Source organism: Stenella coeruleoalba (genome assembly GCF_951394435.1).
Source record: "Stenella coeruleoalba genome assembly, chromosome: 13".
Lineage (NCBI taxonomy): Eukaryota > Metazoa > Chordata > Mammalia > Artiodactyla > Delphinidae > Stenella > Stenella coeruleoalba.
Window position 1 is genome coordinate 89,563,644 of NC_137159.1, and position 144,179 is coordinate 89,707,822.

The 144,179-nt window shown below is 43.8% G+C and overlaps 3 protein-coding genes across 8 annotated transcripts; 2 read left to right on the forward strand and 1 right to left on the reverse strand.

Moving 5' to 3' along the window:
* The first annotated feature begins 24,278 nt into the window (after positions 1 to 24,278).
* Positions 24,279 to 33,630, forward strand: ALKAL2 (ALK and LTK ligand 2). Of its 3 annotated transcripts, none has more exons than XR_013831135.1 (7): positions 24,279 to 24,570; positions 25,277 to 25,587; positions 26,943 to 26,996; positions 27,082 to 27,162; positions 29,846 to 29,911; positions 32,459 to 32,748; positions 32,814 to 33,630. XR_013831135.1 is itself a non-coding variant. In XM_079941373.1 (6 exons), the coding sequence occupies exons 2-5, from the start codon at positions 25,329 to 25,331 to the stop codon at positions 29,908 to 29,910; spliced, it is 459 nt and encodes a 152-aa protein (XP_079797499.1). In that variant the 5' UTR covers positions 24,279 to 24,570; positions 25,277 to 25,328; the 3' UTR covers position 29,911; positions 32,459 to 33,630. The 3 variants fall into 3 exon arrangements, 1 of the variants encoding a protein (XP_079797499.1); XR_013831136.1 differs by having other exon boundaries at positions 32,459 to 32,706; positions 32,772 to 33,630; XM_079941373.1 differs by having other exon boundaries at positions 32,459 to 33,630.
* Positions 33,631 to 34,642: 1,012 nt separating this feature from the next.
* Positions 34,643 to 48,111, reverse strand: ACP1 (acid phosphatase 1). 3 transcript variants are annotated; one of them, XM_079941489.1, is made up of 6 exons: positions 47,838 to 48,021; positions 44,555 to 44,628; positions 44,193 to 44,306; positions 37,886 to 37,947; positions 35,820 to 35,925; positions 34,643 to 35,661 (listed from the first exon to the last, which is right to left on the reverse strand). In XM_079941489.1, the coding sequence occupies exons 1-6, from the start codon at positions 47,878 to 47,880 to the stop codon at positions 35,584 to 35,586; spliced, it is 477 nt and encodes a 158-aa protein (XP_079797615.1). In that variant the 5' UTR covers positions 47,881 to 48,021; the 3' UTR covers positions 34,643 to 35,583. The 3 variants fall into 3 exon arrangements, 2 of the variants coding, with proteins under 2 accessions (XP_079797615.1, XP_079797614.1); XM_079941488.1 differs by lacking the exon at positions 44,193 to 44,306 and adding an exon at positions 44,354 to 44,467 and having other exon boundaries at positions 47,838 to 48,018; XR_013831160.1 differs by lacking the exon at positions 34,643 to 35,661 and having other exon boundaries at positions 35,850 to 35,925; positions 44,193 to 44,467; positions 47,838 to 48,111.
* A 300-nt stretch (positions 48,112 to 48,411) lies between these two features.
* On the forward strand, positions 48,412 to 95,075 carry SH3YL1 (SH3 and SYLF domain containing 1). 2 transcript variants are annotated; one of them, XM_079941486.1, is made up of 10 exons: positions 48,412 to 48,740; positions 64,786 to 64,896; positions 67,798 to 67,911; positions 70,584 to 70,648; positions 76,154 to 76,266; positions 77,356 to 77,484; positions 79,476 to 79,644; positions 80,259 to 80,337; positions 89,105 to 89,161; positions 94,059 to 95,075. In XM_079941486.1, coding segments are annotated over exons 1-10 (1,029 nt in total). In that variant the 5' UTR covers positions 48,412 to 48,739; the 3' UTR covers positions 94,250 to 95,075. The 2 variants fall into 2 exon arrangements, with proteins under 2 accessions (XP_079797612.1, XP_079797613.1); XM_079941487.1 differs by lacking the exons at positions 48,412 to 48,740; positions 64,786 to 64,896; positions 67,798 to 67,911; positions 70,584 to 70,648 and adding an exon at positions 75,389 to 75,694.
* The last annotated feature ends 49,104 nt before the right edge of the window (positions 95,076 to 144,179 follow it).

The following is a 144,179-nucleotide window of genomic DNA, read 5'->3' on the forward strand; positions in this document are numbered from 1 at the left end:
TTTTCGATTGGGTTGTTCACTTTTTTGTTATTGAGTTGTATGAGCTATCTGTTTATTTGGAAATTAAGCCCTTGTCAGTCGCATCATTTGCAGATATTTTCTCCCAGCCTGTAGGTTGTCTTTTCGTTTTATGGTTTCTCTTGTTGTTCAAAAGCTTGTAAGTTTGGAGGGACCTTCAACATGGCGGAGGAGTAAGATGTGGAGATCACCTTCCTCCCCACAAATACATCAAAAATACATCTACATGTGGAACAACTCTTACAGAACACCTACTGAACACTGGCAGAAGACCTCAGACTTCCCAAAAGGCAAGAAACTCCCCACGTACCTGGGTAGGGCAAAAGAAAAAAGAAAAAACAGAGACAAAAGAATAGGGATGGGACCTGCACCTCTGGGAGGGAGCTGTGAAGGAGGAAATGTTTCCACACACTAGGAAGCCCCTTCACTGGCAGAGATGGTGGGTGGGCAGGGGTAAGCTTTGGAGCCATGGAGGAGAGTGCAGCAACAGGGGTGCAGAGGGCAAAGCGGAGAGATTCCGTCACAGAGGATCGCTGCCGACCAGCACCCACCAGCCTGAGCAGGTTGTCTGCTCACCTGCCAGGGCAGGTGGGAGCTGGGAGCTGAGACTCGGGCTTCAGAGGTCAGATCCCAGGGAGAGGACTGGGGTTGGCTGCGTGAACACAGCCTGAAGGAGGCTAGTGCACCACAGCTAGCGGGGAGGGAGTTCAGGAAAAAGTCTGGACCTGCTGGAGAGGCAAGAGACCATTGTTTTGGGGTGTGCAAGGAGAGGGGATTCCTTCCCTGTCTGCCCACAGAAGGCAGAGCATTGCCTAAACGAGCTCCAGAGACAGGCGTGAGCCACAGCTGTCATCACAGACCCCAGAGATGGGCATGAAACACTAAGGCTGCTGCTGCAGCCACCATGAATCCTGTGTGCAAGCACAGGTCACTATCCACACCTCCCTTCCAGGAAACTGTGCGGCCCACCACTGCCAGGGTCCCGTGATCCAGCGATAACTTCCCCGGGAGAACACATTGCACACCTCAGGCTGTTGCAACGTGATGTCAGCCTCTGCCGCCGCAGGCTTGACTTGCAATTATATCAGACAAAATAGACTTTAAAATAAAGACTATTACAAGAGACAAAGAAGAACACTGCATAATGACCAAGGGATCAATCCAAGAAGAAGATGTAACAATTGTAAATATTTATGCACCCAACATAGGAGCACCTCAATACATAAGGCAAATGCTAACAGCCATAAAAGGGGAAATCGACAGTAACATAATAATAGTAGGGGACGTTAACAGCCCACTTTCACCAATGGACAGATCATCCAAAATGAAAATAAATAAGGAAACATGAGCTTAAAAATGACACATTAAACAAGATGGACTTAACTGATATTTATAGGACATTCCAACCAAAAACAACAGAATACACTTTCTTCTCAAGTGCTCATGGAACATTCTCCAGGATAGATCATATTTGGGTCACAAATCAAGCCTTGGTAAATTTAAGAAAATTGAAATCATATCAAGTATCTTTTCTGACTACAACACTATGAGAGTAGATATCACTTACAGGAAAAAAAACTAAAAAATACAAGCACATGGAGGCTAAACAATATGCTACTAAATAACCAAGAGATCACTGAAGAAATCAAAGAGGAAATCAAAAAGTACCTAGAAACAAATGACAATGAAAACACAAAACCTATGGGATGCAGCAAAAGCAGTTCTAAGAGGAGAGTTTACAGCGATACAATCCTACGTGAAGAAACAAGAAAACTCTCAAATAAACAACCTAACCTTACACCTAAGGCAATTAGAGAAAGAAGAACGAAAAAACCCCAAAGTTAGCCGAAGGAAAGAAATCATAAAGATCAGATCAGAAATAAATGAAAAAGAAATGAAGGAAACAATAGCAAAGATCAATAAAACTAAAAGTTGGTTCTTTGAGAAAATAAACAAAATTGATAAACCACTAGCCAGACTCATCAAGGAAAAAAGGGAGAAGACTCAAATCAACAGGCTTAGAAGTGAAAAAGGAGAAGTAACAACTGACACTGAAGAAATACAAAGAATCATGAGGGATTACTACAAGAACTACATGCCAATAAAATGGACAACCTGGAAGGAATGGACAAATTCTTAGAAAAACACAACCTTCTGAGACTGAACCAGGAAGAAATAGAAAATATAAACAGACCAATCACAAGTAATGAAATTGAAACTGTGATTAAAAATCTTCCAACAAACAAAAGCTCAGGACAGATGGCCTCACAGGTGAATTCTATCAAACATTTAGAGAAGAGCTAACACCTATCCTTCTCAAGCTCTTCCAAAATATAGCAGAGGGAGAAACACTCCCAAACTCATTCTACGAGTCCACCATCACCCTGATACCAAAACCAGACAAAGATGTCACAAAAAAAGAAAACTACAGGTCAATATCACTGATGAACTTAGATGCAAAAATCCTCAACAAAATACTAGCAAACAGAGTCCAACAGCACATTAAAAGGATCATACACCATGATCAAGTGGGGTTTATCCCAGGAATGCAAGGATTCTTCAATATATGCAAATCAATCAATGTGATACACCATATTAACAAATTGAAGAATAAAAACCATATGATCATCTCAATAGATGCAGAAAAAGCTTTTGACAAAATCCAAAACCCATTTATGATAAAAAACTCTCCAGGTAGTAGGCATGGAGGGAACCTAACTCAACATAATAAAGACCATATATGACAAGCCCACAGCCAACATCATTCTCAATGGTGACAAACTGACACCATTTCCTCTAAGATCAGGAACAAGACAATGTTGTCCACTCTCACCATGATTACTCAACATAGTTTTGGAAGTTTTAGCCACAGCAATCAGAGAAGAAAAAGAAATAAAAGGAATCCAAATCAGAAAAGAAGTAAAGCTGTCACTGTTTGCAGATGACATGATACTATACATAGAGAATCCCAAGGATGCTACCAGAAAACTACTAGAGCTAATCAATGAATTTGGTAAAGTAGAAGGATACGAAAGTAATTCACAGAAATCTCTCGCATTCCTCTACACTAATGATGAAAAATCTGAAAGAGAAATTAAGGAAAAACTCCCATTTACCATTGCAAAAAAAGAATAAAATACCTAGGAATAAACCTATTTAAGGAGACAAAAGACCTGTATACAGAAAACTATAAGACACTGATGAAATAAATTAAAGATGATACAAACAGCTGGAGAGATATACCATGTTCTTGGACTGGAAGAATCAACATTGTGAAAATGACTATACTACCCAAAGCAATCTACAGATTCAATGCAATCCCTACCAAAATACCAATGGCATTTTTCACAGAACTAGAACAAAAAATTTCACAATTTGTATGGAAACACAAAAGACCCCAAATAGCCAAAGCAACCTTGAGAAAGAAAAACCGAGTGGGAGGAATCAGGCTCCCTGACTTCAAACTATACTACAAAGCTACAGTAATCAAGACAGTATGGTACTGGCACAAAAACAGAAATATAGATCAATGGAACAGGATAGAAAGCCCAGAGATTAAACCCATGCACATATGGTCACCTTATCTTTGATAAAGGAGGCAAGAATATACGATGGAGAAAAGGCAGTCTTTCAATAAGTGGTGCTGGGAAAACTGGACAGCTACATGTAAAAGAATGAAATTAGAGCACTTCCTAACACCATACACAAAAATAAACTCAAAATGGGTTAAAGACCTAAATGTAAGGCCAGACACTAAAACTCTTAGAGGAAAACACAGGAAGAATACTCTTTGACATAAATCACAGCAAGATCCTTTTTGACCCACCTCCTAGAGAAATGGAAATAAAAACAAAAATAAACAAATGGGACCTAATGAAACTTAAAAGTTTTTTCACAGCAAAGGAAACCATAAACGAAACGAAAAGACAACCCTCAGAATGGGAGAAGATATTTGCAAATGAAGCAACTGACAAAGGATTAACCTCCAAAATATACAAGCAGCTCATGCAGCTCAATATCAAAAAAAGAACAAACAACCCAATCCAAAACTGGGCAGCAGATCTAAATAGACATTTCTCCAAAGAAGATATACAGGTTGCCAACAAACACATGAAAGTATGCTCAACAGCACTAATCATTAGAGAAATGCAAATCAAAACTGCAGTGAGGTATCACCTCACACAGGTCAGAATGGCCATCACCAAAAAATCTATAAACAATAAATCCTGGAGAGGGTGTGGAGAAAAGGGTACCCTCTTGCACTGTTGGTGAGAATGTACATTGATACAGCCACTATGGAGAACAGTATGGAGGGTCCTTAAAAAACTACAAATAGAGCTACCATATGACCCAGCAGTCCCACTCCTGGGCATATACCCTGAGAAAACCATAATTCAAGAAGAGTCATGTACCACAATATTCATTGCAGCACTATTTAAAATAGCCAGGACATGGAAGCAACCTAAGTGTCCATTGACAGATGGATGGATAAAGAAGATGTGGCACATATACACAATGGAATATTACTCAGCCATGAAAAGAGACAAAATTGAGTTATCTGTAGTGAGGCGAATGGACCTAGAGTCTGTTATACAGAGTGAAGTAAGTCAGAAAGAGAAAAACAAATACGATATGCTAACATACATACATGGAATCTAAAAAAAAAATGGTTCTGATAAACCTAGGTGCAGGACAGGAATAAAGACTCAGACATAGAGAATGGACTTGAGGACATGGTAGGGGGGAGGGTAAGCTGGGACGAAGTGAGAGAGTGGCATGGACATATATACACTACCAAATGTAAAATAGACAGCTAGTGGGAAGCAGCTGCATAGCACAGGGAGATCAGCTTGGTGCTTTGTGTCCCCCTAGAGGGGTGGGAGGGAGGCTTAAGAGGGAGGGGATATGGGGATATATGTATACATATAGCTGATTCACATTGTTATACAGCTGAAACTAACACAACATTGTAAAGCAATTATACTCCAATAAAGATGTTTAAAAAAAAAAAGCTTGTGGGCTTCCCTGGTGGCGCAGTGGTTGAGAGTCCACCTGCCGATGCAGGGGACACGGGTTCATGCCCCGGTCCGTGAAGATCCCACATGCCGCGGAGCGGCTGGGCCCGTGAGCCATGGCCGCTGAGCCTGCGCGTCCGGAGCCTGTGCTCCGCAACGGGAGAGGCCACAACAGTGAGAGGCCCGCGTACCGCAAAAAAAAAAAAAAAAAAAGCTTGTAAGTTTGATTAGGTCCCACTTGTTTATTTTTGCTTTTATTTCTATTGCCTTGGAGAATGATCTAAGGAAACTTTGGTACGATTTATGTCAGAGAATGTTTTGCCTATGTTCTCCTCTAGGAGTTTCATGGTGTTATGACTTATGCTTAAGTGTTTAAGCCATGTTGAGTTTATTTTTGTGTATGGTGTGAGGGTGTGTTCTAAATTTCATTTGATCTACATGTGGCTGGCCAACTTTCCCAGCACCTCTTGCTGAAGAGGCTGTCTTTTTTCCCATTGTATATTCTTGCCTCCTTTGTTGAAGATTACCTGGCTGTAGGCATGTGGGTTTCATTCTGGGCTCTCTATTCCGTTCCGTTGATCCATAATCATTCAGGAACATTTATGGAGTGTCTACTAGGTTTCAAATATTCAGCTAAATGCAGAGAAGTCTATAGGAAGCAAAACAGGTATATTGTTGCTCTTAACACCGTTATGAGCTAGGAGAACTGGAGGCTTTTCTGATGCATACTTTCACCTGCAGCCCCAGCTCATGGACGCTTAGAGATCCACGTGCACTGCTGAACTAAAGGACGGATAAACAAAAGATGCTCTGAGGGTTCTAACCCACACCGCACATCCCAGAGGGATGATACTGACCTAAGGAAGCCAGGTCTTTACCTTTTTAGGAAGTAGAACTTCAGTGGCACCAGCCACTGCATTCTGCCACGTATGGACCATACTTTCAGCAGCTACTTAGTGCAGAAACTTATAAGGTCACTTTTGAAGGCATTGGGTGACCTCAGTTTTATATGCAAAAATAATTATTTTCCTTCTTTCTCCTGTTTTCAATTCAAAGACATTCTTTTCATAAAGCCCAAGGGGAAAAATCAAGTAAATGTTAAACAAATGCACTTAGGAATAAAAGCTAAAAACCGAAAGCAAAGCAACACCTCGGGCACGACTCAGGTAAGCAGTCCTGGCGGGTAGCAGCCTCAGGCGGCCGGGGCTGGGAGGGGCGGCCAGGCGACTGGGAGAGCAAGGGTGGCCCAGGGCCAGGCCCTCAGCAGTGGGTGGTCTGCTCCGAGCAGGGCTGGGCGGTGGGCTGCAGGTGAGCCCCCAGTGTGTTTCCATTTGGGGAACAGAAACATGCCATAAAAGCTGTAAATATATACAGCTCGCCCTTCCCATATGCCAACCATGTCTCTGGACGCCCTGCCCGGAAGACAGCAGTTGTTTCAAGAGAATTCCAGAGAGAAACAGGTTCGACCCGGTGGAGTAGCAGCCAGAGGCTCGGTGTCCTGAGCCGGGTGACGGAGGGGAGGGGAGAGCAGAGAACAGAACACGTCTGTCGTCCTCCTGGTCGGGGCTCTGGCTGTACTTTGTAATCTTTCTGTTTCCTCTGGACTAGCTTAAGTGGAGGATCGTCATGCATTTTTGAACTGCACTGAACGCTACTTTCAAACTCTCCTAAGATGAACAAATGCTAAGAAGCCAACTGGGGGCCAGGGGCTTAGACTGAACACAGCCTAAATGTTTGCTGCAGCCCACCCAGCCCCAGGGTCCCTTTTCTCCATCTGAACTGAATTCCAGATGTTTCACAAGCACAAAAGATCTGTATCGTCCTCTGGGCACAAGAGTGATGCAGCCCCTCCCTTGAGTCCAGATAGCACCTGTGAGCATTTACGCCCAACAGCGGAACGCGAGCTCCCGGGGAAATCTGCTTTGTAGAAAATCTGGGCTCATTTAAGATGCAGTTGTGAATACAATCATCAACGTTTATGATGTCACCTTCATTCTCTTCCTTGGCAAATTCATCTTATATCTTTTTTATTCAATATTTTAAAATTCTCACTTCCTTGTTAGACTTACAGGATGATATTCCAGTTCTGCCACTTACCCCTTAATGAGACCTGGGGGGCATCATTAAGGCTCTAGGACTGGGTTTCTGGGTCTGTAAGCAGGGACGACCGATCGTGACACTGACCTCACGAAGCCAGAAGGGAGCCCCCGACCCTGCTTCACACTGCACGCACCCCGCACTTCCCCTCTTCTGTGTCGGCTTCGTTTCATCATCTGACACACCGTATGCTTTGTTCTGTTTGTCTGCTTATCATCATCCCCTCACCAGAATCAAGTTCCAGGAGAACAGAATTTTCTCTATTTACTCACTGCTGCATTTCCAGCATCCACAACGGTGCTTGACGCATGAAGGGCGCAGATGTTTGTTGAATGAATGAATGTGTGTTTCCAGCTCATGCAGCTACTGGCACATAGGACACACCCATCAAGTGTCAGCAGCTATGGTGCTGGCCCTGGAAGGTCATCTGCAGAGGGTCTGCTCTCTTGTTTACAACCCAGAACAAAGAAAAGTACTTTATTTGCACGAAACAGTCAAGATGTACTTACAGAGTAGCTTCTACACAGAACATTAGGGCATGTTTTGCCAAATGTACTCTGTAAACCACCAATATCAGATGAGTTGGGGGATCTTTAAAACAGACTATGTCTATATGTGTGTATATATAGGGGGTGGGGAGAGACGCATATAAATAGATGTGATGCGATATGTGTGTGGAGGCAGGTACGGATGGGTCCTCCTTTTACTGAATCTGAATTCACTGTTGATGGGAACAATATCTTACTCTCTTTCGTGGCATTCTTAGCTTACATAGGAACACCTGGCATCTTGTTCAAGGAATACAGGGCTCTGGGCTTCACCCAGACACTTGGTCAGCAGTGCCAGGGCATCCCAGAAACCTGCCCTTTAAAGCTCTCCTATTTCATCTGACACTGGTGGCTACAGACCACATTCTGCAAAATATGCCCCAGGGTTCTGTGCGGAAGCTACTCTGCAAATGCTTGTTAACTGTTCAACCTAAAAAAAAAATTCTTTGTTCCTATTTACAAACAAGAGAGCCGGATATAGATAGTTTAAGCAGCAAAGTAAACCTTAAAATGGTGAAAGATGGTGGAAATATCTCCAAGAGCCAGAGCCAGGTTTCCAGCTTCACATGGAGCCATTGCAAGGGCTCCTCTGAAAGGCGCCCCTGCCACTGGCCACGTGGGGGGCCGGCCAGGTGCCAGGGGCTTCTCCCCGCCCCTCCCAGGTAGGTCACTGGGTCTGACTGAGAGCTGAGGTCACACACCTGCAGGCTGCACCTGGGACACCTGAGACAGAGCAAACATGTGGAGCAAACATCCAAAGCCTTGATTCTGGCCTTGAATCTGCCACTTAATAAGGTATTCAAGATGCCTCACAACCTCAGGTGGCAAAGGTCCCCAAGAGCTGAAACACCCACTGAAATTCTCCTCACTTCCCAGAGGCCATGAAGCACTGCCTGCAACTGAAACGCATTCAAAGCGGCCACGGCAATCACTGCTTTCTTAAAAGAGGTGTGGTCATCCAAGTTCATGGTCTGACATGCATCAGCCCAAACACAGCCACCAGCCACGGCCTTACATGTGCACTGGGCCAATCTAAGAAAACAATCAGCGCAACAAATCCCAGTGACTACTTGTTGCTGAATTATGGCAAAAGGCGTCTGCTTACCAACATCACAGGTTATTCTCTTTGTGGTATTGACGGAAACAGAGCTGAACACTTTGGAGTGGCTAGAACATAGATAAAAATGTAAAGAAATTTAAAAAATAAGTTTTAGGAGGCATATTTTCTTTCATAGTTGTAATAACATTAGGTCATTAATAACTACGAGAATGGTGCAAAGTACGCAAGGTTGCGTAGCCCAGAGACTAAACAAAGTGCTTTGAATGCTGGAAGGCGAGTCCCTTCAGCATATGGGAGTCATCATTTAAGACATGTAGCCCTTACACAGTCATTCAACTCATTGTCTAGGTTGAAATTTTAAATTATAGGCTCAAAATCTTCACACAGGACTAGGGCTGCTCTAATGCACTTTAAGGAAATCTTTCCATCCTCTCATTATTTGGGGGAGGAAGGTAGCATTTCTGAAATAAAATTGGGGAATAAAACAATGCCTCATTCTTGGATCACCCAACATCGTCATGTTTCAATGCAATGTTGATTCCAAGGCAATCAATTTACTGTGTTGAACCCACAGAATTATATCATCAATTATTAGTGAAAGCAATTGATGTGTTTCCACTTTATTATTTTGAAATTTTTTATGGAGTCATTTAAGGAGATGTTTTAGCCTCTGGTGGAGGAAATCTTGTGCCTTGAAGATGTGCTCTTCAGTTAAATGGTCAATGTCCTTCAACAGGGATTTCCAATCAGATTCCAGTCACTACCTACCAAGGAAAAATACTGATCACTGGATAAGCAAGAAATGTTCACAAGAAACCCTTGGGCAAAATAAATGATTTGTGTTTTAGTTTTAAATGTACAAAAGATTCAGAGACAGAGAGAGGGCAGGAGAGAGAGAGAAAGAGAGTAGGTGCTGATTTGTCTCTCCATTTATATGAAATGTGTAGAAACAGACTCTCAGGGACTCTCCAAACTACTTAGGAGGTGAATGGAGCGAGGGGGAGAGTCCTGATTTATTCTACATTAACATAAATTGTTTATTTCTTTTACAGTGAAAATGTATTTTCATGTTACTGGTGTTATTTAACAAAATTCAAAAAGAAATACATACTGTACTTTTATTTTGGTGGTACGCAGGCCTCTCACTGTTATGGCCTCTCCCATTGCGGAGCACAGGCTCACAGACGCACAGGCTCATTGGCATGGCTCACGGGCCCAGCCGCTCCGCGGCACGTGGGATCTTCCCAGACCAGGGCACGAACCCGTGTCCCCTGCATCAGCAGGCGGACTCTCAACAACTGCGCCACCAGGGAAGCCCCTCATACTGTACTTTTAGATATATATTAGTGAAGGTTGACAATTGACACGGCACTATAACTGTTTATACTGTTAAAAAAAAAAGATTCAGGAGAGAAAAAAATGCTAGTAAGCAAAGGAATAGCTGGCTATGAAACCCCCAGGTTGAAGTCCCTTGGTCAGCAGAAAAACTGAACTGGAATGCTAATTAAAGCTCCATTTAGCATGAAGGATAAATTAACACAGTGGTTACCATAGCAACAAAGGAAGACTAAGGGTATTGGGGTACCCGCATTAAGACAGGTAACAGCATAGTTGATACACTTGTGGAATAAACTGATCTTGATAATTCACTGCACTCACTCTCACCTGATGCACATCACCCTGTCTCAGAAAAACTGGGCCATACAGGACCAATGTATTTCCATAAATTACATTAAGAAATAAACTAACAGAAAATACTAAATACATGTAAGAGATGAATTTTGTTGACCATGAATTGCCACTGAGATTTCCCAGACAACCTCGGCTTGAAAACTCTTTCACTTCCCCTAATGTCAGTGTCCAGGGGTCCAAGCAAGCCCTGGAGACCATGGGGGATTTGTTCCCTGTCAGCCTCCTGACCTCAGAGATGCTCAGACACCGAAGCCCCGGCTCACAGACAGCAGCTTCATCTCCTCCTGCCTGCTTCTGTGAGAGGCACAGCCCCGCCCCTCATCCGCCTTTTACCCAGCTGGTCCCCATGAACACGGATATCCACTCAGGTACCCGACTCCTGTTCTTTCTAGAAAATAAGCCTGTATTTTCATCTTGTTTACGTAGTTACCTTAAAAAGGTTAGCGTGAGAAACTAAGAGGCCTAGTGGGAGCAAACTGGAGCAAACATCCAAAGCCTTGATTCTGGCCTTGGATCTGCGACGTAATAAGCTGTGTGATCTTAAGACACTTTCCTACAAAGGTGAGAGCATGGGAATAGATTAGTAATTTTCAATTTTTATTAAGCAGTGAAATTCTTTAAGTTTTTCAAAAGTGTAATATTAAGCAGAAGCTCAATTTAAAAATGAAGAAGGGTTGTTCTAGATGAAGGGCGCTACTACCAGAAGCTCAGGCTTCCTGGCGTCTCGTGGGGCTCCCCGGAGCTCTTGAAATACTTGCGCTAGTTCCGATGCAACGTGACATCAGAACATCAAGCAACTCAACAACAAGGAGAACAAACGGAGGTTTTCACACAAAGACATGGCAAGCACAAAACCGTACTGTCTCTAAAACGGGGACGTCTCAGTCCTTGATGAAAGAGGAGATATGGGAAAACTGTAATTTGTAAAGGGAATGACCCAGGTTAACATTTACAGTAGCAGCCTTGAATCACATCGATTGATCGGGGGATAGCTTGTTTCACTGACAAAGTAGCATGCATTAGGTCGAGTCTGCTTACATGGACCATCACACCCAGTCTGCAGTGGCTTGACCACACAGAGAATTATTTTTTGCAGAAAACAAGCAGACGTAGGTAGGCAACTAGCTCTGAAACAGCAAACCCACAATATCACCAGCGTCCCACCGGCTTTCTGCCTCAAGCATCCTGGGCTTGGCTCTTGTCTTAATGGCTTCCGCTTGGCCCTGGATTGGGGGATAAGAAACAACATGTGTAGCCAGCCAAGGAGCCACCACCCCCTCACACGGGGCTTCAATTAGCAAGGGGGCCAAGGAGAACGCCCATCGGGCAGCTGTGTCTCCACCACCCCCTCACACGGGGCTCCAATTAGCAAGGGGGCCAAGGAGAACGCCCATCGGGCAGCTGTGTCTCCCCCTGACCTTCCCACGGGCTCTCTGTGTTTTCCTCCGCGTCTGCTCCAACGTGGCTGACCTAAACCACCCTTGTGGTCCCTTCCTTCCAGCTCCCAGCAAGGCTTGGCCAGCAGGAAGCCCATCTGAGGGAGGGAGAGAAGGTGCTTGGGCTGTCTTCCCCTTGCTCCCACCCTGTAAAGTCGCCCCAAGGTCATTTGCCTCTCTCCTGAAACCAGATCCTCTGCATTGTTTTGACCCTCATCCTTCTGGGTCTGGGAGGTGGGAAGCCCCTAAGTACTGCAGGAGCCTTTGTGGTTTCCCCATGGCCTGTCCCTAACCTTGTAAATCATCATATCATTAAATTTCCCCTACTAATTCTAATGACAGATGAGCGCATCTGTGACCCATGCCCTAGCAGAGTACCCCCTTCGGCCAGCCAGCCCCTGGACACAGTCTTCCGCAGGACCCTCCACACTTCTCACCTGCATGTTGCCTTCAGCTCAAAATCCAGGATCGCAGATGATGTGAGGACAAGATGTGGCTTCTCCAGTCCACCAACCCATTTACCTTAAAAGATCAAACTAGCTGCCCTGCCGCCATATTCCACGTGCTCTGGTGCTGAGCAAACAGGAACAAAACTGAGTCACACAGCAAACCCTCAGTCATCGACACGCTGCGGACGCTGGCTCGGTAAGACTCTCCACCCGAGGGTGGGGAAACGAAGCCCTCAGTCGGAGGCAGCTAACGTGAGACCACAATGAAACGTCCAGACAAATGACAGAGGTGCTGGGCCTGACGTCCTAGAGCCGCTGACCAACCCCCGCAGCTCCTACCCTGACTTTGTGTGCGTGTGTAATGCACATGCATCCGCGTGTAGATGTGTGTATGCATTGTACATGAGTATTTTAAGCCCCCTTTGAGTTTCCCGTTATTGTTACAAAAATCATTGCTAAATCATTCATTCTCAACTTTCAGGTCAACTGTAGCCGGAGCGTGATGAACTTAATGGTGGTTTGAACAGAACGCGTGACTTTTCAACCTTGAAAGTAAAAATCAGAGGCCCAGATGCTGAGATGATTGAAAGAAAGAAAATGCTTGTAGAGTAGAAGGTCAGGTGTATTATCGGTAATAAGTGCAAGGTTAAAGCGTATGTATTTGGAAATTTCCAGTGGAACAAGTGGAAAAGCAAAACACAGAGAAATAATTCCGTTTGTCTTGGACGCCAGGGAGAGAGCTGGGAGGATGCAGTCCACACCCAGACGTCAAAGGACACGATTTTAAATCGTCTAACATGTCTAAAACAATGTAAATTAATGCTTCTAACTTTTAAGGTGTGTGGAACCCTGGGGTCTTACTGAAATGCAGACTCAGACTCTCCGGTGGCGAGGGGAGGGGTCTGCATCGAGAGGATGCCAGGCTGGCCGGGGATGGGCACCAGCTGCACCTGGGGGCCAACACCAGCTGCAGGAGCGGCTTCAGGAGCTGAACATCTCCTGTGGAGACGAAAGGACTCAGGGCCTCAAGGCGTGGGTTGTTTTATTCTGTTTGAGGTCGTTTACTTGATCTGACCATTATAAGTCAACAGTTTTCGGAAAGGACAGTGTATACGTACAGAATGTGGCATAATGTGCGAGTGGTCTCTCCTTGACCTCCGAAGAAGACTTTCTAGGACGTGATGATGAATGGTGATGATGATGAATATAACAAGAATGACAATAATAAAGATGAATATTTCTTGAGTAACAGAAAGGAGCTGCATTGTACTTCTACGTATTCTTCCAAAGCCCCTCACCCTCACTCCCCAAACTCAAGTCTAGCCAGAGTCCTCCTGGAGGTGATGAGGCCGGGAAATGCAGAATTCCACAACAGTAAACACTACGACTTTGTATATCTGCAAATATCACGATGTTCTTCCGTAGCTTATCATTATTTAAATATTAGGATTAAAATAACTACTGTAAAAATATGAAGAAATAATCAAAATAATCCTAAAGCATCCAAGATTGTTTTAAAAATCTATTTCTACGTAGTGACATAAATTTAAATTTACAAAAAATAATGAATAGCAATTTTCCTTATGAAGTACATATTTCTTTAAAAATAAATTAACCAGATTCTTTAAATAACAAACACCCTTAGCACATTTAGGATTCAATTCAACTTAAATTTCACCCATGTTCTCAGGGATATGCATAAGCAATTACAAGCATATTCTCAGGGTCAGCTCTGCAAAAATACTTTCTAAAAAAATTAGCTAGTTACTCAGATGGAATTTCTCCAGATGCCAAACATTTGAAAGCATCTGAGTGATGGATTCCATTTTCAGTTTCATCTGAATGTTCCTGCTTTCTGTAGAGGGATACTGCCATGCTCTACAGCAGTTTCTCCAAACTGAGCGCATTTTAAAAGATGGAGGAAATTATAACTACCAAACCCCTGCATGTGGGGCTGTGCTTTCACAAACCTGCTAATCATAAGGGTGCAAATAAAAGTCAAAAATGTAAAGCGCTCTTTTACTTCTTTTTTTTTTGCGGTACGCGGGCCTTTCACTGCTGTGGCCTCTCCCGTTGCGGAGCACAGGCTCCGGACGCGCAGGCTCAGCGGCCATGGCTCACTGACCCAGCCGCTCTGTGGCATGTGGGATCCTCCTGGACCGGGGCATGAACCCGTGTCCCCTGCATCAGCAGGCGGACTCTCAACCACTGCGCCACCAGAGAAGCCCTCTTTTACTTCTTGTACATACAAATTATATCAGAAACAAAGCTGGGCCCAATGAAAGCTACAAATTTGGAATTGATATAAATTTGTTTCTACTATGTTCTATCACTCTAATTTCAACGTACTGACAACAAAAATGGAATTTCTTCATACTGTGGTATGTACATGAACTTCATCATTAGAAATTTCATCAAGATTTGAGTAAGAGCACAGTCAGGAAGCAAGAAGGGCTGGCAACCTCTTTAAATAGGACCTCAATTAATTTTAGCAAAACAAGTCCCTTGAAAACTGTTTATTGCTATCACTTCAACTAGGAATGCTTTTAAAATTACGCCGATCAATTCCAGGTTGTTCCAACACAGATCTCCAGGAGACTGGTTACATCCTCATTACATGGTTATTGATGACATTTAGTCAGGGCCTGCCTGAAGAAAGTCTGGTAACCAAGATTCTGAATAATGCAAACTGGATTTACTTTCTGCTATTTATGTCCAGCTACTACTTTATAAAATAAATGCAACACGATATTAAAGCGAAGTGCTGCGTTTAAAGGCGCTGTCGTTTCTCAGACTCAAATGCTCCCACTGTGTGGGGAGAAAACAATCCCCCATTGCCATTGACTTAAATCCCGTTGTACAAGATACTGTTCACATTTCTGCTGTAACACTGTTAGAATAGGCCCATTGTTCCTACTTGGATCATTTTTTTTCTTTAACTTTTTTTTTTTTTTTTTTTTTTTTTTTGCGGTTCGCGGGCCTGTCACTGCTGTGGCCTCTCCCGTTGCAGAGCACAAGTTCCGGACGCGCAGGCTCAGCGGCCATGGCTCACGGGTCCAGCTGCTCCGCGGCACGTGGGATCTTCCCAGACCAGGGCACGAACCCGTGTCCCCTGCATCGGCAGGCGGACTCTCAACCACTGCGTCACCAGGGAAGCCCTTGGATCATTTTTAATGTGCGTTTTTGTAAAATGGAGAATGGTTACCTATGAAATAAAACCATATGATGCATTAGCAGGACTCATACCTGCAACATGCAGCTTTTCAGTAATGCCCAGGAGTAAAGAGGCAGGACCACGGGGAAGGGGTATCACGCCAGGTAAGGACTCGGCGTCGAGGAGGTGAGAATGAAGCCAGGAGACCTCAGCCTCTCAGGGCTTTAAAGCCTCTGAAAAGGATCCATAATAGGGCATCATAATTATATGACTGTGGCCATTCGTTTATAGATGAGGAAAAAAGATAGGAATAAAATGGATCTTTTCTGGATATGCGAGTGTAGGCTAAGTGGGACCAGCACACGAGTTACGAAAATTCTGAATCCACGTGCCGCCAGCAATGGAAGAGTAAACGTGAAGTCTGCCAGTGACATGAGTACGTCAGATTGTAAAATGCTAAGCCGTTCAAGAAGTATCCACCAATACTGCTCAAAACTGTGAAGAAAAAATAGTGAATTTCAATTTGAACATATACAGAGGGAAAATAAGCCGAAGTGTCCCTGAGGCACATCATCAACTTTTAGCCACTCAGCAGCAGAGCCTGGGTCCTGAGAGGGGGGTACCCGCGCACTTAAGGGGCAGAGGTGACAGCTAAACTCGGTCCAGCACCATAGTCAGCAGGAGGGTGGCAGGTGCAGTGAAGATGCTTTGACAAAGTTGTCGTGGCCACTCCACTGTGACAGGTTCTAAGACAGACAACAGAAAGCATTGCCATATAAGGACGAAAGTAGGATTCAGAAAGGACAGAGGCCAGGTGAGTATGCGGTCAAAGGCAACCGAATCGCGAATCGTGTGAAAACCCAATACTGCCTGCTGCTTAGTTACGGAAACGTCCGCATCCTTTGTGTAAAACGATTTGCAGATGAAGGATTAAGGGCCGAGAATTTAAGGGACTAGCCTTGGCCACAGCGACTGTGCCAGAGTGAGAGCAGATCCGCTGCTGCCTGATTTCCTGTGACTCCAGAGGCGACCCAGGGTGCCTCGTGCTGGATTCCAGCAGAAGACAAACACAGGCACGTCTGGGCGTCTCTGAATCATGCTTGTGTCGAACTAAAGAAAGTATTTTAATGAAAAGCAAACTTATGAAACTCACTGCCACAAAATGAGGCATAAACTACGACATAAACGTGTCCAAAGGCATCTGTGAGGGATCACTCCAACATTTATAAACAACCTCAGGGATGACACAGCAAAATCAGGATGTCAGAGGACAACCTGAGTTCGGCACCACCGAGCCCTCCCAACGGTTCCCCAGAACGCAGAGCTGGAAGGATCTGGAGTCCTTGTCGGGGGTTCAAGTTTTGTGCTCTCGTTGCAAAGCTCTGCACCTGGCACACAGGTGGACCGGGCCGCACCCAGTGCCGTCCACCTGCGCACAGGTCCTCAGCCACAGGCTCGCCTCGGAGATGAGCTGCGTCCACAGGTCCAGCAGCAAAATGCGGTCAGGTGTGCGACTGTGTCCTCTGTCCCACACAGAGTAGGATAAAGGTAGGATAAGGCTTTTATTTAAACTTTTGTTTTGTATTTGTTTTATTTTGCCTATTTTTTCTAAGTAATCCAACATTACCTCTTAAGCCAAGTAATGAGAACTTACTTTGCACACTGCGGTCGGTATTCCTAAATCTGCCGAGAGCTACGTCGGCACGTGGTGGGCACCAGACCGGTATTTGCTGAATGGACGGATGAATGACCTTACGGAAGTTAAAGTTTACGTGTGTTCTTTTCGCTGTATTTTTAAAGGCACACATGGAACCTTGCCTCACTGGGAATGCTGATCTCAGGGTGAAACATTCAAGAAAAAGAGCCAGTTCTCTCAGGCAGCGGCAACTCTCTCCTCTCCAACCTCGTCTCCGCGTCCTCTCTCTGGGCTTCTTCCTTTCTTCACTGTTACCGCAGAATGGCTGCTTCCGTGCTTTAGATTTCAGTTCAAATGACACCTCTTCGGAGAAGACTTCTCCAGCCACCTAGTGAAATGTAGGTTCCCCTCTACCGCTCGTCATCCCATCTTTCTCTCAGCATTTCTTTCTTCCCTTCTTCTGCACTCTTTGTAACCTGCTAGTTTTTATTCAGTTCTCTATTAGCTGGCGTGAGAACGGCACTGGGCAGGGACCTGGTGCAGCGCTTGACGCACACAGAAGGTCCACGGCTCCGTGGAAGGATGGCAGCTGCCTGGAGGGAGGGGGGAGGGAGGGAGTGAATTTTAGGCCCCCTCCCTGGTCCATCTGCCACTGGCAAACCCTCTGGGCCCCTTCTCCACAACCACCTCCTGAGCTATCTACGTAAAATACAAATCTGAGCACCCGTGGTCACGTTACAGATCACAGGAGAGAGTCCGCAGAACTCAGAATGGCCTCTTCTCTTTCCATTTCTCCCTTACGCTCTGCTCCAGAGAGGAACTCCTCAGATGTTCCAAATACGCGACGATCTTTTACACTGAGATCCCCTCTCCGTCCTTATCCCCCTCCCTCCATAAACCACCTGGCTCCAGCCCGACACATGCACTGCATCCGCCCTGATCTCACTCACTGACATGCTCGTCACCCCAGGAAACACCGAGTCTCGGAGGCAGAAATCCTCCCCTGCGCATCTGCCGGCTCACAGCAGCCACAGCTGAATGTGTGAGTCCAAGCTTCTCTGCATGAATTCACCCTTCCTTGGTAGAAGTACAGAACTGTTTCTGTTTGATGTCACTGCAACTGAGTTCTAGCAGGAAGCAGCCTGTATGTGATGGGTACTGAGTATGCCAAATCCTCTTTGTCTAATGGATTGCATTATAAAAGTGGCAAAAATATTAGAGAAAGCAGTACTGCCATGTTCAAATGTCCCTGTGATTATAAGTAAGGGTCAGGTGAGCAAAAACTAGACCATTCTTAACCATTCATATCCCTGGCCACCGTACGTGTCCATCACCTTCACTGAGGAGCAGACTCAGCAGTAGCCCTCGCCCGGTGGTCTGAGCGCTGGCTGCTCACATGGACAGTTAATACTTCAGGATATTTCCGTCCACTTTCTAACTATAGATTCTTCCACGCAGCTGTGAACAAGTCACAAAATGCTGCTGCCCCAGACACTCTGTAGGATTTCCATGATGCTCTCTTTCACGGCATATTGTAAGAAATGATGAAGTATAGAAAAAAAGACTTTTACGACAGTACACACTAGGAAAGACGTAGACATTTTTTTATGTTTTTTTAAAAAAATTTAGACACTGTACTAAAAGGTTAACATACGTTATCTTGTTTCAATACTCACAAAACTCCTGCAGTAACAGATTCCTGTCACATCTCTTTTAGACATGAAGAAACGGGGTTCAAAGGGGAATCTCACCCAGGTTCACACACTGGGGAGTGGAAATCGGACCTGAGCCCATGTTCTCCTCCACCCTCCTGGGCTCTTTGGTCAGCAGAGCTGCTCTCACCTACTTTCTTACGGTCCAGACTCCCATGGCTCTGTGCTCCCACCTTGGACTTGTATATGCACATCTCTCATCCCAACAAGACAACCCTCCATCATTCAAGTGCATTTCAAATATCACTTTGCCTACAAAGTCTTATGAGATAGCTTCAATTGGCTATCACCTTTTCTTATTAACAGTATGTTGGTCATGACTTTACCGTATGATCAGATACTTTCTAAAGAGATAGTCCATGTTCAAGTCGTCTTTGTAATTCTACAACACTGGTTTTCATAGAATAGGTGCCTGATAAGTATTTAGGTGATGTTTTATGAGCATCTGTCAGAAAAAATACATAAAATAATATCTTCATTTGTCTTTTCGAAAATTTTGCTTTGCGTGCACAATGTTCCCTGCGTGATACTAGGCACTGGTGATATAAAATAGCTCCTGGCTGCCAAAATATGATCGTCCAGTGGAAGATACGGAAAAGTAATGCAGGCCATCTCGGAAACTAAATGGAGTGAGTGAGGTTGGTGCCGTGATAGGAAGAAGGAAGGATGCAAGCCTCAGGGAGGTGGGGGCAGGGTGTTCCCGGAGGATCTGGTGTCTGAGTTGGGAGTAAGGCTGCGTTATTCAGTGAAAGCAAGGAGTAGACGGATGTGGTTCTAGACAAAAAGAGCAGTGTGGGTGAAGGTCCAGGGGCAGGAATTTATGAACAGCTCCGCATGGCCGAAGCACAGATCTTGAGACTGGGGTTCCCTGCAGGGAGGACAGCGAGCCTTGCAGCCCTGCCTGTCTGCCCCGAGCCTGCCACTTGGCCGCACAGGACAGGCTGCTGGCGCACACCCCGCCCCGTCCCACCGTCCACAAGGGGGGCAGGGCCCCAGACCGCTGGCCAGGGGTTAAGAGTTGTTTCTTCCTGAATTGCTTAAGGGAAAGAAAACGCAACATGTGTTAGTTTTCTGAAGAGAGCCTGACCCTCCTACTCACATCGATCTGGACCCACCCCTTGCAAGAGGACGAGCTGAGGGCTTGGTGGGGTGCTGGCCACGGGAACTGGGCAGGAGTGCCGTGTTCCAGCTCCTGGCCTGCTCCGCCACGTCTCCCAGGCCAGGTGCAGAGAGCCCAGTGGGGACTTCAGATCCCAAGAAAGACAGAGCCTGAGTGACAGCAGGAAGAGACCACTCCCCTCCACATATTAGACCAGGACTTGAGAGAAATAAAGTTGTGCTGCATTAAGCCACTAAAATGCATGGGCTGTTGGTTAGAGGGGTTAGCTTGCGCCCACCCTATCTTTAGAATGCGGTACCTTTCTGGCACATTGGAAGCGCCTACTGACCCCAGTCAGTACACGTGTCTCCTTTGATCGGGATATTTATCTCCTGCAGGAAAAAAAAATTCCAGAAGATATATTGATGTGGGTGTGTCGTGTTGTTCCTCAGCATGACTGTACTTTGTATGATATTCCCATGGGCAAATCTGACTGTTTATGAATTTGAGATGGGCTTTTTACCAAATAAATAGGAGGGTCTTTCTTTTATGTGTTGATGCGGGTGTGTACATTTCAATTTACTCTCATTGTTGCCATCAAGGCGTGCCAGGCTGGAGCCTCCAAGGACAGATGAGTGTCACCAAGTCTCGAGACATCTTCCCCAGCTGGATTTTGTAACTGAACCAGTTCCGAGGAACAAGGTAAGGTCCACGCTCCCTTTAAGCCTTTCGTCTCTGAGGAGTCCTCTTCAGCTTGGCCCTGGGACAAGAATCTGAGCTAGAGTCAGTCAGTCATGCTCAGCGTGTCCCCAGCCTGTGCACAGCCTTTGGCCTCTATTGTTTCTGGACCAGCGTGCAACATGGTTCTGCAAATTCAAAAGCGTGTATCGAGGAGTGAAAGGGGGGTGGGTGAGCTACATATCCTTAGAGTAGTGTGCTCCCTTTCATATCTGAGGGAAAGAACTAGGTGAAAGCTGTATTTCCTTAACCCAGAATACACTACTAGGTAGTGTTGTTACTTATAAAGGGTTACATGTATTATTGATACATTTATACTGAGAAGGTCAGTCCTGTTAGAAAGCTTGTCTTCCTAAATGCTTTATACAGTTTCTAGGACATTCCTAGCATACTAACATCATATTAATAGTGAAAATAACAGAGCTGATAGAAGTTAAACATTAAGCGATATTCCTTTATAGCACACAATGTTATCCTTTGTGAAAGGTAATTGTTTTCTCTCTAATAAGAGTATAGTTACGTTATTAAATGATCAACGTAATGGTTGAACAAATGTAACAGCTCATTTTATTTAAAAAAGTTTTAAGCATCTTTCTTGGAGGATAATTGCTTTACCATCTTAAAACGCACAGTTCATTAATATATATCTACTTTAGAAGTCTTTGAAATCAGTTAATAGTCATCTCAAATAAAATATATTCCTGTTGTGGGGGAAAGAGAAAATTGATTGTAGTTGAAACACTGGAGTTTTACAGTGTTTATGAATTAAAAAAAAAAACTTTTTCATCTGACAACATAGATCTACAGTAAAAGTAAGTTAAACACAGCTCTTCCCTCGTTGGTTAGTTTCCTTTCTATGATCCAATATAGTTTTCTCAAAATACTAAGTCAAATCTAGAAAACTAAGCCATTAGTTATTTTTTACCAATAATGCTAGAAAATAGTTTGTTGTGTAATTTTCTCATTTATCTTTTTTGGGCACTTCATAGTAGAAAGTTGCTCGCTTTCTAAAGGACGGAATTAAATTACTTAATATGAATATATCACCTCTTCTTGCCTGAAAACGGATGTGAAACTCATAGTGATTATTTCAGTGAATTACCTTCAGCTTTTTGTAGGAAACTTGCATTATGCTGTTTTTAAACTTTGTTGGTAACAATCATAGAATTATATAGCTTTAGACTTCAGAAACCATCCAGTCCAACCACCATTTTGCACAAAAGATAGTGGAGAGTCTAAGCAATTTGCAGCTACAACTTCACATTCCCACGTGAACCAGTTTACAGTCCGCTCCGCCTTCTCCAGCGCAAATTAATTCAGCCAATCAGGTGTGCCAGCAATCTGCACAATGCACATATTTCTGGTGATCGGAGAGCTCCAAAAAGTTCATTCTGACAATATCACAAATGGAAAAGCTCAGTAGAGATTCTAAATCAGTGCACTCTTTTATTAAGTTGAAAAAGTCTGTAAAAAAGTCTCAAACTGAGGGCACCTACCGTCATTTCAGCACAGAGCTTTGCAAAAACGGATGAACTAATACATGAACTGTCTGACCCTCAAATGCCAGATCTCCTGAATCTAAAGACTGACCAAGTACCAGTTTTGTCGCTGTTGTTTATACATCTAAGTATCTAATAAGCTGGGCTGAAGTGTTGGCATATATATATAACTGGGTGGTAGAAGGAGTCATTCAAAGAATCCATTTGTCTGTCCCGTTAAAAACTGCAAAATAAAAAAAAGATAATAGTGATTACTAACAAGACTTCTTTGCTTGGTGGGGCAGTGGAAGATAGTTCTTACTGGTATTTTTTAGAAAAAAATATCTAGCTTTTGATATGGTAAGATACTATTCAGAAAGAAAGATTATTTGTAAATTTAAAATAATATGTGATTGGGCTAATTTCTTTTCTTTTTTCACTGCAGCAAGATGTTTTTCCAAAAACAGATTCACACCAAAATATTTGACAATAGCAGCGTCACATGCTTCCATTATGCCGGAAAGGAGTCCGGCGCAGACAGTACCCGGGCTGCCTGAGGGATGCCGGTGAGTGCTGGCGGAGAAAGACTTGTCACTAGGCGGTGCTCTCCCAAGAGGAGCTTAAACTTCCATTTACACACAGAAAGGGGAAAGGGAAAAAGGAAACATATCTCAGTTTATCTGCTTAAGAGCAGTTTGATATGAATGTTTACTGTTTCTAGAGTATATCTTGACAGAAACATTCACATTTTAGTCATATTGCTTGGGGGGTAAAAAAAAACCTCACTGAGAAATCAAACCACCTCCTTTAAGCACATACCCTTAAAAGGTGCGTGTGTGGAAGGGGCTGGACTTGGATACTCACAATTTAGTATCTTTCGTCTCTGTTCTATTTACCCCACCTGACTCTGCCACACTCTTGTCTTCTTGAGGAAACAGACCGAGGGAAGGGAGGGAGAGGGAGAGACGGAGAGACAGAGGCTCGGCGCGGGCCCTGCCTGGGGCGTCGAGGCCGCCAGTGCCGCGCCCGCAGCATCCTCGCCATCCGTCCCCATCCACCCACTGTGCGCTGCCCGGCTAATGGCTGAGGCTTTTAATTCTGGTCCCCACGCTCCCTTTCGGGTATTGAACTGAGAACACCTTTCACAGTCAGATCGCCGACTTGGAGGATGTCCAGCTCCTGCCCAGAAAGCGCCAATAAAATGGGAAAGTGCGCAATTGATTGATAATACATTTTACAAGAAAAAAAAATTAAAGGAGATAAATTGTTGAACTCTCACAAATGTGCCTGCCTAAATCCAAAGAACCAAAACTTTCTGAAGGAGTCGGGCCTGGAGGGAGGTGACCCGGGAGCGCTCCCGCGGGCGTTTCCGGGGAAAGGGAGCGAGAGAACCCGGGAGCGGGTGGGCGCTGACGGTCCAGAGCGCTGTCCTCGTGCGTGGGTCCGGGGGCTGGGGGGGTGGTGGCGGGGGAGGGGTGCTGCCGGTGTCCTGCCCGGCAGCTGTGCCCCGAGGTGCCCAGCCCTAACCCAGCCCCTGCCCTCCGGGCTGCCCGCCTAGGACCGGCCTCGGGCAAAGCGGACCTCGGCCCCAGAGTGGTCCCCAGCCTCGCCGGCAGATTCCCCCCAAAACGCACAGACTCCAGTTGACTTATTAAATGCCGAGGCAGTCAGGCAGCTCCTTTTTTAATAGCCCAAGATCTACATTTAGACAAAAACAGATCCGAGTTCCTGGTAAAGGCGTTTCTTCTCATCCTGTCACAAGTGACAGGAACGGAGGGAAATAGACTGAAGGAGAGAAGCGGGGGGTGAAGGGGAGGGACAAAGGGGAGGAGGAGAGAGATGGGATGAAGGGAGAAGAGGCAGGAGAGGGGAAATGGGGGAGGGGGGAGGGGAGAGGGGAGGGAGACCGACAGGGCGGTAGAGCTGGAGCAGAGAGGAAATGGGGGAGGTGGGGGGGATGCGGGAGGGGGGAAGTGGGGGAGCTGGGGGAGGAGACGGGGGAGACGCGGAGGGGGAGCTGGAGGGGGTGGGGAGAGGGGAGACAGACGGGATACGGAGACATGGGAGGAGTTGTTGGCGGGGGGGGGGCGGGGGGGTTGTCTGACGAAGATCCGCGCGGGGATACGAACACTTCAGCGGCTTCTAATTAAAGCCCCGCGCCGGGCCCTCGGGGACCCTCCTGACGTCGGCGGCCGCGGGGATAAGAGGCGCCCCGAGGTCCGAGGCCGGACTCTGCCGGCGCGCACCCCAGGCAAGCGCGGGTTCCCAGCTCGGAGCTGCCGAGGCACCGCGTCCCCTTCCCCGCGCGTCCAGTGCGCTCCGCCGGCCCGGGCGCCGCCGGGCATGGAGTAGCGAGCGGGGCGCGCGGCTCTGGGGCGCGCGGACAGACGCCGGGACAGACGCCAGAGGACGCCCGCGGCTCCGGGGCGCGGGGACAGGTAACCCGGCCGGGCTCCTGCGCGCAGGTGGCCCCGCGGGCGGCGCCGGGCAGGTGTGGGCCGGGCCCCGTCACCGGGGGCCAAGGGTTTTCCAGAACCTGGCCCAGCAGGCGGCCGGGGCGAGGGTCCCGGCGCGGGAGCTCCTCGTGGGGGGTGGGGGGGGATCGGGGACAGCGGGAGGAGGGGGCGACCGCCACACAAAGGCGCTGCTGGAAACTTGAGCGCGGCCGCTCCCCGAGGGAGTTGGGTGTGGGCCCGACCCTGCGAGCGGCCGCCGCCGCCCCGCTCGGCGTCTAAAGGGGACGGAAAGTTGTGGCGACGCGTTGAGCCGCGGGGCGCCGGCGATGCGCCATTTCCAGGAAAGTTCGGAGGCCGGCGGCGGGGGCGGGACGCGGGCGCAAGGCGGCCAGGGCCCGTGTCGCCCGCGCGCGGAGGGCGGGCGCACCCAAGGCTTGCTCTCAGCATCAGCGCGTGGGACCTCGGGGAGGGCGAGTCCTCGTGGAGACCGCGGCCCAGCCTCCCGCCGCCGGGCCCCCGCCCGCCCTCCAGGCCCGGGACGGCGCGGGGCGTCCATCCACTGGGTTGGCGGGCGTCCTCTGGGTCCGCAGGGCCGGGGCGCGCGGACCGAGGGGAGTGGCCTCTCCCGCCCTTCCCGCTCCCCCCGCCGACTGGCTGTCCGGGTCTCCCCGCACCCCTGTCCCTGCAGCGAGCCGAGCTCCGGGAGCGCGTCGGATCCGCCCAGCCTGGCCGAGCGCAGGATGCGCGGACCCGGGCGTCCTCTCCTCCTGGGGCTGCTGCTCGTGCTGGGGGCGGCGGGGCCCGGCCGGGGGATCGCGGAGACCCGGGAGGCCGCGGACAGGCAGACGCTGCTGCAACTCATCGTGGAGATCGTCCAGGAGCTCAGGAAGTACCACTCGGGGGAGTCCAAGAGGCTGCAGCTCTCGGGCCGGCAGGACTACACCCTGGGCCGCAGGGAGGTCTCGGACTACGGGGCTTACGCGGAGGAGCAGAGAGTGGGTGAGTGTCCCCGCCCGCGTGGCTGTGTAGACGGAGTGGACCGCTTCCCAAGGCCTCTCGGGTGTGTGCGGTGTTGACGGCGGGTCCGCCTGTCCTGTCTCAGGAGACGCTAGAAGAACTAGTACTTGCTTGGAAATAGAATTGTCTTTGAGAACACATACGTATTTTTAAAATATAAATACATTTTGACTGTTAAAAAAACTGGGAAATATGTTTTTTAGAGAAGGAAATAGGAATTCCATGAATGATGCCTGGCAGATAACGTAACTATCCCTCATCCGCTTCTAAGACATGTGAGTTGTTACCTAGGTCAGTAATTTCAGCATAGAACTGTCATCTGTTATTTTGGAAATGGAAACGTTTTCAGCAAAGCAGTTTCGACTGAGACAGAAATTCCCATTCCCCGCCCCCCCCCCCCCCCACGGCAGAGCCTCCCAGAGTGGCTGCCCCTTGGGAAATTACCAAGGGAAGCATGAAAGCTCTTAATGCTTTCGTGACACAATTAGGCCAAATATGATAAGGTCAGTTTGATATAGACCGACTAAAGCTAGTTGTCAATGAAGACTGACATTTAGGAGCTGTCTAAACCTTGCAAGTAAGACTCTTATGGAAATGTTCCCTCTTCAGATGAGGAGAATTGGTGGTGGTGTGACCACGTGCCATCGCATTACTAGTGCAGAACAGGTGAGTGAAAATGAATCCAGACGACTGTAAAAAAAAAAGCAAAAACAAGGCTGAAATCAGAAAGAACGTCAGTCAGGTTAGTTACCAACGCTAACTAGGCGCTGTGCCGGTACAGTCAGTCTTTCCCTGGGAATTGTACCTTTATCTCATCCAACCAGGTTAATGTCTGTTTCCATGCATTCACACCAGCCTTCATAACAAGTGGTTTTGACAGCAACTAACCCTTTTTCTAAATATATACCTAGAAGAATACATACCTATAGCAAATTTTTTGTTTGAAGTATGAGATCAGGTTTTCTTCCTAGAACTTTGAGAGGTTGTTGAATTTGATTCCCAAGCTCTTCAAGATGAAACTGTCTACGAGTGATTTATTCACTGGAAGATAACTGTCACATACACACCACACACACACCTTTCTTTGCCTATAACTTTACAGTCCCTGCCTCTATCCTAGTGTGGAGACTGGGCATTAAGACCGGAGCTCGGAGAGCAGTTAATATGATTTGAGGAAAATGTGCCCTATCACCCGTCTTCACATCGTCACGTACTGCCATCACGGGGCTGCTGTGTTCAGGGCAGAATTTCCAGTAACTTTAAACATTCACTTCGGATCACATGAAAACATGCTCCTTTCAGGCAATTTAATAATTAACTTACTTTCCCTCAAACAGAAATTGTTCCTCGAGATCTAAGGATGAAAGACAAGTTTCTGAAACATCTGACAGGTAGGCTTTCCACGCATTACTTCGCCGCTCCCCAGCTCCTGGCATCCCGCAGCCCTCACAATCTGTTTCTTCTTCCACGTTCCAGGTCCTCTTTATTTCAGCCCAAAGTGCAGCAAACACTTCCACAGACTTTACCACAACACCCGAGACTGCACCATCCCCACCTGTAAGTGACCGCATCCAACTCGCTTTAGAAATGCCGGTACAGTGTAGACGAGGCTTCAGGCCCCTCCCTTCTGTAACCCAGGTTTGCTAATACTATACTCCCTGTTGACTATACAGTCCGGGGCTGGGGTGAGTACACCACTTAAGATAACCGCAGGCAGCAGCAGCTAGTGCCAAACGGAACGTGGTTCACAGTCATTGGAATGAATCGGCTCTTGGAAGGGGCTGGACTCCTCCATGCACGCTCTCGAATTCTGGTCTGATGCCTGTCCTTGTATCCACTCAACTCTGACAGTGGAACAAATGTTTCAAATGAGTTGCTAAAATGACTACTGCAGGGTGTAAGGTAACTATGGTTGGCCCTGGGCCATCCCCACTGCCCTGGCCAGAGACTTTCTGTTTCCACCAGTAATTGTAACCCCATCACCCAGGAATTTTACTGGTACTTCAAACTCCTGCTCTTCTACTTGGCTTCCTCACTAATTCAGAAACGCAGGTGCCCTTTTCTGTCTGGCTCTCAGCTGTAACTTCCTGGTTCATCCACAACAAGTGCACTCATTCCCCCAAAAGTGCTTTCTTGTGCTCTTCACAAAACATACAATGATGACAAGTAACTTATTAGCTAGAGGGACATCTGCTAGAGCCCTACACCAACTTTTCTGTGTGTGTAGGGACCACAACTTGCCTTCCATTTAAGGCTCACAGGAGGGCAGTTGTACACATAAGCCAGGTCTCCTAGGAGCTGCCTTCAGGACTGTCCGAAGGGGCAGCAGACCAGACCTGCCCGTCCTGCTCAAAACAGTAAGCCCCTGTCCACGAAGGGGAAGCTGCTGTGTGCAGGCAGCTGCACCCCTTTATGGAGCTCCTGTCTCGCACGTCCCCAAACATGGCAGGCAGACAGGGAGCGCCTTCAGGAGGGAGCTGACGTGGTCCCGCTCAAGGCTACCACGGGGACAGCGGCACGAGTCAATGGGCGGCACCCGTGTCCCGGAAGCTCCAGGCTCACCCTCTCATCCAGGCCATGTGGACCTGGGACACCTCACCTCCCTCTTTCGTTCCTCTGAAATGGAATCACCTTCTGTTGGAGAATTACTAGCCTGCTTCTAGGGGTCAGAGAACCTTCTCATTTTGTTTCAATGTGTATATATTTTTATATTAAGTCTTTTTTTACAATAATAGGATCAGATTCTAAATTTGAAAGTGACCCTTAGGGTCATTGCTTGAATCCTTTCATTCACGGACAAGGACACAGACAAGGCACTTAGGCTGCGTGTGCCCCATCGCAGGCGCCACCCACATTGCTGCCTCCTTTGCTGAGCGGGCCGCCACCAAGCTCCTAGTCACCCATAAGGTGAGGCGGTGGGACCAGGCCCGGTCAGAAATGCCCCTGGGCCTGGAAGCAGATCTGTGCCCTGGACAAGTGGCTGCTTGTGTGGGTCCCACCTCTCTCAGCCCATAAAGAGCTGCAGAGCCAACCTGGCCACTTCTGTGCTGCTCAAGGCTGCATACGACAGTTCCCAGAATCCTGGCCGGTTAGACAGAAGGAACCACAGACCTTCTCACTCAAGGTGTGGTCCTGGGGTGAGCTCTCGGGAAGAGCAGGACTTGTGAGTCCACCACACCTGCTGAGCAAAGTCTGCACCTTAAGGGACCCCTGGTGGACATCAGGGTGGAGAACATGTGGCCCAGCGGGGTGGTGGTCGCCCTCAGGATCTCAGGGTGTGTGGCAAATGCCAGTATCTCCTTTGAGCTCCTGCAGTCCGCCGCCTCCACGTGTGGTCTCTAGGAAAAGCACATCCTGAAAACACGGCACATCTGAAGAGCAGAAAAGCCCCCAGCTGCCACATAATTGTTTCCTTTGAGCCCCAACTATCATGTCCTCTAGGTGTTTAGCGGGTGTGTTTTTGGAAGGCCTAGGTGCTCGCCTAACAGACATGCCGTGCGTGTTTATCGCTGTCAGTTTACTCATTCACTCAGAATTTCAGCTACGAGTCTGAATTCTTCCATCTTTAAGTAGGATTTTGTGACTCTTGAGAAGTGAACTTCGTATTGAGGAATCCCTTTACGGGCGTGATTGTCCTCTGAGGCAGCACCTATGAGACTACTGAAACAGGAAACCATACGAGATACCTAGGAAAACCAGCCTGCGCTCAGAAATCAGCTCTTGCTTCCCTCCATTGTCCAGCCAGGTTTTTTGCTCTGGTACTTGGCTGTTGACCCACTGTCTTTAGAATTTCTGTGCAGAAGGCTTTGTGTTATGATTAACTCAAGAGGGGACTCGGCCCGCACGTGACCTAAAAGTTAAGTAACACAGGGCGCGGGAAGACCAACTGTACTCTAGGAAGCAAAACGAAAGCTGTTTTAATGAGCCCAGCAGCTACTGCGAGGAGAAAACAGGCAGAGAGCAGCCGCGTGGGAGACTCTGCATCCCCACTTCCCACAGCCTCCCAGTTACATCATTTAACTTCTGTCACGTGATGCTAAAGGCCCGAGGCACCATAAATTATTAAATCAACAACTTCGAGCCATGATTGCAGATGACAGTCTATGTATTGTTTCCAAGGAATTCAGAATATTTAAAGGAATGAATGGCTTTAGCAGTTGCTATGCTTGTTTAAAGTGAATGCAATTCATTTAAGTTGTTGAGGTAGCTGACGAGGGTCTGTGATTTATTTCCCTTGTAGACTATAAGAGATGCGCCCGGCTTCTTACTCGGCTGGCTGTCAGTCCGATGTGCATGGAGGGATAAGGTAAGCTGACAGCCCAGTCGCTGTGGCCCACACACCAAAGACTGGATGCATGTGGGACATGAAAAATTCATGGGAGTTTAGAGACAGTCATTCTTTGGGTAAAGTAGCCTTACTCTGAGTAAGGCTGACAGAACACTCAAAATAGCTCTAGGTACTGGTCAGCAGTAAACACACAGCACCCCAGGCAGCCACTGAGACCTGGTCGCAGGAGGACACGCTGGCCGAGCTCACATTAACCTGCACACAGCCCACTGGCTACTGACTTCAGCGTGTGACATGGTGTGTATCTGCCCACCCACTTCTAGGCTTTCATTCAAACATTCATAAATGAGTATATGACTAACCATACCCATGCGAATTTTAGCGACATATCTGGCAAATGTTTGCATTGAATTCTGTCATTATACCAATACGCTTAAAAAGAACAGCTAAGAATAGGTATCCTCTTCAAATGTTTCTATCAAAGTTATTTTTTAAAAGCCTCTGATGGTAAAAATATAAACACACATTGAGTTTACGAGCTAAACTTTTTACCTTGGCCTCTTGAGGGCTGACATGTAACACGTAACACTAACTGTCAGCAAGAGTCAAGGGATGGGCTGAAAGGTTTTATTTTCCTGAGACAAATGCCATCGATTTCAGCCACAAACTGTAACTTCACAACTGGACACTAGCTGTGTGTCTTGTGTGCCAGGCACAGCCAGATGCTGGGTCTACCTTGCAGTCAGATGGCTGTCCCTTCGCCTCCTGTGAGTGGAGGAGGGGTGCTCACCGTGGCGAAGGCTGCGCTGAACAACGTCTGCACAGATGCTCGGGGTCAGCCGGGCAGTGGGTGCTGCCCTGAGCTGCGTCCTTAGCGCTGCTTCTTCCCATCAGAAGTCCCACTAGCAAATGGGGGTTCAGTGAAACAAGTGGTTAGTGGAGGGTATCATCCCACATTTTCCCCAAGCTCACTGAAACTTGTATAACACTTTCTATGTGGGGGAAGTGAAAGCACAGTTTTTAATGCCAAAGCTGAGAAATTCCTCCACCTTCACTTCTCATCTGAATGCTGTCCAGTTTCTCTTCCACTGCCCACATGGCAAACAGAAAACTTCTTATTTTTAAAGCAATGAATGGATTCTTGTAAGTCTCCCAAAGTACCTGCCTGGGGAGATGAGAATGCTGTTTTCATTAAGCATTTCTTTATAGTTAAAGCATCGCTATTTCCAAAGATGAACCAGGCACATCCTTGGAAAACCACCGCCATCTACTCACAAGTGGGGAGACCAGATGCCCAGCGTCCACATCCACCGAAGAACCGCTCAGGCCACAGGCTTCCTGTCTCTGTGCCTGCGAGCTAACCGCCTGCTTCCCCACAGCGGTTCCCCAAAGACTGCTCTCCTGCAGAGACAGCTCCCCGGAGCGAAAAGTCGAGAGTAATGGTACCCAGGAGCCTACGCTTCCGTGGAACTGCACCCGAGCGTGGACCTACCTCTGCACCGTCTCAGGACGGGCACACCAGGGCTTTCCCAACACAACACGGAGACCCACATCGCACTGGTCACCGCCGTCGGTAACCATGTTCACTTTGGTCAAGAAGTGGGTAGTTTAAAATACAGATACTTCTGCTAAAATAATTTTGTAACATTTAAAAAAAGATTAATTTCTTCCAACTCCAGAAGTTCTAAACTGCAGTAGCAAAGTCTTAACTGGCTGGTGACGACGCAGACAGTCAAGGGTTTCTGTGTACCCTGACGTCCCGGAGGGCAGAGCACACATCCTGCGTTAGCAGCAGGTTTTCCTTAAGTGGCGTAAGCTGCGTCCACATACGTTTCTTCCGCCGTCCTAACACATGAAGATGTCACGACAAAGCTGCAGGGTAAGACTCCTCTTCCTACTCCAGACCAGAGCCTCAACTTCTTAAAGGCTCAGTCTGAAAGAAGTGGGTCTTTAGAGGGGTCCGAGCACAGGGACCCTCCACACTGTGGTCTCAGAGCAGAGCCCGAGCCCTTTGCTCCTTCTTGCTGAAACTCATGACCTGATCTCCTCGAGCCAAAGCGAAGCTGTGGCTTCGCAGCCATCCTCCCACACAGCAGGAGAGCCTCCCAAACACACCCTCACTACCTGGACTTGGCGCTCCAGTAAGTTACAAGCCTGAGCCCTGGAATACTTTCAGAGAAGCGGAGTTTTGAGTAAGAAGTATCCAGCTCGCTCTACAAAATGCAGCCTATTCTGAGCAACCCAGGATCGCCCCACATCAGCGTGGACTGAACTACCGAGGACTTGGCGGCAGACGCATCAACACTGAGCACTGTTCTTCAGACCCTAGCAAGCATGTCTCTTCGTTTGTGATGATTTCCATCCCTTTAGCGCAGCAGGCCCGTGAGCACTGAGTTACTTTCCAGAATAAAATAGACACACATTTTGGCACACAGGGAAACATGCAGACTGCAATTCCTCACATCTATGCACACATTGTGTTACACGTAATTGAATGTATAGGTCTTCCAGAATCAATAAGCAACTGTGAATCATTCTCTGAACCCAAACGTGTTTGTTTCGCAGCGAGCAGAGCGCCGCGGACGAGCAGCGGCCTGGGACCGTGAGAAGTGCCTTGGAGACCAGCAGGGCAGAGCCCACTGCCTTCTGGACACGCCCCATGAACAGAGATTTATTTTTGCAGACAGCCTCTCCCGTAATTCCTTTACCTTGAGTTTTGTATGTTGGCACCGTCTGTGGGCACAGAGTCAGTCAATGCGTGTGCCCGACAGTAACGCTTGCCACCGGTCGTGGGCACTTTAGACGGCAGGAGAGTGCCCCACGCTTGATGCGCCGCGCTGTGAGACGGCAGAGAGGTCGTGGTCACTTTAGACAGCAGGCGCCCCACGCTTGATGCGCCACGCTGTGAGACGGCAGAGAGGTCGTGGTCACTTTAGACAGCAGGCGCCCCACGCTTGATGCGCCACGCTGTGAGACGGCAGAGAGAGAGCTCCTTTTCCTGGTTAGGCGACGTCGCAAAGACTTCTTGAGAAGCATAAGCAGAATCAGCAGAATCTAAAACTATATTTTCATATAGCATATGGTATTATTTAATATTTTATTACTTTTACAATTAAATGCCCAGAGTATCATTTGGAATTGCATGAAAAATTTAAAAAATATAAATAAATAAAAAGAGACAGAAAAGAACTTCAGTTGTGGAGACACTGGAGTGTAAACCTGTGTACGTGCTCAGGCTAATTTCATTTGTCCTTTGTATAATAAGTGTAAAATAGTATCTAGACACTGTGCAATATGTAGATACTGTAAATAAAACGCAAGTAATAAATGAAGTGTTTGTTATAATGAAGTCTTCAAAGTGACTCTTTACTCCTGAACAAGTTCATCATTGGGAATTCATGATTTACAAATCTTTTGAAAAGATTGAAATACTGGCAGGATATCACAGAATATAAAAGGCATAAATAAATAAAACGAGAAAGCTATGAATTCTTATAAGGGACATTAGCATTTTTTAAAGAGAGTGGCACTATATACTGGCGACATATTTCTTAACGTACGTGATTTGGTAGCGAATATTTCAAATAAGGTTGCATCCGTATTTCCTGTATGACTTTGTAATGGAAACACTAAACTCCGTATTTCCTGTGTGACCTTGTAATGGAAACGCTAAACTAAGAGGGACCTTAAGACTTCCAAAAAGCTCCAGATTTTTACAGGTAGATATATTTTGAACAAATCTGACTGGATCTAATTTTTCAGACAAGTGAATTCAGCAACGAGGTTTCCTGTTCACATGAGCCCTAGTCTGGATACAGCCTAAGGACAGTCAATTAGGAACCCTAGGATTTGTCTGAGGGTCTGTGTTTAAGACATGTGTGTAAATGTTAAAGAAAACAAACTAGAGAGATTTATTCATCAACATAAAGGAACAGAAAAGAGTAAGAAATTTCCTTACTTTGAGAGTATCAAGCAATTACTGAACGATTAGGGCACTAGGGTGTAATTGTTGAAGTGCTTTACTTTCCTGTTTCCTAGTTGCAGGTCGACTTTTTCCCTCAATTCTTTACTTTTTAAAGCTACCATTATCAAATTCTCAATCCTCCCACGTTTCAGGATAAGCCCTCATGGAGCCATCCCGCAGGCCACCACACACACGCCTGGCCAGCCTGCTTGCCGCTGCCTCCCCGGTGTCCCTGAGTCTGCCGCCCCCGGTGGCCTGGTGGGAAAGACACCTTGCTCATCCCTCAGGCCCGAGTAAGCTCAGGACTGAAGGTCCCCCGTCTGAGGCCCCTGTGATACTGAGGACCAGAAGCCGTTCCTCTGAACTCTCCCTGCTTCTGAGCGACCGTCACTCAGACCGATCTGTGACCCAGAGTCCTCCCGGGACTTCGGCTCATCAACGATGAACTGGGGTGAAGACCGAGAGAAGAAAAGCTGTCCCTCATCTAGCCATCCACAGGGGTCTGCCTTGGGGTGCTGGCCCCAAGGAGAACCCACACTCCACTAAGGATGGGGCGCAGGCAAGGCTGCTGTGGCTGCAGGGCTGCCAGCTTCTCCCATGAACAGATTACTTGAGTGGAAGCAACGTGCTTACTTAGGCACTTACGCTGCTTAGGGTGCTGCCCGGCACGGGGCAGACAGGCACACATCACACATCATCCAAAAGGGACAGTGGAGGCAATGCTTTCTGATTCTTCCCCACCTGTCAGTAGAAAAACAGGCAGACACCAGACTTGTACTTAGCTGTAATTTTGTAATTTCCCCAGTTTATTTGAAAACAATCTTTTCTGACATATATTCATATGAATTTTAGATCAGTTATCTCCAAGTGCACAGAAATTACCTATATTTGCCTATAAACTAAGCACTGATAAAAGAATACTTAACATATCAATATTTAAGCATTCCAACATAAAAGGACTTTTTTCCCACTTATTTTTTCCCACCTAAGCTGATCTATATTTGACATTCAGGTTAATCACATGCATGTAAAGCAGACGTGGTCCCCACACTGACCCTAAGGTAAACCAGCACACAAGTGTCCTTCTTCCCGGACATAATTACATTTCCAGAGGCAAAGTGGTTCAAACAGGAACACATAAGGTGACTTCCTTATGAAATCAACGAGACAGACACAAACTAAGGAGTGAAGGTGCTGAAGACGAGTCACGCAAATCTTCCTCCTTCCTGTCCTGTCAATGCACAAGTGTGCACTGTGCCTGTGTGTGAACACTTCTCGCCAACATCACTGGACACCAGGCCCTGGCATCAAGAGGGAGTGCAGGGCAGGGGCCCCGTCCACACAGAGGGAAGAGGTAGTGCAGATTCCTGGAAGTGCCGATGGCTCAGATGCTGCCGAGCCTTACAGTGATGCTTTACTTCACTGTGTTCTATTTTGCTGCTCTGCGATTTTCTTTGTTCCACTATTTTTGTAACTGGGGCAAAGTGGGAGGTTCAACTAGTCTAAGAACACTTACCCCATAAACTGGCTGAATCAAAATTTTTTATTTATTCGTCCACCAAACACAACAACTGGTTTCCATCTACAATTATTTTTAAGGTAAGAAACAGTGAGTCAACTGAGAAAAGGGCTGTGGCCTTGGCTAGGGAATGGCGACACTGTGACACCTGACTGAGAATGCGGGCCTGTGGGAACGAGCCTGGGCCGCAGCAGGGCTGGACCCGGGTCAGCGAACCTTCTCCAGGAAGGCTCTGCAGCACCGCACACACTGCTGGTAGACGGTCTCAAAGTCAGCTTCATTACCCTGAAAAGACAGGGAAAAGGAAGAGTAACGAAGCCTGCGTAAGGAAAAGGCCCTTCAGGAGTCTGCCTCCGACTCCCAACGTGAGGGCACACAGACAGGCTGGTGTTTACGTTATCCCTACCCGTGAACCGCAGGATGGAAGTGAGAACCATACTTACATAATAAGGGTCTTCAATGATGAGCTTTTTCTGTGGATCGTAGCTCCCAAGTAGTTCAATTCTCGCTCTGCAGTTTTTAACTTGATTACTTTTCCTATTCAAATCTCTGTAAAATTGAAACATGAACTCAGTTTTCTGATCTATGGTTTCAAGTTAAACTGGGACGTCTGCTAGGGTTTTATGAAGCACCTGTATCAAAATCCAGCAAAAGTGACCTGATTTAAAGAGGAAATCAAACACTCGGCAGCTCTGCACGGCCCTCCCTGGGGCTGCAGTCTGGGGCTCTGTGTCTCAGGCAAGGGAGCTCGCAACAGCAGGGGATTTACACGAAACGTACAGCTTTGAGCCAGACAATAATCGGCATTCTCCTGACAAGGTGACAGAGTGGAACGCAAAACGCCATGAGAACCAAGTCCCAGAGGGCGGGAGGTTCCACGCTAAGGTGTCCTGACGGCGGTCCTTGCACCCACTCCACGCGCCCATCTCCCACCTCAGCTTTCTCACTGAGCTTCGTGTGGACTGTTCCTGCATTTGGTTACCAAATCTCTATGGGGGACAACAGAGTCTAACGGGAAACCTGCGAGGCCTCAGAGCACAGACCCTCCCCAGGAAGCCACCGAGGCTGAAACGTGAAGGGCAGGTGGGAGCAGGGGTGGCTCGGGCTGCACCACCAAGTGCCAACCACGTCTGGACATTTCATTAGTAGACAGGGTGCCACACAGAGTTCTCTAACAAGACACTGTTGATGATACTGATGAGCTATTCTGTAACTGAGAAAAATGTGGACAAAACAAAACTAACAAGTGAAAAACAAAAATAGAAAATCTATGTATTTTAACGCAGTTCGTGATTAATGAAAACCTAGGTAAGCCTGTTGCATCCGTACCTGTCCACCCTACAACAGTGACTAAAGGAAAGAGTTTCTGTTAATCAAACACACGCAACATTTACGGGTTAGCAGGGAAGCAAGGCAGTGTGGTCCTGCGCTCACACCGCGGGCTCGTCTCTGTCCTTTCGGTGAGGGCAGACACCAAGGGCCCTGCAGGCGCACTGCTGAGGCATCTCACTCAGCAAGACCTACTGTGTGACAGGCAGCACGGTGCCCGTCTTGCAACTGGTGCATGGTCCGCTCATACATTCCCTTTGGTCACTTAGCCCGAGTCTGCCTCTATATTTGTAAAATACATCGCATTCATTTACCTTTGCATGGTCACATGGTATCATATTGTTCGTTAGGTTTAATTTGAATACATGAAGCCCATAATACATGTAAGCCCACCTCAGACTTCAGGAGGAGAGGCCCAGGAAAACGCTCTCATCATTGGTTACCAGTGCCTGGCTGAAGAAATGCCACACCAAGCTCCTTGTTGCCCAGATCCATGTCCCCTGAGGTCAAACGCACAAGTGAGGCGATAGGGCACGGTGGTGAGTGTGACTCATGCCTCACAGAGCCTAGGCTAAAATTCCAACACACCCACCACTGAATCTGTGACCTTGGGCAGGTAACGTAACCTCTCTGTGCCTCGAATTCCTCTCTGATAAGACGGAGCAACAGTGCAAACCTTCAGAGGAAGGGCTTTGGCGTGATACGCACCAGTCTTAGCCATTTTTACCTAATACCTTAATCTGACAGTTTTTGTTTTTTAAATTGATTAAGGCAATCAACAATTTAAATGAACTAAAACGTCTTCTTTTTTGTTAGTCTTTTTTTGGGGGTTGCTGTGAGGCAGCTGTAAGGGGGAATAAGATGAGAAACACAATACAACACCATGCTGGCCATGATTCATTACAGCAATAACAAACTCACTCTCCTGCAAAACAAAGCATCACCTTATATATCAGACTTTTCCTTACCAAAGGGTGTGTCTAAGTGTAAACAGATCTATGAGACTTCAATTCTAAATTATTCCCTGGATTTCTTACTATTCTAAATAAGCACTTCCACATGTTGTGACCATCATTATATATTACAAGTTTAAGGCACGAGAAAAGTCATTTTGGACAACACTCTGCCCAGCCTATTACTGACCGAGTTGAAGAGAAACAACCTTTAAAAAGACGATTACCTCAGGTTGCTTTCATCCATACACAGTATATAATCAAAAGTGGCAAAGTCTTCTTTGGTAACCTAAAAGTAAATGAGAAGTGAAAACATAATGTTTACATTTAGACCAATCAAGCCTAGAGGATCCAAAACAGAACCTTAAAAAAAAAAAAAAAAAAAGGCTATACGTGAATCTGCTACTCACTTATTAAGTTATAAATCAATTAAGGTACTTTAAACAGTTAACCTGATTTCCTCAAATTGTATTGCAAATAAATTTTATTTTATACAGTTCCCTAGAATAATCATAAATAGTATAATATGTGGATGCAAAGTTTATACTTCATCTTCGACTTCTTAGAAACAAAGTATAATTCAGTTAACTTAATAAAATGTTCCGTGTCTGAGCCCTATTTTTCATTCCCAAAGTACTCATCCTCAGCCCCAGTGACATGGAGCAACTGCAGCACTGGCGGCTGTCCTCGTGGGGCTTCCCTCCTACGCAGGGTGGGCAGCTCTCAGGAGTGACAATGCCTCACAGAAAAATAAAGCAGAGAAGAGGGCAGAGAGGAAGACAACATTTGAGGTAGAGGGTGGTCAGGCTCACAAGAAAGAAACACATGAGGAACTGAATCTCTGGATCTTCTCTATTCTGACTAAATATCCGTAACTTGGACATGACACAGAAGAGAGCGCCACTCAGCACTGTTACTAATTCTCACCCGAACTGTGCACTGTTTTCTGACATAATTCATAAACATGAGCTCACTAAAATATAAACAAAAACTCTCTTATGATTTTTATTAGTATAAGTAATAACAGAATAAGAAAGGAACAACTATATTCAATTTTAATAACCTATAAGGGAAAAGAATCGGAAAAAGAATATATATATATATATATATATATATAAAACTGAATCACTCTGCTGTACACCTGAAACTAACACAGCATTGTAAATTAACTATACTTCAATTAAAAAAATGGTAGGCAGGTGGGAAGGAAGGAAGGGAAACATGCCGTAATCAAGGATGGAAATAATTTCTAAGAATGCTTTCAATACTCATCTTCATCACTAAAAAAATCCTCTAAAATATAGTGGCACAATGAAACTACAAAGATTTTGAATACCTGGTTAAACAGAGTAGTGACACTCTACTATAATCAGTGCTGCAGAAGAACCAGAAATATACTCACTATTCTGTTAAAAATAATAAATTTTGGCTCTTAGTATGCACTTGCATTAATTTTTAGTGTAGCACATTAATAAAGTACTGGGACCAAATTTTGCTAACATTCCCAAGGTACTAGCTTATTTTAAAATCTATTAGAACAAATATTACAAGTTATTTCCCCAAATTAGTTGTCTGAGAAATGTCCTGAGATTAAATATTAAACATTGTTTTTAATTTTGGAATGACTGCGATTGCAGATCCTAAGAAAGACTTAGTAACTGACAGCTACATGGAGCTACATGATGTTTAGATGTTAAAATGACTGTGGAAGAGGAACAGCTATAATTAACATCTTATAAAGAATGCATGGTAAAGGATTTCCGCTTGCAGCTATAAATGAAATAGCTTGTGGCAAAACAACCCTATTGCCAGAAAAAAAGTAGAAAACGCCCATCAAAACTAAACACTTCTGCACAATCATTAACGTGCTCCCATGACAGCCAGGCTCAGAAAGGCCAAAATCCCAACTGCGTGCACAGGACCAGGTATGCAAATTGGCGGGCCCTCTGCTGCTACAGATAAGCCTGGCTACCTGCGAGGGCTGACCGGCCACAAAGGGCAGCTGGCGTCTTGCCCCCGCCCTCAAGAGGACTTGCTGATCCTGGGCCCCGGCTAGAGCTCGGAAGAGAGATCTCAAACTTCCTGGATGCAGAAATTTTTAACTCTTAAAATTATTTAGGCCTTCCGTCTAAACAACTTGTTACTTAGGGTTTTATCTACTGTACCAATATTCACCAAAGCTATGAAAAGTGAAATTTTTATAACACTTATTATTCACTTAAAAATAATAAAAATTCATTACCTGTTATTATAACATTTTTATAAATGAAAAACAGCTCTATTTTCCACACTCACACTTAGGGAGGAGAGTGGCACTGTTTTACATTTTGCAAATCTCTTTAATGTCTGCTTACTCGAGGCAGACGGTTCTCTTCTGTGCTTCTGCGTTTGATCTGCTGAAATATGCAAACCCAGCCTCACACAAGCACGCAGCTTAAAAGCAGTATTTTCACAGCCAGTGTGTAACTGTGGATATTCTCTGATGCGACACCAAAGCTCATTAGCAGTGGTTTCTTACAGGTTATTTGCAATGCAGAACATGAAAACATACGAGCAAACTTTTCCTACTCTGTCCAAGCTCACTGGTTATGGTTAGTCTGAGCCTTTGAATGGATCCCTGACTCACACATTTTGACCTCACGGGCCTAGGGGTCCCTGGAACCCACTTTGGGGACTGTGCTTTAGACTCTCACAGGAGGGGCTGTTAGCAACGTCTGAGGACATCGTGATCGTCACGATGGGGGATGAAAGGGGTGCTCAGCATCGCGTGGGTCAAACCACCCGGCCTCCCAGGTCACGAGAAGCCTGGGCAGAAGGCCGCTGATGGAAGGCAGGAGCACCAAAGGGCCAGTGGGCAACCTCACCGGATGGAGATGCCGGAGGTGAAGCAGACACCACACGTCTCCTCCTCAGAGCATCTGCCAAGTTCCTAAACTGTTCAGAGGAAGAAGCCAAGAGAACAAGTGGAAGGCCGCACGCAGCAGACTCAGTGGGGAGGGAAGAACTACTTCAGAGGCTGCTAAACAGGAACAGCCCTGTGTGCTGAACGCCTCCCCGGCAGGGGGGCTCCTGGAAGTTCACTGGAGAGGGGCCCGTCCAGCACAGCCCGAGCCCCGCGAGGCAGGCCCAGAAACCAGTCAGCTCCAAACCAATCCCTGCCCCACCAAAGCGGAGCCACCTGGGGGCGAAGGTCCTTCACCCAAAGCTTCTACGTTGTCTATACATCATGCTCCGCATTTAATCCAAACTAGCAAGCATGCCGAGCAATACAACAAAGAGGAAAAGAAAGAAAAGCAGACTCACAGATGACCCAGGTATCAGGCTTTGTGTAAAATAACTGTGATCGGAGCTGTTCACGAAAATATAGGGCAAGATGTAGAATTTCACCAGAGAGCTGGAGTCAATTTAAAAGATCAAATAAAACTTAAAGAATTAAATAAAGTAACAGACACTAAATATTCAAGAAATAGAGGCTTATGGACTGTTTGAAAACAGAAAGATTTGTACATCACAAAACAGGTCAGGAGGAAAATCTCAGACTGAAAAACAGAGTGAAAAAAAGGATGGAGAAAGTAGAAAAAGCACAAGAAATTTATGTTCAAAATACATTTAGGCTGAATCTCAGAAGAAGGAGGGGAAGAAAAGTAGACAAAGATAACAGCCCAGAATCTTCCAGCACTGATGAAAACCATCAAGACACAAATTCAGGAAGTGAATCTGACCACATAAAACTGCTGGTAACTACACACCAAAGAAAAGCTCAAGACAGCAGAAGAAAACGACAGCAACTGCAGGAAGCAACCAAAGGACAATGCATTAGATGAATCCTTCCAAACAGTTAAGGTAGAAATACCATCATTGTTTGACAAAAGTTTTTTAACCGAAGAGAAAAGAAACATTAGCCAACTTGTTTTATGAGGCTGCTCGACCCTGACACAGTGTGTGATGCCAGGTGTGTATCCAACCCAACAGAACTGCACACATACAAAAATATTCAGTGGACTCAGCCCCAAACTAGAAACAACCGAGTGTTCATCAAGAGTGGAACTGATAATAAACTGTAGCCTAACTGTAAAATGATACTGAGTCCACAAATGAGGATGACTGAGCTTTGCTATGAGCAACAATACGGAGAATCTCACAAAGGAAAAGCTGACAGACGTATACACACTACAGGATTCCCCTGCCATAAAGCGGAAAAGGTAGCGGCATTTTGAGTGGTGACCCCTGGAGCAGAGGGAGCAGAGCTGGTCGTGCCATAAGATGCACTGAGCACCCTGACATCTGTGCGTATGTCACATAAAGTTTACTGGAAAGGGAAAGAATGTATGATAAAGTAAACATCCCCACAGAACTAGCCGGATGTGAGAGTTCACATACTCCAGAGCGATGGTTACATGCGCTAAAAAGAAAAAAGTACCCTGAATGTATGCTGTCTATAAAACCCAGGTTTAATCGAAATATTAGAATAGTTCTCATACAAATTGTGACACTCACTAAAGAGGAAATCTGTAAACATTAGAAAATGCTAAAAAATAACAAAGATCTGACGTGATACTGACATATCCTACTAGGACTTGCACATTTTTAAAAAAATCATTGCTGAGAAAATTTTCTTAAAAGCAACAAAAGAAAAAATAGGTCATGTGGAAGTACTACTTCTAAAACTGGTAATAATTTCATAAGCAGTAACTTTCTAGCTTTGTTTTTTTAAGGCATGTGTATTTAAAATATTTCATTTGTACCCACTTTTATTATAAACTTAGTGTATGAAAAATAATCTGATCTTAAAAGCAGAAAACATGGAAGTATGATTGCTCATAATTCTGAAGGTCTACTCAAAATAAATCTACATTATTTGAAAAACGAAATAGAAACTGGCAAGGTATGCACAACCCTGAAGAGACTAGCATGGGCAAATGACATAAAAAATGTTCCATCTCCAATGAAAATTCCACTTAAGAAAGCGTCCTTAAAATAGTTAATTTAAATAGTAAATTGTTAACATGCAGAGTCAACTGATGTAGCCAGAAACTAGTTCACAGATCTCAGTTATCTAAGTCAAAAATAATGTGTGCATTACTAATTTCTGAGGCATTATTAACATATTAAAAGTGTGTCTATAGTCATTTTGTTTTGTGAATTTTCTGGCTCACACCTCAACAAATAAACCTGTAATTAAATCCAAGTCCTACCACTTTGCAGCTGCATAACCTTCAATAAGTCATTTATTTTCTCTCCAGAACTGTTTCCTGACCTGCAAAATGTGTTTACCAACCACTCCTTTCCGTAATTGATAAAATTTGAGAACGACCAAAATTTAAAATACGATGTTACATGGCAAAGCAATCTGCAAAGTTTTAAATAGAGACAAAATTTAGTATAACAACGACTAAGGAATCTTTATCCAGTCTTACAAAAAGTTCTGATCCGAGCACTAATCCTAAATTATAGTTCTCACGCTGCCATCCACACTTACAAACATGCAATGTGTCTGACAACTGATTTTCACAATATCGGGCTTCTCACTCTGAAGGCCTCAAACGCTCACGTGACACTCAGCCACGGCCCTCCTTGGCCTACAGAGCCATAGGCTCCCTACAGAGCCTACATGTTGTCAGGACGGACACAAACGGAAGTCAGCAGATTTTAGCGAGGTTCTTAAAGAATCCAATTGATTTGGATTTAGAACAACGCGCTAGTCAGAAACGAAGCGTGTTTCTGTAGCAGCTGCTCCCCGTGGTTACAGAAGGTGCCGGCACGAGCACCCACAGCAGCTCCTAGACTGGGAGGGACTGGACGGGCCGCCTACGGACCCCGACGTCTCACCACGAATGCTGCCAGGAAAACCTCAGAACCCCCCTTCCGGGCTTCCACGGGAGTCTACAACCCTGTAGCCCAATAACGTGCCCACCAGACCAAGTGGCTATTTAAATGAGCTACAATTTAAAATGCAGCCTCCATGACGCTGGCCATATCTCAGAAGTGCAAGCGCACATCCAGCTGGCGGCTTCCACCCTGCGGAGCAGATAAGGCGCCAGCCTCCTCGCAGGACGTTCTGCTGGGCCGCATTCCAGAAGCAAAACCCAGGAGTACTACTGCTGGTGGGCGGGCTATGCACCCATAATAATATCAGCGCTACCCGGAACTTCTAAGGCACTCCACAGCTGGCAATATGTTTCTGTACTTACAACCGAAGTTTATTCTAACAACGACCTAGTAATGGAAGCAGACTAAGTCACCAGGGCTTAAAAGTTTAAAGACCTCACGCACAGAAAAAAGGGCGATGCCAGCTCAGGTCTGCCAGCTCTTAGCCAGGGCTCTCTCGACCATGCATTTTAACAAGTCAATTCCAAGACCATGCAAACCTTTCAGAACTGTGGAACCAGAATGGGTGTATTGTGGCTGGTCAGGCCGACCCTAAATAAACAGACTCAAATAAACGCACTCATTATACATAAGTCTGGTTAAGCCTCTCACAACCGCTCAGGTTACGGGATCAACGTATTAGAAATTAAACGAGGTCTCTTCTACCTGTCTTGCTTTATGGACTGTGTTAATGCCATGATTTCTCAGGCAGCTCACAGCTCTCGGATCTGGCGACCGGCCCACGTTCCAGTCAGAAACAGCGCCACTGTCAATGACCCACTGCAACACAAAACACACAAGTGCACCTTCAAGGTCAAGTACGGTACCTGCCGGGCAACGTGACTCATGGGGACACCATGCTTCTTCATGCAAGCCTGCCCTCGATAATCAGGAGGGTTTCCTAGTTCATACGTGGACGTTGCTGCACTGTCTATCCTCCACTGCAGGAGAAAAAAAGAATTTTTTTCACAATTTTCTGCCCCAAAGCCATTCAGGTTGTCCTCTTTAAGGCTGTGAACAGTACTTACAGTATCTGAAATGTTTTGATCAGTTACAAGTTTCCTGAAAACTGCTTCTGCGATGGGTGATCGACAGATGTTACCTTAAAAAAAAGGAGGGGGCAGAGTGAGCATGTGATGTGAGGGAAGCAAGGTACTCTTCTCTGAGGTGACCGTCCTGCCAGCACGTGGCAGAACCTGGGGGAACAGCTGACCCAACCCTGCTCAATGATTTCACACCAACTGTCCAAGTACTCAAAGTACAAATGACAAAGACATCCGAAATCAGAACAGTCATGACCAAAATCATCGTTTTTCAGGTTTGCTACCACTGACCCAGAAGCGAGTCGTGAAATCAACAAAGTGGGTCGCAACCAGCCTATTTTAAAATGAAATACAACAGAATAGAGTTTAAAATATGCATTTTCAAGTATACTGCACATAATAAAGATGACTATTGTTTCATAAAATATACAAGCAAATGTATTTGGGCCTAAGAGTAGTTCCACACAGACTCCTACCGCAGGACCTGTGCGGAGGGAGCCCTTGCTTGAGTGCTGTGGACCCAAAAGTCAGCCAGCTGGGGTAGGGATGGTCCTCCAGGCTGTCCAGTCTGCCCAGAGCTTACAGCAGCTGCAAGTTCACAGATCCCCAGTTCACCCTCACTTCAAACCAGCTGAACCTTACAGGTTCAATATTTCTCCAGAAGGACTGCAGAATTCAGGAAAATGCTATACTTATGATTATAGTTTTATTATCACAAAAAGATACAAAGCAGAACCAGCCAACGTCAGAGAGCACAGCAAAGATTCTGGAAAGTTCCAAATCGGAAACTTTCTGGTCCTTGGGGACGTGTCACATTCCCGTCACCCATGTGTGACAGTACTCAGAGTACTGCCAATCCAGGACGCCTCCCAGAGCTCCAGTGCCAAGGATTTATTGGGGTTTCATAAATAAGCCCAACTGATTGAATTACTGGCCTGTGGTTGAACTCAATGTCCAGCCCCTTCCCCTGCCACGTGTGGCTCGCAGCCTCCACCCGAGTTACCTCCTCAGCATAAGCTGTGTAGGGTCATCCCTGAATCACAAAACACTCCTATCACTCCAAGGGAATTCCAAGGGGTTTGAAGGTTACCTCCCAGCAGCCAGGACAGAGGCAAGACCTCTCATTAAATGGGGTCAAATTCCTTACTACACAGGGGAAGAAAGATAAAAGACAGAAAATCTTCCCTCAAAATATTTCTACCACATGCTAAGCAATGTATTTATGGGAGATACGGAATTAGCTATAATAAAAACAAGAAAACAAATGCTGATAGACAAGCAATATACTACAGGAGCACGGGAAAAGATTCTAAAAAGCATAAAGAATAAGAAAGTTTCTTATGAGAAAAAAAGAACAATTAGGGCTGGTCTTTAAAGGATGAAGAGTATTTAAATACTGGTTAATTGTAGGAAAAAGGTAACCTGACACCACTATGCTCTCTCTCATCTCCCAGTTTGCTGGCTGGGACACAATTAACAGCACACATTCTTTAGACCTTTAAAACATTAAACACTTAATAATCTTGCCAAAATAAGAAGTTCCGTTCTTTTCTGCTATTACCCTTACCGATGGTATACATCTGACACTTCCCTGCACTTCAGTCTGAAACAGGTCCAAATAAACGCTTTGAAGGAATAAAACTTTTATGTTTCAGAAGTGTACTGTTGTTACTGTCCTGCATACAGGCTACCAAGTGAAATGGCAAACAGCAACCTCAAATACCCCAGAACTCCATGTCTCACCCCCTCCACCGGCAAAGCTCTGGTTCAACACACAAACTCTCTGAATTGTGGGTCTCCCTCCTGTGGCCCTCACCCCTTCTCAGTCAGCCTTCAGTGGAGAGCTTAAAACTCAAATGATGCCTACTGTCAAAGTGAAACAAGGAGGCCTTTTACTTTTCCCCTCATAGAAATTCAATTCTGCAAATACCTAGTATGCATCATATTTTGTCCTAAAGCTGGAAATACAAAGAAAAATAAGCCACAGTTATTGCCTTCAAGAGGGCTAAATCTAGCTATAATCTCAGGAGGCTATCAAGTTAATTATAATAAAATCTGTGTGAGGAAAGGTGTCTATAAAGGGTCATGGGAACAACTACCTCTACCTAGACGATCTGGAAAAAGTAAAGAAGGGAATACTTGGGTCTGCCCTTTTAGAAAGGCTTTCCAGGCAAAATGCAAAATGGGTTCCCAGAAAGAAGCACACAACGGAAGGCACACTGAGCATCTGAAGTCCTGGGGAACAGGGAGTCCCCAGGGTGTGTGGGTAGGAAACGGTAAACGGGGTAAAGTGGGAAACGCTGAGCACACTTCTGTGGCCTTCTTTAAGGGTGCACCTAAAGAGGAGTGGAAGGAAATGCAGGAAATGCAGACTCATCAGAAGGTTTTAAGTCACTGGACTATTGACCATATAGGCCGTCCTCTCTGGGGAATTAAGGCGATGGGGTGGAAGCACTGAGGTGCCCTATCAAAGGAAAAATCCTGAAAGCTAAAGGGAAAGTGAACTCTATTTTAAGTAAGGGAGGCTCACTGTTGAAGTCCTAAAAATGAAAATAATTCTGAGCTGGAAGTTACCTGAAGAATTAAAAATAAAAAATACCTTCATTTTCATGTAGAGGAATATTGGCACATGGGGCTGTTACACAGCGACCTAGGGAATCAGATCTCTCTGGTTTGGCTTTTACAACCAAGAAATCCTGAACCTTTGCCCTTCCCCTGCCTTTAGGTCAGATCCATTTGTGAGCATGGGCCGAGGCAACATGCCAGCAAACCAGTGTTGTCATGGGTTTCGGCGCATCAGGAGGCCCTTAAAGGACAGATCAGCCCAGTGGCCTCGAGTCTGTCTGATGAAGGGGAAAAAGGGATTCTAGGCAAGTGCAATGCCAGGAACCCTGGCTTGGAGTACAGGTGCTGCAGGTGAGACGGGAACCGGACTTGGAGAAAGGACTGTACAGAAGCTAGAGGTCCAGGCTTGCATAGAGGGCTTCGGCAGGTGACAGGGGATCCGACTCGGAGACAGGACTGAACAGGAGACCCCGCTTGGAGAGAGAACCGGGCACGTCAAGGACACCCCGCCTGCAGAGCTGCCCAGGCAACGGCGCCGACCCATGCCACCCTCGGGTCTCCCCTCTCCGGCCTCCTCCGCATCACCGTTCCTGGTCCAGCGGCGCGGTCCAGCGGCGCAGCCCAGCGGCGCAGCCCAGAGCGCACGAAGCCCTTCCCAGCCCTCCAGGAAAGTCAAAGTGGGGCTAGATCAGCGCTGTCTCACCCAGACACACGAACAGCACTGACTTGGTCGCCTGTTCGGCCATCTTCCCGCGCTCAGAGAGGCGCCCACTAATCACGTAGGCACGTTTCTGGCGCGGCGCATGCGCGCCCGCGTAGTCCTGCCCCGGCCCCACCCGGAGCGAGAGTGCAGTCTCGCGCTTGCGCAGTCTGGCCCCAGAGCCTCCCGCGGGAGGCGGCGCCGAGAGCCACCCCGAGGGCGGGGGGTGGGGCGCGGGGAGGGGAGGGATGGGGCGGGACCAAGAGCCACCTGGAAGGGGAGGGGCCCAATGGGGGAGAGCTGGGGTCACGCGCCTCTGCTGAGTGACCACCCGAGGGCAGGAGAGGGCGTAGCCCCGAGTCCCGGGGTTTTGGGGGCCACAGACTGAAGCCAGAGAGACGGGGCCTGATGGGTCCCCGAGTGTCCTCGGAGAGTAGGGAGTCAGTCCTGGGATTCAGGTGAGCGCCCGTCACCTGGGCCGCGCGGCCGAAGGTGAGGCCCGCGATCAGGGGCTGGGCGGGGTCCGCAAGGGCACCTCCTGGTACCCCGAGACCCCCGCCCCCAGTGCCCGGGTCGGAACCGCTGCGCAAGGTCCGCTCTGCGGCGGGACGGCCGCTGGGCTGCCCAGTTGTCGAAGCTGGGCTGCTTCAGCAGCCGCCCTGGGACCGGTGAGGGCGAGCGCACACCTCCCTTAGCTGCAGTTTTTATCCTGCGAATATGTGTAAAGTAGGTGCTTTGCCCCGGAAAAGCGGGTGTTTACCTGCTCCCTCACCTGTCTCAGGTGTGCACCTCGCTAGACCGGTCCCTGCCCTGGGAGGCGGAGCCGAGCGGGGAGGGCCTCTCCTCTTCCTGGGTAGGTGTCGGCAGCTCCAGGGGCGCCGGAACGGACCAGGCTCGGGGTCGCAAGTGAGTACGGGTGTCGGTGACGCCGCTGAACCTCACCTGGAATCGGGACCACCCCTTGCGCTATACAAAAGTTTTGCTGAGGAGTGTAAATCTTTGGTGAAAGAGGTAGAAACGATGTCTTTGGGATTTTTTTGCTGTTGCGCATCTATTAACACTCAGTTATCCCACAACTGTTAAAAGTTAAGAGGAACCAGCTCCCTGGACTCTCCACAAATGCGGTTGTGATTCAGGTTTGGCCCCAGTTGATTCAGTTCACAGAATGGCTCTTCTCGTTTTTAATTTTAGCGATTGTCATTCACTTCATTTGTAAATATCTAATATTTGAAAAGCCAAGTATTAGGCACTATCTTTTTTCGCTGCCGTCTGTTTTAGTGGGGGACACTCTGGACCTTTGTTGGACGGTTTGGGTTCAGCCTGGGCCTGGCTCGCGCAGCCGGAGGCAGAAAGCTGCCATTGTTTCCGGGCTCCCCAGGTGTAAGTGCCGGGCCCTCCGCACCTCACCTGGCCCTGCCTGTGATCAGCCACAGTTCCGGGGAACCTCTTGGGGCAGAGTGGCCGCCTCCCTGGTGCTGTGAGCGCTGGACCTTGGATCTCTTTCCTTTACTGTGGTGGTTTTTCCTTGTGTAATGAAATAGGAAACTGCTCTGAACAGGTAGATGACCATGAGATAATGAGATTTACCCTGCTAGCTGGAAATGTGTTATTTTCACTTCATCTCAACAAACAGTTCTGTGTCGCCACTGCTGCTGCTGAGGCTGAGTTGGAGAGAATGACACAGACAGGGGAACCCTGCCCACAGAGAGTAGGAATCTGATGGCCCCAGAATGTTCTACCAAAGGGGAGGAGGTTTTCAGGTTTTCTTTTGTATACGACACATGCGTGTCCTGCATTTTTGTCCTCATGAGAGTTTTTATTGAGGTGTGGGAGATGCCTGAATTAATAATGGGTTAGTCAGAAACGCTGCACACACGCACCTCAGAGAAATAACAAGTCTCCATGGTGCCGTTTAGTTCTTTGTGTGGTCTGCTATTGGCATACCTGCGCAGTGACCTGGAGGTTAAAATCAGTTGTTACTTCCATCCTGTTTATCATGCATAAACTAAGGAGAATTGGTTATCTGGTTTACAAATATTCTATTTAAACAGAGTTTCTTTAAAATGAGTTAATACTATCCCTCATCTTTTGTAAGATTAAAAAAAATATTTAAAAGAAATCTGTGCTCATCAAGAGTGATTTGATGCTTTTATTCCATTTAGGAAGTTTTCTCAGGGGCTTTCTCACTGTTTAGAAAGAAAGATATGGTGGTTGGAAAGAGAACGCTGACAAGCGAAGGGGATGTTGCTGCCGTGACGCTGAGTGACCGGTGGTCACAGACGTCTTTCTACAAGTTGCCTTATGTGCAAGTGTGTCACGATAAGACATCATCCTGTGCAGTTTGAGACCTAAACACACGGAATTTTTATTTTCTTTGGGAGGAGTCCATTTTTCACAGTCACTGACCAGGTTAATGTGGCCTGTGTAGTCCTTCTCTGAGCCAGGATCACTCTTCAGTTTGAGAAAAGGTAACATGGTATAAGGCGAGGGGCTCCTTATGCTGGAAGTTATGGTTCTTGTCACTCCATAGTCTCTGTCCCCTGTCTGAATCCTGTGGTCAGGGGAACAAGAAAAGAGGCACAGGCCACGGTAATGTTTGGGGCTCAAATCATTAGTTTAGTTTGAAGTTTGGATTAGAAGGTTAACGACCTGACCAGAGAGACCAGTTTTGATTTCTAGAACTGACAGACTTTGTCTCCTTAAGACAAAGGAAGCAGTTAAACCCAGGCCACGGAGAGATAAGAATTAGTTTAAGAAACAGTGGTGTCCCCCTAAAGGGGTGGGATAGGGAGGATGGGAGGGAGACAGAGGGAGGGGATATGGGGATGTATCTATATGTATAGCTGATTCACTTTGTTATACAGCAGAAACTAACACACCATTGTAAAGCAATTATACTCCAATAAAGATGCTAAAAAAAAAAGAAAGAAACAATGGCCATAGTTATCAGGTGGTAGTGTCCGAGATGATAACGTCCTAATAAAGCTAAACTCAATATTTCAACGGCTTTCAAAAGATTACATAGATATATAAAGTTTCTTTTATTTTAGCTAAGGTTTATAGCCAAGATAAAAATTAATAAAAAATTTCCTATAGGTAGCCCTCTCATAATTGAGACTCCATTAAGGAAAATAATATATTAGATGCTTGTTGACCAGAGGGAAAGTTTGGGAAGCGCTGAAGTCTGAAAACGCTGAGGTGTTGGGAGGGGCCTTTCCTCCCCCTGCTTCCCTTCTAGACTGCAGGGCTGGGCCGGAGACTAGCCACTTTTACCACCCGGGTGGCAGCTTACTCCAAATAGTTTCTGATGTCACTGTGGCCCCCAGTCACCCCAGCCCCGAGTTTACTGCCCCATGACCAATATGGGAATTATTTCTACATCTTAAGCTCATTTCAAGCTTTTGAGGTTTCCAAAGTAAAAATTTTCTCCTCAGTATTAAAAAAAAAATCCTCTTAATTAAAAAAAAAAAAGTCTTAGTATGGAAATTTTCAAATATTTCAGTTACTTTTGAAAGAAAACTTTACATCTGTTTTCTTGGCTTGAGGTTTGGCATCCATCCTTCTCTTAGAAAGAAACTCAAATATTTATAGATGATTTGCTTTGCCTTGGAATTCAAGAGACTTAAGAATTTTATGCATGTTGAGATGCAAACCATGACTTAATAATGACCTTGTCTTCACAACTTCAGCACTATAATCATATCAACATTCTGAACAGACCGTGCCCCTCTGCCGAATGGTACAGCAGAGGAAAAGTGGATGAGCCATGATTTGATGCTGAGGACAGGAATTGAGGCTTGTCTCGAAATCGTTGTTATTACTTGTTGGCTCTGACGGAAAAATTCACCATTATACAACTATGACCTGGCAGTATGCTCATATTAGAAATGTAATAGGATCTGTACTAGCCAAACAAATTAGCCAGGTTCTTCTGGAATTCAGCTGAACGTGAAGGTGTCCTCACCGTGACCATGTGACACCCAGCTCGCAGTGACGCAGGGCTGTGTCTAGCACTCAGGCTTAGGGATTGAGCTTTGTGGTCTGCAGGCATCCCGGGCTGCGTGTGAATTCCCCAGTCCAGTAGCTTTCCTTCCCATGTTTATAAAAGAGGCTCTGACCTTCCCTACACAGGATGTTTGCAATAGCAACTCTCAACTGTGGAATTTGCTTATTTAACTGGTTTAATTCTGCCTGGTTGATGGAGTTCAAAGTAGAAAGTCTTTTGGGGGAAGGTTTACGTATCATTTACTGAGCTTTAGTTGCACGGGCCAGAACATCTGCTCCAAATCGGCTCTAGCAGGAAAGGATCTCACTGGCCCACGTGACTGAAGAGTCCGGAGCTGCTTGTGGCACCAGCTGTGGCCCAGCCCCGGGCTCAAGCAGTGCCGGCAGAGCCCAGGTCCTCTCTCCAACTCTAGTCAAGCGCTCCTCTGCATGGCTTTGCTCTCAGGCTCTCCCCAGTGGTGACAAAACCTTGCAGCAAGTCCAAGCAGAAGTGCCTGTGAAAGAGGCAGTTCCGGCAGCTCCCACACAAGCCCTTGGGCAGATGCTGACGTGGATCAGCCTTGGTTACAAAGCTCTGCTGTAGCACAAGGAGGACACTTGGTCTAATTCTGCAAATGGGTCCCCTTCAGGTGTGGCTTCCGTGGAAACAGACACACTGTGCTGGTTCCAAAAACCAGAGGCATAGATGCTCAGTAGGAAAAGGAACCAATTTCCACTGAAGTTTATTAATTCAAGTCAGTGCGATGTACTGAGCACCTGGATATATGAAGAGGGCTCTACAGGGGCACAAAGCTTTGTAAAAAGCACTGCTTCTGACTGTAAGGATTGCAGCTGAGTGGTGGACAGCTGTGTGGGTAAGAGTCTCAAATCACAAGCTCGAGTGCTGGAAGTGTAAACATTCTATCGAGTCCTCATTTTCAGTCACGTCTCAGAGTGGGTGTTGAGAAGAAGCGTCAGGTGTGTGCTGCCTCTGCCCACTCAGATTTGCTTCTGGGTCTTCAGTTATCATTAGTTCTGAAGCTGCCCCTGCTGCACTCCCAGGGTCCTGGCACCCCAGCTCTGATGGGACAACAGGAGTTCCCTGCAAGCAGAGAGCTGGCTCTCCCATGCCTTCTGGGCTGCAGGGGTCCTGGCACCTAGCTCTGATGGGACAACAGGAGTTCCCTGCAAGCGGAGAGCTGGCTCTCCCATGCCTTCTGGGCTGAAGGGGTCCTGGCACCCCAGCTCTGATGGGACAACATGAGTTCCCTGCAAGCGGAGAGCTGGCTCTCCCATGCCTTCTGGGCTGCAGGGGTCCTGGCACCCCAGCTCTGATGGGACAACATGAGTTCCCTGCAAGCGGAGAGCTGGCTCTCCCATGCCTTCTGGGCTGCAGGGGTCCTGGCACCCCAGCTCTGATGGGACAATAGCAGTTCCTGCAAGCGGAGAGCTGGCTCTCCCATGCCCTCTGGGCTGAAGGGGTCCTGGCACCCCAGCTCTGATGGGACAGCAGGAGTTCCCGCAAGCGGAGAGCTGGCTCTCCCACGCCTTCTGGGCTGAAGGGGTCCTGGCACCCCAGCTCTGATGGGGCAACAGGAGTTCCCTGCAAGCAGAGAGCTGGCTCTCCCATGCCTTCTGGGCTGAAGGGGTCCTGGCACCCCAGCTCTGATGGGACAACAGGAGTTCCCTGCAAGCGGAGAGCTGGCTCTCCCATGCCTTCTGGGCTGCAGGGGTCCTGGCACCCCAGCTCTGATGGGACAACAGGAGCTCCCTGCAAGCGGAGAGCTGGCTCTCCCATGCCTTCTGGGCTGAAGGGGTCCTGGCACCCCAGCTCTGATGGGACAGCAGGAGTTCCCGCAAGCAGAGAGCTGGCTCTCCCATGCCCTCTGGGCTGAAGGGGTCTCCGTGGGGTGGGTGCCACTTGGCAGTGGGGCTGCTTGAGGCTTTTTAGACCAGTGTGCTTGTTGGTCTCCTGACACTCAGGCCTCCTTAGTTTGGGGTTTGGTTTGCTTTGCTTTTGTCCTACCTTTCCTGTGGCAGCCTAGAAAGGACTATTTTAAGGTACTATGCCATCAACTTGTACCACGCTTCCCTCTCACCCTCCTCTCTCTCAAGATCTAGGAAATGTTACAGAGTCTGAGAGTCAGGGAACCTTTGCGCTTACTCAGCACATGTTCTTCTAAACCCACTGGGTTTTCTATGTAAATGAGCCTTTCCTAGTCCTCACAGGGTTTTGATCTTTAATTCCTAAAAGCAACAAATGCTTCATTCATTTAACAAATATTTATTGGGCACTTACTATATGTTATTATGGTGTGTGTTGGAGACATTACAGTTGATAAAATAGCCAACGTGCCTAACCTTATAGCACTTACATTCTAGAGAGGGAGATTAGGTTAGAACGATCAGATCAGATAGACAGATAGACAGACAGACAGGGTAGATAAAAGCCATGGTGTAGACTAAATATGGTGGAAAAACTTTGAGGCGTGTTATCAATGAGCTATTACTTAGAGCATTTCTTTGGAGAAATGACCATAGGTGTTCAAGACTGGAAACAGAGAAACCACAGAGGAGGCGGCTAAACAGACACCACAAGAGCAGATATTCCTTGGGCCAGACTGGTGGCAGGGGAGCGGGTGAGAGGTAACCAGATTCTGAGCGTGTTGAAGGTCTGTACTCCAGTAGGGCGTGCTGGTGGATTGGCACTGGGAATGAGAGCGATATGGAAGTTACAGTTGGCTCAGGTTTTGAGTGTGAGCTCCCTGATGGATGAAGCCTACCTGGAGAGGAAACTTGGGGAGCAGGCTGGAGAGGAGGTTAGGGCATCACTGTTAAGTCTAAATGTGATTAATTTGAGATGCTTACTTGGATACTTGATTTCAAGGTCCAATCAGTAATTGATACGGTGAGTCTGGCATTTAGGGAAAGGTTAAAGAATAGATCAGGCTTGGAGAATTATCAGATATAAATGGTGCTTAAAGTCACAGGACCTGAGGTATGAGTGTGAATAGGAAAGGTGGAGCCTTGGGGAAGCTGAGAGGACCCTGAAAGGGCTGGCCTTCAATGCTTCGCTCCCTCTTGGAGGCTGTCGACGGGAAAAAAATGCACAATGTGAGAGTTGTGAGTTAAGTTTTATTTGGGGCAAAATGAGGACTGTAGCCTGGGAGACAGCCTCTCAGATAGTGCTGAGGAACTGCTCTGAAGAGACGGGGTGGGGAGGCCAGTGTACACGTGATTTCGGTGAAGGGGGTACATGTAGTCAAGCACACAGTTTGGCAGACGTTCGCTGCCGGTCACAGCAGATGCCTCTATCAGTGATTTTAGTGCTTTTCTAGATATGAGAAAATGTGAGCAACTGTGCTCTTAAAATCTTCTCCTGACAAGATCTAAGTATCTGAAGGCCTGTTCTGCCAGTTCTTTCCAGAGCACAGAGGGCCTCATTCCTGAGCTCCGCCCTGAGCTCCTTTCAGGGCGTGTTAAAGGTCAGCGACTGCAGTGACCTCATCTTTGTAGAGTCAGATGGCAAGTGACAGTTTGCAGTTGGCGAGACAGACGAAGGCGGTGTTAGCAACCTTGGCACTGCTGGGTCCTCTGGGGCCTCTCCCACAAGACCTGGGGCCGGTGTCTTCCTTGCTGCTTGGGTCATCTATTGTTTTGTGCAGAGCACGTGGTAAAGCTCTGCTCAGCCCCCAGGCAGGGGTGGCCCCGGGGTGGGGGGATCTTGCCAAATCTCAGGTCTGGTCTAAGATTTACGTACTCATGGTTTCAAGTAGAAGCGGTGTTTAAGGTTGATTTGGAAGAATGAGTGGAATTTGAAGAGGTCAGAGGTTGGCTTTTTCCCTCTAGGGCCGGGCAGCCCGTGTATCAGGCTCTGAGGGCCAAGAGGAGAACTGAGGCTATGTATTGACACCCACGCAACAAGAGAGAAAACAATCTCCCACAAATTGTTACTGATGAAAACTGAATTATAATAATAATTGAGAACGTTTTTTGTAATCCAAATCTTCTGGTGGGTAGAATGGGATTCTCTTTATGGGAGAACGTTTTCACCTTGAGTTCACCGTTTAGCGCCCCTCATCACGACAGATCATAAATGTTCAGCTATCGATGCTGATCTAGGATGGGATTTTACCTGTTTCATCTTTGGAAGTGTGTTCTCACATAAAATATTCTTCTTTTGATTCATTTTTTTCAACCAGCCGTTCCCATGGGAGAACAGTGCGTGGCTGGGTGTGCCCGAGTCCTCGGGGCCTCTGAGCTCCCGACGCCCCTTCCGTAGGTGCTCTGGGCGGGGCTGTGGGGCTCCTGTAAGGGGCTGATGCCGAGTTCCCTCGGGGAGCAGTGAGAGGCCATCTGGCGAGCCCGTTTGGCCAGAGGCCCGGGAAAGCCCTCTCGGAGTCCTCTCCACAGCCCCCCGCACTCAGAAACCAGAGGCCCCACTGCTCTGAGGACTCCTGCCCCTGCCGCCCCCAGAGGGAGCCCAGCCTGGTGGAGCGCAGCTGTCCGCCGTCCTCGGGCCGAGCGACAGCTTCTCCAAGGAGGGCTGCATCTCCTCACCTTTGCCCCCGACCCGAGGACTGGCCCTCAGCCGAGGGCGCCACACAGAGTGAATAGCTCCCACAGTGAACATCCCCTCTTTGACCCGCAGTGTGCGTCCCACCTGCCCTTGGACTCTGCCTGCCACACCTATTCCGGCCAGAGGCATGACTCGGGCGCAATGAGGAGGGTGCAGGAAGGGGCCTATAGCATCAAGTTTTCAGGCACGTGCTAATAGGAGCACTTGGTACAGCAAAGATCTATCTTTTTATCCATTTTAACCTTTAATAAAAAGGCAAAACTACTGCTTTGCTTTTTTGGAAGGACCTGCAAGTAGTCTATTAGGAATGCTATGTAATCAAAGAGAAAGATATTAACATGTGGTATGTTATATTTTATGTGTTTTTACCCAGTTATCCACCTCCCCAAACTAATTAAGTGATTAGAATGTATATAAAACAAGTCTAGTCCTAAGTTAGAAAATAAAAATTACAGATACTTCTCCATCTTTCTTCTGCAGCGAATACCATGGAGGGATGAGAAATAATTTTTAAGCATAATAAGTAGGGTTATGTCAGCTGCAGCAACAAGCCCCCAAATCTCGATTTCTTAGCACAAGAAGAGTTGTGGTGGGCAGCTTCCCCCGTGTTCTGATCCAGGGTTCTCCATCCCTCCCACTGTGGCTGTACCCTGGAGACCCCTTCAGGCAGCCCGTGATAGGAAGGGAGGGTGCAGAAGACGCTCCTTCCCACTGTTTGGGCGTAGAAGCGACATCCATTACTGTCTCTTGGCGGCAGCTCCCGGGACCAGCGCTGTGCTGACGCGGGAAACAGACGAGTGTGTGGGAAACTAGCTAACACGGGAGACCCCCTGCATGCGACTTGATCATTCCATAAAGAGTAAGGTTACATCATCTTAGATCCCAACAGAAATTAAGAAAACAAAGGCCTCATCTAGTCCTATGCCAGGTATCAAAGCACATGCGTTACAAATGGACAGTGCACGTTAGTCGGTTTTCTAGTCGCACTCGGGTTGCCTTGCTGATCGCCAGCTCGGTACCTCCTTTGTAGTGATCCAGAGGAGGAGAGGCGGGCTCCCATCGAGGCTGTTCACACCGGTTGTGGTTTTCGGAAGCCGTCAATTGTGTCAATACCATATCGGAAACTTGGAAATGCCCCCTACCGTGCACACTTTTTCTTGCTCACTGTGGAATACCAAAACCAACTGTATGTCATTAGCTTGCTACTGACATTAGTCAAGTCATGACTAACAGCCACTTCCATAAAATGTACTTTAAAGGCCGAAGTATCTACATAAATATGTTCACTTGGAATTTTTCTACGTTGTATTTTTTCTAAGACCTTCTAAGTCCAGACTGCATAACCAAAGCATTGATAATAGGAAAAGTTTAAAGACCACTAGTAAATTGACATAATTTTAAATGGATGTGTTAAGATTCCTTCCCTATTTAAAGATTATGTGCTTCTGAGAATTTTTCTGTGTTCATCTTTGTGTTTCATATTCACCATCGCAAGTGAAAGTAGAGAACCAACAGTAGCAGCTTTTCAGTATCTCAGTACCATCGTCAAAATGGGACAGTGTGATTTTAAACAAATACATGATCGAGAAGATGAAGAGCAACTTTATGTTAGTTCCTAAAAATGCAAATTTCAGAATTGTCAATGGTATACAAATGCATATAATAACAACTGAATATTTAGTGTACAGCCACTCACCAAATCTGTCCTTTGGATTATGTGTGTGTGTGTGTGTGTGTGTTGGCACACGCTCGCACATGCGTGAGGGAGGGGAGGCTGTGTGTGCTCTCGTTTGTGTAAAACATAAGGGTACATTTTTCACTTTTCTACACCTCTTCATGCAAGACATGTTGGCTGTGAGAGGTCAGATTTTAAACAAAAGACAACTTACGGAGTAATTATTCATAATATACATATTTTTTTACAGCTGGAGTCACACGTTTCCACTAATATATTAAATATTTAATAGTACAGGATTCAATTTATGCTGAGCAGTCTTTGTTCTGTAATATTTCAGACACACAAAGGACTATTGAGAATAACAATTGTTACATCCGTGACTTACTATGCACAGCCTAAGGGAAAATGTACAAGTTTCCAGTAAGCTTCCTATATAAGCCTTCCCCAGGGCCACCCCACCCCCAAATCAAGTATCATTTTACTTTATCTTTATATATAAATATTTGTATAACATTTATGTAAATGTTTACATAAATGTGTGACACCCTATATATCTTTATGCAACTTGTTTTTGCTGTCAATATTACTCACATTTTGCCATGTTGATACAGTAGATCTAGTTTATCTGAAGTTCTGTATAGAATACAATTTTAATACTACATCAAACTAGATATATCCGTCCTCCTCTTGAGGGACATTTGTCTCCTGTTTGAATGTATTTATTTCTTTGTTCTGTTAAAAGCCCTGCCTCGGTGGCTGGGCTGCCGCAACAAGTTACCACAGACTGGTCGGCTTACAACAGACACGCCCTCTCCCGCGTGGAGGCTGCCCGTGGGGCGTCAGCCGGGCCGTGCTTGGAGGGACGCACCCCTCCAAGAGTCCTGCCTTCTCTCCCCCAACTCCTGGGGCCCCAGTGCTCCTGGGCTTGTGGCCGCATGGTCCAGCCTCTGCCTCTGTGGCCACGTTGCCTTCCCCTCCTCTCTGCATCTTCCCCTTTCTGTCTCCTTAAGGACTTAGGGGCCGCCTGGGTAGTCAAGAATGATTAACTTAATTACGTCTGCAAAGACCCTGTTTCCAAATAAGGTCCCTTTCACAGGGTCCAGGTAGACGTGAATTTGGGGGCCACCATTCAGCCGGGCAGCCAGTGCCTCTGAGCACGTCCAGGAGTAGAATTGGTGGGTCATCTCCAGCTGTCCTCAGAACAGCTCCCACAGCAGCTGCACTTACTCACGTCCGCACCAATGGGACAGAGGCTTCCCTATGTGCCCCTGCACAACCTACACATGCTCATTGGCAGGCTTCCCTATGTGCCCCTGCACAACCTACACATGCTCATTGGCAGGCTTTTATAATTTCCGTCAACCTAAAGGACAAGACACAGTAATGCATTATGGTCTAGCTTTGCATGTCCCTGGCTTCTAGGGAGTTTGATCAACTTTTCATATATTTATTGGTCATGGAGGTTTCCTCTTCTGTGGATTAACTAATTGAACACTTTGCCCCATTTTCTATAGTGTATTTTTATTGATATTAAAAGATCTGTATATATTCTGGGTGTGGTACATATATACAATGGAATATTACTCAGCCATAAAAAAGAATGAAATCATGCTATTTGCAGCAACATGGATGGACTTAGAGACTGTCATACTGAGTGAAGTGAGTCAGACAAAGACAAACATATGATATCACTTATATGTGGAATCTAAGAAAAGGGTACAAATGAACTTATCTATAAAACAGAAAAAGTTACAGATGTAGAAAACAAACTTATGGTTACCAGGGGTTGGGGGGGAGGGATAAACTGGGAGATTGCGATTGACATATACACACTACTATATATAAGACAGATAACTAATAAGCACCTACTGTATAGTACAGGGAACTCTACTCGATACTCTGTAATGGCCTATATGGGAAAAGACTCTAAAAAAGAGTAGCTATATGTAGTCAATGTATATGATTGACTTTGCTGTACACCGAAAACTAACACAACATTGTAAATCAACTATACTCCAATAAAAATTAAAAATTAAAAAAAAACAGAAATGGAAGAAGCAAAATGTCCAGAACTAAAGAAGGATTTAAGAATTCAACTTGAAGAATCCTAAATTTTAAATAACAAACGAAAAAGTAGAAGATACTAAAGATATGATAGAAATACAAATTGAAAAATTCAAATTGATTTGTAATTATAATAAATCAATTAACCATAAATCATATCAATCATAATAAACATAAATAAATTTAAAATTTCTATATTAAAAAATAAAAGATCTTTATATATTCTGGATTCTAAATCTCTGTCACTTATGTTTATGACAAATATCTTCCAATCTGTGGCTTATATTTTTATTTTTTAAACATATGTTGATACAACTTTTTAAACTTTAATGTAGTTGAATGTATCTGTAGTTTCCCGTTATTGTTGTGCCTTGTTTGTAGCATTCCTCCATCCTCGAATCATAAAGATATTCCCTATTCTTTTTATTCTAAAAGTACTAAGTTTTGCTTTTAATATTTAGGCGTTCAATTACATTGAATTTTTTTGTGTGTGTATGATGTGATATTGTAATCTAATTTTATTTTGTTTTCCTTTGAATGACCTAAAGTCCCAGAATAATTTATTAATCTACCATGTCATCTCTCTCATATATTTTTAAATATATGAGTATATATATATATATATATATATATACACACATATATATATATATAAATATTCCTTTCTTGCTTTTGTCATGAAGGTAGCATTTTTAATTAAGTGCTGTGGATCATTCAATAAATTGTGTTGTATAATTTTAAAATATTAGGTTCTCACTTCGTATCCTATACCAATGCAAGTTTGAGGAGGGTCAAATATTTAATGTAAAATAAAAGCTCTGGAGGAAGAAAATTTAGAATAATACTTGTATAATTTTTTAAAGGCCTTTAGTCACAATAATAGAAAGGTTATAATGGTAGAAAGCTCAGAGAGATATTGCCATGTAAATAAAAACAAATACTGAAAAACTATACATAAAAGTATGAAAATAAGAAGCGGAGATACAAACTTGTGACATGATTAAAATTATAGACAAAAGGAGTATGGTACCAGAAAAATAAGCAAAGAACATGAACAGAAAATATGCAAAACAAAATGTAAACAAACAATAAAAATCTGTCATCCTTTCTGATGTGCACACTTTGCCTCGACCAGCTTCCCCAGTAACAATACGAATTTTTTATGGTAATACCCAGTGGTTCTAAGGTTGGTTAGTAATTTTAGAAGGTGATTTGATAATGGAATAAAAAGCTAGACATTTTTTATTTTTTTCAGTCATTAATTCCAACTCCTAAGATTCTCTCAAGATAATTACCATCGAACAGTGGTATCACTAAAAACTAAAAAAGGAAATAATCTCCTTACAGCAATAGGAACCAACTGAAGCACACACTAAAATGCAGACAGTAGTATTGGTGAGTATTAGTAGTAGGGATGCCTTTTTTCTTCAATATTTGTGTATCTATATTTTTCCTTTATTGTTACAATGCACTTATGCCATAATTTCTGGTGGTTTAAAAAATATAGAAAAATTTTCAGGGACTTCCCTGGCGGTTCAGTGGTTAAGACTCCATGCTTCCAGTTCTGCGGGCATGGGTTCAATCCCTGGTCGGGGAACTAGGATCCGACATGCCACGTGGTGCGGCCAAAAAAAGAAAAAAACAATTTTTCCTCATAGTTGGGCCTTTTGCACTATGAATTTGAAAAGTAATTCTCCCATAATTTCTGGTTCTTTTATGGTTTGACTTTTGGTTTTTTTTTTTTTTTCTTTTTTCCTTTTTTTGCGGTATGCAGACCTCTCACTGTTGTGGCCTCTCCCGTTGCGGACCGAGCACAGGCTCCGGACGCGCAGGCCCAGCAGCCGTGGCTCACGGGCCCAGCCGCTCCACGGCATTGTGGGATCTTCCCGGACCGGGGCACAAACCCGTGTCCCCTGCATCGGCAGGGGGACTCTCAACCACTGTACCACCAGGGAAGCCCTGACTTTTGGTATTTTAAATCATCAATGCATTTGGAGTTTATTGTTATGTAATGTGAAACTGTGGATGACTTTTTTCCCCCAAAGGACCACTATTTATTGTGTACAACAGCTTTTCCACAATGATTTCAGGTGCAATATTTATCATATATTAAATTAATTTATATATTTGGGCCAATTTCTGAATTTTTTTAATGGATTTATATATATATTTATTTTATTTTACTTAGTTTTTAATTTTTTTTGGCTGTGTTGGGTCTTCGTTGCTGCGCGCAGACTCTCTAGTTGTGGCGAGTCAGGGCTGCTCTTCGTTGCGGTGCACAGGCTTCTCATTGTGGTGGCTTCTCGTTGGGAGCACGGGCTCTAGGTGCGTGGGCTTCAGTAGTTGTGGCACGCGGGCTCAGTAGTTGTGGCTTGCAGGTTCTAGAGTGCAGGCTCAGTAGTTATGGTGCATGGGCTTAGTTGCTCCGCAGCATGTGGGATCTTCCCAGGCCAGGGCTCGAACCTGTTTCTCCTGCATTGGCAGGTGGATTCTTAACCACAGTGCCACCAGGGAAGCCCTGAATTTTCTATTTTGTCAAATTGATTTTTCTGTCCGTATTTACATCACTAAGAGGTAAATTATTGAGGCTTTATAATATGTTAAACCAGAGCTTATCCCCTTCATTCTTCTTCTTTCACACATTTTCTTCTAGCTTTTCTTGCTTATTTTTCCACATGAATTTGGGAACTGCTTTGTTTAGTAGTTAGACACTTGTTAGACTTAAAAGAGAATATGAATTTGATTTCATGTTTTAAAAAGCAGAAAAACCATCATAAGAAAATTGAAAAGACAAATGGCAAAGAGGAAATCAATGTTTGTAACTCGTATTCTAGAAAAAAAGGTTAATTCCCTTAATATACAAATCAATAAGGAACAGAGAAATACCCTCTATAAATGGACAAGAAATAAAAAAAAAATTTGACAGAAATGGAAAGATATTCAATATTACTCATCATAAAAAACAAAAGTACACTGAGAGCTTCATGACAAAGAAACTGGTACTGGAATTGCCACTTGCCGTAAACAACCAGAAACTGGGGAAAACATATGGAGCATCTGTTTTCATGTTGGACGACAGGCGAGTGGGTCTAGGATCCCAGAGGAGAGGGGAAATTGAGGTGAAGTCCACAATTGCCCGTTTTTCTGCCTGGACCACTTTCCAAGCTGCAGCACAGGGAGGGAAGCCCACCGTGGCGTGGGTTCTTTCTGACTGGGAGAGACAAATTGAGTTTGGAGAGGCTGAGCAACTGGAGTTTACAGAGCAGATTCCCAGAGGAGAGCGAATCAGAGATGGAAAGAGCTCCAGAAATCTGCAGTCCTTGGCTGCGCAGGAAGCATTGTGTGAAGGGGACACTTTCAGGGCAGGGCAAAGAACGACTCTCAGGAAGCTGTGAGGCAAACAGTCCTCAGAGCTTATGCAGCGTTGGGAGCAGTAGTTCCAACCAGCCGAGTGGAGAGAGTGTGTCACATCCGAGGACGTTCAGGAGACAGCCCAGAGTCACATGGTAACTGCAGGCCTGGCACCGAAGACTACACACTCCAAGCGAAACATAAAAGCAAGCCTTGGAAAGGCTGAGCTGATCTGCAAGTGACTCCCTGGCGCCAGCACAAACGCAGCAACACTGTTAAATAAGACAACAAGATCTAGATCCTCAACATGGCGGTGTTCATAGTTCTAGCAACCACCAAATTTCACTAGCAATGGGCAGAAACAGTAAAACATAACCCATAACTAGGAGAAAAGTCAGTCAAAAAACAGACCCAGAAAGGGCAGAGATGATGCAATCATCAGACAAGGGTATAAAAACACTTCTTAAAATATGCTCAAGGATTGAAAGAACAACAAAAACACAATGAGGATAGAAATGGAAAGAATGAAAAACAACCAATGGAAATTTCAGGTCTGAAAACACAATCTTTGAAATGAAAAATTCATCTGATGGTCAGAACAGCAGGATTTATATTGAAGCCTCTCGATTTCTTTGACTCTTCTGGTTCCTTGTCCTGTGATAAAGGAATGGTCCATCCCACATACTTCAGAGCTGGAAAGATTATGTGAGCATCTCTAGGATGAATAAACCTTCCTCTGAGTTTATGAATACCCAACCAATGCTGAAAACATAGAATGCTATACAAACGCAAATGTTCATTAACTGAAGTAATCACTCAATTCCTGAGTCTACTAGAATTTTACTAATATGGAAAATCTGTGCAGACAGGTCAAACATTTTCAACAAAATAGTCAAATATATTAAATTTTGTATTATCTGTTATAGACGGTAGTAAAATACATCTTTTGTTCATTCTTAACATTTTAATATTTTTTGTTAATATTGTGCTGAGTTAAGAATTACAGGGAAAAGATACATAATTGGGAGACTGGACCAGATTTTAAGATCCTTTAGAATTCCATGATTTTATAATTTCTGAGATTTTGAGAGTTTAGGGTTTCCCAATCTTAGTGAATTTAATTTAGTAGGAAAATAAAGATGAAATGATCAATAAATAAGGATTTTCAGTTTATTTCCTTTGTCTGGTAGGATACAATTTGATAATGCTTAATTGTGTATGAAAAAATGAAATTATAACAAATTTCTAACTTCTATTTAGATCTCTTCATTAAAATCATTTTTTTAATCTTTCAGTGAATAACCCTATACCTTCCAATTTGAAATCTGAAGCAAAGAAGGCTGCTAAAATTCTAAGAGAATTCACAGAAATAACTTCCGGAAGTGGACCTGATAAGATCATTCCTGGTAGGTAAATGAAATACATACTTTCACTTCTACATCTGCTCTGTTTCTTAAATTATCTTTGCAACCCTTGACTCACACAGGTCCTCAGACCACCTTTCTCCTCTGGGCCCATCGTCCCGGCTGGTGTCCTGGGCAGCCCCCTCTCCTCCTCCGCTCTGCAGGGCCCATGGCCCTAAGTACCCTGTGTCCGTTTCCACTGCACGTTCCCCAAACTCACAGGTCCTTATCCTCAGTTTCTGAGGACTTTGGCAAACTCATCTTGCAAACTCACCGGCTAATCTCATAAATAAATTTTAATTTTGTGTTTTTCCTTTCTAGATAAGATAGTTATACTTTATAGTGGTTTAAGAAGACTAATCAATGATTCCCAGCACGGCTACACATCTGTATTCCCTGGGTCATTAAAGTGCAGTTCCTAAACTCCCCCCCGACCTGCTGAATCAGACCCTGGGAGCAGCGTGGCCAGGAGTGAGATTTTATCACGTCTCTAATGTGATTCTCCTGTAGTCAGGCTGACCACGCAAGACCTGGTCCAGAGGCCAGCCTTTGGGAACCACTGTCTGTTCATTACTAGTACCAGTTATTTCTAAAGGTGTTTCAGAGAATACCTGTCTGATGCAGACACTCACACGCAGACTAGCTCAGGCAGCTGCGGGCTGATCTCCCTCTTAGTGAATAACTCATCCTGCATTAGAGAAACCAGTTTAATTCCTTAAGCCAGATTTTCTGAAGTTATTTAACAGACCTTTAAGGGTTGTAAAACTTTCTAATTTGTTGTTGTTATGGTAATAATACGAAGTGTCGTTATTTTGGCCCAGCCACTCCTCCCATCTTAAGAAAACAGCGCTTCATAGAGCCTTGCTCCTTGAAGGCAGGTGGCCACATCTGGGCATCACCTGGGAGCCTGTTAGAAACGCAGGGCCTCAGGCTCCACTTCAGCCTGATGAGTCAGAGTCTGCATTTCTCACGAGATCTCCAGTGCGTCACATGCACGTACAAGCTAGAGAAGCACTGTGTAACACTTGAAGAAAATTCAGCCAGAAAAATGCAATTTTCTGTAGCTGTCTTCTGAAGCAGGAGACAGAAGACGCTTCTCAACATACAGCAGCATCTACATACATGGCAGGCTAGGATTATTTCTCGTGGATTTTGTCCAGCAAAATTCTGCCTTGCCTTTATTCTGCTTCCAGTCAAAGGCCACCCGACTCCCTTTCACTGGGTGTAGCTCAGAAAATGAAAACCCGTTTACACAGCAGCCTGCATAAGAGCGAAGGCCCGCAGGGGTGCGGGCTGTGTGTCTGATGGAAGCCAGGGAGGCCGCAGCTGCCAGATGACCAAGCCTCGTCTGTCCTTGGGATGAGTAGGGAGGGCCCATTACGCGTACATTAAAGCTAGGGAGGTGTATTACGTGATAGGAGATAAAATCTAAAAAATATTTGAAAACAAAATGCCCAGACCTTTAGACTTTCTTAGGCTGTGAGTTCACGGTCATCTGGTGTGAGGGGCTCTGAGACTAAGTGAAACTCAGTTTAGAGAGTAAATCTGCAGTCAGTGCACCTACGTTACAAATGAAGAGCTAATTGGACAATTATTCAGGGATTATTGGTATTTTAATGTCCCGGAATCAGGGTGGATAAGATATAAAAACACACCTGACATTTGAACTATGTTCATTTTAAAAATATACTTCTGTTATACCTAATGTTTCTGAAGAGAGGCACTACTCACTGTAACAGCACTGAGAATGGCGTGTGAGGCTATTCTGCCAACATGTGTTGTATAAACAAACCTACCTGATGTATAATGAAGCTGTCAGCATCAGTACCGTGTGTCACACCCTTTAGAACACGAGCTAAGGCACACTTAGGTGATGACCGTCCGAGAGAAGAGAGCCTTACTTCTAAACCTTGTTCAAGTACCAAGAGCTCCAGGAATGGTCTGTGTGTTACCCTCCTCGTGCTCTTGGTTGAACCGTCTCTGAGAGTCTGTTATTAATTTAAATTTTGAAATGGTGTGCATAAGTGTATTAGAAATTTAGTGTTTCCTAGGGACACCTACAAAGCCTTTTTTGTGTATTTGAGTACACTGTCTGGTTTGACTTCCTTGACAGAATATTTGACTAAAATGATGGTAAATTAAACTACCTTAAAAGTAACATTGGGATCCGAGAATAATTTCCAATGTTTAGGCTTCCTTTGTTATTTGAAAGATGTACTGTTGTGTAAATAGATCCACAGACTAGTAAGGCACTGTGTTTAGTGGGTACCTATGTTAATAACCTTCCTTTTGTGTAACAAACTTCCCTGAAATGTGGATAAACCAATATTTTGTAAATTGAATTATATTTTCAGTGCACTGGTAGTTATGTGTTATTCGAATACTGATCAGATCACTTTATAAAGTCAAAAAATGTTTTTAAGTGGCAAAATCATTTAATTTTCCTGGTTTTGAATCCAGATTTTCATATTAATAGAAGCTGAACTCAACAATGTGGCTCTAAGTTCAAACGTCCTGCTGCACACTGCATGTCAGTCACTTTTGAAGTTTCTCCTTAACACTATGTAGGTCTTAATTTCTTTGAAGATACTTTTGTAACTTTTAAAATTATAAATAATGTTGTAAATTAATTGAAATCTCCAAATTATTTGTCCTGCTACTAGATATCAGTACAGTCTCATCCCAGTGTCTCATTTCTTGTGTCCATTGCAGGATTCTGAGCGCCTGCCCTGTTGGGTTAGGGCCACCGAAGGCTTCAGGCTTCTCTGTCCTGGGGCGGTTTCCTCGCAGTTCCCTGTGCCGCTGAGGCTATAGGGAGGCCCTGGTCCCTGGGAAGCAAACCTGCGTGCACAGGCCTGCTGAGCTGTCACCTGCTGGGCGCTCACCTGTCTTCATCTTTTGCAGCACACGTCATTGCCAAAGCCAAGGGCCTGGTGGTCCTGTCTGCGATAAAAGCTGGGTTTCTGGTCACAGCGAGAGGTGGCAGTGGGATCGTGCTGGCACGCCTTCCAGATGGAAGTAAGCTAGCCTCCCTTCACTGGGAGGGGCAGAGAATCCTTGTCCCTTTTTTGTTCTGTTTCCACTATAAACAGGTTTTGTAGGGAGAGAGACAGGTTTTCCGGTGCCGCCTGGACTACCTTCCTTGGGCCGCTCCCTCCGTTTTCTCTGTGGTCAGCCGACCCGTGAGACTCAGAATATCAGAAGATGGGGCCCCCGTCTTTACACACTTTGTTGTCCTCCCATGGAGCATATACTAAACATTGACACTGTATTTCTGTTGTTACATACGCATTCCTATTCCTCAGCTTCACCTTCAGTTGCTTTCTTTTGTTTTATGGAAGCTTTTCTCCCCCATTGTTCCCGTGTGGGATCTTAAAAGCTGAAACATTTTAAAGAATGTCCCCAGGGCAGAATCATATCAAGATCAGTATAATTTGGTTTTACTTTCTGGGGCGAAACCTAATACTTGATTTTTCAGACATGACATCAAAATATGTTTGCTTGAATCCCAAGAACCAACATATATAATATTTAAAGTGTGTGTGGGTGTGTCATAGCCAACTAAAAGGCTTTTATATGAATTTAACATTTGCTGTTCAGTTATATAATTGAACACATTTTTCTGTTAATAGCTCTTTTTAGTGTAGATAATTTAATTTTATTTTGAGGGAGAACACGGGCCATCCACTGACAGGAGATACACCCGGCATTTGGGGGGCGCACAGCCCTGGAACTTGAGTCAGCAGGATTTGTTGTCCCCTGTGAGGCGTCCCTACAGCAAATGAGAGTTTGCCCCTGAGGTGGTTCAGATTTCATAGCTCTGGGCTTGGCTACGAAACAAAAAGTGACAACATTCTCTTCTTCTCAAGAAAAGAAGCATTACGCAAATTTTCGTGGGCAGATTCCCAGAAGTACAACCAGACAAGTAGGCACACTCAAATCGAGTCCACCGTGAGATGGGCTCTGCATCTGCAAGGAGCCCCCAGCCCTGCAGGTCCGAATGGTCATGGACCGGTGACCGTCAGAAAAGGGGGAGGAGCCGTTGACACCTGGGGCTCCTATCAGAACCTCGGGTGGACCTTCCTACTTAGATACCTAAGTTTCTGTCTCCCATCTTCCCAAGTAGCTGCTGGTCACTCTTCAGAGGGTAATATAATATGTGCCCAGTGGGGCACAGCAAATCCCCAGACCTTGGCCAGGTGGGCAGTTTGTTTTTCTTTTAGAAATTAATCACTTTTAATAGTTTTTTTTTTTTAAGATGTTAGGGGTGGTTTATTAATTAATTTATTTTTGCTGTGTTGGGTCTTCGTTTCTGTGTGAGGGCTTTCTCTAGCTGTGGCAAGCGGTGGCCACTCTTCATCGCAGTGCGCGGGCCTCTCACTATCGCGGCCTCTCTTGTTGCGGAGCACAGGCTCCAGACGCGCAGGCTCAGTAGTTGTGGCGCACGGGCCCAGCCGCTCTGCGGCATATGGGATCCTCCCAGACCAGGGCTTGAACCCGTGTCCCCTGCATTAGGAGGCAGACTCCCAACCACTGCGCCACCAGGGAAGCCCAGGTGGGCAGTTTTTAAACAGGGACAGTCCCTAACATAGGAAGTGGAAAATAACTTTGAGATTATGAGACATTAATTTCTGTAATCAAAACCCCTCTAAGCCCAGATAGATGAGTTCTGGGTATATTCAAGCACTAGCCTGTCATCTGGAATACATGGTAGCAAGAAACATTGGGCATCTTCAGAACGTGCTCCATCTAGACTCCCCCCACCCCCAGTTATTCTTTCTAGACCTGTTTAGCACAACTGTGTCCAGATCAGGAAAGCTAGGCACGCGATAATCCTGAAATGTACCATATCGTGGCAAATGGAGTTATTGTACTTAGTTTCCAAATGTAAGGATGTGTATCTTGTTAGAATTTTAATAGTCTTGAATTTATAACCTATTTCTTGTGCTTCTACTAGGCACAAAGGGTGTCAAAGCAGTTTTTGCCCTCCAGGATTTACAATAGAAACGGTTTAGTATTATGTTACCCTTAGAAGCGATTATAATAAGCTCTTTTGAATCCATTTGCTCTCTTATATCTATGATAAAATGCTAACAAAAGACTGGAATTCCAGTTCAATTATTTTGTAAAACATTAGGAATACTGACGGTTGAAATGATCAAATGCTATGTGTGTTTAATTGGTGAGAATTCAATAGTTTGGTATTATGCATGTTTGTAGGGAAAGATTAGAAAACATAGACTTGTGAGTCTATGAGGCTCATAATGAACAACTAACACCTTTCAAACCTTTTTAACTTAAAAAATTATAGGGCTTCCCTGGTGGTGCAGTGGTTGAGAGTCCGCCTGCCGATGCAGGGGACGCGGGTTCGTGCCCCAGTCTGGGAAGATCCCACGTGCCGCGGAGCGGCTGGGCCCGTGAGCCATGGCTGCTGAGGCTGCATGTCCGGAGCCTGTGCTCCGCAACGGGAGAGGCCACAACAGTGAGAGGCCCGAGTACCGCAAAAAAAAAAAAAAAAAAAAAAAAATTATATATATTTATTAAAGAACATTTAAAAACATAGTCAAAAATGCCAAAATCTCATTACTTTAAGAAGAAACACTATTAATTCATATTTTAGCATTTTTCCTCCCCATATTTATGTGCCAAGGAGTTTTAATATTAGAGTAATGTTTGTTTGTTTTTATTAGAATGGTCTGCACCTTCGGCCATCGGGATAGCTGGGCTTGGTGGAGGATTTGAACTAGGAATAGAGGTGAGTGGTGACGTGTCTACATACGACTACCCTATTCTCTAAAAGCAACTGCTACGTGAAAGTCGAGTGATCTCCTACTGTTCTCGTTTAACCACCTATGGAAATCGTTCCCTTTTATTTTCTTGACTCTCTACCTGAAGCTGTGTAATGTTTATCATTTTTCTCCTTCGCCTTCATTGAGAGTAGAGTTTCTTTCATTTACCATCTCATCTGTTTCCATCGTTAGCACATCTGCAGAACACTTGTTCTCAGACCTGAAAACTACAACTGGCAGTTTATGGCTTCTGATTGCAGAGTCATGGGTGCAAACAGCTCAATGCCATGTATCAACATTTGTGGCAAAATCCAGTTTGGTATCCCTGATGTTCAAACTACTTCCAATTTTTTAAGTAAAGGTTGACTTTGTATTGTTTCATTTTACAACTTTGCTGCTAATGACTATGGTTTCTATCAAATGGACTAGAAATTATACCAGCACACACTTGCTTACAGAGGTCTCTCCCACAGGGAGCATCTACATGATATCAAGCTTTCGTCTGCTGCTTTATTGCTAAGTGATTTGGTAAATCAAATCTCCTGATATTCCCAAATCATTTTCTTCTGAAATTTCAGTCAGTTTCTTCCTGAACTACCCTTTTATGAATTTGCTCTGTTGCCGTAGTTTTAAATGCCCTTGGCCTTATTAGGAGGAAGTGTTTCCACTACTGACTTTCATTTTTATTTGACCTTTACTTGCTGCTGCATAGATTTGTGATATAAAAAGAGGAACATGTTTTAGTTTTGCTAACATGACTGCCTTTTGGTTGTATATTCAACCAAATCATGGCCTTCAGAAACATCGCACTCGTGTGGAAAGCGTATTTTCAGCATCTGTTGTGCACCCCTGCTCACACGTCCTGGTGCTGTACCCAGGTGTCCCTCATCACTGCCCGCTGACCCCAGGCTTTGGGGCTCCATCTCAAAGAGCATTTGCTTGTATTTGCCGTTTGTGGAAACTTTGAATGCCACTTACCCTCATGGTTGAGTAGAAATTAACTCTGGAATTCCATTTAAATACTGTACATGGAAGATAAGTATTAACTTTTAAAAATATCCTCTTCAAGTAGAGATTAGAAGACTGTCCTAGGAGTTTGTGCCTCTTCGATAGGACCTGGCTTTGCTTCCCTGAGCGTAGCCGTAAGGTTAGAGCTGTCGGTCACTTTTCAGTGCTAACGAGAGGCCGTGCTGGTTCCCCAGGAAGCATCTCAGACCTGGCCAGAAACATGCAGTTACCTTCGGGGTGCAGCTCTGACCCAGGATGAGCGAGGGAGCTTGGGGGTTGGCGGCCATGCGCCCGCGGAGCTCCTGCGTCTGGATGCTCTTGTCGCCCCAGCTCCAGTTCCAATGAAGTGCAGCAGGCCCGTGGCCACCTCAGGCAGCGGGACCCATGCCCTCGAGTCTGCAGCCCCCCAGGCTGCCCGAGCTCCTCTCTGGCGTTCTTCTTCCGCCAGACGCTTGCTCCTAGTGGGATGGGGCGCTCGGCGCATGCGCCAGTCTGGAGGTTTTCTTGCCCGGCCCTTACCTAGGTTGTGAGTCCTTCATACCTGTGCCCTCAGACTGGCCAAGTGTCAAGCACAAGTAGACACCCAAAATAAATGTTTCTTTAAAGCACTGCCATCATCGGTTCAAACTATTAAATGTTTGTTGAATAACTTAAGTATCTGCCCTTCTGTTTTGGAATGGAATAATTAGCAATAATGGCTAACATTCTCATAAAACTCTCACACGTACTCTCATAGAATCATTTCCATGCCGTAGCCATGCTGAGTGGCTGTCGCTGCCGTCATTGTGTAGATAACTGAGTTATGTGACTCCGCCAGCCGGAGAATGACAGGCTGGCCACTCAGAGGGAGGCCTCTGGCTTCCGTGGGCGCTTGGGTGGGTCTCCTCGCTTCTAGTGCCCCAGCTGGCTCTAACCGTAACTCCCACCCGTGTAACACGCCGTGGATTTCAGGGCACGGGTGAGGTAGGTGGGGCGCATGTGGTTATTTTCAACGCACGGAGATGCTGAGCATCTTGCGGAGGTGGTGTGTGGTTGTCTCTAATTGGTTTCACTGGAGCCAGAGCCTGAGACAGGGCTCGTGGTGCACGTGACTTACTGAGCAAATGTTCTGGGTGGGGGGGAACCTATAAGGGGCTAAGGGAAGCAGGACAGAGAAGAGGAAGGGTCCAAGCAAGGCCGTGGTTCCAGGTAAACTTGCCCTGGTCTGATGACAGGAGGGGAAGGCAGGTCTTACGACAGAGGCAAGGGGGCTGGCGTTTGGGGTCAGCTGCTCTCGCCACCTGGCAGCACGTGGGTGTGGTGTGTGGTGGCAGGGCTGGAGGGGACTGCAGCGCCCCCCGTGGTGGGACCAGACCCCTCTCCTGGGCCCAGGACCCCCTGCGAGCTTCCGCCCCCCTGCTGCCTCCCCCAGGTGGCGACCCCTTCATTACACGTGGAATGCGTACTTGACTATCAGGAAGTCTAGTTCTAGCTCCACTTTGGAATCTAGACCAGGAACGGTTCTGAAGGTGTGTGAAGCTAGGGACGTGTACAGAACCTGCTGGCCTTCAGGAGCTTGGGCATTAGTTAAGTATAGATTATGGCACTGGTCCACTCACGAGAGCTGCTGAGAATTCCCAAGGTTGTAGAACTCACACATACCCACCAAACACAACAACAACAAATGAAAGGTTTAAAAGTCAGTGGAGTAAGGAAAGGTAATGCTAAGACTTGGTTTAAACACCATTAAATTTTCTTTCCAGGACAATTATAGCAGAGCCCAAAGGTCTGAAAACCCTGATACCTTGGATTATCCAACTGTTCGTTGTTTACCAAAAGCCAGAATCCACACTGGGCCATCAAATCAGATCAACCTCGCTTTCACCCAAGGTTGTAATGTGAGAAGAATGACTCCGCTTTTTCCAGGAGAATTTGGATGAACCCTTTTCCTTTAATGATGAGGAAGGCATCTAGGCTTAAGTTGAGAAACTACCCTTGGAGATCAGAGTTCAGTTTCGAAGTCCCCTAAGATTGCTGTGCAGGGGGGGGATCTGTTACTGTGAGGAGTGGAAGGGGATGGGAACCCCTCAAATTTGGGTCGAACGTTGAGGCTGATGATGCCACGTACTGAGTCTGAAAGCTTACTGCCCACATGATGAGGCTTTCTGGGGAGTGAGACAGACTCCCGAGCAGAATGGCTTGAGAGATGGGAAAGAAGACCCTTCTATGGAGGCTAGGGGTGGGGCTGGGGACGGGTCTCACTAGAACCACAGGAGGGAGCCCTGGGCTTTCTCACCAGGTTGTCTGGATTTGGGGCTTGGAAGCTATCTCTTCGTTACAGGACGACAGCATCAGGGACTCCGTAGCTTGGGTCCAAGGTGGGTAAACACTTGAGAGGGAGATGGGGTAGTGCCATGCTGGGGACAGGGTGTCAGGGGACGAGAAGCCCTCCGGTTCCTGAGAACATTTCTCCCCCAGCTTTTCCTGCATGATACTTGTATTTTTTTTAATTCTTTTTAAAGAATTGAGTTCAATTGTAAAACTCGCATTTTATTTACAGTTAACTGTATCTTAATGCGAACTTATTAAGAAGCCTTTATCAAATTCTTAAACGTCTGTCTTAACTGTTTATTTGCTCCGTTGCTCCGGTTTTCTTTCAGGAAATCTGTTTTGCTTTTTATTCTAAGCTGTGGAAATAAATCAAGAGCTGTCGTCAGTACCGCTGCTCTTCAAACTGTGGTGCTTTGGACCTGGTTCTCTAATTAGTCACGTCACCAAAGAACACAGGATTATCTTACTCTTATTTCAGGAGAACTGAATTGAGACTAGACATAAAATTAAAGGATTAATTTATTTTCTTTATTGACTCATAGAGTTGTGCCTTACTTAACTATCCTAAGACGTACCAAGTAGAAGGAGACATAACAACTAGAGTATCCACAAGGTCACGGCTGGAGACTTACACTGAGTGTGTACACTCTAAGCATTACGCAAAGTAATTTCATATGTGTTATCTTAAAAAGTACATAAGATTTGGTTATGTAATCAGTGGCAAAATTGCTTAACTTTGCATGAGAAACGCTAAATAATTCTGTATCATTCAACATAATGATCATCAGAAACTGTCCATGTATAAAATGGAATTAACAGTTGACATGAGTCACAGTGATATGTTTTGCATGCGTCAATTAGCTGGCATATTTGGTCTGTCCTACGGAACTTGAGTGTAATTTTTCATGAAGGGATTCATATTAAACTGTATCAGGAATTCCACTAGGCCCTTCCGAGTGCAATCACATTTGGTAATAATCAGATTCTTCTGTCAGATGAAAACAAAGATTTGAAAAATTTAAAGAACGATATAAATGAAGTCATCTTTTAAACATTAATCTGCTTGGCCTTTGCATATTTTATTGAGATGTGATGCCAGGGTTTACAAATGATTTCAACTCATCTTTCAAACAACCCTAGATTTGTGTATATGCCTATATACATGTATATACATATATCTATACGATTATATATACTTAGAAATCTGGTTACTATTATACCCATTTTACAGAGGAGATTGGGGCTTTGAGCCACTCAATCATTTGCCCAAGGTCACACAATATGCCAGGGGCAGAAGTGGAATTAACACCCAAATGGTTTCCATTTTGAGCCCAGATTCCCAGCGCCAGGCCCTCAGGCCTTCAGTTCTCCGGCACTTGACACACGTGCCTGACTCCACGTGGTTCAGGGGGCGGGTCCTGCCGTGGACTTTAACCATGAAAAGGCCAAATGGAGCCAAGATGCCGCAGGTGGCCCGGTGCTGCGAAGAGGAGCTGGGTTGAAAGCCTGGCCTCCCCAGCCGGCGCCTCTCTGCGGTCGTGGGATGCGGGGCCGTGGCCTGGGCACCCTGCGTGGCCTCACCGGGGGTCCCGCCCCAGAGGAGGCGAGTCTGAAGAACACGCCCTGTCCACAGCGACCCGCCCGGAGCGTGGAGACTCGCTCCAGCTTTGCTTTTCCTTGGAGGATTAACCATGGTAATAGGCGTAACTACTGGTTAACTAATCTTCCTCCTGGTGTTCTGCGCTTTGGGGCGGCTTCTGCTTGGGGGTCGCGTGGCCCTGCAGGGGCGCCGGTGGGGACCAGACTCGGGCCCCCGGACCTTCCAACCTGTGTGTGACCTGTTCACGTGTCACTAGGACACGTCACTCAGCCTCACTAACCCGCGAGGCTGCTGAGAAGAAGTCGATGCCTGGAGACCTCACACCACGTGCTCGATGCACAGAGAGTGCCCAGAGGCCTGCGCTCTGATTACCGGCGGGAGGTTAGCGGCCCACATCCGCAGCGGAAAATACAGCACGGCTCTGCTTTCATACTTTCTTTGGCTACATTGAAATTCTTGCTACATTACATATCGTATCTTGAGTTTTAGTAAACATATATTTTAAATGATATTTAGACATTATTTTTAAAATAAATGGCTGTCTACATTTCAGGTATCGGATTTGGTAATAATTTTGAATTATGACAGAGCAGTAGAAGCTTTTGCAAAAGGTGGTAACCTAACACTTGGAGGGAATTTGACTGTGGCAGTTGGGCCCTTGGGAAGGTGAGTACGCTGAAATCCCATTTGAACAGCTCTTGGATAGTAAAGGCTTTAAAACTACATCGTTTTTCATTAAGAGAAACGAATTAAAATGACAGAAAGTTATGATTTACACGTGCCCCAGAGGGTTTGAGGCTGCTTACAAATAAGAAATATACAAAACACAGCCACTGTGAGAAAATCTGAAACTAAAACACACAAAAAGAAATTAAATATTTCAGAACTGCAGGCTGTTGTGTCTACCGGAATCAACATAAAATTCACCTTCAAGCTTTGAAGGAGCCAGGTCGAGTCAATTTTAATTAACTGAGAAAGGACGGCATTGATCAGGGAAAAAAAGGGTTTTTTTCAAACTAAATTATGAAAAATTGAAATGGAAATGTTTTACTTGAGTGATGTTTACAATACTTAAAGTGTATTTTCCTTCTCTATTAATCAATAACTATTCTTGAGTTAATTGAGCAATTAAATATTTTAAACCCAGACTGTTTATAGAAGCTACTCAGTAAAATCATTTAAAAATGTTTCTAAGTTCCATGAAAATACTCACTGTAAAAAGAACCACAGTCTTTTACTCTTGAGGTGTGTTTCCCTGTTTTACGGAAGGAAGACAACATGGGAAGTATCAGCTGTGCGTGTGTTCTCCACGTGCATCACGCTGTGCTACCACCATCTGGCCTGCTGTGCACTTGCCATGAACCGTCCGTCCTCTAGACCCCTTTGAACACACCGAGCTTAGGCCAGCGGGAAGTAAAATATGTAAAATGATTCAAGTTGGGGATGGGGTTGGTGGTGTGATGAACTGGGAGATTGGGATTGACATATATGTACTAATATGTATAAAATAGGTGACTAATAGGAACCTGCTGTATAAAAAATAAATAAATAAAATAAAATTTACAAAAAGAGAAAGCCCTATGGACGTGACCTCATTAAATATTCAATAAACAATATTTCTTCCCCCCCGCAAAAAAAATGATTGAAGTAAGTGCAGAGCAGGATCCTTCTTTTGGGTTAGAAGCGCAGTGCCAGTCAGACATCTTCAAGTGAACGTGCTCACAGTTCTGTGACGCAAAGCCTTCTGTTTTGCAGGAATTTAGAAGGAGACGTCTCCCTAAGAAGCTCCGCGGCTGTCTTTACTTACTGCAAGTCAAGAGGCCTCTTCGCTGGCATGTCTTTAGAAGGTAGCTGTTTGATTGAGAGGAAAGAAACTAACCGAAAGTAAGTGCAAGGCAAATCACTTTAATTGATTTGAAGAGCGTGCGATGAGAAAGTAATACTTCGTAGACTCCTGTCGTTAAGAGTGTACAGAGAACCTTTGCACAGGCAAGTCTGTTGGCACCATTTTTCCAACAGCATTTGCTCACTTTGTGTCTCTGCATCACGTTTCGGTAATTCCTGCAATATTTCAGACTTTTTCATTATCACTACATTGGCTATGGTGATCTGTGATCAGTGACCTTGGTGTTACCATGGTTATTGTTTGGGGCACCAGGAACCGCACCCCTATAGGATGGAGAACCTAATCAGTAAACGAGTGTGTATTCCGATGGCTCCTCAGACTGGCTGTTTCCACTCACCACCACCCCCTGCCCCCCCTCTCCTCAGGCCTCCCTATTCCCTTAGACACAACAATATTGAAATTAATAACCCTACAAAGACCTCCAGGTGTTCAAGTGAAAAGAAAAGTTGCACGTCTCTTACTTTAAATCAAGAGCCAGAAATGACCAAGCTTAGTGAGGAAGCCACGTCAAAGCCAGGATGGGCCGGAAGCTAGGTCTCTCGTGCCAAACAGTTAGCCGAGCTGTGAGTGCAAAGCAAAAGTCCTTGAAGGAAATCACAAGTGCTCCTCCAGTGAACACACAGATGATAAGAAGGCGAAACAGCCTTATTACTGCTCCGGAGAAAGTTTTAGTGGTCTGGATTGAAGACCAAACCAGCCACAACACTGCCTTCAGCCAAAGCCTCATCCAGAGCAACGCCCTAATTCTTTTTAATTCTGTTCAGGCTGAGAGAGGCGAGGAAGCTGCAGAAGAAGAGTGTGAAGCTGGCAGAGGGTGACTCGAGGCTGAAGGCAAGCAGCCGTCTCCATAACATCAAAGTGCAGCGTTCCTCATGAGAGGTTTCCTATTGTTAGGCCCAGCCTTTGTCTTTCTTCCATAAGATAGAGACCAATTTTGATTTAAAAAATACAAGATTTGGAAGTACCCTAACAGGCGACGAGGAACTTCCACTTTAAACTGGCATCTGGCTAATTTTCCCCAAAACTGCTCTTCTGTATTTCCACGAAAGTATGTCTAATTGCCGAGAAAAAGATAAAAAGCTAAGACTGAGAGGACTAATTCTAGAACCTGGCAGGAATCCCACTAATAGTGACCCTGACAGGGCTGCCTCAGCTGGTGGTGGACACACGTCTGCCGCTTACAGCAGACTTGAGAGAAGTTGAGTACCAAGTCTGCGGTGCCCGTTTACCCAGAATCCCACAGCACATGCAGAAACGTTCAGTGCAGACCCCAACAACCAGAAAATAGGAGGAATGGGGGGATTCTTAAATTTCTCCATCTTGTAAAGTCAAGAGAAATGTTTTTACTTCTGGTTTTATTAATTTGAGAAATTTAAGTTAAGAATGCTTTTAGAAATTTGTGATTCTAGGCCGCTGGAAGATTTTCCAACTAAAGTTCACCTAAATCCTGGATAAACTAAAACAAACATACTTCTTAATCAGTTGCAGGGCTTCTAAACATGCAAGGCAAATCCTTACATAATTTTGATACAAATAAACATTTTAAGGAAACTATATGTTAGCACCATTTTTATAAGAAACTTAAAAAGTAAAAACCTATAAAGATGTATAGGTATGTGATTGTAATTATATGTGTATTAGTGTTTATATAAATATATGTTTATTATATGCATTTGTATATAAATATTCTATATATGTTTGTATGTATATATGACGTGCTTTTATATTATTGGGAAAAGCATATAAATATCAGACCGTTTATGGTGATCGCCTCTAGAGGTGAGCTTGGAGAGGTGAACTTAGAGGCTTTGACGTGGGTCATGGCTTGTAGTTGCTGTTTGAAAAGTCGTATCTATGAAGTGCCATATGTGAGTAAATCACACACACATACACAGTTGTGTGTCCTACATTTAACTCTAGAGAAGATCTATGTCTGCAAAAGAAATGTTCTTAATATATTTCTTTTTAGATTTTATTGTCAAGACATTCGAGCTTATGACATTTTATTTGGAGATATACCACGGCCTGCTGAAGCAGAAGATCTTTATGAAATTCTTGATTCTTTTACTGAAAAGTATGAAAATGAAGGACAACGAATCAATGCAAGAAAAGCAGCACGGGAGAGGAAGAAGGCTTCTGTAATCATGCTTGGTTTTTATGTTTTTCTTAGTAGCCACAGAAAATTTCTTTATATAGAACATTCTATCCTTGATATCAGGTTTCTAATAACCTACTACACTTCCCTTTTAATTTCATTAACATAAAGTTCTTGTGAAAATGTCATAAAACCTTGACAGTCATCTATGCAAATTTCAGGAAGCAACATGGTTCTCCATGATTGCATTTCTGCAAGGATAGAACTTTATAATATTAATTGATAATACTAATAACTGCCGCTAGCCAGGGGCCTTGACGTGCAGAGGGTTTTGTGCGCCTCGTTCATCCAGTTCCGCACCTTTCGGAGCCGCGTGGCCCTTTCCGGGTCAGCGCATCGCTCTGCTCCACCTGCGCGGTGTCAAAGGTGCCAGGATGAGGGAAGCTTCCGGTTATAGAAGCGCGCCCCCAGCCGTCACCCGCGTGTTGTCCAGTTCAACCAGATGTGGCCCAGAGCAGTACGTGTGCTCTGTTAATGAGTGCATAGGATAACGTTTGACGTGTACACCCACTGTGGGGGGGGGGAGCCTTATATGCTCCTAAGTAAAAACAGAGTTTTAAAATCACATGCATTTTTTGTTGTTGTCTTTCCTCCCAGGCTAAAGAATTACCTTCAAAACCATTGTCAAGACCACGGCAATCGTCTGCACAAGCACAGCTCAATTCTGGCTCTCAAAGTAAATATTTGTGTTGCAATTCAAATACATTTATAATTAAGTAATCGTGAAATATTATTAAGAAATCAAGCTACATTTAATGATAGATCTAAAGTCATTACTTTAGTGTCAAATAGAAGAACTAATGAGTATTAAAGAGAGAAAAACAAATGCTCGGTCTCTTCTAAACACACAAGGCAAATTCTCATTCCTGTAATTTGTGAAAATGTCTATTCTCATTCAGAAAATGCTTTTTCCAATTCACAAAGTGATTTATCTTTAAAGTTTTTCTTTTTTTGTCATTTCTTCCAAAGACTATTATCCTGCTAATTTGAAATGGAAACTAAGCCTATTTTTCTCATATACACATAGATTTATATTTCTGAATATTAATTTGACCATACATTCTTGGGAGCTCAGGGTTTCATAAGGTGGTTTTAAAATAGGATAAATTCGTAAAGCACCAGGCTTTTGGCCTTTACACCTCTTTCCATCACTCATTTTTATGACAGTCACTCTTGGAATTCTGCTTTTCAAGTATAGAGGTTACCAGTAAATAGCAATATATTAAAGTAGGCAATGTTTCATGTAATAATTAACTGTTCTGCAAGTGGCTTTGGACTGTGGCTTTTGAGAGCACAGTGATGAATCTAACTTACCTCTTGCCTTTAAAGAACTTTCCTTCTAGAAGCAGAGATATCACAGGTGGAAAAGTAACTGCCGTTACTGGAAGGAAGTACACTTGACCCTTGAATAACGCAGAGGTTAGGGACACCAACCCCTCATGCAGTCAAAAGTCCATATATAACTTTTGACTTCCCCAAATAGCCCATTGCTGACTGGAAGCCTTACTGGTACCATGAACAGTTGATTAACAGGTATTTTGTATGTTATATGTGTTACATACTATATTCTTATATAAAGTAAGCTAGAAAAAATATTATTAAGAAAATCATAAGGAAAAGAAAATACATTGATCGTACTTTACTGTATTTATTTATACCATAAGTTTACATTGTCTGTTTACAAGATGAATAGTCTGTCAGTACGTACATCAATATTGTCTCATATGATACAAAAAACTGTAAATGTTATATGTATTACTAACACTAGACATAAAAAGTGAAAAGATAGTAGAAAAAGAAATTCGTATTTACAGGTATACTGATTCATGCATTGATGAAAAAGAAGCAGCAATATGACTGCTTCACGGTAGCCTAGCCTGTGCGCTAATGAGTGAGAAGTTATGAAATTTGGATAGCACACAGCATTACAGCCATACTGATAATACAGCATTAGAAACACTGTTACATTTTTTAAAAACCACTTACATGCGATGAAGACTGATAGTTTCTCCAATTATGAGAGAGAGAGAGAGGGGCATACGGTACAGCAATGTAATTCTTTGAAAGCCAAGTTATAAAACAGTAAGAAAACTAACACATTATTAATTTTGTATTAAATATGACTCACCTTATGCCTATGTGAGAATAGGCTATCCACTTCTATACAAGTCTTGCCCAGGATGTTCCACGCTATGAACACTTAGGCGATGATGGTGATAACACAAAGACGTCCCATACAATTATTAGATTTTCACATGCGGACATTCACACGTACACCACAGAAAAGTTTATTAACCAAACAGCATGCTGGTTATTTACTGTTCATTAAGTGGAGGTGGATCCTCATAAACGTCTTCATCCTCCTCCTGCGCGTGTTGAGCAGGCTGGAGTGGGGGAGGGCTCGTCTCAGGGGTGGCAGAGGTGGGGGAGGGGCGGGGGAGGCAGGCACACTCAGTGTAACTCCATGGAAATACATCGTAATTTCTGACTGTTGTGCTTTTTCATTTCTCTAAAAGTGGGTCTATAGGATCCCAGTCCTCCTTCCACTGTTTGCTTTGCTTTCAGTGCCCATATCCTACAAGTTAAAAGCAGTCTTGAATAATCAGAACCCTCTTCCGGATTGTCTGATGTCAGTTTGTTTCTGGCACTGCTACGTCTTCTTCCTCATCGTCTGGCACTGGTTCAGAAGCTCTCATCTCCATCTAGTCATCTTTTGTTAATTCCTCCGGTGTGGTGTCTATTAGCTTTTGAAATTCTCCAAGATCCGTATCTTGAAACCCTTCACAGCAACCCTCCGCCCCCATCTCCTTGGCCATATCTACGATCTATTTCATGATTTCCTTGATTGGCTCTGTTGTAAATCCTCTGAAGTCATGCACAACATCTGGAACAGTTTTCTCCAGCAGAAGTTTATTGTTTCAGGCTTGATGGCTTTCATGACTTTTCCTATAAGCAATAGCATCTTCAGTGGAGTAATCCTTCCAGACTTTCATAATGTTCTCTCTATAGGCGTTTTCTTCCATAGCATCAACAGTTCTTTCTGTAGAGTACCATGTGTGATGAGAGCCTTTAAAGGTCTTGATGATCTCCTGATCTAGAGGCTGGAAATACAGACGTTGTGTTTGAGGCCAAGTACACAACTGGGTGGTCTACTCATGGAGTTGAACTCACGGGGCTCTGGGGGGCCAGGGGCATTGTCCAATATCAAAAGAATTTAAAAGGCAGTCCCTTACTGGCAAGGCACTTCCTGATTTCAGGGACCAATCCAGCAAAAGGATTCTCACGATCCAGGCCTTCTTTCTGTACAACCCAAAGATGGGCAGCTTGCGTTTATCTTTTCCCTTCCAGGTTTGGGGTTTAGCAGTTCTGTAGGCGAGGGCGTCCCGATCATAAACTCCACTGCCTGTGCACAAAGGAGCAGAGTTGGTCTATCCCTTCCTGCCTTAATCCTGATGCTCGCTTTTCTTCCTTCCTAATAAATGTCCTTGGTTGCATTTTTCTTTCCCAGAATAGGGTCGTTTCATCTGCATTAAAAACCTGTTCAGGCAGATGTCCTGTCTCCTCAATGATTTTCTTAATGGCATCTGGGAACTTGTCTGCTGCCTCTTGGTCAGCAGAAGGTGCTTCTCCTGTTACCTTGACAGTATTTAAGCAGATAATTTACTAAAATTATCAAGCCAGCCTTTGCTGGCATTTGATTCTCCAGCTTGAGATCCTTCACCTTCTTTTTGCTTTAAGCTCTCATATAATGACTTTGCTTGTTCTCAAATCATATTAGAGTCGATAGCAATCCTGCACCCACATAAAAACTGCATTTTTAATACAAGATGAAAAGATATTTCACCAAAGACGCAAAAGGTTTCTGCGCCTGTCGGTGTAGCTGTGGCCGCAGCTTCATGAATTTCCTTTTCTTTAAAAAAAATTGTTTTTTGATGTGGACCATTTTTACAGTCTTTATTGAATTTGTTACAATATTGTTTCTGCTTTATGTTTTGGTTTTTTGGCCACGAGGCATGTGGGATCTTAGCTCCCCAACCAGGGATCCAACCCGCAACCCCTGCATTGGAAGGTGAAGTCTTAACCACTGGACCGCCAGGGAAGTCCCTCCTTTTCATCTTTTACAGCGGTACTTACACTGAATTTATTTATGTTGGAATAGTGGGGAGCCGCAGCCGCAGACCTCGATTTACAGTATACATCAAGCAGTTCAGCTTTTGCTTGTAATGACTTTTCTCTGCTTCTTGGAAGCACTTCCAGGACCACTAGTGGCACTTTGTATGGGTCCCATGGTGTTATTCAAGGTTTACGGTATCATACTAAATACAATGGAAAATACACCAGAACCATGAAAGAGAACTTATTACAGTGATACACAGTTTACTGGAGAGATTGCTCCTCATGTGGAGATGATTACTTGCAACACTCAGCTCACCGTAGCGCTACAGCAACAGGAGGTGGCGCACTGTTACCGTAGTGCAGTATGTACATTTATGTGTGCACGTAAGTATGTTCATTTATGCACTTATGATTTAATACTGCAGCCTTACATTTGATCACATTTCTCTCCACTGCAAATAGTGCCATGTGTGGTCTGTAAGTGTGTGTGTCCATAAGTTTTGATAATTTTAACTTTTAGTAAAAGATTTGGGCATATGTTATCATAGCAAATGATAAAATAGACTAGTATCTACATAAATTCCATGCATTCATGACACACCTAACTTTTTCTTAATTCTTTTGATATTTCTAGGTTGTGCATTTCATCTGTGAGTTTTTTCAAATTGTGGCAAATCTCAGACAAATTTTCCAATGTATTTATCGGAAAAAAACCACGTATAAGAGGACCCACACAGTCCAAACCCATGTTATTTAAGGGTCAACAGCGTATGATAAGTTCTGGGAGGAGGGGACTGGAAGTGTCAAAGTGCTGCCGAGGGCACGGAGCCCGTTCTGCCCCTCCCCCTCCGTGCTCTGTATCCATTTGCCCAGTTTTCATGCTGGAAGGAAGTACAGTTGAGAATTGGGCGTGAAACATGACTCATAGCCCTTATATTGATTCCTGGCTGTGCCTTTAGCTTAAATTCACCCCTTCCAGGAAGATCCTCAGGAACAGACCTGTTCTTCTGTATGACCCACCCCCGCCCCCGCCCAACAACTTACTCTGTGTCCCGTTCTGCTGGGGTGCTGCCTTCTTCTATCAAACGGGATAGTCTATTTTTCATTCATGTTGTGGTGATTCATTTGTTTACCCTCTTACTTTCAGTAGTAAGATGTGAGAGCGTTGAATCTATTTTTATTGATGTTTTAGATCTGAGTGATTACCTAAAATCTGATCCATGTGTATACTTTAAAATACATAGTGTTTCTAAAATTTCCTTGCTAAGAGAATAGGTATCTGTATCATGCTGACATAAAAATCCTGTTCGTCCTCAATATCAATTCCTTGTCAGTGTAGATTAAAAAGCTACTTACCTTATCTCGAGAAGCTCCTCTCACCTGACAATGGAAAAATCTTGGAAGATTTGTTTCTCATGCATATTCTTCCTGAGCATGTATTTTAAAATCTCACCATCATCTTTGGTCACTGGATCCCCTACTCCAGCCAGCCTTGGCTTGTCTGTTTCCCACAGTGATCTCGTGTCTTCTGATCTGTCGATCTGTGTCGGCAGGGGCTGCTCTCCCTATTTTTCGCAGTGTCCTTGCCAGCTCACCTTCTTGCCTGTGCACGTTTCTGCAAACTCAACTCTATTCACCAGATGTCCTTGTGAATACTCTCCTTCTTCCTTGACTTTTTAGCTGCATTATTTGTTGCTCGATTCCTATTTTTTTCACATGCTCATCACTTTTTCTCATGCAGCGTATCATCCCCAGTTGCGAACACCCATTTTTTATTCAATAAGAGGAAAATTTTAAACTGGTATCTATTTTCAACCTTTTATTTTAAACCTGACCTATTCTTAAGTTCTTTATTAAAAAATGAAATCTTAATTTTTTATATATCCTCACATATATAATTTTATATAAGTACATACGTAGTTCATAAATATGGTTTTTGAAAGCATTTTTTTTCTTTTTCTTTTGGGACTCATTCCCTTTTTCCCATTTCTCCTCTGTCTTAACTTGCACGGCACCCTCTTCCATACTCATCCCAGCACACCCATGTGAACAACAGGAGTGATATTTTTCTCCATGTTTCTATATTCCTACACGTGGGCACGTGTGCAAACACGTAGATACGCATAGGCAGAATATTTTGCTGTTGTCTCACAAAAATGCTGTCTTATTATTTATGCTTTACTATAGCTTGTTTGTTTGTGGGTTATTTGTTCCTTTTGCTCAACAACACCTCATGGAAATCCCTGAATCAACTGATACAACTCTAATTCTTTTTAAAGGCTATTTAACATTCCATCGTGTAGATGTACATATTTTATTCAGCCACTCTCTTACTGATAGATATTAACTTTCAGTTTTTTTCCCATGCTGAGCAATGCCACAATTAATATCTTTTAAAGTTAAGTTGTCTACAACATTGGCACTTTTTAAAAGATAAATACCAGGAACGGACATGACAGGTCAAAGGATATATTTTTAAATTTTTAACAGATTTAGTAGATTGCTTTTTAAAAGTTTTTACTACTGCAGAGTCTCATTAGCCATTCCCCACCATATGCACTCCCCACCATGTGCACCGCCATCATATACCTACACTCCCTGCTATGTACACCCGCCACCGTAACATTCCTCACCATATTCATTCCTCATCACTGTTAATGTTGGAGTGTCTTGAGGTGTTTACGAGTCTGAGGGTTGGTTATATCTCCTTGTTAATTGGATAGTTTTTGTCCCTATTAGTGATTTAAATATTTTTTCATACTATTGCTGGTGTTTGGAATTTAATCTTGTCTGAAAAGTCTCTTTATTTCATTGGTTAATTTTTTGCTATTGGAATATTTGTTGCATTTTCAGCCTGTAGGAGTGCTTTGTATATTAAGGGCTTTGTCATTTGGATGACAGTTTATTTTTCTACATGTATCATGTGTCTGTTGATCTTATTTCTCATGTATTTTACTATATGAAAGTTTTAATTTTTATGTAAAAATATATCTGTCACCTATTTTCATAGGTTTGTATTTTTTAGTCAGGGTTAAGGACTTCCCTCCTATACAAGACTGCATTCATGGTATCCTAAATTTTCTTGCAGTGTTTTCTTCTTGCAGTTAGTGGATACTTAACTCTTCAAATACTTTAAGATCATTTTACCAATACTCCCCTCGACCCCCAATATGCAATTCTAGTTGAAGTAATATTATGTACTTACATGAATTCTGTGATTTTTTATATTAATTACAATAACATTACATATATAAGCTAATAACTTGGCATTTTTATGATAATCTTCCTATTTTATGCTTTCCATTTGTTGAGATATTACTTTATGTCTTTCCTAAGATTTCATAGTTTCTGTGCCTTTCTTGTTAAATTTATTCCTAAATACTTTGTGATTTTGGTTTGCTGTGTTGAATGGAATGTACTTTCCCATTTATATTTCAGAGTGCTTATTTTAATAGTTGAGAAAGTCTTAATTTGCATATATTTTGTCTTATATATGATCACCAACCCCAAATCTCTTGTTTATAGTCAGTTGTTAAAAATAGATTCTCTGGTATTTGTACCCTCTTCCCCACCTTGCCAATGCTTATTTCTATATTTTTCTGTTCATAAACTTCTGAGGCCACTGGCCTTCAAAGTGGTGTACCTCTGTCCTTAGGGGGAACACAGAGACTGCAAAAGGGCACCTGGGCATAGGTAATTTAAGAGATACAGTTTACAGATGACCAGTTTCCACACGTGTTCTTTCTTAAAGCCAGTCCAAGTGAGAACATGATGTTCAGGCTACCCTCTCTCTCTTCTATCCTTTCACAGTACTTTTTTTTCACACTTGAATAAGAAAAGCAAACCCCAAACCATCTTAATCATACTACAGTACATTGTCCCCAAAATGAAAGAACAATGATCCAGTGTGAAATATGGGTGTTAATGTTGGTATAGTTAGTTAAGTCTGATGAGCAGTAAATACTTTGTAGATTAGGTGATTTACATTTTTTTTTTTTTTTTTTGCTTTCAACAAAGCTGAAGAGAGACCTAATGGCACTGTTATCTGAATTTATAATAAGAATAGTAATTAATATTATCATTATATATTAATTATTTTAAAAATCACATAGCTACTTATCACCAAAATAAAAAATTGTAATAGTAATAGTTTATTATTTCATAAGTAATATTTTATTATTGCTATTGTTTTGATGATAGATAACTATGCAGTTTTTTTTTACCTCTATCTTAGAAGGGACATAAAAAAATTCTGTTACATTCCTATAAAATATCTCTTTCTTGCCCTCTCTAGTTTTTATAACAACCAGCTTTCTTAACACCTAACACCTATATCTTTAAAAAAGAACACTGAAATACAATTTTATGTTGAAACTATGTCATTCCAGAAATAATACTCATCCCGTGTATATGAACTAATTTTTAAAAGTCTTGTCCACGTATTGAGATGCATTTCAAATAACCTTTTACTTTCCTGTTTAGTAAATTAACAAATTCATACTATATTTAAAGTTTTGATCAATGTGTGCTAATAATGATTATGATAACTCAATCTATAAGAAATTATTTAATAGGTGATCGTGTTACATAAAATACAATTTTAAAAGTAAATTTATGTACAAATTTGTATTGTAGACACTTACATAAAGTACAATATTAATACATTGCTAGAAAATCTTTGGGACAAATTAAATGAAAATATGATTTGAAGGTTAAAAATGAAAAACATCTTGTTGATTTTCTTTAATGAATGCTGATAGGTTCAGATCACTATCATATTTAGATCCTTTTATCCACAAAGGGAGTGAGATGAATGTTTAAGTAGTTGATATTGAAATATGCTAAAAAGTACACCCTTAAGCTTACAGTTAACAATTTTAGGTATCAATTTAAAAACATACAAGTGAATACTTGCTGTTTAAAAATTACTTTAGATGTTAAGCAGGCAAGAATGTCTGGAAATCACTGGCTTGGGGATTACAAACTTTGCTCATTCAGGTATTTTCTGGAAAAGGAGGTGTCTGTAGTTTTCATGGATGCGTAATTGCAAGGCCATGAGTTGTACTTTAGGTGCGTCTGGTCATACGGCTATCAGACATTTACCATCTGCCTTACGTTTGGTCTATTTTCGGGTAGAAAATAGGAATACCTGAGGAATATTCAGGTATTCCTCTTGATTTAAAGATGATAAAATAATGATATTTCTATCAGAGTGATTTAAAATATTTGCTTAACGAGAACAAGCTTTGACATTCTTGGGTATTTTATATACTAATAAGTTTTCTAAATGTTCCCCCTCTTTTATTTATCTATTTACTTTTTTTCAGGTAACAGAAATGAATATAATCTCTATCCTGAACTTTCCAGCTACCGGGAGAGAGTTGGTAAATGAAAATATCTCTGTTTTACAAATGATTCATAACCATCTTATAATCACGAACTTCCTAGTTTGTGATTATAATCTGGCAGCTTGTGAAAATATCTGGGAAGTTGTTTAGCGCCGCTTCTTTGATTTATGGGATATCCACGTTATCTTGAGAAGCACTTCATTTAAAACATGCTCTGGGGCTTCCCTGGTGGCGCAGTGGTTGAGAGTCCGCCTACCGATGCAGGGGACACGGGTTCGTGTCCCGGTCCGGGAAGATGGGCCCGTGAGCCATGGCCGCTGGGCCTGCGCGTCCAGAGCCTGTGCTCCGCAACGGGAGAGGCCACAGCAGTGAGAGGCCCGGGTACCGAAAAAAAACAAAAACAAACATGCTTTACACAGTTAGAATGATTAAACTTGATAAGGTCAACAGACAGGCTGGACTTGCTTGGTGAAGGGGGCCCATCGGGACCTGAGGGATAAGGGACATTAGCTACAATTGAGCCGAGGCTGTGGTCCACCCCCGCCCCCCAATGTGGATCACCCCCAAGAAGGCCTTGGCAAAGTGACTCTGGGAAGTAGGGTTCCTTTTCTCAGATTTCTCTGAAGTCTGTACCTGTAGTATAGATGCCTAATAAATATTAGAAATATCTCTTAAAAAGCAATAAGGGAAAATGTCTAATAAGAAGAAACAAAACCCTAACTGGGCTCTGGAGACAGAGGCTCCGACTTACAGCCAATACTCTCATTCACTGGCTGTGTGATCCAAACACAATGTTACTTCCCATGGTTGGGTGGGTGGTTGGGTTTTGCTTTTATATTTGAGGGTAGGACGAGTTAAGTGGTATAAACAGTATGTAATAAGTTAATATAAATATTTATTTTAGTTCTTTCTCAAAATATAAGAGTTTTGAAGAAGAAAATGTAAGGAAAGATTTAAAGTCTATTTAAAAAGTAAATCTTACTTTACATTACCGTGTGAAACGGTTAAATTCTTACCAAGGGCTTCCTTACACCTGGTCTATCAGCCTTGCAGGGAAAAGTCACAACCCACAGTCCTCAGGCTCGAGCTGAAAACCCATTTGAGCGGGACATCTGGCTCCCCACAGCCTGTCCCATGCCCACAGACGAGCTGCAATTTTGCCCGGGCATAACGATAATTCTCCAGATTGTACGTACTTTTGCTTTGCACCCTTTGGAAGCTCCAAACCACCTTGTCATCTGGCCTCTCGGTGAAACAAGCCTTGAGCGTCCACAGCCCTGTTTACTGGGGTGTTTTGTAACTGAAGGTCTGTACCTCCTCGGTCAGCCTCCATCATCCTCTTCTCATCCACCCCACGACTGTCAGTGACACTTTGGGCACAGTGGGCGGCTCTCTCTTGTGGGGCTGTCCTGTGCTGTGCGGATTTCAGCAGTACCCATGCACTAAGCCCACTCGATGCCCCCTCCCCAGGGGGGGTGACAACCATAAAAGGCCCAGACTTTGCCTTTTGAGAACCGCTGGTCTGGTGGCCTCGCCTGGTAGCCTCATCCGGCTCACTCGCCATTGACCCTTACACTCCTACAGAGGACATGGTCACCAAAGTTATAGACGCCACATGTAGCCTGGAGGGACATGGCGCTAGGATCAAGTCAGCCACCCGGCTCATCACTGCAGTAAATGTGAAGCAAAACATCGCTGTGTTCTCTTATTTCTGGTTGCTTCTTGAAGGGGAGCTTCCAGAGGCTGAGATTCTTCTGAGTCATGTCTTGGGCCAGATGTGTCGGCTGCATATGGGTTACGTCACGCAGGCTCCGCTGAGAAGTAAAGTAGCAGCGTCCCGCGGGCGCAGACCTGCTAATTATGAGCCTCAGAGCAGCTGCCAGTCGCCAAAGCTGATTGTAATCTGGTTCCTGTCAAGCGTAGCCCTGATTTGGGAGAGAAAAATAACCTCTATTTGAATTAAACTTGAATATTTTGCTGAAAATGGTCAATTGCTTCAGAGATCCTCCAGATTCTTTTGAGTGCAGGAATATAAAACTTGAAGGCATATACTGCTCAGAAGGAAGGCGTCTGTGAACGCCGGCTGCTATAGCGACCCAGTGGGCTTTGCGTCCGTGGTTTCCAGGGTGGTCTCCCTTCCTGGAAGAACATATCTCCTTGGCTCACCTTTCCTAATGAAGTATTTTGTGGGCATTGAACTTCTCCTTATGGAAATTATCACAAATATTTACAGTAAAGAGGAACTTTAAGTCATTTTGAGCTTATTGAAGAACAAGCTAGCAGCAGGGCATGGCACTGGCCTGTGAACTGGTCCCTCCTGGGAGCACCTGCCCTTACTCGGCCGGGCTCACTCCTTCGTTTTCATGTGAATGAACTTTGCCAACGACCCCTCAACTCCCGACTCTTCTACACTCCTGCCAGGAGGTAGAGGGATTTGCCTGACTGGTGAGTTGGCTGAGGAATCTGGCACCCCTCTGTCGGCCTGTCTTAGCCACACTCTTCACTAGCTCTACCAGCCACGACACCTCCCTCTCTGCCTCACCTCTGTTCGAAACTCAGGTGGGAAGAGGAGCGTTGACCGTTGGCCTCCTCAAACCCAGCAGCACCGCCTTGTCCTCTGCTGCAACTCAGAGCCATCTGCTTTGCCCTTATACCCATCTTTCCCATTATCTTATTTGGAAACCGCAATTCAGAGGCAATGGCAACCCCTGGTCGGGGGGCAGGGATTGAACCAAGTCTGTGATCCCCTCTGTCTTTTCTTTAGGTCATAACATCTTTCTTCCTCTAACTTATTCATCATAAAATATACTTCTAAAACTGCTAAAAACAAATTCAGTTATCAGTGATTACTAGGGGTCCTCAGCATCGGTTGTTCTCATTATTTGCACAGTCTGGGTAACTCAGTGATGCAGGAAACTATACTAGTTCTCCTTGAAAGTCTGCCTGACAGAAGTAAAATGCACTGATGAACCTAAGTTCAGTCTGTTGGATGCAATTTCAGACTCATGGTTGCTGAGGACCTGGGGTGTAATCTCAGCAGTGATTAAGATTGCCTGGAGACAGACTTCCAGATTCAGATCTCCCCGCCTTGGGCAAATCACTTCACATCTGCAAGTCTCAGGTTCATATTCTGTGAAGTGGGGATGCGGGAGCTGCCTCCTAGGAAGTGCGGGACGAGGGTGCTCATCCCAGTGCCCGGCTCGGGCTACAGGAGCTGCTCTTATCATAGCCACACCGAATGACACCTGTTATCATGTTGGTCACCATTCCTATGCATCTCTGATTTTGTAATCAGTGCTACAAATGTGTACATGTATGGCAGCTAAGATGGCTCTGGCTTCCAGAACATTCCCTGATATTCACAAGCACTCTCTTTTTACGTGCTTCTTTCTATTATCCGAAACGTCTGGGAGACAAGAGGGGGAGGAAGAGTTACTCAAGGGTTTTCATTAATTAAGTTCAGTTAATTGAGATTGAGCTTTATATATGGAGGTCATAAATGTAATTGTTGATATAGGAAAATAGTGTTCAGAATGATTTTTTTCTTTAACATTAACTTACGTTCTTCTGCTCTAATCACAGTGAGGCATGGCCTTTCTGCACGTCCCATCTCAATGTAGTATTATAGCTACTTTTCAAAGTACCTAGTAACGACTGTTCATTCATATGTGTTAGTAGTCATTTAACGGGTTTTGATTTTATCCAGACTATATCAAAATTTTATTCTTTTAATGACACACTTTTAATCTTATTTCTTAAAATTAGCAGGTTAAAAGTAAATACAGTATAAAATATAAAAATATACAGAACTTTTCTATTTTATAGAAAAAAACTGTACCAGTAATACTGCTAATATAATTATATTAGCTATTATTAAAGTGATTTCTTTAGGAGAACTCAACTACATGGTGCATGCTTTATTGAAAGAACTCTGGCCCCATCTTGTGTGAGATACACATTCAGTGCTTCAGTAAATGTAGTTTAACTAGAGTGTTGACTATTTTCATTTCTTACTAATAGTCCAAGGTCACTTTATTTTTTCTTATTATAGTATTATAGGCTCAAATAAGTAACTGGATTTAGAATTTGGTTATTTATATTTTCAGTACAACTGTACTGAGATGCATTTAACAAGCATCTAATTGCACAAAATTATACGAAACATGGAAATGCCAAATTCCATGTAGCTGAGTACCCAGAAAGTATCTGTTTCTTTATATTTATTATGATGCTATAGAGTTTGTAATATTTAATGTCTTTTACTCATGTTACCCCCTCAATTCTCAAGGTATTTTTTTCGCAATATGGGTTGAAGTTCTGGTTAAATATATGTAGACATGCTTCTTGATGTGCTAATTTGAATTTCATCTCTCTTTTGAGAGAAAGGATCAAGTAAGTACAGAAATGAAAATAGCCGTAAAAGCCTGGGGAAAAGAAGTGTCTACTGATGAATCAGCAAATGCATCCAAGCTGGAATCCTCATTATCGATGACCACAAAGCACGGTTTTTAAATTGAATCTTTTATGATACAATCAAGTGCATAAATATCATCTTTTATCTAATAGCTATAATTCATTGAAGCTACCATGACTATTCTATTAAAATTGGAAAAACAATAATATTATCTTATAGTTTAGTCAAAATTTAAACAATTATAACCACAAATATTTGCCAAACACATATTTAAGTACATAGCAATATGCAGTTTGACTTGTGTGGATTTAGGAAATGTTATTACCAAATATTTACTCTTTCCAAAGAAGAAAAGCGTAAGTTTAATAAAGTGATGAGAATCACACAGACCATGTGCTGTGAGTTCTGCTGGCCTCCGACATCAGAGTACCAAGCCCCGAGTTGTTCATTTGTATCTTACCTACACATACTTCCAGTTTTTCTCATAAAATGTGAATAAATGCTTTTTTCTTATTTTAGGCAATTTGAACCAACCTCTTGAAGTGACAGCACTATATTCTTTTGAAGGACAACAGCCAGGAGATTTGAATTTTCAAGCTGGAGACAGAATCACAGTTATATCAAAAACAGATTCACATTTTGATTGGTGGGAAGGAAACCTTCGAGGTCAAACTGGCATTTTTCCAGCCAACTATGTTACCATGAATTAAAGTTTATATTATTTTCTTCTTTGAGAATTACAAAAAAATTATTACTACACTGGCAGGATTTACTCTTCAGCTAAACAATGTTTAGTATAAGTTTAAAAACACTTCTGTTTATTCTGTAAACTTTTATCCAGTATGTAAAAGATTTTGTTTATATATGTAGATATAGATATATATATATATAGTTACATATCTTTAAATACTTTCCACTGATTTTTATCACATATACTATTTAATAGTTTAATATCCTCTAATTTATATGGTCACATTTCTTTTGTGTTCATTTTCAAACATCACTAAACATCTGATTTGGCTAGGTATATGATGACTATTTTATCTGGAGAATCTTAAGGATAGGGGCATCAATACCAATTTATATATTTGCAAAGTGACTAGAAAAGAATAAATCAGCTTAAATAGTGTATTAAGTAATACTTAGAGTTGTAGGTATTAACTAGAATATTAATCCTTAAAAATTATCTCTATACCTTCAAAAATTATATGTAAGAAACACGCTATGACAAAGAAAGTCAACCCCTATGCATTAAAAAAAGATGACATCTGTTAACTTTCCTTCTTTATGAGGTTACACTTGTTCATTGGTAGCAGTAGAATAAAGTTATGTTGATATGGTTCCATTGTCCCTAAATAAATGTTTTTAAAATGTGAAGTTAATGTCTTGATTTTGTTTTTCTTATTTTCTTTTTGTAAAGTAACCAGAGGTCTGTGGTTGGTCTGGATGTTAAAACCCACCTCCATGACTATGCTACTGACCTCTTTTTTTCAGCTTTATTAATATATAATTGACAAATAAAGTTGTACAATATTTAAAGCGTACAACATGATGCTTTGAAATACATATGCATTGCGAAAGGATCCCCCCTTAGTTAATTAACACATCCATCATCTCACATATTTACTTTTTTGTGGGTGTGAGAACACTTAAGTTCTACTCTCTCAGCAAATTTCAGTTGTACGATGCAATATCGTCAGCCATAGTCACCGTGCTGTACACTAGAGCCCCAGAACATATTCGTCTTAGAAACTGGAAGTTTGTATTCTTTGACCAACATCTCTTAATTTCCCCCACCTCCTGACCCCTGGTAACCACCAATCAACTCTCTGTTTCTAGGAGTTTGGCTTTTTTAGCTTCCCGTATGAGATCGTACAGTATTTGTCTTTCTCTGACTGACTTATTTCACTTAGCATAATACCCTCAAGTTCCATCCATATTGTCGCAAATTCCAGGATTTTCTGCTTCTATTTATATACGCCACATTTTCTTTGTCCATTCATCCGTTGATGGACACTTAGGGTTTTCTACATATAATAACATGCCATCTGCAAACAGAGATAACCTTACTTCTTCCTTTCCAATTTGTATGCTTTTCATTTATTTTTCTTGCCTAATTGCTCTGGCTAGGGCTTCCAGTACTATGCTGAATAGAAGTGGTGACAGTGGGCATCCTGATCTTGGAGGGAAATTTTTCACATTTTCACCGTTGAGTATGATGTTATCTGTGGGCTGGCCATATATGGGCATGTTGTTTAGTATCCACATATTTGTGAATTTTCCAGTTTTCTTCTTATAGTAGATTTCTAGTTTCATATCACTGTGGTCAGAAAAGATGCTTGATGTGATTTCAACATTAAATTTATAAAGACCTGTTTTGCACCTAACATAGGCTCTATCCTGGAGAATGTTCCATGTGCACTTGAGAAGAACGTGTATTCTTCTGCTATTGGTCTAACATGTTATTTAAAGACAATGTTTCTTTATTGATTTTCTGTCTGGATGATCTATCTATTGGTGAAAGTGGGGTATCAAAGTACCCCACTATTGTTGTATTGCTGTCTATTTCCGCTTTTAGGCCTATTAATACTTGCTTTATATATTTAGGTGCTCCTATGTTGGGCACATAAATAATCACAAATGTCATTGCCTCTTGTTGAATTGACCACTTTATCTATATAATGACATTCTTTGTTCTTATGACAGTATTTGGCTTAAAGTCTGTTTTTTCTGATATAAGTATAGCTACCTCTGCTTTCTTTTGGTTTCCATTTATGTGGAATATCTTTTTCCATCCCTTCACTTTCAGTCTGCATGTGTCCTTAAAGCTGAAGTGAGTCTCTTGTAGGCAGCATATAGTTGAGTCTTTTTTTTTTTAATCCATTCAGCCAGTCTGTGTCTTTTGATTAGAGAATTTAGTCTATTTACAATTAAAGTAATAATTGGTAGGTACGGACTTACTATTGCCACTTTGTTCATTGTTTTCTGGTGGTTTTGTGATTCCTTTGTTCCTATATTCCCCTCTTGCACTCATTCTTTGTGATTTGATACTTTTCTGTAGTGGTCTGCTTAGATTCCTTTCTCTTCATCTTTTGTGTATCTACTGCAGATTTTTGCTTTGTGGTTACCATGAGGGATTACATAAAACATCTTATATTTATAACAGTCTGTTTTAGGTTGATAACAACTTAGCACACATATTAAAGCTCTGCATTTTTACTCTCCCCCCCTCCATTTTATGTTTTTAATGTTACAATTTATCTCTTTTACCTGTGTGTACATCAACAAGTTCTTGTAATTATAGTTATTTTAATGCTTTGTTATTTAACCTTCACACTAGATTTATAAGTGATTTAACCACCACCACGATTACAACAGTAGAGTGTTCTGAATTTAACTCTAACCCTAGACTATTGTCATGGCTTCCAGTTTTGATTCCTTGCTTCCACACAGCAGCCAAACTATCCTTATGCTCCAGATTATTATCCTGCTTTGTGTTCTTATAGACTTACATTTTATACAAACATGTGTTGACTTTTTTATAACGTAATTCATAAGACATGGAAAAAGAAATGAAGACTCGCATTATCATCACCCAGCAAGAAATAAAACACTCTTCCCAATCTCCCTCCCTTTCTGACTCAAAGGTAATCATCATCCTGAATTAGCTGTTTATTAATTCCATATATTTCTTTACACTTTTATTACATATGTATGTGTCCCTAAGCACTATGTGGTATTGTCTTGCATACTTGCAAGCTTACAAAATTTAAACCTTTAAACTTATAAAAATTATACAGTGAATGCACTCATTTGCAATGGGATTATCATAAATTATGATGTATACATTCAAGGAATTAAAAGGGTGGAGAATTTCAGCAGAAAATTGACACTACAGGAGAGGAATGAAAAAAAATTGGAGTTGAAAAATACAATAAATCAAAAACACAATAAGTGGATTTAACAGTAATTTAGACATAGCAAAAAGAGAATCATTAAGCTGAAGGTAGGTCTAAAGCGTAGTGAGTTGAAAAATTTGAAAATACAGGAAAGACTTTTCTGCTCATTTTTCCACACTGATCGGATTACAAGACTTTATGGTATTTTTTAAATGTAGCAAGTTAAGCAATTCTTCTCACTTTTTTTTTTTTTGCAGGTTTCCCTGGCTGTTCTTTTTGTTTATTTTCATGTGTGAACTTAAGAATCAACTTAACCATCTCCAGAAAAAAGACTTACTATTTTTTCAGTGGGACTGTGTTAAATTATATTAATAATATATATATATATATATATATATATATATAAAACGTAAGGAAAATTGTCATCCTTATGATGTTCACTTGTCCAAAGCGAGGATAATGGCTGTCTTTCTGTTTGTCCAAGTCTAATGCTGTTTTAGGAGTGTTTTAAAGCTCTCACGTGATATTCACATATTTCCTGTTAAGGTTACGTCTCGGCACTTCATCGTTTTGGTGGGTATCTTAGCTTCGCATCTGCCTACTTTAAATATCTCATCATCTCATTTGTTTACATGCCTCCCGTTTCACCAAAGGTCCTTGAGGAGAAGACCAAGTCTTATTCAACTTTATATTTTCAGTGCCCAGCAAAATGCTCTGTTACTGAATGAATTTCCCTTTCTCAATTAAGGAAACAAAGAGAAGACTCAAGAAAATTAAACCATTTGCAAAGGATCACAGACTGTTAAAAAGAACTGGAACTTAAAATACACTCTTCTGAGTCTACAGAAACAGTCTATATTTAATGAAATTAAACAAAATCCTCCAACCATTATTCATATATCATATTTGTTTTACACTTAAGACTTCACTAGTAGTCAGCTTTTGTAAAAAAGAAAAATTTCTTTTCTCACCCAAGATGTTCATGAGCATTTCTTCAATATTATCTACAATTTGGAAATTTTATCAAGAGGTTCAATTAGAATTAAAAATACTTAAAAAAAAAAAAAAGCTAGAGGCCTAAACACCTTTTGAGTTTTGTCTTTTGTCATCTAGAGTATTTTCTGTACACTCTCTCTTCAATTTCAGTATTCTCATTTTCCTGCCTATTTAAGTACCTCGTTAATTTATGGTCACATTGAGTGGCCTGGGCTTTGAGACTCAACATCCTGTGCTGTCAGGGCTGCATTTACAAAAGACAGTAGTAAATTTTAACAACTACCCCCCCAAATGTTTCCAACATCACCAGGCCTCTTCTTTGTGAAGATGTGTCCCAATGTGGTTTTACCTTACTGCTTCTAGGAAAGGTAAAATGAGGCCACGGGGTTTCCTGAAAACACATGTGACAGAGTAGCCAACTCAGTCAGACCAGAGAGAGACAGCAGGCAGGAAAACGTCGACAGCACAGCCCACTGTCGGACAGTTAGGACGGCTGAGCCCAGAGTGCTGGACACCGAAAAGCAGATCTCCCTGCCTCAGAATGGGGCGCATTTTAAATCTGACTGTCACAGAGAATTTATGAGATGGTCCCTCTTCCCAAAAGCTTGAAATGTAAAGATCGGCCTTTGTCAGATCCCTCAGTGCTTGGCATGGTTTTGTGGGTAGACATCGTGCTCAGCCAGTTACCTGCTCTAACAGCTTAGAAATTCACTCCTGAAGACACTGGCTTGGCAGGGCTCCAAGGAGGCCTGCATGAGCAGAGAGCCAAGCACTCGGCACCTCATACGTGTTCAGTATTAGCTCATCCTTCCCGGGACAGTACTGGCCGTTTTCACAGAACACCTGTGTTATGGTGCACCCTGTTTTCCATGCAAAAGTCATGTACAGATTTTTTTTTTAGCTAAATTGAAAATTGAGTAAGTGATCCTTATGTTGCATAATGAAAAGCCTCGCACTTACCAACAGAAGGTAGTTCTTTAACAAAAGTAATCCATCATTCTAGAACCTCCCCTGCGATCAGATTTGCCCTGAAAGTAATGATAAAAATGGACGGAGCAATGCCTTCTACTATGGATATAACAATTTATTTCGTGGCTTAAAAATTAAAATAAATTTTACAGAACTACAAAGAAAATCCAGCCCATTCATTAAAATAAAACGAAATTGTAACAAATGTACCACATTAATGCAAGATGTTAAAAACAAGGAAAACTGGGGGTGGAGGTGACAGGGACTTGGGAATTCTCCATACTAGGGGCTCCTTTTCTTCTGTAAACCCAAAACCTGCTCAAAAAGTAAAGTCTTAATTTAAAAATAACATGAAATCAATCCATTTGATCTTGTAACTTAATCCACTCATAAGTAAATTGTAACAGCTGAGGAAAATATAATTTCTATTTTTATATGACAGTATTAGCCCTTGTTTTCAAGATTCAAACATCACTATAATTATAGCATGTAATTTAAACCTTTGAAGAAAATTAGAAGCTACAGGCTGAGGATATTCTGGGAGAAGACGTACCACTTTTTTCTTTCTCATAGGCAAGAGCTCCTGAAGGCCGCATGAACAAAAGCATGGATTTTGAAAGAATGTTCAATTCCATGTGAAATTGGATCAATAATAGAATTTCTGAGTCTTGGTAAATTTTTATCATAGCCACGTAACAAGCTTTTGGGAGGATTAAATGAGCTAATGGATGTGAAAACTCTGGAAACCTCCAAGGAGAGCAGCAGCAGGGCAGGGTTGGAAGCACCGGCTTCTTCCTCGCGGGGGCGGGGCCTCCTCCACACACACTACCCCCGAGGGCCAACAGTCGAGCTCTATGCCAAGTATAAGTCGGATCCGAGGTAGGGAAAACGTTTGGAACACTTTAAGATGCTGTTTCCCACAGCATAAGGAACATGCAAAAGGTCACGAATGTCTGTTTTTTAGTTTCACACGTATTCGAAGAATGTTCAACTGAGAGTTCCCGCTGAACTCATCTAGGAGCTAATTGATGACTACTTTGGGGCGCTGGGGGAAATGCTCCCGCAAACACAGTGGTGATTTCGGTCATCCCGTGAAGATGGGGCTCATCTAGCGGGCAGAGCCCATGCTCCCCTAGTGATACTGGCAAAAAATCTGTCCTGGATGAGATCCTTCCGTAACAGGAGAGCGAGCCCAGCAGTTAAGACTGCAGGCTCCGGATCCAGCCTCCACGACCGGGACCTCAGACAACTTATTTAATCTTTCTGTGCCTTGGTTGCCTTATCGCTGACGGTCACATGAAGCAGTCAGAACAGTGCCCAACACGTGAAAAGCTCAATAAATATTAGCACTTCTTTGCAACCAGAAGAATGTCTAACTGACACACTGGCTTAACCAGCTTTTTCAAGTAATCGCTTGTACTCGCAGTTTAGATAAGCTATATCAAAAAGGGAAGAAACAAGGCTTCCCTGGTGGCGCCGTTGTTGAGAGTCCGCCTGCCGATGCAGGGGACGCGGGTTCGTGCCCCGGTCCGGGAGGATCCCACGTGCCGCGGAGCGGCTGGGCCCGTGAGCCATGGCCGCTGAGCCTGCGCGTCCGGAGCCTGTGCTCCGCAACGGGAGAGGCCACAACAGTGAGAGGCCCGCGTACCGCAAACAAACAACCAACCAAAAAAGGGAAGAAACAATTATCTTCTGCCCCAGAATGTGTTGCCGTATGTATACTGGTGATGGGGCCAGCTCCTTAGACGCAGACGGGGATGTTTGGTATTGGTATTGGTTTGGTATTCACAATACCTCCTCAAAACAAAATTGGTTTGGTATTCACAATACCTCCTCAAAACAAAATTCTGCTAAGCCCGGGTCCTCCACGGGGCTCATTCCTGTAGTTTCCTCCTGCCACCTGCTGGGTGAGCCCCCAAAGGAATGAGGCTTCCGCACAAACAGTCTCACACCTGGCTCTGTCGGAAGGCGCCCCTCCCCCTCCTGTTCTCCACCCTGGGCTGATTCCAGCTGCAGGGCGGGGAGGACTCTCAAGGCTAAAAGCCTGGGCGGTTTTTCTTTGCTTTTGGGGACCTTTTCACTCATTAATGGGTCAAATGTGAGTTATGCTGAAGATTTAACATGACGGTTAAAAATTGTCAGTTACGGTAAGAGCAGGATACTGCAATCTCAATTTTAAAGAAAGTCATATAAAACATTTCAAATTTGAGCTCCACGAATATTTTCTCAAGCCAGGTGGCAGTAGTAAGTAAAAAAATAGACCTTGTATGCTCTCTTTCAAGACATTATGAAATAGTTTAACACAGCAAAAGAACACTCCATTGCTCTAGAAGTCTTTTGGAAACAAAAGTATTTTTTAAAAATAGTTACTTTCTTAATTTTCGTTGTAAACTAATGAGAAATTAATGAGAAGTAGTGGTAAAATAATTGTGATTTTTTTCAAACACATGAGTTGGTATTTGGAGAATGGTTTAACATTTATTTTCTTAAATAAAACATTGATTTTCTTAAATAAAAACTTACCTTTATCTTAGCGTAAATGACATCTACTCAAAATATGTTTGTTACTAACTCTTCATAAATCATTTTTTCTCACTTGGGAAATATCTAAGTTTTCATTTTGTAAAACCCAATAGCTATGTTAGGTATGTTTAATTATTTTTATTTATAAAAAGTGATCTTTTTTATGAACTCAGGCTTACATATAAATATTTCCTGTTTTTATTTATGTCAAATGATACCAATTTTCCATTTAAGATGCCAATACAAGATTTCCTTTTGAAAAGTGTCAAGTAACAGGGAAGATGGTTTTCTGATGTGGTGAATAAACTTGTGAAATTACAGCTAAGTGACTGATGTTTGAGAAACAGTACCTTGGGAGCTACAGGCACCTGCTTTTAAGAAATGTGGCAAATATCTGCTTCCTCTTAAACCTAGAATTTCACGAGAAAGATGCTGTTACTGCAGTAGAATTGTTTAGAGAGAACTTGTAAAAATGAACGACATAGATCACTGTGAAAGTCAGTTTCCATGTTTGATCTCCAGTCTACAAAACAAACAATGCAATGTACAGTCAATGAAACACATTATTGATTTAATTTCACTTAAGTTAAATTGGGGGGGGGGACATAAAATAAACACAATCTGAGAAATGCAATACTACAGACTAATGTTAATGTTATGGAAAATTGGAATAATAATTGCCCTTCCTGACCCTATTTCTACTCAAAGTTTTCATTGGAGTGTTGGATTTCACTAAAAAGGTCTTGGTTATCACACTCGTAGATTAAGCAAATTTGGCAGGGATTACAAATATGTAAAATGACAGTTCAGTATATAAATGTGTTTACAAACTAGAGTAAAAGGACAAATCTAATATAATCCAACTACAATAAACACAAGAGTCAGCATCTTCTTCCCCTCCCCACAGCCCATTACCCCGGTTGAATAAATAAAGGTGACAAAGGAATAGTTTTAAAAAGCGAACATGGCAATTCAAGAATGTCCATACTCTTAATTCACAGTCTATCTTCAGCAAGATATTGGGTCGGCCAAAATGTTACTGAAAAACCCAAATGAACCTTTTGGCCAACCCAATATCTATCTTAGGCAAAGGAAAGGAAGGAAATCTGTCTTCTCAAAATATGTTTTTCTCCTCTTGGGACCTGAGAAAAGTGGGCCAGCCTGACACTCTCTCCCTGGTTTGATCCTGCAGTGTCCTTCGGAATGCGAGAGTGTGATTAAGTGACTAACGTCAGAATGGATGCTGACGAAGTAAACCACACAGGTAAAAGCATGTGGGAGCGTCGGGCATTTCTGGGGGCAACTAGGAGAAGATGGGCATGTCTGACTTGGAATCACCTGGAGTTGGACAGGTTTTGTGCTTGTCTGGAATCCAATCTCTGTTATAGTATTTTTGGAAATGCCTCTCTATGTACAAGAACACAGATGAACATCTAAGGTCCCATGATGTTGACATTCACCTCCAGGGAGCAGTTTCCAGCAAATTTAACAGCAGTCTTTGGAGATCACCATGTAAATATAGCATCATTTTAAACTGCATCAAAGAACATGAAAGTGACATAAAATGAGAGTAAAAACCACAGAATGAAACGAACTGTGTTGCAGGTGAGTCGCTGGAAGGGGAAGGAAGGAAAAGTGCTAACCTAACTTTAACAGGATTTTGACTGAAAAAAACAAACTTAAAATTATGCACTAGTCCTACACTGTAGTTAGTAAATGTGTTCAGTGGGGTAGCAATCATAACTTTGGAGCGCTAGGATTGAACAAACAGGAAAGCCCTGTTTCGCATCCTCAGGAAAAGAAGTTACAAGTACAGCAGGGAATAAGGCGTGAATGAGCCCTTGGTGTGGCATTAGAATCAGAGGCAGCCCCACGAGCTCATGGTCTTTAATATGTGTGCAGAGAAATGCGCACAGAATGTCCACACCATGCATTTCCAGCTCTGTCCCCTGAGAGAGCCCAGGAGCCATGGCAACCCGGTCGTCATGAGCTCATCCAGCAACTACCCCCCCCCCAGATCCTGGCTTTGAAATACCATTAAAATACCATCTAAATATCAATAGAAGAATTGGCTGATTCCTGGGTTGGGGGCAGGGAAAATACAAGATGAGCCTGGGAAATCTGTGGGACCAGAAAGTAAGGAAGTGCTCAGAAAGGGTCTGCGGACCTGGGGAGGGCCAGGTATGCACTGGGGAGAGCTCCCAGTGACCTGAGCTTGAATAACCTGAGAAAAAAGTAATGAAAACTATCTATTATAACCCAGAAGACAAACACCCAGAGTCGATACTGATGTAAATAATTGAATAAGTAAGTAAATGGGGAAGAAGGGCAGCTCTTCCTCAGGGAAGATTCTAATCAATAATGTGAAAAGAATCAAGAAAATATAAAATCGCCGTTAGAACACTACAGTAATCATTCTTGCAGGCCAGATCCACTCACGGATGCAAACTTAGGGGCAAGGGATTCGCACATATCTTCAAAGTGTCTCCCCGAGATCTTTGATGAAAAGGGATAAACAGTAACCTTACGAGGGAGAAGCCCAGTAGATAGTACGTCAGCCAAGTGGCCAGGGCGAACACCATCAATAATAGCACTGAGAAGCAGTCTGCAGAGTACCTGAGCATACCCTCCAAAAGCACTTTCTCAGTGTGAAAGATGGGGAGACTGAGAAATGTTAGATGCTGAACGAGAGCAAGGAGACAGACTCCTGCAACAAGGGCATCGATGGAAAACAAAGGGCATCGATGGAAAAACAGGAAATCCAAATAAAGTCTGCAGTTAATCGTTTTGATAACTGATAAGATATTAACATCAGAAGGAGATGGGTGAAATGTATGCGGAAAATCTGTGCAGTATTTTTGCAAATTTTCTGTAAGTCTAAAATTATGTTAAAATTAAAAAATTGCAATTGACTTTTGTGCATGAGGAGTTTTTAAACGTTTTGCACGTTTTTAAGCATTGCTTGATTATGCCTGTAAGGCCCGAGTCTCTCTCCTTGGCATTCCTAAGGGTTAGGGCTAAATTGCTGTGCTTGGCTGGGCTGTTATTGTATTTGGCTTTTCTGTATGTTTTTATATGCGTGTTTACATTATTTCATAACCGTGTTTTTATTATCATAGCAGAGCAAACAGTGCTGTCTGTCTTCAGACACAGCTCTTGTGGGACTACATAAGCAGAGGATGGAAAGTGGAAACCAAGGAAAGAGACTTTGCCTGAAGCAAGGGGTCCTTCTCGCTTAGCTTAGCAGGTCACCTGGTGGTCCTAGGGCTGCTGTGCTCATGTAGGAAGTGAGATTTCTGGGAAAGCTTCCCAGACTTTGACATTCGTTAGAAACAAAAAGAAATCAGTCCTGAGTGATTTCCCTTTCCTTTCTCAGTCTGGACAAAGCCGCGCTGTGAACACACTGCTCCTTGACCAGCTTGTTCTGCCAGTAGTTTCCAGACGTCATCTGGTTTTCACGTATGGTTAAGGTTCACGTTCAGATAAACTGTGGGGTCAGTTGAGTATCTGATAGACTGATCCCTCCGTCAAATAACCCCAAATCCTTCCTGGTTACAGAGTAAATCCAGAGGACGTGTGTCATACGAAGAAAAGACTGATTAAAGAATTTAGCTAAAAACAATAAAGCAAAATTTTCAAATCTCATGTAAGTATTTTATATTCACAGAGGTGAGCAATGTTTTTTTTCTTTAGCATGTCGAATTGTCCACACTTTCACTCAAGTCAAATAAAAATATTACATGTGTATTTCAGTCCTCATGGTTTACCAGGTACTTTCCAGACCATTCTCTCATTTAATCCTCACAGCTGAAGGAAGACAGTACCATTGTGCAAATATTAGTGGTGAAGAAACTTGGTGTCCTGCCCAACATCACACCGCTAGTAAGTGGCGGACCCAGAGCTCCAAGATTGGTGGCTGTGCTGGTTCCAAGCCCACATGGAGGCTCCAGTCAGCCCTGAGACTGTGGGGAAACCAGCTGTGTCACCGACGGCTCTCAACCATCTGCAGGTACGGGTCTTTCTACCACATCCTGTCTGGGTCCTGAGTCTGAAGTAATTTATACAGAGTCACATAAATTTTAAGTCAGTGTGATATGCTAGAATCAGACTGCTGAGCCCAGTGGTAAATACCAGACCTGGACTCGACTGCCTACAAGCTCTATGATTTGTGTAGAGGACTTTCCATCTTTGAACCTCAGGCTTCCCATCTGTAGAAATGGTGTGGAATAAAGTAATGCATTTAGGTGATTTCACTGAGTGCCGGGCATTTAGGAAATGCTCCGTAAGCATTACTGAGGTTATTGTTACTATTGTCACATAAAGTTTGCAAATTGAACTGGCACTCGCCGTTGATCAAGATGCATAAACCCGTCTGGAGGCTCAGATGTCAACCATCCGTAGCTTTATTTAGCTCTTGCCACTTTCTGGCCCGATCATCAGTAGACATGATCTTCAAGGAACATGAAAGTAGGAGGTCCTTGAGCATCACACAGGCTGTTAATTCAGGAATCACTGCACCCAAGGATCTTGTGGATACCTTCTGATTCTACCTGTAGTTTCTGAGCATGTTTATTGAGGACTGAACCTACCTCTAATGCACACTGTATTCTCTATGCCTGTTTCCATCTCCGTATGTCCCTGATAGGACGGGGCTTTGTAGCTGCGCCCTCGGAGCTTAGCCTACTAACAGACCTGCAGTAACTGCTGGTTAATAAATGGAAGCTGGGTAAGCCTTGCAGTTCCCATGTTAAATTTGTACCTACATATATAACAAGAGCACTTTCTAATGAAATCTGTACTAGTCTATTACGTGAAATGCCTATTCGACCATCTATACGTTCAATCAACATGTGTTTATTGAATACTGTGTGCCAGACACCATTCAAGGCAGAGAATAAAAAAGACTAATATCCCCGTGCTTCCGTAGTGGTGTGAGAATTATTACTGTACTGTGCAAAATAGGAGGTTCTAGCTCTCTTGTCACTCGTCAGGGTCTCGAAAAATAGCACAAGGATGCCTTAGAAGCAGTGTTTGGTCAAACAACTCTTTCTGATGCCACACTATGAAATAAAGCTGAAAGTCATCCAGGTTGCATGAAGCCTTCTCAGATCCCCTCCTTCCTGCCCCAGACACCTTGAAGCCAGGCGTTTCCCACAGCCAAAACACAAGCCTGCCGGATAACAGCCCTTTTCCTGTCTGCGGGCTCCGATGCGCAGTCTGTGTCTCGCTCATCGCCTCTCCTCAGGTCTATCACCGAGCACATGTCAGGTCGGCAAAGGCCCAACCCAACGGAAGTAAGTCTGTAGCTTGCATTCTTGCACTCTTGCAAAGCAGTTGAAAACAAAATTAAGGCAGAAAAAGACATAAATACATATGGGTGTAAGTTTGAGGAACTCAAAAATGATCAACAGACTAGCAAGGCTAACTTTTAGTCAGTGTTTTGGATTTTTATCCCGCTAATTATTCTAAAATGGTCACATTGCTTTATTCCCACACAACAGGCACAAAACAGAGGAGGAATACCTCCTTTTACAGACGTTGGTTGTTTTGAGATGCACCCATCTCTCCAAAGGCACCCTTGATCTGAATTTATTTTTATAATTACATGCACACTATCTAAAAGAAACAAAGAACGTGGGAAAGGATAAAGTTTAAAATAAACTTTAAACTGTGGGAATGCAGACAACACAGCTGGAGAAAAGAGAATGACAGGGAGGGCTGCTAATGTCTTGCTGTAATATACTCATCCCAGCAAGATGGCCCACACCATGGAGACTGGAGCCGAGGACGCAAGAAATGAGATGAATTAACTTTACTTTTAAATACTTCACGAGTTTCAAAGTACATGCAGCCCAGGGAAAAGCCAGCTATTTTTGGCCGTGCAGGTAATCACATTTAAGTTTTAAAGGCCCATCGTGGTTCAATATTATTTTATTTACAGCCATATGAACATTATATTTATTAGTGTTGAGAAACTCTGAAATATGGTGCAGCCGTTACAATTAAGATTATGACAACTAAATAACAACTCAGAAAAGTGCTTACAATATATTGTTCAGAGAAAATGAGGATACACAATCTTACATGCGTTATGACGAAGCGAAATGTGTACATGTTTGGAGGTTGGAAGGGAGAATACAGGTGAACACAGGCTGTGTGTCAGGGCGCTGAGGTCGTGCAGTCAAATTTTTCTTTGTCTAACATTTTATATCATGTTTTATTTTCTTAATAACAGCTAAAAAAGATTTCAAGTAGAAATTACTTTTTTTCCAAAGGGTAAAAATAAACATAACCAGGATATTAGTTTGCTTTTTTTTGTTCTGGTGTACCTTTGCCAGACAAGCTGGAATTTCTCTCTTAGCACCTCCACAGAGATTATAATGACAGTGTCAGTCCTGAGGAGAGGACTTCCCATGAGGTTACACGGTCAACCCTGTAGAAGCCAGGTAGGTGCACTGCAATGTGGATGGGTTACTGTGTCACTTAGGTTCTGAAAGTTACCTGGGCAGCCATCCGCATCAGTACACATACCTAGAGAGTACGTTTCCTGCTTAAGTCACTAGAAGTAAATTGTCTCTTATGGAATAGGAGTAACTGTGAATATGTAGCAACTGTAACCCTGCCCCCCGTCTGGGTGACAACGGAGGGGTAGCCCTTGCCTGGGCCTCCCTGCCGCCCACTGCCCAGGTCTGCCCTGGGGTGGCTGCAGCAGTTAAGTTGGGTCCACGTGGTCCAGGTTTTTAACTCGCAACAATATTTGAAGGGTTCCTTAAATATAGGACGTTAAAAATGCTGTGAAATATTTAGCTGAGAAAGGTTGAGTTCATACCGTATGCATGCAGGCACAAGCCACGTAATTCTAGCAACAAGGTGATTAAAGGCCTTACGCTTCCGTTTCCCAGGCAGTTGCAATGATTTCACTAAGGCTCCCACATTCTGGGGGATGGAAGTTCTATTTTCAGTTTAATTCTTCTCCCAGGAAGAAGTTCTCAGTATTGTGAGCTAAATACTGCTGTGATTGGTAATAAGGGACCTGAGGTAAGAATTGAGCAACACTGTAGCATAGGGAACTCCATGCAAGATTGAACACTGGATAGAGAATGAAATCCATCCTGGACAAAAATTATTTCTAGCTACTGACGATGCTGCATTTTGCCCAGCCGTGGGCTCCTGGCAAAGAGCAAAGGTTAGGCATCCCCACTTTGTGTTCTGAGAAAGGACCGACTGCAAAGAACACCTTCCCCACACCTGAGATGAGACCCCCTTGTTCACCAGCGACAAGGCCACTTGTCCATGTTCCCGTTCTTTGTCCCATAAACGATTAGCTGAACTGCTTTGTCGCCACTGCTGCAGGAAACACACCTGTCGGCTTGTTAACCGAACTTTGGCTAAGATTCTCTCCTCCCCGTGGCCCCTGAACTTGGACCCTCCCTTGAGCATTAAGATGAGGAATGCCCCCTCCCACTGCCTCTCTGCGGAACAGCTGACCTCTGACCTCCTGCGGTCAGGCTTGCCCACAACCGTCTTCTCATCCTCGTTCACTCCTCCCCAGAAAGACCAAGACTCGTCTGCCCAGGCTGGAGATGCTCGAAGACCTCACGGTCAGAACCTCCCCTCCATTGTCGTAAAGTCCCCTCCTCGAGGTTTGTTTGATCTGACACCGCACTGGTTGAGAATTACACTAAGTTCTTCACCACAACGAACAATAGCAAAGAGGGCTCACTGTCTGTGATGTGGCGACCTATGGACCAGGGAGCCAGGAAAAACAAAAACAAATGAGTCGTTTGAAAACTTACAGCGGAGGACATAGACAAATAAAGCAAGACTTGGAGTCTAATCTGCAAGAACAGGCAAGTCTTGATTGGCTCAGGGCAATGCTAATTCTTGGTGGCCAGAAGTGTGGGATTTCACAGGGCTCACGTGGCAGGAAGTGGAAATGGTCTTTGTAAATTCAGGTCCTCTGAAAGGGGACAACTAGAGCGCTTGAAAAGCAAATCAACCTGGGAGAAATACTTAGCTCTCTTTGAATCCTGGTGGAGGGAAAACAGGATAAAAGAGAAAAAAGTCACTCCAGAGTCTTCCTGAGCACAGCGCTTCAGTTTGGGGTTTCAGTCCACGTGCATCTGTGACCCCCAAACCCTAATTCTAAAACGTAAAGGCCAGGACTAGATAGGGCAAATACACATCCTCTTTGGGACAAAGGGCTTTAAGGATGGCCTGGGTTTTAGGGCCATATAGGCCAAGATCCAAAATTTCAGGCCTTTACAAGATATTTTGGTAGAAGAGTGACAATCAGATGTGCTCCAATGTCAGGGAGTGGTGGCCAAAAAGGGGCTACAGAGGAATTATTGTGGAACCTAGCTTCCAAATGGCTTGGACGTTGAAGGTGAGAGCAAGGGAGGAAGGGGGTCCATTTGCTCGATGGAGGACTTGCAGCTCTCCTTTGGCTGTGTGAATTCTCGGGTGCCTCTTAGACATCCAAGGGGGTGCTCTTAAGCGAGACCTGTGTCTGCAGACCTAAAGCCCAAAGAACGCTAACATCTACCTTTGGAACATGCATTTACCTAAAGAAGAATACAAAAGAGGAGGAGGGAGACCGGGTCCTGCGAGAGCTCCGTGAGGGGCAGAGCAGAAAGACTGGGGCTATGAGTAGCCAGCAAAGTTGGGAAAAGCAAGAAGATTTAATGAAATAAAAACCAAGAGAGGGCTTCCCTGGTGGTGCAGTGGTTAAGAATCCGCCTGCCAATGCAGGGGACATGGGTTCGATCCCTGGTCCGGGAAGATCCCACATGTCACGGAGAGGCTAAGCCCGTGTGCCACAACTACTGAGCCTGTGTGCCACAACTACTGAGCCTGCGCTCTAGAGCCCATGAGTCACAACTACTGAAGCCCACGTGCCTAGAGCCCGTGCTCCGCAACAAGAGAAGCCACCGCCATGAGAAGCCCACGCACCACAAGGAAGAGTAGCCCCTGCTCGCCGCAACTAGAGAAAGCCCGCGTACAGCAACGAAGACCCAACGCAGCCAAAAATAAATAATAAATAAATAAATAAATTTAAAAAAAACAAGAGAAAAAAATAGTTAAAATGAGAGGCACTGGTCAGGAGGACCAGAGCTACTGGGATGACACGTGAGGTGGAGACAGAAGAGAGCCCCTGGGGGTTGGTGTGGAAGTCAGTGACAGTCTAGACCACAGTCCTCCCAGGGGCGGGTACAAGCCTGAGCCCCCTGGAGTGGGGCGAGGGCAGGTTGAGGGGAACTGCGCGGAGGGAGGCCTGGCAGGGAGGCAGGTGAAGAATCCGCCGTGAAGGTGGTGGAGAAAAGTGCAGAAGTGGAGCACGTGGACAGCAATGGTGCCTGCAGGGCCTGGAGAGGACACCTGAAGGTGGGGCTTCGAGAAGGTGGCCTTTGATATGTTCAGACTCGTCCAGTTACTGTCTCAGGGTGAAAGGCACACTGTGCTCAGAAATCGTCGGGCTGGTAGGCTTGGGCTCAGAAGAGCAGGGCTTTCCCATCTCTGATCTCACGTAGCTCAGTCTCTACATGAGACGCGGGAGGTTCAGGAGAAAAGAAAAAGCATGAAGTAGCCACTGTGGGGACTCGACGTCGTTTCTGGGTGGCCCGCAGGGCTGACTGAGAAGCGTGGTCTGAGGCTAAAGGGGCCCATCTCCAGGCCTGGGGTCACCCTGGGCTCTGTGGGGCAGACCCAGAGTGGCGGCCACGGCTCCGGGCCGAAGGGCAGGTCAGACAAACACGCAGGGCAACCCCAGGGAAGGACGCCCACCTGCCCGGATGTCCCAGACAACGGACACAAGGTGCTGGCGTGGTTTACTGTCAGAGTTGTCACCTGACTTGTTCTTTGGTTATGTATTATTTGCAAGCTTCCCCTTCAGGGACCAGCTCCTTCTTAGACGGGGCTTAGAGGCCAATCTAAGAGCAGACAGTGAGAAAAGACCAAAAAAGGGGTGGGAGGACACTCTTTGAGGGGAGAGATGCCAGGCCTCGCTCTGGTACTGAAGACAAACTGTGTGTGTATTTTCCCCAAGAGAGTCAGGAAGAGGGAAGGATGCGTGGAGAGGAGACACCTGACATGGGGCAGCACATGATACGCACAGTATAATAAAGGTGAAATGAATACCATACCAGAAGCGTTCTTCTAAGCAATGAGTAAAGTGAGGTAAACATGATTATGCCTATGAGCGAGAACTGGAAAAGTGTGTCGGAAAATGCTAGCAAATGACTTGTTAGGGTAGGGAGAATGTCAGTGGAAGAAAAAGGATTCTGAGTTTGTTCATTTTTTACGGTCTTGTTTCTGCATGAGATGATCTTTGACGCTCCACCCACACCCGCCCTGGTTCACCACAGGTGCATGTCGTGAAGCCAGAGGCTGGATGGGGATAGTCACACAGGCGTGCATGTATCTGTGTCTGCAGACGGGTCCTGGTGAGGCCACCGCGGACGTGCCAGGTCCTGGTCCCTCAGGAGGGGTGCTCCCGCTGCCACCGGCTGGTGACGCCTGCTTGGCCTGATTCTGGTCTTTGGAACCCACAGTGAGAGTCTGTCCTGTGGGCCCCGATCTTCCCTGTCTGCTGCCCCTCCTGTGGACCCAGGGCCTGTCTCGGTTCAGAATTAACTTCTATTTAGTTTGCTCTCTATCAGATACAGGTTGTGAGCTAGTTAAAAAAAAGACATTTTAAGGATTGGTGGTTTTTTTAAATCAACCTTCTCCTCAGGCTTATGGTGAGTTATTGGTTATGGAAAAATGTCTAGATAGGCCATAGTGCGGCCAAGGCAATGTAAAATTGGGAGGTTAAAAAAATTCTAAAATAACCCTCTCTTTCTTTACTTCCCCCGAAGCTCACGGGCCCAGCCGCTCTGCGGCATGTGGGATCTTCCCAGACCGGGGCACGAACCCGTGTTCCCTGCATCAGCAGGCGGACTCTCAACCGCTGCACCACCAGGGAAGCCCTGTCCATTCTTTTGATTGTAGCCATCCTTGGTGGGTATGAGGTGGTATTTCACTGCGGTTTCGATTTGCATTTCTGTAATGATTAGTGATGCTGAGAGCCTTTTCCTGTGTTTGCTTATCCTTTGTGTGTCTTCCTGGGAGAAATGTCTGTTCAAGTCCTTTGCCCATTTTCTAACAAGATTATTTGTTTTGTTGCTGTTGCTGCTGCTGAAGCGCACATGCTGTTAAATCACACAATTACCTCAAGTTAATAGAGAAACGGGGGGACTTTTTCCCTTAAGTGATGCACGCGCCTAGAATCTGTCATCTGATATTAGGGTTAATACAAGTATTAAAGAAAAGGAAAATGTATCATTTTGAGATTTCATTTAGTTGAGGGTTTCTCCACCTCAGCACTACTGACATTTTGAACTGAATAATCTTTGTGATGTATATTCTGTGTATCACATGTGTCTAGTATCACCCTGTTCCCCCCAGTTGTGACATGTCTTCAGACATTGGCACATGTTGGGGGGGGCAGGGACCTGAACACCCCCGGTTGAGAATCTCTGGCTTAATTGTATGAGGATCCAGGAGTCATTGTGATACCGAAGCCTCACTGGAATCTTATTCTGGGTGTTACCCAGGACGCTAAAGACCTATTTTGTCAAGGTTTTCCTTTCTCACCCAAGCAATATTTCACACTGGAGTGAGGAGGATTTTGTATGACTTGTAAGCACGTGTGAGAAGGTCGAAAGAAAGATATCCACTAACTCTCCTTTTGAAGGTCCTCCATCGGTTAAACTTTGGGGACATACAAATGACTCCAAGGGAAAATGGTGATATTTTAGAGGAATTTATACTTTCTTTTTACTTAAAAAAATCTTATCAGCAAATGGTTTGAAGCCAACATGGAGATACAATTTGTTCAGAAAACAACTAGCTTAGTATTATTCCAATTATATTTGATGTGTGTACTATACTCTAAGAATATAAATATAAAACGTCTCTCTCGAGACCACTTATAAATAGTCTTAAAAAAAGAAACTCTCCGCGTAATCGCTCTGCAATTTTGGCATGCGCACATATTCTTTAAAAATGACAACAAAAACTCTCCTTTTAATTTTTCCCTGGTGTCCACTTTAGCAAATTAAGTCTATAGTTTACCAAAAATTGTTTAACACAGCTGACATGTCTTCTTAGCTGCATTAATCATTAACGAAAAGATCAAATAAGTCATCATCTCTTTCCTACAAGGGAATGGAGTATCGTATACATATTACTGTATATTTTTGGCATATATGCACACGACTATAATACTTTTACAGATCAATTTGGAAATATATAATAGTATTAAGAAAAGAAGATTGTTTCTTCCAAGTCTGAAATGAATTAAAAAATTATTGCATTGCTATTTTTATACACTGCTTTTTAGATTTTAGCATTTCTCCATTAAAAAAAATCCCTGAACATAGTTTTAATTATTACATAATATTCCATTTTCTCCACTTGCTAAATAATTTCTTGTTGTTATACATGTGGATTATTTCCAGCTTTTCACTGTCGTATACATCTTTGTATATAAAGTTTTCTTGTAGCACTCACTTGCCCAGAGAAATTTCTAAAATACTAAGTCAAAGGCTGTATTTCAACACTTTTGATATATATTAACAACTGTTTCTTTAATAAGTTGTACACATTTGTTCAACATCAATATAAATAAGTATTTCCAATATGACATGTTTCCAAAAAATCACAGAAGCATGTAGAATTATATAGGTGTGCATTTAAAGATGAATACATTTTTGTTTATAAAAGTAGAGCTGCTAAGCAAAGAAGTAGTTGAAATAGCTAACATCCACGTTTCCCAAAGGCTTTTCCAGATTTTCCAAATGGAAACTGATAACTATTTAAAAAGTAAACAGTCCAGTGCTTTTGTCTTACACAATTTTTCTTTATTTAGGCAAGTCAGGTTTCTTTCTTAATAGCTATTGTTACGCTGGACATGGTGTGATATGTTGACCACAGGTTTCCATAGGCAGATACCACACTCATAACTAATCAAAAACATAGGCTCACTTGTTTTTGCTTTTAAACATAATTTCTTTTTTCTTTTATTTAAAAAATTTTATTATTGAGATATCATTGACATATAACATTGTATTAGTTTCAGGCGCACGAGGTAATGATTGAATATTTGTACACATTGTGAAACGGTCACCACAATAAGTCTGAGTACCATCTGTCACCTTGCATAGTTCCAAATATTTTTTCCTTTCTTTTTCTTGTGACGAAGGCTTCGATTGTGTATTTCTGTTTATTCTCGCAACTTTGTTAATCACCACTTTTATAATTTTAACTATTCTCTTCCTAAACTGATCTTTTATATTGGCCTTAGGGATTATTTTTTATGTTTATATAAGTTGAAATAATTGTAAGAATACTCTAAAAAACTTCATCATTTTCTCCAGTTGTTTACATTTTGCTTCATTTGCTTATTATTTTATAGATCTTTATTTGTTTTTATACATGCATATTATTTTTTCTGAACCATCTGAGAGTAAGTCGGAGACAGTGGACCACTTTATCCTTAGATACTCAGGTGGATATTTCTTAAAAGTGAGAATTCATGGTAGAGGAATAGATTTATCTAACGCTACATAACAAATTGCTCCAAAACTTACTCGACTGAAGCAACAAACACTTCTGTGCCTTAGGGATCCGCGTGACATAACGGGTCTCCCGCTCTCGCATCCTCAGCCGGGGCTGCTCTCATTTGGAGATTGGCTGAGGCGGGCGTGGCTTTCGCACGTGCCCCATGGCTGTTGTCAGTGTTTGATTCCATGGACTGTTGGACTGGGGACCTCAGCTCCTCGTGGCTGTTTGCCCGAGGCCACCCTCAGCTCTTCGCCATGTGGGACTCTTCACAGAGCAGCACAAAACGTGACAGCCGGCCTGCATCAGAGCAGGCAGAGGCAAGAACAAGAGAGCAACAGCACGGAGGACTCAGAGCCTTTCAGATGCCTCTGCTGGAAGCATGCCCCATCACTTCCTCCACATTCTGTTTATTAGACGTGGGTCACCAGTTCAGCCCACCCTCACGGGAGGACTTTGCACAAAAGCATGGGTACCAGGAGACAGGATCATTGTGGGGGCACCTCAGGGCTGCCTACCGCAAGAAAGACTTGATCAATTCTGACCACCCATCTCCAGAGAGCTTCCAAAAGTTGAATAACTCTTTTGAAGCTGAATGCCACAACACATCTTCCCAAATCAGTTTGATTATGTGTGCTTTATGTTACAAAAAGCAACAAAAACTAATAATATTTTCACATATTTATAATAGAAGCACATTTCCATTGATGAGCTATTTAACTGGAGTATTATTTCCCCTAGAATAGTTCACATTCATGGTCCTGGAGGAATTGGAATACAAATCGTACTCCTAACAGTTTCCCTTCCCCAGTGAAAAGCAGTGAGTATTTGGAAATAATTAAATAATTTGCACATTTTCTTTAAAAGAGGTATCATCCTGTTTGTTTTCCTGTAAATACACAAAGGAAGTTTTATACAACTCAGCTACGCAGGCTCCCTGATTGCCTCTCTACCCCGTCTTCAGCTAGATCAATATGTCAGCTGCGTGGCTGAAAGGGCAGCATGTCGCTGTGTGGGGAACAGGAGTGGGCCCAGGATAGGGAGCTCTGGGCAGCACGGGTACCCGAGGGCCTGCCTGGGACTCACCTCCGTAAACACACTCACGCTCCTGAGATGGATGATGCCTCTCGGTTTGGGGCTGTGCCCACTTATTCCTTTCCTTTTCTTCCTCTTAGTCTAAAAGCGTTTTGGGAAACCTTGAGCTAGGCCCAGTGGGCCAAAGGAAGAAGATGCCGTCCCTGTATTTAACTTGCTCCTAAGGCCAGCAGGGGAAACGAGGGATGCTTACAAACAACCGCACTGCGGGATGAAAATGTGCACAGGGGGTCACCTTTCATCCAGAGGCACAGGAGTGAAGACCCGTGAGGTTCAGCGGTCAGTCAGGAGTGCCTGCCTGCTCCGGTGAGCCCTGGTTTCCTGCTGCCCTCGCGCGCCCTGTCCCTCGTCTGGGACTATGCCCCGCTCTCTGACGTTCTCGTGCCTTCCGCCTCTGCCTTACACAGCACCCAGCGCTGAACAGACCAGCGCACCGACTCCCCTTTCTGGTTCAAACACTGCTCTGGGCACTTCACCGGGCCACACATTTCACCCACACGCCAGCGCTAAGACGCAGATATTGTTATTTTTCTTTAACTAGAAGAAAACTGAAGTTTAAAAAAGTACGTCCACATCTTTATCCATTCATCTGTCGATGGACACTTAGGTTGCTTCCATGTCCCGGCTACTGTAAACAGAGCTGCAATGCACAGCACTGTGAAGCAATTATACTTCAATAAAGATGTTACAAAAGAAAAGTATGTCCAAGCTCTGAAACCCAGTGCCTTTCCGCTTTCCTCTCAAAGCCCAGTTACTTCCTGATGGGCACGCTCTGTTGCCAGACTCAATAAGCAATAAACCCAGAGTCTCCACGACTTTCTTCTCTGAATCAGAGCCCTCTAGCGAGACAGGCCTTTTGCAAATTTTACTGCAGTGGAGATGTCTGAGGCCTTCGCCAGATCACTGTGCCAAAGCTAAAGGTGGTCTTTTCTCTGTGATACAAGCATCGAGGCGTTTATGACTCAGGAGTGGAAACTTCATCTGGCACAGCCTAGGCATTTGAGCTCCCAGACCCAGGAGGATCTGTGTTTGCAGGAGCTGACTAACCCTGCCTTGGTCATGGCCTGTAGGAATGTAACACCCCGAAAACAGACCATAGCATTTTAGAGAATTTTGTTTACAAGACACTAACCCCCAAAAGACCTTAAATTGTAAATAAAAGTTCCATAGGCAATTTGTATAAGAAGCTTGTTTTTAAAGAAAATAAATTATATGACAGGTTTATTATATATATTACAAACTAGACTGGTGAACATTTTTCTCAACATTTAAAAATCTGTAATTAAGACCTTTCAGTACATAACGCTTACATAACAAAACCTGGCAGAAATCCATAAAATCTAAACACATTTCTAAAAGAAGGGATGGGGCCACATTTTACAGGCCGAGGCTTCCAGGGAGGCTGCCCTGTGTGGAGACATGTGTGTTCTCTTTAACCATCTCAACATTTTCTGTCCAAGACAGTCTTAGCTCACAGGAATTTTCTTTCAAAGCACATTTGTCGGCCTGCATCCTGTGGCATTTGGTGAGACTTGCTTAATATAAGGTGTCAATAAAGCCAAGGTTACAGTATCTAAAAATAATCTACACTAATCCCCAGGACTGCACACGCAGTTAGCTTGCCCTGTGCCCTTTGCCCGGATCCATTCCGCCAGGGTCCAGAGTCCTGTGCAAAGCCACCTCTTTTTTTCCAAAAGAAGAAACAGGCAGCCTGAGGATCTAGGTGACCTGCTGATGTTCACAAAGTTTAGAAGAGGAAGAGCAAAGACCTTGTTCTGTTGTTTTTATTATTCCAGATGGGAGTGTCGAGTGCAGTTGAAGTCACCGTCATCAATGACCAACGCGTCTTAGGTTACAAAGGCGCTCTGCTAAACTGAATGTTTTTTTTTCTTGGGAGTCACACAGTTTCAACTTGTTTTATTTTTACACATTTCCAAAACAGATCATTTGAAAGATCAAAGAGGTCTGTATTCACGCGGAATGAAAAATCTGAAGAGGGTAGGCTAGAGCACAGCTTCGGTTACCATCCCAAGGGTGTGATGTGGCTTCATTGTATCACACAAAAGACAAGCAGTGTCCCTTCACCTCGCAGAATCTGAGCTAGCCAGAGCTGGCTCTTAGCTGTGACTTGCCCCTTTACTCTAGGAGGTGCTAAGGTTAGCCGGGACAACGTAGTATTGACATTTTTGGTCGCACTGGGGGGTGCATGTGAAGAGCGTGGATGTCCCCAGCCATCGACGTGGAGAATGAAACAAGGCAGGTGTTTATTCGAGGTGCTACACAAGAGGCACCGATCTTTCTCTGTGGAGGGATCCATCCTTTGAGCAGAGGTGTGCAAGCGGGGAGGGAATGGGGAATTCCTGTGAACTTCAGTGGTGCTGCATAGACAGAGGAGGTGATGTTTTATGTCTTGATCTTATCTGACATCTCAGCCTCTCACTGCCCCTCTAAGGCTGCAGCCAAACGCTCACTGCATGAAGCTATGACTCAGCTGTGTTTTCTGGTTTGCAGTGATGTCTGTAACACCCCCTGACTGTTTATACTTTATTGGGACTAGGAGGTATTAAAAGTTCCTCTCCAGGCACTGTATTCATCCAAACACTGCGGATATTCCCGCTCACTCTCTCTCTCAGCTGTTCTCTTTTCCTAGAGGCTGTGTGAGAAAATGAAAAGGAAATCAGTTCTGATGAAACGCAGAGGTGTCTTTTGGTTCTAAAGGAAGCTGAGTTGAATTCAGCAAGCGCACGGCCATTAGTGTGTGAATGGGATTCAGTCCTAGATAAGATGAGATTGCCAGTAGAGACAACAGTCACCCTGCACCAGCCGCCCAGGTAACTTGTTTGTCCTTTGCTTGGACAGCTCACCACATGTGTGCATGAACACGTGATATGCACTCATGTGTGAATAGTGTACAAAAGACCATGCACACACTTGTATATTCATATGCATGTGTGCACTTGTGTGAGTGCACGTGTACGCATAACATTCGTGTCTGGTCACATGGGTTCACATGAGTTCTGACTCCATGGACATATGTTCCTGTGGTTAAGGCTTCCTTCTTTTACCTCCGTTTACATGTCATCCTTTCCTCCGCTCCTTCCCCTCTGCCTCTGTCTCGTGTCCTCCCCAGGGTCTCATCTTGGCTGACTTCTTTGGGGCAATGGAAGCAGAGGCCACGGAGTCAGTCAGCCTGGCTTCTGGTCTCATCTCCACTTCCTTGCTCAATTAAAGCTGTGTCCCAGAGGAGGCTTCATTTTATTTGGTCTTGGATTTCTCAACAGTTAACAATATTTGGGTATATTAATTTAATTACAGGTTTGTTTAAAGAACAAACAAGACAGTATATGTCAGTCATTTTGTAAACTTGAAGCTCAGATCTTGCTATCATTACTTAATGATAAAATCCTCCAGTCCTGCTTCTTCCTTGATCGCTGGCCTGGATATTGAATTAATTCTATCCTTTCTATTTAAAAAAGTTATTATGTGCGAAATTGCTGGTATTAGACTATTTTCACCTCTAAGAATGTCACTTTCACGTGGTTTATCCTACTAATTAAAAATATAGCAAAGTGATACATTTGCATTGTCTAAAACCTAAACAGGGCCAGTAGTGGCAACATAACAATGCTGTTTGTGTCTCATTTTGCTAGCGGGTTAGTTTCTCAAGAATAAGCATATCTGCTCATTTACTTTCATCTCTTTCTCACCTGGAGATCGTTTCCCTTAAACGTCTGGTGACGCTTTATTTCCTGTTCACATTTAACAGCGTCACTTCAAAAAGGTGAACGGAGTCTCCATTGTCATTTGTAAGGTTTGTCATTAGCAAGCGGCTTTCTTTGGGGTGATTTGATAGGGAGTGCTCACTATGCTGAAATTTCCCAAATATTAGAAAGGGGTGTCTTTGGTCTAGAGTTCTTCCTTTCTCTAGAGGAAAGTTCCTCCTCTCCTCTCGGAAGGAGGGTGCACGGCTGCTGGTGTTTTCCTCACTAGTGGCAGGGAGAATGGGTGTGCAGGCAGGGTTGAGGTGAGGTACTGAGGGTCCACCATTCCAGGTGCAGAGTTTAATAAATCCCTCTGCTTTCAGAGAGCTGTCTCAGTTCTACCCTGGACGCCTTGAATCTCAGCGTCCAGAATCCCTCCCCACACGTGCGGACTGAGGTTTCCTTCACTCTGTGTGAGCTCCAAGTCAGTTCTGGTCTTCTGCTGATCGCTTCTCCACCCCCTATGACAGAGATACTGTGATAACGACGCTGTCTTGGAAGGAAAGGCTATTATGGGGGAGTACTTGGTCCACCATCTTTAATCTGGAAGGCTTTCTCCTCCAACTAATAGCAAAGATTGAGAAAATATGCAGTAACTCAACTTTGGGGACAATTTGAACATCTTGAGGCACCAACTTATTGTGTTTCCTGAAACTGGTGATAAGAGAATAGTTAATTACTTAGCTTCTGCTTTGTCTTAAATATATTGTGCCAGGTTTTGTGGTATTATTCACCCTCAGAAAGTACAAATCAAATTTTGATATAACGTTTTCTTGGAAGAAATTACTTAACTACTCTTTAATGCCATACTAACAGTGTCACCAAATCTTTATTTGAGACAAAATTGATTCTTTTCTCTATATAAATTTTTCTCCATATAAAGGTATTGTACTTTGAAAAAAACATATATTATTTGGGAATTCTAATGTCTTTATTGGTTTTCTTGAAGTTTTTGGATAAAAGACAGAATGACCTGATATCATATCCCTATGGAACATCTAGCTGTGGGTACTGGAGGAATGGGAAATTTTTAGAGGAAAACAGGACAGGGTGGTAACTATCACTGTTACCCTTTCACAGAGGCGTAAACTGAGGCTCAGAAATTTTTCAAGTGGAATTGAAACTAGCACCTGATTTTATATTTCATAATTGCTGTTCGTTCTCTTACACCACATGGTGTTCCATCCTTTTGAATTTCTTTGCCAAGCTTGACTAGTTATGAGCGTCAGCCCTCACACGCTAAGCAGGCATTTATGTCTCTTATCTTCTGTCGGTGTGTGGTGTGCAAGTAAACTTGAGAGGAGTCTGTACGGTCACCTCCCCGTGTTTGCCGCGTGGGTCTGCACTGTGGCTTTAGTCCTCTGCGTCCTGGCCTGTGTCCTCGACAGTCTCGTGGCGCCTCCTGGTGGCTGAGGTCCACCCTGCAGCGCCACCCCGTCCCGGGAAAGGGAAGACTCCAGGACCCCGTCCTGTCCTATTCTATCAGAATCCTCCACCTCCAGAGAAATGGGATCCCACATGGAGGCAAATTATCTGGTTCAATTAGTGAGATCTGAGAGCGAACTCCAAGGAGCTTCATAAACTACAAATTTTAGATTTAAATTCCAGTTTAACCACTGTTTTTCCTCCATTTCTTGGCATGCTTTTTCATGTTTTAATATTTCTGAAGTCAGGTCACACCTTACAGTTGCTGCAGTGAGGTCTCTGATCTTGGGGAAAAGTACCAATTCGTGAGTGGTGAAGGTTCAGTTAACAGGATCTCAACATCAAGAACGTCCAGTTTACAATCATTAACTATTCCACAATGTTTAAATGCAAGAGGATCATATTTCTTTCTTTTTAGAAGTCGGATTAGATCTAGCAGAAGCTCCCATATATCAGGATGTGGAAAACTCCCGTTCACAGAGTTTTGTCTTCTGCACCAGAGCACTGGACCCTTGGGCGACCTGAGGAAACCCGGTAGCACCTTATTCCTCCCCCTCCAGGCTATTGTCTCAAGTGCTGGTCCTTCACAGGGTGGGGGAAGGGGGCAGCTGCCGCCAGTCTCCTGGGAGGGGTCCTCCTCCGCGGATTTAACAGCGGTCCGATGCTGGTAGCACTTTTCTCCTTAAACCGTGCTCTGAATTATATTTTGTCTCAGGGTGGTCTTCCTGTCTCTTGTCCTTACTCTGGCTTCGCATGACCTTGACCCATTAGAACCATAGCCTTGCTTCTACGTATCATTCTGAATGTTGTCCTCGATTAAAACTTCATTCCAGTATTGGAGCCAATAGAAAAATTAACTAAATAGTTCTTCCATTTCTATACCCACTATCGCTGATAGTTCAGGTTTTTTACAGTTATTTAGTTGTCAGGCTAATGGACGTTTTTCCTTCAGTTTACCCACCTGAGATAATTCCAGTCGACAGGATAAAACACTGATGATTTTGGCAGGTGCTGGGTTAATTTCTGTAACTTTTCCTGATATAACTTGAACGTGCATTGTTCTGCTTTCCACGTTTGCTTTCATACAATATCTGGATAATTCCTCTCTGGTCGATAACACTGTGATGGTTAATTTTATGTGTCAACTTTAGGCCAAGAGGTGCCCAGATGAAACGTTATTTCCAGGTGTGTCTGTGAGGGTGTCTCTGGCTGAGCTGAGCACTTGGATCCGTGGAGTCAGTCAAGCAGTGGCCTGCGCTCCACAGTGGGCATCATCCAGTCGGTTGATGAGGTTTCCATCACCCAGAAGGAAAAGCAGAGGGAGGAGGGTTCACGGCTTTGCTTCCTGGCCACCCGTACCTGGCAGGGCAGGGACCTCTCTTTAACAAGAACGCGCAGGGCAGAGTCGGCAGCACCCTTGACTGGGGCAGGAGCAAGGGGTGTGAGAGCCCTGCGCTGGAAAGTAATTACTGTCAGTATTTGGCAGGATTTCTTCCAGGATAAGCTTTTTAGTCTATTTTGTCTTCTGCTTTCTTGTTTAGACGTTATACTATACACACTTTTCATATATCAAAAGTATTAATGACACTTATTGGCTAAGTCAAATCTCATTTAACCAAAACATACAATTTATTTAAACCAGTTCCTTATATGGGGGGCTTTTAATAACTTTATTTCTTCTTCACTTTCTGTCTTGTATTATCTCCAGATAAATATGTTTAAACAAATCTGATCATTTAATTTGAATAGATATTGTGAAGTGGAATTAATAGGACAAAGAATATAAATGTTTTAATGGTTCAATGTATATCGCTGCCTTTCTCGTCATATAGACAGTACCATCGTATGTACGGCTCATCACTAAAGTAGTGACAATATTGCTTTCTAATTTTTTGAAATTCATAATTTGTAAATATTTTATTCTCATGTTTATTAATTCCTTATAAATATGTAGGTTCTATATTTCTAAAAAACTATACTGCCCAGTGTTATAGTGTTTATAGATTATGCCTAATTACAAGTACCTGACCTGGAGGTTACTGTCTGGAGAATTTAACCTTGAGGTCCTTAACGGGCGCTACAGTCACTCTATATTATTAAGATATTATAGAAAAATGTAAGCGTATTTATGGTCACGGGTGCTATAACCTCGTTTGTGAAGCGGGGTCTCTCCTTCGCTTCGATGTCCTCTGAGTTATCAGCACCTGGTAGGCTCGGTTTAGCGCGGTGACTGTCACTGGAGCCCTGTGTAGCCCTGCTCTCCTAGTCGACGCCGTACCATCTTCTTTGGTTAACCTTCCAGCACCCAGCCACAGGATGGCGCCATGAGCTAGGGAAACAAGCTAACTCATTGGTTTCTGATCACCGTGTTTTCATGTTAAGAGTAGGCTTAAATTCTATTCAATAAATGCACAGACCTCCGAACATTGACTCAGAGGGAAAAAGTAGCATGCTTGCTAGAAGGAGCTGACCTTATGTTCACAGAACCGGTAGCAATGTTCTGGGCCACGATAAGCCACTGGCTTGGTATAAATTAACCAAAGAATTCTTTAGGGTATGGTTTAATCATCCCAACTGTCCAGAAGTCAGGGGCTGATAAGGAGTACGTAAGTTACAGGTATTTCTGGGGTTTTAGAGAGCCCTGAGTTACCATAGAAACAAAATGGCTTCCCCTCTTGGAGTCCAGATGATTAGGATGATACAGTCCATTAAGAATTGGGATGATATAATTCAGTAAGACCTTGATCACCATGTCAGCATTTGTCTTAGCCATTGAGAACGCTTTCTTACCTTCTGATGGCAGAATTTCTAGAAAGTCCATTTCCACCACGTCCCAAGTCATGATGGCCCCAGTGGGCTTCCGTGCCTTAGAATAGATGTTCTTCATAAATAATTTTTCTGACAAACAGCACTCCTTTATGTCATTTCCTGAATTAATTGACCCTGTTACAAGTGTGGTAAGAGTCCGAGATTTTCAGTATATACTTTTGTTCAAATGAGTTTGCTGGCATGAAAAAACCACCGGAGCAGGTAACAGCCAGGATGGGGATAACTCCATTGTGCACCCTCATTTTCCTATGGCATCCGTAGCTCCTCTCAGTTTCCAACTTTCTAGTCCTGGGAGGGCTGCACACTGCTGCAACTGTCAACAGGAGGCCCTGGGCAGAAGTAATGGGGCTTCAGTTTCCCCAGTTCAAACTTTATAAGCCCTTTTTGCGGTTTGGTTCTCAAATTCATGTCCTCCGGCTATTTCATCTTGTTCTCCAGGATGCATTACAGAAATCTGTTAGGTAGGAAACTGCAGTGACTCTCACAAACCAGCAACTTTCCAGGTGATACCTCAGTTCCCATCGACGTTAGAAGACCTCTGTTCTTTCAAATGTGGCCCATGGCATGGCAGTCCCCGAACGTACGTCAACCATCAGCAAGGGCAGGTTTTCACTTTTAAGACCAGTGGTTAATTCAGCAGCTTGCATAACAGCTGTGCTGACTTTATGTTCGGCAGAGCACAAGCCCCCAGACCATGAGGACTGACTTTCCCTGTATGTCTCTCATGGACAAAAGCACTGTCAAGTCAGCTCTGGGACCGGGAACATCAGGAGAGCCAGACAGAGGGTGAGCGTCTCCCTGAAGGGGGCTTCTTGTAAATTATTTTCATATGTTACATTCTTGCGATCATAATTTTCTACTATTCTGAACACTGTCATTTTCAGTCTTTTACTAAACATATTCCATATTTCTATAAAGTCCTATATTTGTTGACAATCACTAAATAAAAAGTCTTACGAGAACTAAATGTGATGTCTCCGCATGTACGCACCATGAAGCTATAAATGGTGTGCAGAGGTTAGGAGGCTCCCTCTAGTTCTGGCCCTAAAGAATGGGTGGCAAGTGCTAATGGGTGCAGACAGAATTTTCTCTGAGTTTCTCACTTCTTAGTCCCCCTTCTTGCTTCAACGCCCGTATTACATAGTCTTTGATGTTTAATATCATTTATTCAACTCTGTACTTATTCAAGCAAATTATGTAAGTACACACGTGTAGGTTGCCTGTCTTTCGCAGAATGCCTTACTTCTGCAAAGTGCAGGCTCCGTGGCTAAGTGAACGGCCTGCACAGCTCTGACTCTGCCCTGAGCTGTTCCGCCTCTTCTTCCCAGGAGGCTTGCTGTCCCCCTGCTCTGGGAAGTACCCTTTCTTGTTTGCTAACAGATTGAAACAGGCCCTGTTGTCAGCGTCGTGACACTTGCACCAAACGGCTGTAGCTGTAAGTACCACTAGGATTTTCCCATTTACACATTTTACGTCTAAAATCTTGAGGTTTTGCAAGGTTGTTATATTGCAAGTGATCTTCCTCACTTCCTTCAAAGACTAAACAAAATGCAGTGCTTTTCTGTGCTTTTACGATGGGAGGAAGGGGCATGGTTGCCGTATCACCTGAGAACTTCTACTGAAGGCTTTGCACTTACGGGTGTCAGGCACCATTTGCCAACATATACTTCGGCCAACGGAGCCATACAAAGACTTCACACACCACTGTGCCCTCCCCAGGACCGGGGATGCTGTGCCCCTCCCAGTGGTGCCCTCCCTTTCCCCGCCAAACACCGTCCCAAAGGGCCTGAGGAAGGGACTGCTCCCTCAGATGCACAGCTGTGAGAAAACCATTGTTACAGGGGCCATGAGGACTGGATATTAGTTGTAACTGCTGCATGATGACTTTGACCTGTTCTGATGACAGACCCTTACATCCACAAAATGAAGGAATGCAGGAAGTGAATCCCACCAACATTCCCATGAATATGCCAACGCCTTTGCAATGATAGAAAGTCAAAAACACTTCAAAAGTTACACTAGAAGGAGACCAGGAGTTCGTCCTGTTCCATAAGCTGTAGAAATGGGAAACCAACCTGTGTAAGTCCTAGTCGTGAATCTTCTTGTCTGGGAATTCAGCCACTGGCACCTTCTTTCTTGGGGAGGGAAGGAGACTCCATCCACAATCAGTAAATACTCCTCTGAATTGGACGGTGGAGGAGAACTCTCCTTGCCTGAGTGTAAACATCAGGGCTGTTTCAGATTCATTAAGCCGTTGTTCTAGCTTTTAAGCAAACGTAGCCCTCACTCGTTATATAAACCTTATGCTAGAAAACAGTCTCATTCCAGCAGGTGGGACATAAATACCAAGCCAGAGGGACCAGAAGCGACCGGGCAAATACAAAATTAAACATAGCTGTTTGGGAACCAACATTTCAAACCATGGGATGTTAGGCATCTACTGACGTCTATTAAACGAAACATCTGTTAACAGGTTGTTAGCAGAGTGTGACAAAGAGTAGTTACATTTCAGTGCCGTGGTATAAAATGAAGCCTGGCGTGATTATTTTTACACTGCTGAGCTCTGCCCCACATTCCCTGAGACTGCAGGAGAGAGACCGTCTCCCTGCCTGGGAGAGGGAGCTGCAGCAGTGTGACCCGCCCCCCAGGGGCAGAGCCTGTAAATGTCTGCAGCTCTCTGCGGCCCCCAAGCCCATCACAGAAGCATTCTGAGTCCTACATCCTGACTTCTGTGTTACACACGCACGTGCACGTGTGACACAGAGGACTTTTTGGTGGAGACCGTCAGCATCTGCATTAGCACCTGGCTCCTTCCTCGTCAGGAGCAAAGACTCTTTATCTGAACAGTGTGAAATAAGCGCTCCAGAATCTGACAGACTTGGTTTGGATCCTGGCTCGCCATTTAAAATGAGCTGTGATTTTAGTTATAAAAAAACTCATGAAAATGCCACTGTTATCTCTAGGGGTCCCATACTAAAAATAAATCAACCATGTGTGGGGCACCACTATATATAAAATAGATAACTAATAAGAACCTACCGTACAGCACAGGGAACTCCACTCAATAATGTATAACGGCCTATATGGGAAAAGAATCTGAAAAAAGAGTGGATATACAGTTATATGCATATATACATATACATATAACTTATGTATACTTAAGTTATACATATATATGTATAACTTATGTATACATAACTTATAACTTATCAGTTATACATATATATACGGATAACTGATCACTTCGCTGTACACCTGAAACTAACACAACATTGAAAAGCAACTATGCCCCAATAAAAATTTTTTTAAAAAACCTTAAAGGAAAAAAAAATGAATAAATGCAAAACAACAACAGCAATGCGTGGGGAAAAGCAAAGCAAATTTCACCGTATGCTACAGTGTCAGAAGTTTAGTTACCAGAGTATTTGTTAAACTAATTAATCATGAGTGTTTTTACTGCCTCCGTGCCCATCACTGTGCTAACCACAAGAGATAGAACATATAAACAAAACCAAACGTGACCTTTTCTTCATACATGAAGAAAGGGCAGCTAAAGTTCCGGTACATTCTTAATTCTGATCTTTGGCTGTCCTATTTATATCTCAAAAGTGGAAAAAAACTCTTGTTGACCAAATGTTATTACCTTTCTATTCAGTACATGGTAAAGAATACGTTCAATATTTCATTTCACTTATTCAACAAATATAATTCGAACCCAACTCAAGTTTATGCTGGTCTTAATTCTAACCTACTTCCTTTCCCTGAAGACATCATGAAAGGACGGTTTTGCTGGTCAGCACAATGTATTACATTTGGAGTATTAGGAGTTATAGTCTTCTTGGTTTTATATTAGAAAGTTAAAGTTTAAAAGCTGTCTGAAAAATAGAGAATTGATTTATGCCATAATCCTCTATGCCCTGGTGAATATGAGCTGCTTTAAGGTCAAAAATGAAAAAGTGAACAAAGTAGTGTGGCGGTAGCTGAGAACTCAGAGCTAGTGGGCTGGCCCAGGGCATGTGCTCTCTCCAAAGCCCAGAGATTTATTCAGTCCACACAGCAGGGCTCCGTAAACCTCTGACGCCGCTGTCTGGTCTCTGCAGTGAAGGAAAGGAGTAACCAGGGCTTTTTAAAAGGTAACATATTCCCTTCGAATATAATACTCAGTAATGGGTTTGAGTTAGAAAAAATAACTTTCCCCAAATTTTAATGTATTTTGCATATTCTACCAAGATCCTAGAGCAAATGGTGTCACAAAGAAAGGGGCTGGCCCTGCCATCAGGGAGACTTGGGCTTGAAGCCCCGCTCTGCCACTTAGAGCTAAGTGACCTTGGCAAGTGACGCTCTGAATCTGTTTCCTTACCTGCAAATCAACAAATAGAACACCTAATAAATTATAGCTGGAGGACTGAATGAGATCAAGTCTGTAAACCAGCTGGCCCGTAGTGAGCACTCAGTAAACGGTATACTAATTACCGTTGATGTTTACACATTTTAACATTTTTTTACTCTGTATAATGTACATAAAATTTATCTTATAAGTGTCTTCTTTGTCTTCCAAGTTTCTGAGGATGAAAATATGATGATTAATTTAAGAGAAGAAAATAGTTCTTGAATATTATTGGCCTAAATCAAAGTAATTTATATCAAATAATATATTATCTTTCACTCAGGGGAATCAGGGTTATGTTAAACCTGACTCATAAAGGCTAATAAGCAGGGGAGGAGGTTTAAATCACTAAATGGTCTTACTTTTAGTAAGGTCTTACCTTTAGTAAGGTCTGCTTATTTTATTCAAACTATATTACACATGTGTTTTTTTAAATAAAAATGGAATTTGCCAAAATGTTAGAATCTACTGAATTTCCTGTTTGTCCCTGGGGCTTTCTTTAGTGCAACAACTCTTTCAACAAGTTCTAAAGGAGAAGACATTTTCAGTCCTGGGACTTAAAAAAATACTGTTCACCTAATACAAATACAGAGTTGGAAAGCTTTTTAAGTCAGATATCCAGATGTTTTGTCTACATAAATGTAAACAGTTAACAATTTGGAAATATCCCCATATCTGAGGGTTTTTTTTTTTTTTTTTAGTGTTTAGTTTCCATTAGATTCTTTGGGTTAACATAGAAATGATAAATGATTAATGTCAGTGAGGAACATTTAAAATTCTGGTCCTGCCTTACTAGGTGGTACTGATTCTTGTATCACATTTGAGTTGCCTTCAGGAAACCAGAAAAAGTATTAATTTTGCTAATTTCTTAGCAGTTCCAAGTAAGCCTGAAAGTCAAGATGAATTAAGGATGAAGGGTCTCTCGGTATTTGGATAAGTTGACAGTCAACCTGTGAGTCATTACTTAAAATACACACCAATTACATGTGCGTACAACCAGCTTTTCCAACAAACACAGCCTCTTCCATTTCCCCTAATTTTAAGAATTTCTGTTAATGTGACATCTTGGCACAGCCAGCATTGTTTTTTGTCAGCTCATAAGTAACCTTGACCTTGGAAAGGTTATACTATTTCTCTGTGAACGCTCTCTTACAAAAAGAAAAGAAAACAAAACTTCTTGAAACGTTATATGCCCAGTCAGATCACCGAGCAACAAGCTTACAGTGGTTTTCCTAAGACTTTACAGCCAGGTGGCTCAAGTCACTAACTTACAATTTCGTTTCTTTTTATGGCTGAGCAATAGTCCATTGTATATATGCGCCACATCTTTATCTACTCATCTGTCGATGGACACTTAGGTTGCTTCCATGTCCTGGCTATTATAAATAGAGCTAGCATAATTTTCTTTAGGAGAAAAACCTTGAGCAGCCATGCTGTAAAAATGCAGTAGAAGAGCGATTAGACTATAAATGTTTAGAGTGAAAAAAGAAGCAGCAGCTTGGTTTCTGGCCTTAACGCAAACTAAATGAAATTGGACAAATCGCTGAGCCACTCTTGGTTGAATATTCTCCTACTGAAAATAATAACTGTTACACAAGAGTATAACATAGATAAAATTTGCAAAGGTAAGTTAGAAGAACTTGGTAAAATATGAAGCAATTTATGAAGAACTTACAGCATCTCCTCTGGTGTTACCTCTTTTATATCTGGAGGCCCTCTTATCATCCTCATGTTACAGATAGGGAGGTCCACCCCAATGTTCCACAGCAAGTTACATCAAAGTTAGAAGAATAGTGCAAGTCCCTTGACCATGGGGTTATAAATTAGCTACCAACATGGTCAAATAAAGAAAATATGTTTTATATGGTTTTGAAGCAAATTTCCTGCTGAAAGTCAGCTGAGTATTGAAATTGTCCTTTACACGTCCTTTCTTTTCACATCTTCACAGATTAGATACTTAGCATGAAATTGAGGGCAGAGAAAGGTTAAACACTACAACATGATCACACACCAAGTTGCAAGCAGGCCTCTTGAGAATCATATATAAAGAATTATTAAGGAAGTAAGAACATGTATCCTGGAGAATTGTGATAATCTGTCTGTTTTCTTCAATCTTTAACTGCTTGCTCCTGGAGTTAATGTAAAAATCGAGGAAAATTAACTATTATTTCAATAGTACTTGGAGAAGAAGAAAAAACTTCCATTTGAATGTGAGGTCAAAAAGTGCACCTGCTACTGTCTAGTGGACAAGTCTAAACCCCTTAATTCCCAGCGTTATGAGAGGGACTTTTAAATGACCCATTGCAAAAGGGTTGTGAATCCTGAGAGAAAAGCCACGCCTTGCATCCCAAAGCTGGCCTGCTGATCTGCTCCTGAACAGGTCAGCACCAGGCAGGAGGAAGACAAAAACACGAGCCCTGGGTGATCACGTCTGAACAGACAGAACATAAACCTTGTCCAAACCACAAAACCCCAGCTGGTATGAGTGACGGCTACACAGCTCCATCAGCCCAGCCTCCTACCTCCTGCTAAGACTTGTTGAGACCCCCCAGTCGTAAAACTGCCTGCGTCCCCCGAGCCTCTATCCCAGAGCAGAGCCCTGCTTCCTCACACTCTCCCCCAGATTACTGAACAGCAGCCACATCTGGTAGGGTCTTTCCTAACACCCTCTTGGCAGAAGCCCCGAGGTCCCCCTGTGGTTGCCCTCTTCTCTTTAATGAGTAATAATTTGTGCCTTAATCATGCTCGGTGGGAAGACATGAAGTCAGGACACGTCATACAGGAGATGCTGAGGACCTTTCATCTCTTGGTCTGAGTGGTGGTCACACTAGTGTTCACGTAATGATTCATTAAACCACGCACTTATGTTTTATGAACTTTCTCCCATGTGTATAATACTTAGTGATTAAAATTATTTTTAAATTCTGCATTGGACACAGGGATATGTTTCTTAGTCCAGGAATAAAATATTCCCTTCTGTCAACTGATTGGGCAAGATCGTACATGTATCAATAATGAAAATATTTTTATATCCTAGAAACGTAAGCCTCATGTTTAGACTTTAATAGAGTGGGATAAAAAGAAGTGCAATAGACCAATATTCCAAAATGTAGTAACAGTTTACATCAACACAAACATTCCTGTCTTTGTTTTCTCAGGTCAAATGCATTTGAACTACCAAATTCATCAAAAGGAATAAAGGACATGAGCCCACATGCATTTCAAGCAGTGGGGCAGACACTGAGGACTTAGTTTTCACGTTGGAGGAACCGCCAGGGATGCCCAGGATTGGGTGTTTCAGACCAGGGACAGGAACTCAACATCAGGCAAACTTGGAGGGACCCAGCCCAGGGGAGACTCGGCTCTCTTCCATGTGTGCTTCTAAGTCGCACTGAAGGCAGCTCCACCAACACCCAGCAGCCAATGGAGTCAAGACCAGAGCAGAAGATCAAAGGATGCCTTATGGGTCGGCCTAGAGGCGTACACCACGTCACTCTGTCCGTATTGTGCTGACTGGGACCCAGTTATTGGGTCCACCATGCAAGATGGGCTGCTGACAGGAGTCCTCGTGCGCGGCAGCTTTTCAGCTAAGCGTTTGCACTGCAGAGGGAGCAATATCTTTGGTGGAGGGCTTTCCACCTACCCCTCCCTGCCCCTATATGAGTGAGAAATGTGACTTCTGTTATGTGAAGCCACTGCAAGTTTTTTTTTTTTTTCAGTATCTCAACTTGTGTTTCCTTCTTAACTGATACCACGGAGAACATTCCACACCTCAGAGGGATGGCCACCAACTACCACTTGTCTATTACCAAGATTTGGAAGTAGGAGGAAAGAAGATAAAGCAGCAGAGAAGTAACAAGGTGGGTCTTTAAAGAGACCAGGCCATGTGAGCCTGAGAACAAGCTCCTTCATTTGTCAAAAAGGAATAGCACACCTACCATGAACCAGGTGGTGTGGTAAAAGCTTTCGCTTTCTTACAAAACCTATTTAATCCTCAAATAGCTTAGAGGCTACTTGCCTAGCCCCACGCAGCTAAAGCAGAGGGAGGGTACTCAGTACTCCTCAGTACTCCTCAGCTAGCAAGTCAGAGGCAGGGTTAAACCAGCCGTATGGCCGCAGATCCCCTGCTCTGGGCTTTGCGCGTTGCTGCCTCAGGGAACAGGGCTCACCGACTTAGGAGATTCTGAGAGTAAGTGAGGAATCATCTCCAAGGCAGTCGAAGGGTTGGCATCAGGCTGAGATGACCAAACACCCAAAATGCTGAGGGAGCTCAGAGACAGGGAATCCTGCATCTCTCCAAATGTGATGTGTGGACGGTACTGTCTCTGACTTCAAAACTCTCCATTTTGCCCTTTCCCAACTGTCCCCCAAAACAGTCCAAAGCTATTATCCCTTTTTGCCAACTAGTTACCTTTTCCTCCTTCCCTTGGCAAAGTCTTCAGTGGATCTCCAGAGAGTTTTCCAGAGCTTCTGTTTCTCTCTTCAGCTGAGGCTGTGCTGTTTGACACTGAGGCCACAGTGGCTGCATGGAAATGAGATGGGCCAAGAAAAGGGCAGCCAGGCTGAGGCCCACAGCCAAGAGTTTCTGCGGGAAAAGGAGGGACAGGCCCTCTGGGAGCAAACTGATGGGAACTAATTGTCAAATATGGAAACTCACCCCAAATGGAGGGAAACTAGAAATAAGTCAGTGCTGACACAGCACACTGATGTTTGGGTCAATCGCCCCAGCACGCACGCTCTTTCCAGCGTGGGATTCATTCACTCAGGACTTTGCTATTGATGATGATGATGAGTGATTAATGATGATGAGTGATGCTTCCCTGGGATCTGAAAGCCCAAATATTCTGCTAGCACCCACTTCTGGTCCTGGACGCCAAGGCAGAAATGCTTTACTACCGGCCAGGACTAGTCCCCAAACCCAATGTAGCCTCCTGGACACTTGGCTTGATTAAATGCAGAAATAGTGAATTGCCTTTTGTCTGGGACACGGGTTGTCCAATAGCTTACGCCAGCGTCCCCCAAACTCCTGCACTATGGAATGCTGTCTCGAATGATGACACACACAGGCAAAGCCCCGCTAACCCAGACTGGAGAAGGCAGGGAGAGGTGGGAGGAGGAAACAGAGAGGAACCTTGATCTGCCTGCTACAGAAACGTCTCAGTTCACACTGAGATGGTAAAGAGAATTTCTGCAGATCCTGGAAGGTCCATATTCTCACTGGGTCACCACTGATCTGCTTTTCTGCCTGCTTTAGGGAAGTATGACATTTCCAAAGCTCTTGTGTTACTGCATCCCATTACAGATGGGGCAGTGACTCACTCTCTCCACACAATACACACAGTAACACACATATGCTGGAGGATTTCGTTTTGTTTCCCAGTGGGCCGATGACTGTCATTCCTCCGCTTCCATCTCTCAGTGGTCTGCTGTCCAGCTTCGGACCACCAAGCATAGGTGAACGCTTCTCTGGAGAACTCGGCTTCAATCGCCACCCTCACCTTGACTCACTTCCCTTCAGCAAAACTATAAAAGCCCTTTAGTGATGCAGCTGATCTTCAGTAAGTTTTGTCTGTTAAGTTTCCCAGGTGATAGTTCCTCAGTTTTATTTTTTCAGGCTTAGGAAGTTTTGTTAGTGTAATGATTGAAATTGTGTTGACAGGAGTTAAACATTCAAGTGTGATGTGGGCAGCTGATCATGCGGGAGTTTCCTTGAGCTGATGATGCTGCTCATCCTGCTTTGCCACCTGAAATATGCCCCCAAGGGAAGATGCTTAGAGAAATTTGAATTTTTGGTTAAATAAAGCCTTGAAAATAGGCAACGTGGGACTTCCCTGGTGGCACAGTGGTTAAGAACCCTCCTGCCAATGCAGGGGACACGGGTTCGAGCCCTGGTCCGGGAGGATCCCACATGCTACGGAGCAACTAAGCCCGTGAGCCACAGCTACTGAGCCTGCGTGCCACAACTACAGAAGCCCGTGCGCCTAGAGCCTGTGCTCCGCAACAAGAGAAGCCACTGCAATGAAAAGCCCGTGCACCAAAACGAAGAGTAGCCCCTGCTCGCCTCAACTAGAGAAAGCCCGCGTGCAGCAACGAAGACCCAAAGCAGCCAAAAATAAATAAATTTATTAAAAAGAAAGAAAACAGGCAAATGTGATCGGCTGCTGGTTTGGGCACATGATGAGCACCCGCTGCTTGGTGGAAAGACTGGAAACCCTAGAGATCATAAAAATTGCCACCTTTCTACCCCACCTTCTACCTGGACAGTCCTCGATAGTCGTTAAGTTTCTAGGGCCTAGCAGTCTGTCTCTGATCAATGCCAGCTCTTCAGACTCTGCACTCCTAGTCCAGAATGCTGACATGGCGACCCAGAGCACCAGCCCACCAAGACGGTGTCTACCTGAGCATCAGCAGGACTGAAGGGTGCTAGGACTTGCCTCGCTTCCCCACAGGGCCAGGGACTTCAAGGCTGTCTGTGTGGTGAGTAAAATCTATCTGGCAGCACATTCGTTTGTAAGACATTGCCTTCGGGGGGTGGGGGGTGGCGGAGAGGGGAGCGGGCAACCAGCCAGAATGCTCAGAGCTTTACACAGAAGAGACTGGTGTCCCAGTACCTCCCTTGATGAAGCCCTAAGACAGTTCATTCCAGCTCTTTATAGTTACTCACATTTGTACTCTCACACAGACACACTCTTGGGCCCTGGGGGATTTGTTGCTTTTTTTACATCTTACAGTTGGCTCTGTAACTGTTTTTGCATGAAAGAGGACTTCACAATGATCACTGAGGCCAGAGCTGATGTTGTTGCTTCGATTATAACCTCGTAACAACTTCAAGCGTGTTGTGAAAGAGCCACGTCAGTTGTTATAACTTTATTCTAGGTTTTAATAAAGTAAGGATGAAACAATGCACGTGGAGACTTCGCTATCAACCATTTTAATTTCCAGGAAGACCAGAAGCGTGAACTGTGGCAGGTTATCTGTACTCATGGTACAACCTCCAGCTCTTACTGTTCGCATGCCCCCATGCCACCAGTGCCATGCACTGTGTCCGTGAGTATCTGTGCTTCACCGTGATTAGTTCATTGCTCTTCACCTTAAGCTATTCTGGTTTACGAAAGGCTGGCAGGAACACTCTACCTTGGGATAGCAGGGAAACCTGTACAGGATATGCAATCCCTCTATACATACACACATATCTTTCTGTTAACGTTGGAATTATAACGGGAATACAATATACCCGTCGTGAGGCAGAGGAGTGAGGGAGGCAGCAGGAATAGCGAGGGCTTCTCAGACCTCTGCCTGCTCCGGGCCAGCTAACATTCTATCGGCCAAAGTGAGTCACATGACCAGCTGAGGTTGAAGCGGGGGAGGGGCCTCTGCCCTTGAAGACAGGGGCTGCAAAACGGCAAAGTAAAGGGCACCAGAAAAATGAGAGTTGAAGGGCTGCGCCGTGAGTACAGGTAACGTGCCTCAGTGCCCACTCTGGCTTTCCTAGAAATTAACATGTTGATAGAGAAGTCGCCATGTGTGTTATTTCATCCTCGTCTAATCAAAAACTAGAACAAGTCCTAATGATTGCTGTGGCTCTTTCACAATACATGGGTGCAAATTCCCCATCACTGGAGCCCGAGGGTACCCCGGGACATAAAAGATTGAGTTCTTAGGATAAAATCCAGTACCAGTGGGCTTCCCTGGTGGCGCAGTGGTTGAGAGTCCGCCTGCCGATGCAGGGGACACGGGTTCGTGCCCCGGTCCGGGAAGATCCCACGTGCCGCGGAGAGGCTGGGCCCGTGAGCCATGGCCGCTGAGCCTGTGCTCCGCAACGGGAGAGGCCACAGCAGTGAGAGGCCCGCGTACCGCAAAAAAACCCCAACAAAAACAGTACCTGTCTGCTCAGCTGGAATACAAAATTGATGGCTTTAGCAAATTTCCTATAGACGTTCCTGCCCCAGGTGTCCTATGGGAAGCTGCCGGGGAAAGAGCACCCACACTCCCTCGGCTGCCTTCACCCAACACACTTCGTAGCTTAAGGAGCCCCGGGGTTGAGGGAAAGGATATGTGTGGGTAAACGGGAAAAGAATTCATTAGAGGAAGAGGAAAAGCTGTCGACTATGTCAGAGACTTTTCTACACTTTGCCCTTCACCATCCCTACGAAGCCATGCTAGGAAGGTAGACTTATCCCATGACATACACCCAGGCCATGTAACTAGTAGCTGGCAGAGCCAGGATTCGGTTCCAGACTTCCTGGCTTTAAAACCAGTGCCCTTCCCCACACCTGGTTGATTCCCAATCGGAATCTGCTCTATGGTCCAGACTTTGGAGCAGGCATGCCCATGCAGCTATTTCTCCTGGTCTATCACGTCCTAGATCTTTAAGAAAAAAAATTTCTGAAAATGAATAAACTTCCTTCTTAAAGTACAAAATAAATGATTAAACTTTTCAATTATCTCGGGAAGTGTATCTTTGTAGAGGTGATTTATTATTTACCTCCTGCTTAATTAATATCCAGTTCTGAGGCATCAGTTTTGGAAACGTCCTAATCCCTTGATTCAGAGGGGATGTAACGCTGCTTAGGCGTGACGCTACTAGCCCTCCACTGTGTCACAGGAGGTTGCGTCCTGCGGCCTCCCAGAGCAAATACACCACCCCTGCCTCCCCGGCTGCCCTTCATTTCTTGGCACAGGCGTGGACAAAGTAATCAGGCGCCCTGATACAGGTCTTTAGGGTTGTAACTCTCACCTGCCCCTCAGAACAAGTTCAGGTAATGTGTGAACTGCCAGTCGATTACGTGAAATCATATTTAGTGAAGATTAACATCTGCACAAAGCCTCCATGTCTTTATAGAGAGAATTATAAACACGTGACTACAAGTTGACCCCAATGTTTTTTTCCACTCAGGTTAAACTGTCACTATTTGAAGTATTAAACTCAAGATTAAGCAACACTAGGCTCTTGTTAGGAAAGAACAATTGTGTCACTTTATCATCTTGACTGGCCTCCCATAATATTCCTGAGGAGTCTTTGTGTGTTTGCTTCAGTGCCCGTCAGGTAGCTGTGGGATAATGTTTCAGCTCTGGAACTTCTGAGGGCCTCGGGCAGGCGCGTGGATCTCGTCTCTCCATGGCTGGGTTGAGGCAGGCTTCCCCTCTGCCCTCCCCTCTCAGCCCACATGCCCCCTGAGCCTTCACGTCCACAGGACCCGGAGTTTTCTGCTCCAGGACCTATGACTCAGCTGCCTCTTTTGTACTAGGAAGTCTCTGTTCCCTGTTTCTTGTTTTCTGATGAACTTCAAAGCGACCTTAGAGTGACTGTAAGGAGGAGGATGGAACACTAGTGAGAGTTCAAAAAAGGGGACCAAAGTGATTCAAACTGAATAGTACGAGAAAACTTAAAAGGAAGTTATTAAAAGGAAAGTTTTCTCCTTATTATATAAACAGGATATTGATCCTTTTCTTTCAAAACGTGTGTGAATGTCAGCAAGAGGAAACAGGCTTAACTTAAAGCAGAGATATTTTAGTAGTCTAGAGAAAGGACGTTCATCTTTCCATAACTGACGTGGGTTCCAGAGATGTCTGCTTCTGTGGGAGGCAGCACGTAGAAAACACGGCTCCTGACGTATAGGAAGAATTTAACAAGTGCATCATCTTGTCAGATTTTTCAGCACTAAAAGGGCTTTTATACTGAATTATCTTGTTCTTTGTGAACAAGGCCCATGTGCCAGAGTTTTGCAGAGCACTGACTGATGCTTTACGAGACATGTGTGCAGAAGCACAAACGTTGCTCTCCAGTAGGTCTGAAAGTTACATGGCAGCCGAACTTAAATTGATTTCTTTAGTGTAGAAGATGTTTAAAATGTTATTGGACAATCTTAGGCATACAAAGGATGATTTAAGAGGCAATTTCCCAAGCTTACCTCATGACTAAACCTGTTTCCCTGGGCATTCCTATAAACATCTCCTTCAAGAGTTCTGAAGACCACTTGGGAAAACGCTTTTCTTCCTGGAGTCGGGAGCTTAAATAAAAAGTCCCTTTTTAAATATGACTTTAATTTAGGACCCAAGAAAATTAGACTAATTTAATTTATTTAGGGCCCCACTATTGTGTCACTCTCCTAACCAGAGACATTTGGTGAGCCCTGTCTCCTAGCATTTCAAACCTCACCCCTGCCTGGCCTTCAAGGCCCCCTCCAAACTTGCCCTGCCACATTTAGCCATCATCATTCCCCACAACCTGTCCAGGGCCTCCTCCTACTGGGTCGGATTTACCATACAAGAAACACTGACCTCTGCGACTAGCAAAGCATGCATCCAGCAAATTTTAGAGCAGATCAGGTGGAAGTCAACAGGAAAAAAATTGCATATAGTGACTGCATAGTGAGAAAATGCCTTAGCAAAATCCAAGAACTCTCTGTAATTAGTAGTGAACCCTAGACGGGAGCAGGTGTGCAGCAGAGGCTGCACAGAGCAATGACCACAACACACACAGGAGGATTCTCTGTGTCCAGAAGAAACAGCTTCCGAAGCAGAGCAGTGTCCCCAGCTGCCCTGAAAGGCCGGTTATGGAGCACAGCATGGAGAAGGATACTGCCGTCAGCCTCCACTTGGCGTAATTCTGCACATGCAAGCCTTGTAGCCAACCTGTCTGTATCCCTCCCACTGCAGACTGCTTTCAGGTATTCTCAACAAAACCTATATTCTTCCTCATAAATCCCCAAGCTAAAGAACTACTCACGGGATGTTATATGTAACAACTGGACTGCATGCGACTCTGACTTCTATAGTAAAAATGTCTTGTCAGAAATGACTAGAGCGAGGTCAGCTGTCCTTTGTTACAGAATCGTCTCAACTAGGTTTTCTTCTGTCTGGTTATCTGTCCTGTCCTGCCCCCATCACAATGGGTTCACAGAATGCTGGCTGAAAGCACAGGAATCCAATCCTCTGGATAAGCTAATACCGCTATAAAGTTGATGACCACTTTCCATTTGGATTTTCAAAATATTGGAATAGTTTATAGATCCCTTGTATTACGTCTGAGGCTCTCAAATGTCCTGGGCATCTGGGTTAGAAATCCCTCTTCTAGTGGGTGTCTTGTTAACAAGCAGGCCCGAGGCAGCGCTCAGCGCCCTCCTGCACACCCCCGTTTAGCTGTTGCTGTGTGTGCAGATACTCCTCTACCAGCTTTGCTGTTGGTTCATATGGCTTCTTCCTGCTTTTCCCCGGCTCTCTGCCTCCTTCCCCAGGTTATATCCACAGAAGAGGTAAAGTTTATTTAACTTAAAGACCTACGTAAGAAAACGATTGATTGTTGAAAGGGTTTTGTCATTCTTGACAAGTCTTTACAAGAGGCATGCGTCACATAGAGCTTAGCAAATAACAGCTCTATGTGAGTCAGAGTCAGATCAGAGAGCGGAGTCTGGAGTTTTGTTTTGTATTAAGTAGCTGTTTTAAGGGAGCCTTTCTGCGAATCTTTGGTGGGGACGTTTGTTACCCTGAGATCTAGAAAAGTATAAGCAGCATCATTCTTCAGACCTACCTATGCTTTCTTCACAGGTCATAACGGTAGAGCTGAACAGGCCTGACATATCACCTAGGTCAACCTCCTCATTTTAAAAATGGGAAATCGAGCCCAGTAGAAGTTAATTAATCTACATAAAGACACAATTGGTTTGAACCGGCAGCATAACTAGAGTGACTATACAAACTAAGATTTTTGGTTAAGTAAAGGGGCATATTAATAATTGTGTCAGAATAATAGGTATAAATTAGGACTGTTCCAGACAAACAAAGATCCATGGTCCCCCAACTGCAATCAGATCTTCTGCAACTTATAGTCAGCCTACCGTAACACCGATTAGTACAAACAGTAAGAAAAACTTTTGTGCAATGGTTTTATTGAAAATAAAAGTGGTTTTTGATGGAGAAAATAATTTATCTTTTGTTTCACAAACTCTATTCGAAAAAATTATTCTAATGTTTATGCGATGAACTATAGTAAATCCTGAATCCACCTTCATTGGCATTGCCGTGATATTATAACTTTGCATTATTATAACAAGAACACAACAAAGCACTGAAGTAATAATGTCATTTTTCAAATTCCTCAGATTGAATAGAAGAAGGCAAAGAACCCATTCATCAAAGATTTATATTTTAATAACTTTGAAAGTTAATTTAGCTTTCATATTAGATTCAGAGATTGGCCATTATCTATATGTAGAAACATGCGTCAAGGTTTATAAACGAAAATATGGCTACTGTAATTAAACTTCTGATTATGGAGTGAAAATAAAACATGAAAATATATTGTTATAATAAAAATCTGAGTGATGCATTTTAATGACTTATTTAAAGAAGTAACTGAAAAGCAGAGATGTCAATAATTGACCAAGAAAATACAGATACAAATCAACTGACAAACTTCTATTGGTTACTTAATGAATGCAGATAACTCTGCTAGTTAGGGATTCAGTTATGGAAAAATAAAGGTTCTGGGCTTGAGGAACCTACATAATGTTGATTAGAAAACATATTGCATATAGTTTTAAAAACAGTACACCTGACAGCACCAGGCAGACTCTGAGCCCTGTGAGTAGGGCTGCTGGATAATTTCAGAGGGAGAGCAAGGACAGACAAAGAGCAGAAAGGATGGAGCTGGGCTGCAGGGGTGTGTGGCTGGAAGCAGAGATCACTAAGCAGGTTTGGTTGAGCTGCAGGGAAACACCCAACATCAGCAGGGGCCCCAAGTATCAGCTTGCAGGGCTTAGGCTAAACCAGGCAGTGGTTTGGAACCCGTGTATTCGTGCCCTGTAAGTTTAAGCATACTAGGTACCATGGGCAGTATTGATTCATTTTTTTGTTTTGTTTCATTTCTGTGTTACATTTAGAATGAGAAAAAATAAACTTTAAAAATAATAAAGAGATATGGAAATAACTTCAGTCTCTCCTACTGGGTAGATATTAAACCATCTCCCCCAAATAAGTGTCATCTTTTCCTTATAATCTTTGTGAAATATTTAAAGAAGCACCATGTCAAAACTTCCCTAATTTGATCAGCTTCTTGCATTGATGGCTTTTTGACTATGGGAAGGTATTTTTGGTAATTTTTACTTGACATTCTGTCTGTTGGAATGAAAGCCGGTAGTTTTATTTTAATGTAACTTTATGCACTCATCTGAGGATATTTAATTTTAAAGCCATAGTCTGGCCATGGGTAGACAGGAGAGAGAGCTCATCTGCATAGCATCATTCATGACTTGGTTTCTAGTGTCTACTCATTACTTCTCCTAAAGAGCATTCAACAAGGCAGTTAACGTGTCCCACGGTAGAGAATGTTTACCTTCCTGGCTTGGGGACAGCTTTACGATAACAGTTACACTCCAGCACATTTCTGTAGACACTTGAACTGCCCATTGCACCACCAATATCAAATTCAATTCAAAGGGGAAAAAAGTTAGTAAATGATGCATGGACATCTTATACTCAAGGTTTATTCTTCTTAAATAATAGAGAAAGAAAGAAAGAAAAAGAAAGACGACAACAAAACCTCCTGGAAATTTGATAAGTTTCACCTGTTAAAGAACTTCCTAAGACTCTTGCCAGAGTTATTGTAACCAAATTGAGATGTGAACATCGGATACCATCTGTGATTTTGTCTGTGTGTTTGCTGTAACAAACTAGTCAGGTTTCAACAGTTGGGGTTCATCTAAGTTTTGAAGGTTTTGTGGTGGCATTTTTTTGCTTAACTGACTTGATTACTGTGTTTAGAAAACAATAGGATTCAATCTTATGCTTCAAAATGTGGTTTAGTCTTAATTTAGTTAAATGTATTTATCTAGAGTATATCAGGTATTTCTAATCTTAAAGAGAAACCAGAACCCAGTATCTTTTTTTATTTTTAAATATTCTACTTCGAACTTCTTCTGTGGAGTCTGTTAACACTACCCTCAACAGGAAGGAGGGTAGAGAGTATGCTGAGGCTGGGGAGAGGTTGCTTTATGGTTTGTCTTCTTCTGCTTGAATTCTTACTTTATTCCACTCTTTTCTCTCTGGAGTAATAGTCCCCGTCCAGGCTTGGCTTTTGTCACTCTCACCTCCCCAGGTGCTTCAGCCAGCCACCTCCTCTCATGTTATGCTTGTTTGTAGATATGTTTATTTGTTTTCTTAGTCACTGTCATAATTAAAGAAAGTGAATCTCCACTCAACCTTTTTTGTTAACTGCGTTGTTTTTATTTATTTATTTTTGCTTTGTTTTTGTTTCGTTTTAACATTTTATATTATATTGGAGTATAGTCGATTAACAATGTTGTGACAGTTTCAGGTGCACAGCAAAGAGAATCAGCCCTTCTCCCTCAAACTCCCCTCCCATCCAGGCTGCCGCATATCACTGAGCAGAGCTCCCCGTGCTCTACAGCAGGTCCTAGTTGGTTACCCACTTTAAATATAGCCGTGTGGACATGTCGGTCCCAAACTCCCTAACTGTCCCTTCCCCTCACCATGCCCCCAGCCACTTCCTTTTTACACGCACCTTCGGTGGTTCTTTGCCTCGTGTTTACGGTATGTTCACCTCTCACCATCCAAAGCAGCATCTTTCTCTTGGCCATCTTTTCAGGTTATTATCATTCTATTTTTCCCCACCACCAGATGTCCCCCTTTGAAAATGACAGTCAACTGTCTCAGGTTGAAGCCTTTGTCTCAGTTCCCTGTAGCAGGGAACTTTCACCCCAATCTCCTCATGCTGAAATTCTATTTGTAACATCCAACTCATCTACCACTACCTCAAAGTTACCATAATAGTTACACTCCGACACGTTTTTAGACACTCGAACTGTCGCATCATCATCAATATCAACCGCCACTGAGGAAAAGAGAAAACTAGTAGATGATACATCAGCACTTTATACCAAAGGCTTATTCTGAGAGCAAGAAGCAGTGAGAAAGAGTGAGATTTACATACTTTTATGCTTGTTTTAAATATGTTTTTCTAAAAACAAACATTGCAGCTATAGTTGAAGCCCCTGTCCCATTCTTCCCCTCCTCAGAGGAAACTTCCGTGGTAAATTTGGTAGACATTCATTCCACATTTTTATATTATTTTTATAGTTATATATGCAGAATAGCATATTCTATTCTTTTTATTTAGATATCAAAATGTACATAA

Bases quoted from the DNA above. Each gene is read 5' to 3' on its own strand.
- ALKAL2 (XM_079941373.1), top strand. From the start codon at position 25,329: ATGCGCGGACCCGGGCGTCCTCTCCTCCTGGGGCTGCTGCTCGTGCTG. The intron at 25,588-26,942 runs GTGAGTGTCCCC...TCCCTCAAACAG, and splicing joins CGCGGAGGAGCAGAGAGTGG to AAATTGTTCCTCGAGATCTA. The intron at 26,997-27,081 runs GTAGGCTTTCCA...TCCACGTTCCAG, and splicing joins GTTTCTGAAACATCTGACAG to GTCCTCTTTATTTCAGCCCA.
- ACP1 (XM_079941489.1), bottom strand. From the start codon at position 47,880: ATGGCCGAACAGGCGACCAAGTCAGTGCTGTTCGTGTGTCTGG. The intron at 44,629-47,837 runs GTGAGACAGCGC...CTTTTTTTTAAG, and splicing joins AGTGCTGTTCGTGTGTCTGG to GTAACATCTGTCGATCACCC. The intron at 44,307-44,554 runs GTAAGTACTGTT...TTTGTGTTGCAG, and splicing joins ATCAAAACATTTCAGATACT to TGGGTCATTGACAGTGGCGC.
- SH3YL1 (XM_079941486.1), top strand. The intron at 64,897-67,797 runs GTAGGTAAATGA...CATCTTTTGCAG, and splicing joins ACCTGATAAGATCATTCCTG to CACACGTCATTGCCAAAGCC. The intron at 67,912-70,583 runs GTAAGCTAGCCT...TGTTTTTATTAG, and splicing joins GGCACGCCTTCCAGATGGAA to AATGGTCTGCACCTTCGGCC.